This window comes from Pleurodeles waltl, chromosome 7, assembly GCF_031143425.1.
Source record: "Pleurodeles waltl isolate 20211129_DDA chromosome 7, aPleWal1.hap1.20221129, whole genome shotgun sequence".
Lineage (NCBI taxonomy): Eukaryota > Metazoa > Chordata > Amphibia > Caudata > Salamandridae > Pleurodeles > Pleurodeles waltl.
The window spans coordinates 870437212-870581390 of NC_090446.1; positions in this window are offsets into that span (position 1 = coordinate 870437212).

The window sequence follows — 144179 nt, forward strand, 5'->3', positions numbered from 1 at the left end:
TTAGGTGCCTTTTGAGTTCTGGATCACCATGCCAAGCTCCCTGTTCTTGGGTTTGGAGAAGGTTTTACCTGTTGTCTAAAATGCCATCTGTGTAACCAAGGGATGACTGCCATTCCTGGCTTCACCGCCTAGTGTAATTATGCGAACCTTCGCAGACCGCTAATTTTTCAGTGCCTACCTTCCTCTATTTGCCTAAATTAGGAACGGTTGAAGGGCAGGTTTAAGGACTGCACAAAAAGCTATACATCTCCCTTGAGTACATTCTTTGGGGGGAACCTAGCATTTCTAACAGAAATATGGTTCAATAGCTAGTAAAGGTGCTTCATGAGAACACTGCACTTGGGTGGGTTCACTGTCCTGACTTTTCATGACGCTATGTAGAATGTGGTGCCTTAGGTATCAAGACACACTCAACAGGTGCCACCATTCAGAATATCACTCAAGGCGTTTCAGCTTTAAGCTTTAAGCATGCTGTGTGTATTGTCCAAAGCGCTTGTTGTGTCTTCACTCTCTAGTGACACCCCTACTCCATGGGGAGAGCAATCTGCATTCCATCCGTAAAAGCTCTTACTCTGAAGTCAGTCGAAAGCAGACCAAACACCAGGCTCCCTCCAAGACACAGCCTGCTATTTGACCTAATCTTTCAATGTAAAGAAAATGTTACGAGATAAGAACAAGATTTACTGGCCTGTTTACAAATAGGGTACTCTTGCAAGAATACACGTAAATAAGGTTTTGGCTATGAGGAATGAAAGCCTGGAGAGCCCTAGCCAGCAAATTAAAAGCAAACGTGAGTTAAACCCCACAAAGCCAATGGCAAGCGCAGGCAGAATACATTCCCAGGTCAACTTTTGAAACTCCCCAAGATGTCTTTCACAAACCAGATAGCTGTGCTGTCTAGTAGACTGCAACCTTAAAAAGCACCTGCATTATATTGTAGGTGCACCCATGTACAAAATGACCATGTTGGAAATTCAACTGTGTGACATTGGTCTGACACTTTTTTATGTCTGGAAATCTAACAGAAGCATGTTTGCTAGGTGCACTACACTGAGGCACATCAAAGCCTCCTTCAAGTATCCTAGCCTCGTCCTTCAGTGGCATAAGCCAAAACAAGCACTTAGGAGATCATTACGGTGGGGCCTACACTGCACCCATAGCTTTGGCTGCCATATAATGGTGACAGAGGTTTTTTGTTGTTTTTTTCAGAAACAAACCCTCAATTCGTGTTTTTTCTCCTGGAAAACAAAATATAAATGTTCCTGACATACTGAGAGCTGTCTCCCAGCTCGTGGAGGACACGTTGTGAGGATGGGGGTAAATAGATCCTAATATTGAGGTGACAGGTGTTTACAGTGGAGAGAGATATCGAAGAGATGGAAAACTGAGCATAGCAAAGAGGTTCAGGAGGCCACCATTTATGCATCTTTCCTCAGACTTTCAGAAGTTTCAATGGAAATTCTGAAAAATGTAAAAATCATTTGAGTAGTAAATTTCTACAGCTAAAAATGATGGGCCACAATTTGACTGCCGCTTATTAGAATATGGATACAAATCTTCAGCCTACGCTGCGGCATTACAAAGGTCAAGCAGATCACCTGCTCGGTGTATTCCACACCTTCACCTCACTAGAAATAGGCTTTGCAGTCTCTGAGCTTCAAGTAGCCACCTTTGTAGTCCTCTGGCTCCCTCTAATCTCCTGGATTATTACAATATTAGCCATTCAGGTTTCTCAGCACTTGAGATCCATTCATCAGGTAAGCAGGGCACAAAAAGCAGGAGGAGTGTCCAACTAGGCTTGGGGGAAATTATGAAACTCTTCCAATACTATGGTAGGCTTGGTCAGTCCAGGGAGGAAACAGGTGCAAGTGAGATCAGATCTTTTGCTTGCTTCCTAGGGAAACCGATATCCTTTTACAAATGTGCTGCAATGTTTTTTGGCACATTATGGATTTTTTTTAAAGAACACCTCTTAGTCTGTTAATGCAAATTGCAAGTCCTTAGGATACCAGACCTATCTTTTCTATTGTGTCATTCCCAAAACTCTTCCGAAATTTGGTTTGTGGCAGCTACAAATACATACCACACACTTCCAGGATATTTAAAATGGTTCAATGTATTGCATTATGTGAGGACCGCAGGCATCCTACTTTGCTAGATGAAAAGCAGAGTTTTCAGTCATAACAAGGAGGATATAGTTGTGAGCACATCTAGCCTTATTCAGTCTTTTATAATTGATTGATAAGGGGATGCGTTAGAGGTTAGATGGACCTTTTGACTAGGCTTAGAATGATCAGCAATACAACAACATAAGCAATAAAACCCCAGGAGTCAGTCATCTTTACACACCATGACCCATTTGGCCATGAATAACCACACCCTTTTGTAAAGTTAAAATATTTATTTCCCTAGATTAACAATGCTAATATCACGTGGATTAGTCTAAAAACAAAATGATAAACGTATGCAAACAACACAGGCTGACCAAATCGTCTAAAGAGTCTCCGTTTAGCTAAAGCATTGATAATTAGACACTCCAGGGGTACAGTACAAACCAACAACAGTAATAACTGGGAAACAGATATATTATACATCTAAACTCAATAGGTGAACAGAATCAATTCTTTGTTAATGACGATCATCGACTCATTTAGATGTATTAACTATCCCTCAAATTCGAATAGCATGTTTGGAATTAATGCAAAATAATTTTAATCACAGTTAATTTGGAAAACATCTAACTAAGGATCTATAAAAAATAGAGGTTGGTACCTAAAAGAAAGCACAGAAATAGCACAGAATGAATAGCATTTTGTTATACCTCCCCTCAATGAGTTATCAAGAGGTGTTTTTTTCATCATGTGGACATCCGTCTGGTCAGCGTCAGCAAAGGGCCAGTGAAAGGGATTGGTTAAGCCATGGTTGGGCTCTAAGATAACTGAACCAACTTAGAAGGCATTCAAGCTAAGGAATCAGCATTAACACAATTTAACAGACACATGGAACTGCAGTACTCCACAAAAAGGACTGCTAAGGGAAAGAGTAAGATCGAACGACCTCAAAAAGTGGACTGGAATTTCTAAGTGCAGTCGATTTAGTTAAACTTCATCGAGTATCTTCTCACGCCGTCATTGGTCAGAAAAGCATACGTTTACAGTAGGACCAATAGTCACTAAACTATAATTCTAAAATATAACTAAACAGTCTTTCACATGTCAATAATTGGCTCCTCTCCACCCGTTCCCATCGTCAGGTTCATCAGGTAACTTTTTAGTTGCAATCCTACCTGTAGTCATTGCGCCCATTGTTCAATCCTGGGAACAGTTTCTTCTCACGCATCAAACCTACAATGTATCTGTTTCTAGTGCAAGACTTTGTAACAGGCAGTTCTCATGATTCTCATGATTAAGACATTTATAAATCCCTTTGTCAGCGCCATGTGAACAATGTACAATATTAATTCTCGGCTTTCACAAAACATTTATAAACATTTATTCATGCCATGTAACTTAACATGAGGCTCTGTCGACTAGGCCCAACCTCGTAATTGATCAATGCCTAATGTTATTTAAGCAAATACATAGTACGAAAAGGTTGATGCGATCCACTAATACATTTTATTCTACATGTGCACATCATTTAGACTATAAATGTGAATGCATTATTAATTGTCGTACCTCTCATGGTGGCCACATCATTTCTCCAAGACACATGATTTTCTCTGTTATCCTAATTCAGGTAAATTCTTAACAGTTAATCAATACAAATTTAATAGTAATTAATTCAGCTTTCATACAATCAACCATTGTCTAGTCCGTTGGTGGTTTGCTTGAGAACAATGACTACTGCCATTTCAGGTACCTCAGCAGGCATTCATGGATTTTACCTAGATCCTAGTGCCAACTGGGCGCAAGTAAAATATACATGGGCCTTTCAAGCAACTGTCCGACTCAAAGGTGTGTATATTTATTAATGCCTGTGCTAAAGTAACAATTTTAACCTCTTTTTAAAGTACACAGTACAATATCTCAAATGCATAATTTCGGATTAGGGAGTTTTATATGAAAGATTATATATACCTTCCAAAATTGTGTAGAACTAAGTTGCCACCAATTTAAAAAATACAATTAATTCATTTCTAGACCGTGACTCTCACAACAGCCTGAAGGATCATTGTGCACCATTTGCTGACAAAAACAATGTGCTGACCTAATTTAAAAGTTGCATGGTACCTGAACTGTCTATCTTTAAGTTCTCAATTCGGCTATTTTTCTCTAAGTCTCCCCTTTGCTTTCTTGCTGCATTGACTTTTCCTGTGGCGCCTTATTTTAATGTGTCTGCTGAATGCCCTCTCTCACTCTTCTACTTGAAAAGGATAGGTGCCAGGAAAGGCCCTTTATGATTGCGTGTCTTAAGCCCAGTGCCTGCTAGAGCACAAAGGCAATGATTTAAAAAAAACATTCCCTCTCTTTTCTTCTCTGTCCCCTATTTCCTTGACCCGAGCTAGGTCTGGGTCCGCCTCATGTCTTGGGGGCACCACCCATTACTTGCCTCCCTTGCCCCTCCCTTGAACATTTTGCTTCCCATATCCCACAAATAGGCCTCTCCCATCTAGTCCAGTTTTTCAGGGTTCACCCCTTCAGTGGCTAGGCCTCACTCTAGCCTCCTTCCAGAGACATCCAAGAAGCCCAATACCCTTGAAATACAGGATGAAGGTGAGAGGGAGGCTTCGACACTCAGATACCCCACAGCCAGGAGCAGTGATGCAGCTGCACATTGGAAGGCAGGGGTGTTGGGCCCGTTCTCTAAGAAGTAAGTGACCACTAATTGGTGTACTTTGCCAACATTATCTATAATACCTATATAGGCAATGCCATCTACACTGACCTCTGCCTACCAATGACTGCTTTGCACCACTACCAACTGGCACTTCAAGTGTATTTGATTGCACCTGCACCCACTGATCAACAACTCTAAGTTTGCACTTGAACTACACCGGCACCCACTTGTACCTATCCACACTAGCATCTGCACCAACATCCTGGTGTGCATTTGCACTAGCTTCACAGCAGCACCCCCTAGTGCCCGCATTGTGCCTGCATACAGACATTAGAAATCCGCTGTTGTCAGTGTTTCAATCTAGAAATAGAACCCCTCCCCCCAAGGATAAATGATACAACAAAATCACATTGATATAAGGGCATTGGGAAACAAAGGGGAGCTGCATGCACTGGAAGAAACAGAGAGACATGAACACATGGAGACACTGGGATAAAAAGCACACTGGGCAACACGTGATAAAGGAAGGCAGAGAGACACAGATGTGGAGAATATGGAAAGTCATGTGTATATATGGTAATGGAGAGACACAGGCAAACACCAGGCAAACACAGGCAAGAGGGTACACCTGAGGAGAAACAGACTCAGAGATCCTGGCGAGACCCTCAGTAGACACAGGCATGGTGAGATATGGAGAATGTGGAGGGATATATAGCAACACAAACAAGAAATCCTCTTGTGGTGAAAGCGGGATATATTGTGAACCACAGCCGCCACAGGCCCTAGGAACCATTAACACTGCATCTCATCAAACAAATTTTGTCTGCAGGGCACTGCACACCGAAGCTGAACACGCCGTCTAAAAAGCCCACAGTAATTTAGGGCGATAACGAGTAGGAATGTGCTCTACTGGGGGGATTTCAATAGCACAGCCTTAATATGAGGGGCAGCTATGAGGGAACAATATGTTATTATGGAATAAGAATGAGTAGATGTGCAATGTAGCCACAAGAGTACTAATGACAGAGCTATAGTTATGAGTTCTTGTTCTGGGATGAAAGCTCTTTTCCTGCTTAGAATCTGCAATTCTTAATAATTGTGTTAACTTAAGTTTGGAGGTACAGTTGCTTAGTGAGGAGGAACGTATGGATTTACTGCATTCTACTGTATCAGGTTTGTAATAAAAATAGTAAGAGCCTGTTCAAGCCTGTACAGGGAGGTTAACAGAGGAGAGGTATAAACAAGGACTTATTGGCCATCTAGACAATGGCCCCCAGATCAGATAGTCGTCCATGGTCTTTGCCTTTGCCCTCCCTCTGAAGAATCGACAGACAAAATTAGAGAGCCTCATCTGAGATGGGGATCTCTGTGCCTACAGGGCATCCACTTGCGTAGCACACCTGAATGTAGCATTTTCTGCGCCTTCTCGGCATTCTTTTTTGTTTTTCTCAAGCTTCCAAAGTAAGCTTTGCTCTAAAAAACTCTCAGCACATCATGTGCATCGCTTGCTTTTCTGTCCTCTCTACTCCATGCCTCACATGGCAAGACTGGGAAAAGAAAATCAGTAGTTGTAGGCCATCTTAATTAGAGTGGATGACCATCACTTTGACATAGTGGTCCTGTGGAATATTAACCACGGTTTCCATGAGCATTGCCAGATGAGCATCCACCACCATAAACCAAGTGGTCCAACAACCTCTAAGAGTGGTGGGGGAACCTAAGGGTGGATGGGGAGAAAGCGTCACAAAAGTGGTACTCATCCCCCTCACCCTTCCAAACTCGAAATCATCCCTTTAGTTTTCCAATGGTTGAATTTTAGAAGACAATAAGACCTACACATCAGGGCCTGATTTTTTTCCTAAGGTCAGAGACTGATGTGTGATTTCAGCATATGAGGTAACTTTCATGTGCAATTAGATATCACCGCTCTAATGATGATGACATAAAACAGTACCTCATGGTGTGTCTTAAAGAGACCCCAATATTCATTGAAAAGTTCAGTGTAAAAAAAAAAAAAGACTTTGGGAAGTCACTGACTGTGTGTGACTGGACCAGAAAATACATTCTTCTGCTCTTCTCTGTCTCTCATCAATGCTTACACCTGATGTGTCTGTTTGTGTGAGACACCAGAAGGGATAAAATAAAAAGACACCAGATAGGGGCACAAAAGGAAGGCGACTGAAAAACATTTCACCTCTGCTGCCTTATGCAATATATGCCCTCTACTTCGTATCCTCAATGGATCGATCCCTTTCTCGTTTATTAATTGGTGCCTCCTCTGATTATTTTGTTTAGTTTGTCTCCACTTTAGTTCCCTCTATACTGTGACCACCTTCTCTTCCACTTGAAGTGAATTCATCCACCTTGCATTTTTTTCCTAATGAGTCACCCATTTTCTGACTTAAGGCTGAGTTCCACCCCATTTATCCATTTTTAATGCGTTTACTTCTTCAGATTCCTAGGATACTGTGGCATGGATTATCAAATTTTGCTGCACAAATATGCAATTTTTGAGGCACAAATATGCATATTTTGGGGCATATTAGCTATTTTTATAACAATAAATATCCCTAGGCCCGCTGCGTGCCCCTTGTGCAGCAGGCCCTAACCATTAAAGAAATGTGTGCCCCCTGGGCCGACGGCAGGACCTAATCATTAAAAAGAAATAATAATGCCCAGAGGGCTCTCCGCATGCCCGGTGGGCTTTAATCATTTTTTAAAAATGTATGTCTCCTGGGCCTGCCGCATGACCCGTGGGCCTTAGCCATTTAAAAAAAGTTAAATACTGAATGCCTTCTGTGCCCTGCCCCCACGTACCCTGTGGGCAGTGCGCCCAAAACTTGACAAAAACGAATGCCCCATAGGTGGCGGGCTCAAAGGGTGTTCATTTTTATCACATTTTGGGCCTGCCGCCCACAGGGCATACGGCGGGCCAGGGGCATTTTTATTTTAAATGGTTAGGGTCTGCAGTGTGGCCCGTGGGCAGCAGGCCCAAAAAAAATGGAACCCTGGGCATAGAGGATTTAAGGCATTGGAAAAGTGGGCTCTGGCCCCAGGCCCCGAATTTTCAAGGGGGGCCCGGATAGATCCAGCTCTGTTCTGCAGAGAGTCTTTCCCTGATGATCTCGAATAATTATTAAACAAATTGTTTTAAATATCAATTTCCTTTCTTTTTTTTTTTTTTTGCGGGTGATGTGTGAGAGTCTATTACAGACATTTTGCAGAGAAATGTTGTGTTTGTGTTTCATACAACATCCATAAAAAAAGTTCCTTTTAGATCAAAGCAGGACCTCACATATGAGAAACGGATGCGTAACACAGAGATTTTGTGTTGTAATATTACTGAGCTGCTGTTATATTAGATGTAAACACAATTTGGACCAGTGTGCTGTGGACTGTCAGTGATGTGGCCGATGGGGGCATGAAAAAACTGAAATTTGTTCATAACTTCAAGAATGGGCCACCAAAATACGTTTGGCCCAGGGCCCCCAAAATCATTAAGATGTCCCTTACCCTGGGCCTGCCAAACATGGGGCATGCGGTGGGCCCAAAACATAAAAAAATATGAATGCCACCCTGGGTGGTGGGCCTAAAACATATAAACAAGACTAGCTAATGCCACCCTAGGACTGCTGCGTGCCTTGTGTGTGGCGGGCCAAAAATAAACAGCCACAAAAAAAATAAGAGCTACCCTGGGCACAAACACACGGGGCATACAGCTGGCCCAAAACATTAACACAAAAATGAATACCACCCTGGGCCCGCTGCGTGCCCTTTGTGCGGTGGGTCCAAATCATAAGAAATGGAATGCTAGCCACTGCAGTTGGGGCGCAGGGCGGGACTAACACATGAAAAAAGTTCATGCCACCCTGGGCCGGTCGCGCACCCTGTGTGTGCTGGGCCCAGAACACAAACAAAAAATTAAACGTTACCCTGGGTCTGCACACAGTGGGCCCAAAACATTTTCAAAAATGAATGACACTCTGGATCTCCCACATGCCCTGTGTGAAGCGGGCCCAAACCGTTAAAAAAATAAATGCTCCCGGGTCCCCTAGTCTCCCACACCACTCTCGACCCGGTCTCCAAGGTGAGGTGGTGAGGTGCAGCACGCACTTCTTGTGCCCAATGGACAGTCAGGGACAAAGAAATTAGCAGTAGGCAGGGCAGGTGAGGTGTAAAGAAACAAATACCACTTTGCTTGCCTACTTTAAGACCCTCCTTCTATTGGCAAAGTGGTGATCCACTGAGACAATAAAAGAGAGGGACCCCATTCCTTCAGATTTCACAGCCATTTTTGTAAAAAGCACTGGCCTTTCACAGAAGTGCTGATTTTGTGATTTTATTGAAAATCGTGAAATCCTGGCGGGACTGCTTCTTCACAGTCCATGCAGCTTCACGTTCAGTAGTTCCTGAAGCATTTTCAAAGTGGGGGTGTTGTCTATTGACATTCGGTTACTAAAGTAATAAAAGCTGTAAAAAAGAGTCAAGCACATTTATCAGGAGGACGAAGGAGAGGACTGGGGGTTAATTTGTTCATGTTGGAGATCATTTTACACATATATTGCTAAAGTCTGGTAAGCTATTGCATTTACAGCTAGCACATTTTTCACCAAACTTGCCTCATTATGTAACTAAATCACTGCAAATTCAGTTATGATTGAAATTCTTTTCACAACTTACAATAATTTTAGTAAAGGTTTTCAAGATACTATGAGCTTTCCACCACCATTTAAACAGATTATTTGTCAACTCTGCCAGTGACTTAACTGCCTTTATAGGTCTCACCTGAGAAATCTCATGTGCTTTCCCTTGCAAGAAATTTTGTGAACTTAAAAAAATGAAAAAAAGACTTAGAGCCCATCCGTCACTTACCATGGGTTTGCCTCATCACCACCCGTTTCCTTGCCTCTCACTGGTCCGCCCATGCCGGTTTCACTTCTCTTCATGTCGTTGCCTCTTCCATGGAGCATGGACCAAGTCAGCTTCCGGTCCATGGCCAGTGCCCTTCCAGTGGTCACCCTTTTATTGAGGTAATTTTTGTATTTTAGTTGTAAAAAAGTGCATGTGTTTGCAGACCATCTCCCCTCCTCCCTCTACCCTGCTCCCATGTCATCGCTTGCACATGACCCCTGTCCACTCCTGCACCGTTGTTTGAACCAGGCCCCTTACCCCATTCTGCATTAGTGCTTGCACCAGCCAGCCCCCTGCAGCACTGCACCTGCTTACATCCACCCAGCATCATTGCTGCTTACCCCTGCCCCTCCTCCTGCATTGTTGCTTCTTAAAAATCGATCTAAAAAATTGAACTCTCTAGCATCGTTGTTGCTTTAAGCTGCTCTCCCTCCCCTCGTTATTGTTTGCAGTCACCCCGCCCCACACCCAGTTGTTGATTGTATCCCCGTTGTTGCTTGCACCTGTCATTGCATGCACGCGCCCCCCTGTTGTTGCTGGCTGCACCCATCCCCGTCATTGCTTCTCTTGTACTTCTCCCCATTGTTGCTTGCCCTGTAGCTGCACCCACTTCCCTGTTGTTGCTTGCCCTTTCCCCCATTCCATTCCCTTCCACCAGACAAAAACACTTTGATGAAGCCAGCACTGATCACATAATTTTTCCCCTAAGCTTTGAAAGAGCGAATTTGTTTCCCCTATGCGAGATCTATTCGCTTCGTCAATGTTTTCTTTTGCCACGCTATACAGCAGTGAATGAAGTCCAAATGCACTAACAAACTAGAAGCAAACAAATGAGAGCAACAATGAAGCCAAGCAATGGTAAGAAATGGGAGGGTTCTAGATCACTGTAAAGTAACAAAATGTATCACAACCAAGATGTGATAACACACAGAAGCCGTTTATTCCTTCTTTAAACACTTAGCAGAAGCTGCTACAAAAACAAAGTAAGGGCCTTTTTATTGGCTTTTCTTCATCTTCTGCAAGCATATCTGGAGGTGCTTCCGTTCGAAGGCCATTTTTCAAGGTTTTTTTCTGTCTCTGTGTTATGTTGTCCTTCTGCTGTCTCGTTTCACGCCCTTCCTCCAGTGCCTCTCTATAGCTCGCCTGTAGCTTGTTGTTGCTCTTTCATGTTTCTGCCATCTATGCAGAGAGCTTTTTAGCGTGTCTCCTCTCGGATATTTCTTGTTGTCCTTAATGGTCTTCCTTCTGTTGTCTCGTGTCTCGGTTTTGTGTGTCAGATTCTAGTATTGTCCTCCATCCCTTCCCCCAGCCATTTCCGTCTTTCTCTCTGTCCCCCACACACTGTCTCTGTCTCTCTCTCTCCCACACCCTGTCTCTCTTCCTTTCTCTCTCCCCCTCCCTCTTATCCCTCCCTATCTGTTCTATTCAAATGGTACACTGTATTTATTTAAAAGAGACACCGTGCGTTCTCCAAGTCTGAAAACCATGCAACAAAGGGAAGTGAGGTTCCAGAAAGGAGGCAAAATAAGCCTGACATGTATTCTCAGCCGATCTAGGGAAACAAACTTGATTTGTGGCTAGTGTGCAAAGAGATACAACGGAATCATCTGAAACTTGTGTATAAATAGCTGTATCTGGTTTCAGTTATAGGCCTGACTCATGCGGTGCCAGCGTGTATCAGATGATGTCCTTCAGCACAGATAGCTGGATACAGGATGTCGTGGCTCCTGCACGAGTCTTTTACGGGAACAGAACGATCCTGTATGAGATGCTGTCTCTTCCCTGAGCGGGGGGCGGGCACATTGTGGCCTCAGTCATAAAGCATCGGGCCTGCAGCGATGCTATCGAAACAAAAGAGTCACTTCTAAGGCCAGAAAATACAAGTGCAGTGTTCAAGAACTAGAGAGTCCCATAGGTTATGTATACGGACTTGGCTGTTTCATCGCCTGAGATGAGGGCCTCTTTATTTAGACTAATTCATAAAGTATTCTGGGCACCGAAGATGAACTCTGGCGTGTATAATAGAAACTTTACGAATGCAAGATTCCAATCCTTGTTCCCCTGTCTTCCCTTGTCTGGACTGAAGATGATCTGTGCAAGAGCGGATCGTGTCCTGCCCCAGCACAAATATTCCCAAATGGCGTCATCATCTGTTGACTACAGCTCGCTATCTCAGTACAGGCCACAATAAACTTGTACCATTCACACCTCCAACGGAAACTCACACTTCACTAGCTGGGTGGCATACGCAGAGATTTATTTACTGTAGCTCATCTGCTCAGGACACAGCAGAGAATAATCCGTTCCAGCTATATGGACTGCCACAAATATCTGAAACTGGTTGCATCTCCCAGACTCGGGATGAAGGCGCCACTGAAGAAAATTAGACTTCTCAGTAAATCTTCCTCTTACTGACTAGTTCTGGGACACATTGCCATGCTTCAGGATACCCAGGTAATCTCTACCTCTTGGTAAAAACCCACAAACAAGCTTTGAATGTGGAGGGCCTGCCTACCCAATCGCCCACTTGGGCTGGTTGTCCTATCAATGGTGACTCACAGTATATTGTGCAGTTACTGCCTACAAAAATCATCAGGCCAAGATCCCACGGTCTCCTCCCTGTCTCCTGCATTTTGTGCCTCTTAAAGGTAGACTGGTCCTATTTATTTTCAGACTACTCTGCACCTCAGGTGCCTTTTGATTTGTTTCACAATCCAATATGAGGTGAATCCAGAAACATGGCGCTCCTAAACGGAAATGTTCTTCCACCCAAAACCAACGCTGAGTCAGGAAGCCAAGGCCTCAGGGTGGTGCTAAACAAGCAGCTCAGCTTGTTCCTTCTGTAGTGTAGACTGTTCTGATCTGATTCTAGTGTCTCCCAGAACATTCCTATATACGTCATAGACCCAGTCCCCTATAGGAGTACACTCAATCTGCACCCTGCAAATACAATCACTCTAGGCTCAGCCTAGGCATTCCTAGTAACCTCATCCTTCACTCCACATATAATAAACAAAAGTGCCCTATACATAGGGGTGGCAGTCCTGACATCCGTGTAGCAGGTCGAACCAAGCCCACCCCTATCATCACTGGTCAGAAGTCTTGGATCCCCTCAATACACCACTCGCATGGTTGAAAACGCACGGATACCTTTTGACTCTGAACTCTCACTCATCCCCCAGGTCAATGCTATAGACAAAGATATCAAACTTCAGCTCTCCATACTCAGTAAAATCCTTCCACTTGTTCAAACTAATAAACAGGTGGAGCTGGCGAGATCCCTCTTCGTGGCCCCTGGACTATAACCTAAATTAAAAGTGCCTCTTGAAGAAATTCATCACGTCTACCAGGTAGCATGATTTTGCCTAAATCTCTGCATTTGCAGCCATGCAAGCCTGCCCTGAGACCTCTCCACTGATAAATGTAGAAGCCAGGTTAATATCATGGTTTTCTGCACCATTCACAATGCTTACTGGAGCAAAGGTCCAAAATATCTGCAGAAATTGGGTGCATTCTACACCCTAGGCAGACACCTCTAACCAATGTGGAAATACTACTACTAGGGGTTAGTCCACGTTTCCATTTGCAAGACTAAGGTTAGATGCAGGTCTGTAGATACTGCAGGCGTGGCCAGCCTGCAAAAGTAGGTGAACACCCGAACAAAAAATGTTGGTATTCCCTTATCTCTTGCCATTGGATATCTATGCCTGATTAACACGAAAAGTTACTGCTGTTAAAGGCAGCGGTAAGTGCATTTACGAGATGGAAACCCACATACTTAAAGGGAATGTTAGTGAAGGGGATTGACCAGCTATTCATAGAGATAAAAAAAAGTTTACGTGCCAATACACTTGCATCACAGTTACATGTGCACACTTTTCAACATGACGAACACAATTAACACATTTCAGACTTTTCAACAGTGAAGTTTGAGAATTGGGCCATACGTATCATTTTGAGGTGGAGCAAAGGAGTGAATCACCTTGTGCAAGCCGCTACTTCGCATGAATGAATGCATGAATAAACGAGTGAGTGGACGTGATAGGATCCTTAGACTGTGAACTCTTTTTGAGCTGCAGAAGGCTCATAAGTTAAGGAACAGATTTTGAGTGGTAGGGGATAGTCAGAGGGGACATTTAATTTTGTTTCTAAGTTATGTTCTTACCTTTCGTGTTTACTTATTATTGTATTAAGTGTAGAAAAGGTGACAGATGCACCACTTTACCAGAACTAGGATAAGGCACATGAAAAGGGGTTCATCTCCTTTATGTTTGATATTTGGGGAAGAGAAGGGAGATTTCCTTCATACGCAGGCGGAACAGTAGCCACAGAATTGCACCAAGTGAATGGCGGTCTAAACCACGCAAGTACAGGAATGTCCCCAAAAGCACAATAACACATTGAGAGCACAGAAGCTTACGAAGACATTGAGAGCATAAGTGCCACGCCGGGGCATCCTTACTTAGGCATTGCATTATTGATCTCTAGGCCAGTCATGATCTGCCTTCGGATTTACACTACGTATTGGAAGTGACATGAGTTGGCTGTTTGCTGTGTTTTTCACAAAATGCCAATACAATGTTTTTCTTTAAAAAATGGCAGTTTAGTTGTGGTGGCCGTATTAGCCGTGTATCTAGTGCGGGAGCTTTTATCTGATTGGATTTAAGGACTGTTTTTGAGACGGTTGACCATCGTAAATTTCTGAAAAGATTCTAAGAACTTGGGACATGCCAAAGTCACGTTAACTTGGATATTGGCTTTTCTGTCAAAAATCAGTCTCTCACCCAATCGTCCGATTCAAAAGCTGTGTTGTGCTCTGTCGCGTCATGTTATTGTTTAGGACATTGATAGAGTACATTACTTGACAAAATGCCTCTTGGCGCTGCAAGACATCAGACATCAGACACAGCTTTCTGGTTGCAGCATGTTACAACGTGACTGTGAATGCATGTTACTGGTCTTGACAGCTACCTACTTTGTGCATTTTTAATTTCAATAAGTACTGCTGACACCTTGCAAATACCATGCGTCACCCCTTTCATTTTTTTCACAGTACTGTTTATTTTGTGGTCCTAGGAATACAGAGTATCAGCATTAACTACACACACGTTGTAAGCTCACTCAGTAGGGCAATGGCATACAAGCGGAGGTGGACATAAAGGCTGGCACTGCTTGTTGTGCCACTCCCTCCTCGGCAGGACAGGTTTAGGCCACAGCCCGATACATAATCTGCTCAGCATTTTAGCAACAGAGGCAGTTTTTCAATCCAGCCTACCACCATGCTGTTATTGCCTCCATTTAAGGAAATAAAGTATTAAAAAACACCCAACTCTGAAGCTGGCAGGAGAGAGCAGGAAATACAAGTGTGCATGGCTGTGTAGAAACTGAGGTAAATGGACAGCAGATCTGGCAGACTTCGCATGTGCAGGTCTTGCAACCAGATTAATCATGTTGAGACTGGATGCGCAGCTGATGGAGTTATACCAGTTTCATGTAATTTTTACGTTACCGTAGTGAAAGTAAGGTAATTCAATGCTCAAGGAAATCACTTGTGTTGAAGCAGAAGCATTACTGACAAATATAATAACCATGTGTTATGCAAAAATATGCATTCCTGACAGGCCTGAACTACATTTTGGAGGCAAAAAACACATATTTATATTATTCTCACCAGGATCAGGCTGCCAGAATCAAGCTCATAACAGTCAACACAGGCTTAGTAAAACGCAGTAGAGGCTGGTGACCTTTAAAAGTGGTGGGGCATAAACCTTGGCTCGAATTCCAAAGAGCTTTTTCTTGAATGGTTCTCTCACATTTTCTTGCACTAAGTTTACTGTCTCACTCTGACTCACTTGGTCTTACTAATTCACACAGAGTCACTCATTCTACTCTACCCACTGTGTCTCACTCAGTCCCACTCATCTTGAATTACTGTGAGTCAGTCTCACACACAGTAACACTCAATTACACTCAATATCGTTCTCCCTCACTCATTCATTGTCTTGCATACTCGTCCTTACTGCCACTCATTCTCACTCACTCCATCACTGACTCTCTCTCACTTTAACTCACACACATAGTCACACAGACTTGTTCACAGTGCTAAAATGCAGCAGGTACCTTAATGCATCTGTGTCAGCAATCAGACAATGGCCCTCATTACAAGTTTGATGGTCTTTTGACAAGACCGCCTCAGTGGTGGCCTCTAAAAGGCCACCATGTTGGCGGTAATCCGACTGGCGTATTAAGAGTCACACAGCGAAGTCTGCCAAAATCCAGCCACATTTTTTAAACCGCTAGGACACTGGAGGTTGGGAAAGAAGCGGTCCCACCACCAGCACCGCCAGCCTGCCAAAAAAGTTCAGATAATATTACGATCCACAAATCACAATAGCAGTTCTTCCATGGCGGAAAACCAATGGTGGTGCGAACCGTGGAGGTCACCAGTCACATCAGTAATACACCACAACACATTGGATAGTTTAAAAAACCCACACCTGATACACATCCCCACACACCCGACACACCTACACACTGCACTATAAAACACACCCCTTCAGACCCCACAATCCTTTGCAGCAAAAACACCAAACAAATCCAGATAGAAGCCACCTAAAATAAAAAAGTATTACAAAGCATACAATATGCACCGCTATACGTTTCACATAGCACTTATCCCACACCTGCACAACACAAACAACAAACAAATTAGTACCCCACACAATAGGCACCAACCGTCACCCACTCACATCAAAGTACCCGCACCTCATCACCAATTTATTTTCTTTCCCATTTCTACTACTCGTCCACCACTACCATGTCCCCACAAAAACATTCACGTTTCACTGGTGATGAGTTGAGTGTCATGGACGAAACCATCAGAGTAGAACCACACTTATTTGGGGCAAAAGTCTAGCGAACATCAATCACCAGGAAAATGGAGTTGTGGCAAAGGATAGTCAGCAGGGTGAATTCTGTAGGAAGCCATCCACGCACAAGGGAGGACATCAGGAAGAGGTGGAACAACCTCAGGGGGAAGGTCCATTCCATGACCTCCAGGCACTAGCTGGTGGTATTCAAGACTGGGGTGGGCTTCCACCTCCTTCCCCAACTTTCACATCATGGGAGGAGCCGGTCTTGGACATCCTGCATCCTGAGGGCCTGACAGAAATACCAGGAGGAGTGGAGTCTGGTAAGTCACTACACCATTAGTGTCACCAAAATGTTTTGTCTTGCATTCTCACTGATCAACTTTGGCCACCCCAGCAACCAACCCACCCACCACCCCGTGTCCAAATGTCTAAATACCACTCTCTGGCATACCGCATGCCAACTACATTCACCTGGGGGCACACTGTCTGTGGATGGCATGGATAGTACAGGAAATGACAGAACTACAACTCCCAGCGCGCACTCTTCCACCTTTAAGAAAACCAGAACAGTTAAAAAAGCTTTGCATGTGAAACTAACGATTGATTTAACACACCGGAATGCTCCACTGTTGTACTTTCTATGGCAATGACATCAATGTTATACTACCTGTACTATTAGGAGCAACACACAGATACAGGTGTGTTCCCCACTAAACTGGCCCTTAAAATTACCATCCAAACAATATCATGTACTCACCTAGTGGGGAAAACTATATAGGAAGCTGGATATTCTTGCAGTACACCCACACAGAGACCCAAGTTAAAAGGTAACTCCCATACTGTGGACCAGCTCTGTTACCATAGTATATTGTGCAGTTGTTAGTTGACTCAATTATGCTATATACCTTGTTAGGAGATAACTTTACATTGTCATGTCTTTACTCAGACAATATGTGTCAATGAATAGTCATCTAACCACCAAGATACTCCAAGATCTTGGAGTATGGTGTATACAATTGGAAATCTGTGCATCCCACGTAGCTCTAACCCAGATATGGAAGCAGGTGTCATTGTTATATCAGGGGATCACATAAAGGCTTTGTGTGCTTCTCACATAGCATGTCTAGCGGTCAAACTATGATATCACTTGTTGTGTTACTTTCAACAACTGTGTGTTCCACTTCTCCTACAGGTAACCTTACCATTGTCACCATGGAGAGGACACCAGGCAGTGACACTACCCCACTTGATGAAGGATCCAGTGAAGAAAACACCCCTGGATGTGTGGACATTAAGGACGAAGCTGGCCCATCTGGGACAACTGGTCAGTCAACAACTGTGAGCCACACCCTGCCCACATCTACTCCTCCCAGCCCTGTTGCATCACCATCACAGGCAACCATTCGCCCTCAAATCTGTGTCACAAGGGCAGTGTCTTCCATGTTGTGTCCCCCAGTAGAGGGACCCGAGTCTCCTGTTGTGAACCCAGACAATGATGGACCTGCAACCAGTGAGAGTGGGCAAACTGTGCCAGGGGCACATGCACATGGGGGTGGGGTGCGTGGGAGGGATGGTGTGGGCCAGAGGATGGAGGATCCTAGGGACACAACTGGCCAGGGCACCATCTCCCAAGTCTTCAGAGCTTACCAACAATCCCAAGGAGTGACGGGCCAGGTACTTATCATGATGGAGGGAGATAAGACAGCTGCAGAGGGACAACCACCAGGAAGTCATGCAGAAGTGGCAGGCCCAAAATACCAATTTTGCTTCCATTGCATGGGTGTTGAGAGACATGAATACCACCCTCAGTAGGTAGTGTACCCAACATCTGGTCTCCTCCACTAGCAATGAAACATCAGACCCTTCTACATCTATGCCAGCTAGTGAAATGGAGGCACTGCCAGGGAAAGGGTATGCCTTAGACACCCCAGCCTCTGTAGCTGGGGTGTACACAAAAGTGGACGTCCCCCAAACATCCAGGAGGAGCAGATGCCAAGACCAAAACAACTGCCCTGAAGTGAACCTCTACTGATTAGTTCCCCTTGTGTGGCACATATACACCCTGTTGATTGTTCTGAGACATATCTCCATTTTCCTATGGGACAAGGACACTGGGCTTGTGTTTCTAAATGTTGTAGCAGCTACCCTGATAATTTCATCCACCGTGGCTGAACCCTGTTATGTTTTGTTTCAATTTACTAATTTTGCTGTGCACTCCCCAACAAATACCACTTAACCACAGATCATGTGCTAGAGTCATTTATCAACCATATACAACTGTCATGTATAACACCTCTTGTACAAAAACGTTTCTCTCAAATGTAAAACCTTTGTTACATTTCACAGACGTACTGTATAACCAGGGAAGATTTGGTATTGCCTAATAATGATAGACATAACTCAAAAAACTTGTAATTCGCTTTCCCACATACAGGTTGGGAGAATGCCAAGGATCACACAGTGAAGTACTGCTGCTAACTTCAGCGTTTCAGCGTAGGTGTCATACACTACCATCCCACAGACTTCTGAAGTTAGGGGCATGTCATTCTCACACTATCGCAGGAGGAAAGCATATTGGTTTAATGTATCATCAGCTAAAGCCTTATCACATACCCATAGCATAGTTCCAAATGTCCATACCCCCAAAAAACAGGTAGAGGGCAGTATAAATGTCCTCAGTCATTGAACCTTCCACGTACCATGGTCAGGTATCTGTAGGCTTGCCACTCACCTAGGTCAGTCTTTAGATACATGCACATTGGTCTGCAATGAGGAAGCACACTGACAGCTGCATACAAGTTTGTTTCTACCAACACAAACCATTAAGATCTTAGAGGGTATGGATGGCACATGATGACATGTTTCAGAAATAAATGAACACACACACAGCAACATTGGCCCCACATCCAATGGCAAACAAGTCTTTAGTGTGGTATAGGACACTACCATTCCACTGCCCTGACAGTCTGGGCATAGAACTCACACACACCAAATCTCAAGCTTGACAGTACCTGGTTTAATCAATGACCATTTCAATTGTCAGTCTGCAAATTCCATCTGCCTGTGACACTGTCTGATATTGCCAAATGAGGATGAGCCTATTAATTCATCTGCAATTTGTAAATGACAAACGTAAAGTATAGGCCCCATTGATACATTAACATTACACAGCCAATTCATACATACAAATGTGACTCTGGTTGTGCATTGTGAAAACCTTAGACCATGTTGATCAAATGGCTGGACACTATACCATGTAACAATCTGCTGTAATATCTGAGTCATGGGCTTTGGAGCTACTTATGACCACTATGTTGGTCGTACTAAGATCCTTATCAAGCATTCCAGCCTTACCAATTCCTTCCCCACTTAATAACTTTAATTACATCACATCACATACCTAAAGTCAGGTGAAGCACTGACTGATTAGATCAGCCCTAATGTCTCCAGCTTCATCCTCATCATACGCATTCTCACTTGGCAAATCTGCATTCTCACTCACTGGAACTGCTGGCTCCCTCTCATCTGGTATAAATAGGATTTGATGTGTCAGGGTGAGGTTGTGGTCATGCAGCAGGCAACAACAATTTGACATTCTTTGGTGGGTGATAGAGGGGGACTCCTCCAGACTTATTGATGCAACGGAATCTTGCAGCCAGGAGCCCAAAAGTCAGCTCCACAACATACCTTGTCCTTCCGTGGGCTTCATTGAAGCGGACTTCCCCTGGCATGGTTGGGTACTTCACTGGTGTCAACAACAAAGAATGATTTGGGTAGCCAGAGTCCTCTGTAAGAAATAGTTACAACAAGGCAAACATAAATCTTGAACATTCACATATCTGGTATCAGATATACGCTACAGACACACATGACATATGTGATTTACCAACCAGCCATGCCCTCTCTGTGTATTTTGGTGTCATCAGCAGTGGGATATTGCTGTTCCGCATGATGAAAGAATCATGGACTGACCCGGGTACCTTGCACAAACTTGTGAAATGTAGAGGTCAGCCAAACAGATGACTTGGACATTAATGGAGTGGAAGTTTTTCCTGTTCCTATACACCTGTTCATTGGCATTTGGGGGTACCAAGACTACATGGGTGCCATCTATGGCTCTAACCACATGTGGAATGTGTCCCAAAGCATAAAAAGCAGCCTTTACATGGGCCAAATCATCACGTTTTGGAAACTGGATATAGCTGTCCAGGTGTTTCAACAATGCAGACAATACAGCCTTCAAGACCAGACTGAACATAGGCTGAGACATCCCTGCAGTTAGGGCCATGGTATTTTCAAAGGAGCCTGTGGCCAGGAAGTGCAGCACTGACATTACTTTTACAATGAGAGGTTTGCTATAAGGATTATGAATGGCAGGCATCAGATCTGGCTCCAACTGATGACAGAGAGCCATGCTTGTATGCCTATCCAGGCAGTATATCTGAATCACATGTCACTTATCCACGGTCTGCAGGTCTGCCAGTGGACTGTACTAGAGGTTGTCTCCCTCTTCTCATGCCAGGGTAAATATGTGGGAGAAAACTAGTATGTATGTGTATCACTCAATCTGTACAGCATAAGTACGATCACACCCACATCACATATGATGATAAATATTGAAACATGACACTGTGCATATGCTGTACACAGCACATACCTAGGCAAATAATGGCTTATAACTGCATTCACATCCCCTAACCTCTATCATGGTTTTGAAATGGAGAAACATGTCACTGACAGCATATGTGACATTAACTTTCTCAACGTGTTGAACAATTTTGGTACACCTATACTGTTTTCTGATTGTCATTACTCTGCTAACAATACTAGTACATGTACATAACTCAGGATACATCAATTTTACATCCTGCACATAACACATGCACATTTCTACATGTTTGCCTAAAGCCAGTGGTGAACACAATGTTGTAGATATGTTTTACAGCTTGTGACACTACCTTTAAAACGTTTTCGGTTATATATGAGCCTTAAAATGGCAGCTGCCTGACCTACTGTACTGGACATTAGGAAGTGACCTAACTCCGCCAGCGGATGTCGTCATTGTGGTAGGCAGATACAACTGCGGTGGACATTGCCATTGGAACACATTGCTGCTTTGGCAGTCTTGGGCCAATGGCAATGTCCACCGGTGGTGATGGTCTTGTACATGGCGGGCATGACTGCCACCTCATACTTCATCTCTCACTTGACTCTTGACACTGCTGCAAGCAAGACCTCTACGACATGAGCTGCTGTGTGCTGCATCTGGGAGCAATCATGCCACATCCTGCAGGTGATAGGGCCCCTGCCTTTTTGCCGGAAGAGCTGGACAATCTTGTGGAGTACGTCCTACCCCTGTATGAACAGCTCTATGATTCACCAGAGGAGCCTGTAAGTGCAAAGCAATACCAATGTTTGAATTGTTGAGTATGATGATGTTCAGGAAATGTGGTTGAGTGAAGGAATGAGTTAATATGTGTGGGTAGATGGACATGTGCACATGTGCATAGCAGTTTCTTCATTAGGGTGGCAGGGCTCCGCCCCAGCTTCAATTTCTGCATCATTCATAACAGTGTGACCCTCGCCCTGTGCGAGGGTCAGGCAAAACTACAGGCACTTTTGTAAGACATATGTGCTGCAGCCCATGTGCTGGCTGTCGCAGGATTTATAGGGCTTACCTGATCTCAGCCCTGGCCTCAACACTGTAAGGTACTGCCTCTTATGACGCACTGAAGCCTCGGTCAAAGAAAACAGGCTGGGCGCTTTAGCATAAGCCCTGGGTTTCCAAAGCTGGCTGTTAATCAGCAAGGCTGTGTAGCACTGCAGCCCTTCGTCACAGGGTGGGTGGGAACAAGCCTCCATGGCCCCACCTCATTCTGGGAGTATCTGGGAAAGGATTGCAGTGTACACGAGGCTGGCTGACCACGACGTGATCTGCAAGCAGTGGCCACAGGAAAAGTGTAACTGGTTCAGGTGCATTAAGCCAAGACTACAGCTCCCAGACTGCACCTGTTTAAAGCTCAAAAGCCTAGAAACAGAAACCAGCCTCATGGACATGGAGCCCTCGGGTAGGTAGACATAGCTGGAGTTTACTACACCTTAAAGCCATTCCCCTCAAGGTCCGGACTAAATGTAGAAGACATTCTCACTGCATGTTAAGTGATGAGGGTGCCCATGTGTCCCAGGCTCCGCGTCTCCACAGCGCCGCTCCCAGCGCTGCGGTTGTAAGCTGCAAACAAATGTGTTCTGGGGCTTGTATTTTTGGTGCACAATTAAAGCGCCTTCGACTACAGCTTCCAGAAGCCTGTGGCGCGCGGAGGGCAGGCCCAAGGTTACTTGGGATGGGAGGCATGGAGGGGCTGTTCTGGTGGTCCCTAAACAGAGGTAACTCCGGCTCGCCGTGAAAGTAGTGAGAAGACCAGGTGCTCTTCAGTAAGCCTTGTTGGATGCTGCGCTTTGAGGTGCTTTAAATAGTATTAAATGACGCTCTGATGGCACAATACGTCATTGCTGTCTGTGGAATCTGATCAGGCCTAGGTAGGATAATTAATTTCAGTGAAATAAGTGTGAGGGGTAAAGTAGTGTGTTCACCTGAAATATATGGGTATTTTTCCAATGTCAGAGAAAGGATGCATGCAACATATGTCCCGTTCTTCCTTCATGGTTGGGGGCTCCCCTCTCGGTGATGAGCGCTTTGATGGGGGCTCCCACCGTGATGAGCGCTTTGGTGGGGGGATCCAACCTCGGTGGTGAGCGCTTTGGTGGGGGCACCCATCTCGGTGATGAGCGCTTTGGTGTTGATAGCTGCTAATACGCCCCATATCCTGAAAATGGCCCTGGCTTTTTAGCCCCCTGCGCCCTCGGACTTGTAGTTTTACTTTTAAAATGATAAAGCTATAGGACCCAGGCTGCAGAGTGCTTTTAGGACAACAACCGTGACGGGCTCCGCGGGTCACGCATGTCTTGAGGTCATCAGGCAGATATATGTCTCAGGCGTGGCTGGTGCCATGAGAAGGCAAGGCAAACGCGAGGCAGCCGTCGTGTGTTTTTTCCTTGTAACACAGGACTGAGACTGGTGGACGCACACAGGAGCGTTCACTTGATTTGCTGAAATTTGTGACCTGACATGAAAAGCTGCATATCGGGGCGCTTAAAGACACGAGGTCACTTTAGACGAGCGAATGCATCATGAGGCAAGTGGTGGATGGAGGAAGGTTACTGTTGCTTACTCGTTGCATATTTATTTGACTTGGATGGTGCTGCTGATGATACCTTCCTGCTCACGGTGCAATTAGCTTTGAACAGGGTCAATAAATTGAGGCCTCTGTTTTGTTAGCATGTCTCCTCTCTGTTTTACCAAAAATGTGCATCTGACGGCTTCAATGTTATTTACTGTTTCTAAACACATCTGTTGCACCTCTCTCTCTCTCTCTGTACAATAGTCAAAGACATTCCAAGACAGTTCTGTGGAAGTCAATGGAATCGCAATTAAGGCAGGGTGTTTTTTTTGTTGTTCCCTAAAAAATGGATTATTTCCTTTTTATGTACTGTAACCAAATCTATTTATTGTGTCCATGTTCTTGCTTTATTGAAAAATTACCATTTTCAGAATTTGTGCAGTGCTGCGGGATAGCTTGATTGATGGTAATTTGCCGTAATCTGACTGTAGGAAGACTTTTGCTCTGTGCATGGTGCGCCATGCTCCTCTCTGTTGGTATGGGTTATTTATCACAGATGCATTAATGCCTAGGCGCAGTTCTTAGCAAGGAAACGTTTAATTGTGATTGCCTGCTGCTTTCTCAAATTTCCTCTAATATCCACCATTTGCTACCCCTTTTTCGAAAATTTTCTTCGAGGAGAAGCCTCTTAAACCCCTTTTTATCCATCAGGCTCACTCGCTTTTCTCGCCCGCGATAAAACTCCCATCCACAACTTTGATGCCCCATCAATTTCTCATGGCACCAGCTGCGCCTGGTGCATAGATAGATTTTTAGTCCTGAGAAATAGTAGAGTGTTTGATGTATGTACCCTGACCCACCTACATACTGTATTACATGATAATTGAAGGTGGTATGAAAAATATTTGGTAAGAAATACAATTTTTGGAGATATCCTTGTGGTCTAGTCATATGTTTCAAGTTGACACTGGAGCTGGATATGCATGTTGTATGCCTGTCTCAATGTCACACATGGACTGACTGCCGATGGTCATTCCTCATTGTAGGGGATGTTGTAAGCAGTCTGTGTATGGCTACTTGTACTAACTTGTATTTTCACTCTGCTTGTTTTGGTATAGTGCATGTGGACTTGACATTCTCTTCTTGTCTGAGTCATCCACGAAGGTCAACGCCCATCAGAAAAAGGGGATTTGGCGTGCCATCGCCAAGAAAGTGCAGACCCTGGGAGTCCACAGCCAGCGGAATAACCACTGTAGGAAGCAATTGGAGGATTTAAGACGCTGGGCCCGGAAGACCACGGAGGCCCAGCTGAGGATGTCCTCCCAAGGAGGACGGGGTGCCTGTCGGACCTTGACCCCCCTATTGAACCGCATATTGGTGATGGCCTACCCAGAGTTGGATGGGCATTTGAGGGCAGCACAGCAGCCACAAGGGGGTAAGTGTTAGTGTATGATGTGTACTATTCTAAGCTCTGACAATGTGTTAAGTGCAAAGGGTCAAAGATCTCCAAGAAACACATAGATGTGCAGACACCAACATGGGTACACATGTGTGCACATTCTATTGTGTAAAGGGATGTTACTCACCTATGTTGTCCCCCCGTACTGAAGCATATGATGAAGCATATGATGAAGCACATGTGACTGTGTCATATGTGTACCCCTATACAGCTTTTCTTGCCCTGCTGGTTGTTCCTTTCCACCTACAGTTCAATACTCCCAATATCATGATGGTAAGTTGTCCAGGTCTTTTCCCTCTGTCCATTCCAATGTCCCTTGATCCATGTCTATGTGCAGCATTGAGTATGACAAGTTAAAGTCATTCCTACTTTTCATAAGGTTTCTGATGAGTGACAGCATCATGTGAGGCTGTGATGTCCATCTGACATTTCACGTGCTATAATTGCAAAACATTTTCAGACCTGTTACAGGGTGTATCCCCTTGGTAAGTGAGGGATGCACATAGGCCTCTGTAATGTGTCATCTGAGTGGACATCCTATATGTAGGTAACCATGGAGGTATTGATAGACTCCTATTGGATCAAATACATTGATGTCAGAGCTATGAATGTTAGTACCATGTTCATGTTCTGTAGGTGGGAAATGGCCACACAACTATTAATTAGCCATTGTGTTGTAGGCATCATAAATAGGCCAAGACATCTTATACACAGTTACAATCCTAACTGTTTTTTGCCAACATCATGTGTACATTATAAGGTTCTGTCATTAATCCACATTGTAATGAGTTTAAGACATACTTTCTGTTGCTATTTTGGATATGATTTGAGTCTTTGTTTTATGGAAACCTATTGTTTACACTGACTACATAGCAGGGCAGGTGTGGTAGTTCACATACACATGAGTGGAATGGTATGTGTAGTCAGGCATTTGGCTTGCATTAAGGTGTATGTCCCTGTCATGGAAGCCTCAGATGTGGTTTGTGTCTCTCAGAATTTTTCCCAAACAGATGTGAGGCCAGTCATGTCTGATGTGTGGATAGTGATGTTGGACTCTTGGTGGAATAATAGCATGATACATTGAACTATGACACCTTCATGCACATAACAGGTGTTCATTGTATTGAAAGAGTAGTTATACTACCTGTGGTTGTGTGTAGGTAAATGCACTGAGATAATTAGGCCTTTACATCTGTTCTATACTTTGTTTTCAGGAGGACAATGGCTTAGATGACTTGGTCCACAAAGTATGTAACATCCTTTCCTACATCACTATTGGTACATGTGTAGGTGACATGTGTTGTGACTCTATCATAATCCATATTTTTATATACCAATTCGATAGATGCATGTTTTCAAATTTCCATTGTGGAGTTTGTGAACTCAGTAACATGAAGTGTGTATTGCTTGTATGCAACATGCTGTATTGTGTTCACTATACTATAAGGTCCCTTGCCGAGTACATGACATCAGGTCAAAATGTTAGTATGTATTGAGTTTGTGTATGTGATATTTGGAAATCTATGTTACCTATATTTCCCATAGCTTGGTTGTTGGTTGATTATGTTGCTATGTAAAGGGACCCAGTATCATGTGGCCAAGTCACCTTGTCATGGACTGGTTGGTGTGATAGCTCTACTGATATCATTGCATTGTAGGTGTGATATAGGTAGCTTAGCCGGTGTGTGACAAGGTTTTTATTGAGGATTGTACATTGTATCGTGTTGGACATGATGTTGGCACTAAACTGCTACTACCTAGGAGTGTTGTTCAACTAGATGTGCTGTTGCTGAGGTGTACAGTGTGATATAAGTGGTATGTAAAGAATGTGATGACCCTACCTTACTTTCTGTTTTCCAGCATTAGCATTGACAGGTGAAGGAGACGGGGCACAGCCGAGTGGGGAAGCTGCTGGCCACGGGACTCCAGTCATGAGAACACCAACACCGAGTGACCCAGTGGCATGGAGGGCGAGGGGAGTGCCACAGGGGAGTCTGGATCCAGTTCATCATCTTCAGAATCCTCCTCCTGTGGACATCCCCTGGTGGACCAATTTGGGACCACCCCAGCACCATCTCTGTCCGCCACCCCCTTTCTATCACCGCAGACAAACCAAAGCACCACAAGACACACCACCAGCATACACACAAGCAACATATACATGCACACACAGCAACAGTCACAACCTGCCCTGACATCCCCAGCATCACCGACACCACACCTGAAACACCTGCAGACACCACACCAACACTCCCAGATACAGCCACCACACCTATACTGCCTGCAGAAAGCACCCCAGTAGCCCCTCAGACATACACCCCAGTGACCACACCTGCAGACACTACAACCACTGACACACCTTCAAGCAGCACATCCACCATACCTGCAGTCACCACCCCAACAGACAGCGACCCACCCACGACGGCATCCCCCAGCACCTTCACCCCCCCTCATCCCAAGACAAATAAACACCCTCACTCACCCACTCAACAGCCACCCACAAGCATACCTCCCACAAACACGCACCCAAGACTTCAACACCAACACCTCATACAAGCACACCCTCTCCCTCCACACCCAAACACTTTTGTTATGACTGTCTCTATGTGTGCAAAAAATCTTTCCTCTCGGAGTTTGACCTTTTCCCTACTTCCCCTCTGTGACATCCCTAAACGTTTAGGGGCATATTTATACTCTGTTTGCGCCGGAATTGCGTAGTTTTTTTGACGCAATTCCGACGCAAAACTAACTCCATATTTATACTTTGGCGTTAGACGCGTCTAGCGCCAAAGTCCATGGAGTTTGCGTCATTTTTTTGCGTGGACACCTACTTTGTGTTAATGAGATGCAAGGTAGGCGTTCCCGTCTAAAAAATTGACTCCGAGGCATGTGCGCCGTATTTACACTCCCGGGTAAAATTCACGCCCGGGAGTGGGCGGGTCAAAAAAAATGACATACGGCCGCTTTTGCGCCGTTTTTTAGCGCCTGGACAAGGCAGGCGTTAAGGGACCTGTGGGCTCGGAAGGAGCCCAGAGGTGCCCTCCCATGCCCCCAGGGACACCCCCTGTCACCCTTGCCCACCCCAGGAGGACACCCAAGGCTGGAGGGACCCATCCCAGGGACATTAAGCTAAGTTCAGGTAAGTATTTTTTTTTATTTTTTTGGGTGGCATAGAGGGGCCTGATTTGTGCCCCCCTACATGCCACTATGCCCAATGACCATGCCCAGGGGACAGAAGTCCCCTGGGCATGGCCATTGGGCAAGGGGGCATGACTCCTGTCTTTGCTAAGACAGGAGTCATTTCTATGGGGGTTGGGAGTCGAAAAAAATGGCGCAAATCGGGTTGAGGCGAAAAATTTGCCTCAGCCTGACTTGCCCCATTTTTTGACGCCCAAGCTCCATATCCCCCTACGCCGGCGCTGCCTGGTGTACGTCGTTTTTTTCCACGCACACCAGGCAGCGCCGGCGGCTAACGCCGGCTAACATCATTGATTAAATACGGCGCCCGCATGGTGCTTCAGAATGGCGTTAGCCGGCGCTAATTTTTTTGACGCAAAACTGCGTTAGCGCAGTTTTGCGTCAAAAAGTATAAATATGGCCCTTAGTTTCCCTCCCCAAGACCATCCCTTCCACCTCCAAGGCCTCCCCTACCCCCCCTTCCAGTAGACGTGTCACTCCCCCACCAAGAAGTTGGCCCCTCCCAAGAAGAGCCAACCCTCTCCCAAGCCTAAACCAAACTCCCCCAGCCAAAGGCCAGCCCCCACCATCACCCTCCAGATCTTCCCTGAGGTGCCTTCCTGCCCCTTTGATGCCCCTACCTGTGAAGGTTACATGGTAGTCAGGAGTTAAGTTGGGGCACCATTATGTGCCTTTGGTGCACAATCTGTGAACTATGGGCTGGCCTTTGGCCTTTAACTTTAATCTTATTTATTTACTAAATATATTCAGACCACCCAGTTGTTGGTTTTCTGGTTACAACTTTGTCCCGCCTTTCCTTTCCTAGACTTGAGTTGTTCCTGGCTGACATTGGCTGAGTGCGGGTATTTGTGTATGTGTGTTGCTTGTGCTTCCTGTATTGTGTGGACAGTATGCGAGGGTGTGTGCAGTGCTTCTGTCCCCCAAGGATAGGGTGTGTGTTGTGTGATTGGCATGTGTATGTAGCAGATATGTAGTTGTGATGGTATTGTGTGGTGTTTGTGTTGACATGTGTTTTTTTAATGTGGTGTGTGGCTTTGTGTGCTTTGACTGTGTGAGTGTGTGTGTATTGTGCATGGTTTGATAGGTACGATGTGCTGTGTGTTTGTGATGTATGTATTGATTGGTAAGTTGTATGAATGTGTAATTGTGTGTGTTCATTCCCTTTTGGTTGTACATTGTGTCGTATGTGTGTTGTGTCCCTGGGTAGTGTTGGTTGTGAGTGCTTGCCAATGTGTTTATGATGGTGCTATTGTGGTGTTGTTGTGACATGTTGTTATGTTGTATGGTATAGTGTGAGACTGGACGTGTGCTATGTCGCCATGCGTAAGCGTGTGTTCTTGACGTGTAGTGTGTGTGTGTGTGGTGACTGCAGTGTGTGTGCTGTGTATGTGTGGGTGCCTTTGTAGTTGTATGTGAGTGTGCATGTCAGTGTACTGTTACGTGTGAGAGTTGCCTTCATATCCCCTTCCCTATGGCATATTATGTAACTGTACAAACTTTACCAATATACAACAGTAACAGGTGAGTGTGTGTACGGTTGTTGTTGTCATCGTCAGAGAAGATTCTGCTGTTTTTCAGGGAGCTGGAGCAACAGGATGACGTCTAGTTCTGGTTCCATGGTGGCTCTGGATGAGTGTGGCTTCCTGAAGGTGAGTGTCTGCTTTTATACAGTTCATTTCCACCTGGGTTTCCATGGTTGTCGGACTGCGGCGCAAATCTTGGCGGTGTGCAACCTCGTAATAGGTCCAACAGAAACACGGTCTCCACTGGCCTGCTGGTGGCTCCAATCGTCTGTGGCAGTCTGACCTCACTGGCGGTGCTGGTGGTGCTTTAGCTGCATTCCGTTGGGATTACCGCCAAAGTCATAAATTGGCGGCCTTCTCCGCCAGCCTGTTGGTGGTCTGACCACCAGCGCCAACATGGCGGTCACGAGATCGCCAAACTCGTAATCTGGCCCAGTGTCTCTAGCTGCCTTAGTTTCTTGCTGGCCCCAAAGTGGGTCTGCATTTTTTTTTTATATCAAGAGTAAATAATTAATCAATCTTGATACAATAAAAATAGATCACAAAACAAGGAGGGTGTAGTGTAGGTGTAGAGTCCATAAAGGAGAGCTGCCACTGGTCCAGGGGCACTTATCCATCAAACTAATCCATCCATCAGTTTTCCAACCTTTCACTTATCCATCCTCCTTTCATCCATTCATTCATCCATCCATCCTTTCAATCATCCATCTATCATTTTATTCATCCATCCAACCTTTTGCTCCATCTATCCATCCCTCCACTCCACCTCTCCGTCATCCTCCCTTTGGTTCATCCATCTAGCCACCCTTTCACTCAGCCATCCATTCTCACACCAATCCATCCACCCTTCGTCCCATCCATCCATTCATACATCCCTCTATTTACCCTTTTACTCAGCCATCCATCCTTTCACTCATCCATCTATCCATCCATCCATCAATTCACCCCTTCACTCATCCATCCATACATCCTTTCATCCAGACATCATTGTACACTGCGTTTCAATCATCAATCCATTGTTTTACTTATTTATCTTTACATACATAATTTCACTCATCCATCCTTTCACTCATCCATCCATACTTTCACTCCATCCATCCATTCATCAACTCATCCATTCGTTTATCCCCCACTCATCCACCCAGTAATCTTTTCCCTCATTTCACCATCCACCTTTCGCGCATCCATCCATAATTTAATTCTATCCATCAATTCATCTACACATCCGTTCATTTATCCTTCCACTCATCCACCCAGCAATCATTTCCCTCATTCTACCATCCACCCATCCTTTCTAGCATCATCCATCAAGCCATCCTTTCTCTGCATCCATCCATCCATTCACCCTCCCTTTCACTCATACGCCCTCTCTCCCTTTCACTCTTCCATACTTACGTCCATTCTTTTACTCATTCGTCTACCCACCATTTCATCCATCCAACCATTCATCCACCCACCCACCCTTCGTTTCACTCACTCACGCACCCAAGTTAATCATGAGCCTTTGCCTGCCGAGCTGCAGACAGAAGAGTCCCATCAAGAACCCCAGCCTGCTGTAGCTGCTATAGCAGGGGAGAAATTAAAGATGCCCCTTAAGTAGGAGCTTAACTGCACACTTACTTCTTAGTCCAATAGTACTACTGTTGTCCACAGCTGGTTCCTTCCCTCTCTTTGGCATTCCCCACCCCTATCCATTGAAGTGAATGGAGTTTTGTAACTCCTCCCTGGGCCACTGTGTAGGAGGTTGGCTCTATATGCAGTGTACAAACATGATGTTCAGTATGTTGAGAGTTCAAGCAACCCCACCTTGGTTTACAGAGGTAAAAACTAGACTACCTAATGCTCTAATTTTTATGGTAGCTTGGTCGAGCAGTTAGGCCAATCTTGGAGATTTGCTAAGCATTTGTTGTACTCACATTATCAATAAAACAAGACACACACTCAAAAGAATAACTCAAGACCTATTTACAAAAATACTTCAGATACAAGTTTAATGCATTAGAAAGTTACTTCACTCGTAAAAAATTGACTCTTCCTCTCTGGAATTATGGGTTTTCTTTTGAAGCATGATGTTTCAATTTAACATTAACAACCTCGAAATCTGATGCTTAAAGACCATTCCGCTTTAAAAGGCCGGCTTGCTCTGCTGAGAGCCTGAGTTACTCTCTTGCAGATGTGCCCTTTCCCTAACCCTTTAGCAGCAAGGAGGCGTGCGACAAGTCATGAACTCAGTGACGTCAGTGCAGCTCAGATGATGCCTGATGTCACCTTTGTCACCGCTGGTATTGTGGTGCATGAATGCTTCCACTTCCACACACCCACATGTTTTGCCTTGGGTTACACATCCTTAGGTAAAATTACAATTTTGATTAAGCATTGATTAAGGGCTTTGACTTCTTATTTTGTTTTCTAAATTTTTTATATGATAACCCTCCCTACAAGAGAAACATTGTATTAAGTAATGCATAAGTCCAAAATGGTTAACCTTTAACTCTTTAAACTCTGCCCTGCTGAACCCTCCATCCCCAAGGATTCTGAAACCATGTGCGACACAGCTTAATGTAACATTCTCATCCGCAAGGAATGTCTATAGGCAAATGCGCATAAAGAAGTGACATTTTAAGACGTGGGAACCAACACTGAAGAATCCCCCCAGGCTCAAATTCAGCACTGCAAACGAGTTGTGAATTTGTAGGTCAAACCTCTATTGTTATTCGGCTATATCAAAACCAAGTTCTCAGTAGTGGTTAGCAAGTTACAGCATTCTGATAGCCCCGTTGTCTCATGCCACAGCATTTATTCAGTTCCTTGTTCAGCTTTTTCATATCTGTCGTCGAAAATATTCTTGTTTTCTCTCTTTGTTCAGAGAACAGCTTTTGGGCGGTTATTTCAATTAAAAATGTGTCCAAGTTAATCATTTTTGTGGCTTCATGCTAGGTTTCGTATCTCATGCTGGAGCCCGTGTCCTCCAAAATGGCAGCTTTGTGTCACCTCTACACTCTCACTTGTGCTGTCCACGCACCTATCGGCCTCCAGCCAACAGTCCCATCTGAAGACTGAGCTTCCCTTCACTTTCCCCTTACAGATACTCACCTCGAAGACACTCACCTCAGGACTGCCTGCACCCAACTGCAACCATGTCCCAGGACACCGGTGAGCGATGAGCACCTACAAAATAAGCACAGCGTGGCACACCCAACCTGAGTCAGAAGGTAGTGGGAATGGAAGGGAACATTCTGTCCAGGACTCAGTACTGAAATTGGACACAATTTACTCTGGGAACTCATAAATTGGGGGTCAAGGTGTGGCAGAGGAAAGGGGGTGTTCACAAGGGACGGAGTTTGAAAAACAGAGTCTGACAGAAATTGCCAACAAAATGTGACAGCAAATCTGTTCTAGCTTTCTTAATTGGTTACAAAGAGATAGAACTTTAAAATAGCTTACAGGATTAAAACGGCTTCTGCGGTGATCTCTGTGTGCCCAGCAACTTTGAGGGGATTATAATAATGGTAAGATAACTCTGGCGGCTAATGCAGTTCCGGGAGAGTTCTGTGTTTTGTCAAATCACAGTTTTAACTCAAAGTAGCATAGAGGGTTAATGTGCCTGATGCAAAGCACATTGTGTATAATGTATGTCACAGATGTGTATTTTATGTAGATAGATAAATGAGCTACTGTTCTGGACGCCGAGATCAGTTTGTTACTTCTGTTTAATAAGTTGCAATCCTTCTAATATAACACAGTGGTCTATTGACCAGCATCAAGGAGCTCTATGCAAACTGTAAGTCCTGGGTTTAGATGCTTATTGTGTTTTTCTCAATCTATTGTTATTCTAAGATGTCAAAGCAGGGCTACTCTGGGAATAAATAAAGTCTTGTTAGTACTAACAAACCCCAACACTGTCTTACATTTTATATCCTGACTTCGTGTTTCTCACGACTATTCACTCTTCACATATAATATCTACAAGTAAGGACAATATGTGATTCCCACACCTTATAACCCCCACTTGTCTTAGTAACATTTCCTGTACATTAATTTACACACTTGTATGATTTGTCTCTTTGCCTGTGTTATAAAGTATTCTGACACCTTACACTGGAAAGAGTAGCGCTACAAAATTATTAAATACAAAACATTAGTAGGTGCCATTTAAATAATTATTATTGTAATTAATCATACACACAGAAAAATCTTGCTCTCTTACAGTGAATGCACATCTCTTACATAGTGAGGTTGAACAATGTTGAAAAACAGCCTCCAAGTCATAGTTTCTCTAAAAAACTTGTTAAGTGATAAGCTGTGTGCTTTGTTTCCATCCATTGCACTGGCATCTACGTTTTAGGCTCCAGATGGCTCCCAGCCCTGTTATGCTCAAACAAAAGAAAGGCTGATGGTCATATAATTCAGGCCTTTGCTTTGTGCATATTTCCCTGCATCGGCCGGATCTGGCCCAGAAATAGCTGTTGGAAAAGGGATCTGGTGCAATCCCTCCTGTTCCAGCACTGCCAGGAAGTGAGTGCAGCGGCGGTACCGCGGCACCTCCTGAAGGCCTTGAAGTAGTTCACATGGAGAACTGACAGTAAGCACGTGTGTTAAGTGTTGTGTTTTCATTTGCTGTCTGTTTAAAAAAAACGGGCTGGTAAATGTCGGGCAACTTCAGACAGATTGTTGCTACATCATTCATCATTAAAAATGAATTGAAATCTCCTTCCTCCAACTATAAAGTCAGTCCAGTGTATAAAGAGAAGGCCCTCACTAGAGCAAAGATTTTGTAAGACAAATGTAGAAAAAAATATCTTGTTAGCCGTCACACTAGAAACTACAATTTTTTAAATATCAGTAGCAAAACAAAATGCTATTGAACCACATTTTCTCTTTGTTCAATGGGGCGATAAGTTTAAAATATTTTCAAAATGCTTGGCTAAACGGGATTGACTTATTCAGTACACTCTGCTGGCCAGCAAACCAATTCTGAGAATTGCTGCAGCACCACTGAGTGAGTATGGATCATGGTCTGCAGACTGTGAGTCTAATAATGCAAGTACTTGCAATGTGACGTGGGTAGCCTGGCTCTGAGACTGCAGGCTGCACGTTCACCTTGGCACTGCGAGGGCTGGTGAGTGAAAGTGAGCATCAATTTCCAGGAAGTATGAGGGACAAAGCACACCTTTGCGTTGTAGGTTCTTGTCTAAGTGTGGCACTGTCGCTCCTGCCCAGGAGCGCATATATAGGCACTGGTACTCACCTCATGGCATTAGCCCTCCAGGATGCCAGTGAGTGTATTTACATGAATACTAGCTGGGCTTTATAGAGATGGTGGTACAGGCACTGCAAGTTATGAGTGTGGATTGCCAGGTCACTCACGGTGTGCATGTGTGATAGAGACACAGGGAGTGTGAGATGGGCACTGCAGGTTATGAAAGTCCACCCAGCCACTGGCCTGAAACATCTAGGTAACTGGACAGCCAGGCATTGTAGCATGCGGCTGATTGTGGATAGCCAGGCACTGCAGTTTAAACCAGCTATAACTCTTGTATCACATGGCTGACTGAGTGGACAAATAGGCATCGTGGCTAGCCAGCCATGCATGATGATTGTGAGTGAGTGTGGGACGGGTGTTGAAGGCAAAGTGTGTATAAATCCAGGCACTTACACTGCACATCGTTTATAATTGTGATTAGCCAGGCACTGCAGACAACAGTGTATATCCAGACACTGGCCCAAAACCATAAGGGCGATGATGGATAGTTCTATTGCCACAGGCTGCGAGTGTTCATATATAAACATTACAGTATGTGTACAGTTTCCTTTAACTGCAGTTAGGAGTTGTGGGCTACAGATGTGCTTACCCAAGCACTGGCCCTGCAGCATATGGGTGACTCTGGCTAGACAGACAGGTGTTGTGATTTGTGTATGTATGCACGCCTTGACCCTGCAGCCTATGGAAGACCGAATGTGCACAGCCAGGCAGTGCTTGTTTCCCATCGGTTTGCATCACTCTGCCCTGTGTCTGCCTATAAGTCAGTGCACTGGCCACAAAGCATATGAGTCGCTAAGAGTGGCCAACCATACAAGGCATGTTGCGTGCGTAAATAGACAGAACTCAGGTGCGGAGTGAGAGCATTTCCTAGTTTTATCCCATTTGTATTTGCTTTTCTCTAAAGAATTCTTAAGCTTCGAGTACAGTAGATGAGTCACAGTACTTAACAAGCTTAATTTTAAGGAATACAACACAGTTACCAGTTTGAGTTTCCACAGCTGTAAACCATCATTCTGAAGCGAAGAGGGGTTTCCTTATGTAATTGTTCATTATGGTTCATGTTTTCTATGGTTACCGTTAGACCTATGACACATTTCTTTAAGTAGAGCACATCAAAACAGGGAATTCTCTGGCTATGGACCACCCAAAACAGAGACACAAAGAGGTGTGTGGTTTCTGCTCTTTACAGTTATCAATCCAACTGAACGTAAGATCAAAGAAGACAAATGTGCCTCACCTAACGAGTTCCCTTCACTGTGCACAACAGAATCTGTAGTATAAACCCTCACCCCTGTAATCTTCCAAAGGGCAGAGTTTCAAGCAGTCTAAGCACCAACTCCTCGCTAAGAAAGTCAATTAATTTCCTAAGCAAAGCCCTGTCTCCACCCTTCTCACCTCAGTGCCTGGATCTCCACCCTCCAGCCACAGGAATGAAGGCAATACACTTCCATTGTCTGGGGAAGGTGTCCTCATGCACCATCCTGTGAAGTGTCAAACTAGAGCCATTCAAAATGAAATGGTTGACCTTGATGTTACTGCTCCCTTTGTGCACAGCCTAATGGTCTCAATATTTCCCTACATATACGTCTAGTCATTACTTTATGCTTTCAACCCCTGCAGCTGTATTTCCTAAAGCGATGGTCTAGTGATAACCTAGCAGTGAACACGGTCTGTCTGATTCCAGTGTCTATTAAAAGTACCTGGCATAGCCCTACTTCACATACAAGTAATGCTTCTTTACAGAGGCTTGCGTCCTCACATTACATAGTATTTTAAAGCCCTGTATATTTCTAAAACCCAGCATCAAATCGGACAGGTACTTAAAATGTATTGTTGTTTCTCCTTTTTTGTTCTCAAATGATCCTTGCCTTCCATCTTTTAAATGCATCCTCTCTTTGACCACAATATTCTCTAAGTCACATTCATGTTTGCTTTAATTGCTTCACTATCTATTTCTCCAAATTGTCTGCAACACTTCAAATATTACAACTTCTCCTTCTTTGAAAGCCTTCTGTAGGCTCTCCAGGCAAAATGTTTTGAAGTCCCAGGTTTTAGGGTTAGATGTGAGGAGTACACTTGGTACATCAGGGACACCACTTAAAGGTCAGGACTCAGTCCTGTAGAAACGACTAGCAGGCCGGGTCCAGTTGTAACCGGTCAGCTGGGCTTCTCAATAATTTAGGCTTCTTGTAGCTTTTGTGTCCTTGTAGCTTAACAGGAAGTCAACCAACTAACCATTGGAGTCCACTTCTCACTTCTGGGGAAAATAGGGTCAGGCCCAGCCATTAAGCTTCTCTTCAGAGATCACAAAGAAGGTGTAGACCTTCTTCTATCTTCAATAAGTCCAGAGGTATTCTGAGGAAGGTGCTCAGAGGTGGCACTTTTATTGTCAGGCACTAACCTGTGGGTGGGGGTGACCTCTGGCCACTCCGTGACCAATGGGGAAAAAGTTCCCAGGTGTAACCCTACACACTTTTGCAGCAGGTACTTTGTGCCCTGCTGCAAACAATCCCACAGTGCTTCTCTCTACCTATGACCAAGCTGGCAGAACCTTTCCTTCCTTCTGCAGCCCTACTCTACCCACTGTAGTGGTGTGGCCAGTGAAATGGGCAAACTCTCCCCTGTCGTCACTTAAGGCAGGCTCTGGGAGCAGCTCATCTAGCCCTGGGACTGGTGACTGGCTGGCTAGCAAGACAATCAAGGGAGCAGGCCCAGTTGTGAGATACACCTGCATGTAGTGGGTCAGGCCCATTTGAAAATAATTACATTCTTGGGCAGTGCCAGATGCTCATCCTCTCAGAGGAACAGGGCATCTATCCAAACCCAAGCATTTTGTCTCAGATCTGGGAGCCACTTCACACCTAATCGAGGAGCCGTTCATCTACTGGATGACAGTGGGAACTCATGCAAAGGGGCTTCTAGAGGCTTCGGGCATGCTAAAAATAACATTTTAAAAAGTACCCTTTGTGACATATTTGTTACAAATCTGATTTTACCAATGAATTAGATTTTTGAAAAATATTTTACAAAGTCAAAGGAGTAACGTTTTATCTTGTTCCTAGTTGAAGATAACGTCTTTTAATTTTAAGATTAACCCCCAATGCTTTCCTATAGAACACCCAACCTTCCTACTGTAATGATATGTTAAACTTTCAACTTTGACATGTCCTAAACAGAAATGCTTTGCACATGCTATATGGGCTCTTAAGACTAACGTAGGGATGACATTAATATTTAAAAGGAGAGTTTAGGTCTTTCAAAAGGGCCTATTTTGACAAGTCAAATTTACAGTTTAAACACTTGCAACCAGTTTTCTGATTGCTGGCCTGCAGTCATGTTTTGCATTGCAATGATTGCTTCAGTCCACTAGGGTCATTTAACTTACCGACATTGGGTACAGTTTATACCGTATACTAGAGATTTATAAGTAACTTGAATATGCCAATAAGGTGTATACCAGTTCAACATGTGTTTAGTTATCAGAGCACGTACAAGGCTGCAGAGTCCATAAACCAGCAGAAAACTCTAGCAAAATATAAAGATGGCCACTCAAAAAGGCACATTTTATAACGAAGACCGTAAACCAATTTAGGCAGCATTGAGATGAAAACCACCCACAGAACCTTTATACAAGGAATTGAATTAAGTTAGAGAGAACTACATCCATTTTGCACTATGCTACTATTGGAGATAGGTTTGAATCAAACGGTGAATTGATCCATTGAATTTTCCCATTTACAGCAGTTAGAAACATAATTATGTTATATAGCTGCTCATAGCATGCATGTGTTTTATAAGTTGGATGAGCACAAACCACAGTCACACTACGGCCAAAATATATACAGGAAATATTAACCACACCCGCACTACTTATGATTGTACTCAAATAGAAAAAAACATATTCAATCTGTAACAGAATCCTTGAGATGAGATCTGGTTGCAAAGGTACCAGAAGCCAACACTGCTATGTGGCTTTACAAATGGTGTTATACAAATCTCTGGAAACATACCTTTCCAGTGCAACTTATCTTCCATTGAGAACTACTCACAGTTTATCTCTCGGGAATCATGCAATAAAAGCTGTGGCTGTAAGATGGATGAAGTTAGTCAGAAATTGTTAAAATACATGCTTTACATTTATAGGGAACCAGGCATCTGACTTACAGAAGTGACAAATATTTATGAGGCCTAATAACTAAAAAAAAAAACTAAAATCACTCTGTCCAATCACAACTTGGTGATCCTCAAAGGGTTGATGTCGACCTCTGCCATAGAAAAGACACTTCCTGGAACAGAGAAGCCAAGATGGGGAACAGTGATGGAAGCTGGAGAGGAATTTTAGAGAAGGTCATTCAAAGCAGACAAATGGTGTTGACTATACACCGTCTAGTGTTCTATAAGGGGAACATGCACCTTCTCTATTTCAATTAGCACAATAGGCTATGCAACAAAATACACATATCCCTAAAGTGATAATGTGACTTCAGTAAACACAATTACCTACACAGTTGTGGCCCACAAAGCACAAATATCACATATGCACAAATATAGTCAACTGCAATCACCCCAAAGAGCACAACACTGTAAAGAGGGTGGTAAGAAGGTCAGGGTCTTATAGTAACACCAGCCTTCAGCATTGCAAGGTTTAATCTTTACACTAATGGGTTCTCTTTGGATTGGGATGCTGTACATTTGTGCACAGTGATGCCTTTCAACGACAAAAAAGGGACCTGGTATGTGAAATACGTGCATTTTCAAGAGTGCCAACTGGAGTAATAATCCTAAATTGACACCACTTACATTCACAAATACTGTGATTCAGATCATGCTTCTGCTCTCATACCGTGAAGGAGGCAGTATACAGTCTAACACGCCCACTTTTTCCGTTTACTCTTCACGTTATTAATTAATCTGACTAGTTTTGTCACGAGTCCACGCTTTGTGTCACAATGCCGATTGGTGCGAGCCTCTTTGTTCATTAGGTCGAGTATGCAAGCGCTCTGATGTGTAATAATCTACCTGTGGGCTTTTAACCTTGCTCACCGCACGCCCATCACTATCGCTCATTCACGGGCTTCACTTTCAAAAATCCTTTACGTCTGTCCCTCCTTGGGGCAGTTTTGTTGCTGCCTTGGCCAATGACCCTGTTACATGGATAATTGTATGTTTGCTGATAGGTTTGACTGCAAGAAAACTCATTTTTCCTTTTGTTTCTCTCCTTCGCGCTCACGGCGGTAGTGGCGCTTTGAATCAGCTCGCTTATGTCAAGTGTTTTACTCCTCATTTTCAATTTATGTGGCAAGAAAAGTCCAGTTAAGAATTTACAACGCCAATAGCTCTAACTCGAGCAAACTCGAAACTCATTGCATGGCAAATGCTTGTTTTCTCAGCAAATACACAAAATGCCAGTGGGTTCTTGAAAATGACAGAAGTGGTTTGCTAACAAATTAAAACAGATCATGTAAAACTAGGCGTTTGACGCTGTACAAAAAGTATTGTCAATATTTCATTTCAAAATCGTCCCCTTATTTCATTTCGGGCCCCCACAGCTCAGCGCATTTCAGTCTGACGGCGTGAAAGATATTACTCTGGAGCCAGGAGACATGTGGATTGAATTAGGAGCCACTGCTGAATAGTTAAGCTGAAGACTGAGATCCAGGCCTTGGAGGGAGAGCAATTACGTTGTTCTATTTAGGGGATACAGGCGGAATCTAAGGTTTAGTGATCTAATGATTTAAACGCTGCATGGGGCAGGAAACGTGCTCACTTTCCTTTAACCTCTTGCCCTCCCACCCCTTCCGGGAGACTACGGCCCGCGGGAGACAGGCGAGCCGGGGTCTGACCAAAGCAGCACCAGCCAAAGGCCATGCAGAGACTGGCATCTACTGTTCTCGCCTGTGTATGAGCACAGCAGAGGAATCGGGCTGGACAGAGAGCCCTCCCCCAGCCCCACGGTGAGACTGCAGCCGAGAGAGCTGTGAGTCAGCACCAGGGCTTTCAAAAACACTGCTGGGCTCGATTGATATTCAAGGCACAGGCCCCGCTCCCCTCATCGTTATTGTGGATGAGAGGTGGCTGTTCAGAAAAGCAAACAAGGAATTCGAGGGAAAGGGACTTCTTTTACCAGATTCTGAAAGGGGTAGGAACTATTCTTCACTGAACTGTAACAACCTCCTCCTGCCAAACTGGCTGCTTTAGACTTTGAAAGAGGATATTACATACAGTATTATTACTGTGTCACTTCCCAGGGAACAGAACATTCCAAACACTGAGAAACCCAATTATCCCACTCAGCGGTTTCATAGAAACGTATTGAAAAAACCGTGAATATAGCAGAGTTTTTGTTATCTTAGCCAGCAGGCAAGGACTGGGGCACCCCTCCCATTCGTTGCTTCTCCCACTGTGCTTCATAAGAGGCGAGGAGAGAAAGAATGAGGCATGCATGGGAACTCTTCACAATGAAGCGTCCTCGTTCTAATGAATTCTTATAGGTTTTCTTATGAAAGTTTTCAAGGGGCATCTGACTGTTCTTGTCTTTCTAGTTTTCGGGAGGGGTGGGGTAGCTATAATTAGAGATGCAGGTGCAGTGGCACCAGGGCCCATGGTCTGGGATGCCTATCACAGGCCATTGATTGGCAAGGGGCCGATTTTCCCCTTTTCCTTTAGTGCCCAGGGAACCTTTATTCTACCACTATGGATCTTTCAACGTAGATTATCGTGAACAAATGTCCTCAAGGGGAGCCGGGGCAGTGTTCTTTCACGATTGCTGTTATGGTGCTTCTTTGGTCATCATGGCGGACACCACCATGGTGCCACACGTTGTAGCTCACAAGTCCTAATCATCAAACTCATGTTTAGCATTAATGCCTGTTGATGCCTATGAATAAGGTGTTTCCAGGGGTCCTGACTTCTAACACTTGTTTTCCACTTGGCACCTTTGAGTGCTTTTTGCTCCTACTAGTTCAGGGAAGGGGCATTAACACAAAGTAAGAAATACCCAGGCCTTCATGTGTACTTCTGTACTTTGACCCATTTGCCGCGGCTCGCCAAAAGCAAATACAAGACTGTTGAAGTGCTAAGAGTAAGAACAATAGGGGTAATGCCCTCCATTGCCTCTTCATCTTTCTTCCCTCTGAAAAGACAGATGCAGGAAAATAAATACAACTCCAGTGTGTGGGTAAAGGGCCCAGTAGGGTGCTGTGTCAACAGTATTTGCTTCTGACGTGACAAAGCCATATGAGCAGCGTGTGCTGGGAGAGGAGGAGAGGTCATAATGCTTAAGTGAAGGTGGCAGATCCATGTGGCAGTCCTGCTTTGTTGCCTAGCCATTGTCATCAGCCCTATTGCTCCCAAATGCCTATCCACACCTTAACCCCCTTCTGCCGGTCTGAGTGGGAACGCAAACGTAGGAGAGAGCTAGTATAGAAGAGTGACCAAAGTGGTGGAAGCATTATGAGTTTCTTTGATTGAGGCTATATCTGTGCACTGCAAAGGTGTACTGGTCATTTGAGTCAATTAAACGTGTTGCATTGTGCAGCTGAGGCTCCGGCTCATGGACGTTTGAGGTTTCTGCACTCTGGGAAACTGGGGGTGATGTGCTTGGAATTTGCAGCTATGTTTGCACCTGGCTGATCGAGCTGAGAATTTGAGGCCAAACCTGTTCAATGGCAGGTTACATTGGACATTTGAGGCTCTCCCTGGTGTGTTAGGACACTGTGCTGGTCATTGTAGTATATATCTACAAGAGAGTAGTGAGCCTTTAAGGCCATATGTGAGCACTGGGAGATTACAGTGTGCATGTTAGGCAAAAATAAGTACACATAGAGATACCCTGGTGTGTTTTAGGCCATATGTCCAAATTTGGAGGCGGCAAAAAAACTACAAAGTGATATCCATGGAAAAGGGAGGCCACACTCGGTATTTGATGCTAAACCTGTTAAAAGGGGGCATCATTAGACATGGTGCATCACTCAGGAAGGCCACAACATCATCATGCCCCAGGCATTGTGCAGACTGTTGCAGCTATGGCTGCTGCCTCCCCCGCTCCCGCACCATGATAGAATTTGGATATAATACCCCCAGTCAAGAAAGCGTTGAGGAGTCTGTTCCCTGGAAAAGGATCAATGTTTGGCTGCTTGCTATAATTTGGACTCTGGAGTGGGGTGGGCTAGTGGCCTTAATTCATTCTTCCAAAACAGAGGGGGCTCACCCGACCCTGGGCCTCGCTCTAATGTTGTAGAAAGTAGGAGGGAGCTTAGGTGTGGTATTCACACTACGCTTTGATTGTAAATCTTGCTGTGACTGACAGCTCTGCAGACTGCATACTTGGTGAGAGGAAGTTGTAGGAAAACCCAACCGCCCAGGACTTTCTCTCCACTCCTGCTGGTGCACCTGAACTGAAGGCCTGATGAGAGCTGCTACTCAGGTGTCAGCAAGAACCATTACTCACTCCTTCACTGAGGCGTTCTTGCCCTGCCATCTGCAGCACTACTCCACTCTCCCTTCCTGGCTCTCCATGGTTGTCTCTTCTTTTTTAGGCTGGGGACCAGGTTATTCTTATCCCCACTCACACTTTTATATGGACACTGGCACTGCAGGTAAAGTGAAACTGTACAGCATGTCTTGGATCCAAAATATATCTTGCGGGTACCATACTTTTCTATGTGTGACACAACTGTGATAGCCAACACATCCCAACTCTGGGAACAAGAAGGTACTCCAGGGGAAGAAACAGGTTACTTGAGGGTCCCAGATTTGTGTTGTGTATATTGTGTTGCACTGCCGTATTCCTACACTTAGGTTTAGTAAATACATGGAATTTATTTCTTCCATACATGCATTCTTCATTTGAAATGTTCTAGATGCCTTGCTCTGATGGGTTGTTCCACTTGTGTGCACCATGCCGGCCATGACTTTCCTTTTAAAGTGGCCAGCACTCATCCGGCCCAAGGAGTCATTCTCTATGTAGCAACATTGTCTTTAGAAGTGATGTACACAAACCTCACCTATTCTTTCCAGGCCTTTCTCATTGACTACAAATTCCCGTCCACCGATGAGCCTTAGCCATGCTGTAGAGAACGTCATTGTGGTTTTTTTTGTCTGCACCAGAGTGCCCACAGATCTGTAACTCCACACTGGATTTAACTGATGAGGATGCACTCGTCATTTTACAGTGTAGCAAAACATGCCATGTGACATTGTGCATGGGCATACAATGGCTGTGTTTGCGAAAATGGAGCTGTATCTTGCCAATCAGAGTTGTGCACCAGCATTTAATAATAATTCTCATTTAACTAATAATATTGACAACATTTTTGGGAACCATCTCATACCACAGTTTTTGTCATCGCTAAGCACCACAAATAAAGGGTGTTATTACACAAATACATTTGTAAACAACTTATCATACTATGAAGGCTGGAAGTCTGAGTGGGCCTTACAAACCTGTGGCTCATTATCAGCAAAAGCTCAACTCTCTGAATCACCTTGCCAGGGTTGTGCCTGCTCCTTTGGGCATCTGAGACTGTGTCTGCGAATTTGGGACTATGCCCGAACAATTGAAGATGTACATACACAAACATTTAACGTGCCTGTCTTACAGTCATTGTCCCTGGCTGAGTGATCATGGACTCGGGTGATCATGGCTGCAACTTTGGCATACCAGAGCAGCACCGTAATATATGTTATATATATATATATATTCTTACATCCCACAGAACAAAACGCTCACTCAGAGGGAAGGGAAAAACGGTATTTACTCCATACACAGCGCGTTTCGGCCGACTCCACGGCCTTGATCACATGAATAGTTCACCATCTGCCCCGTGTCAAATAATAACTGTGAACATAAATGACAGACACATTCCCAACAGGCTGCATGTTGCCATCTTGGAGTGTAACACTATTCAAACGCCGTAGTGACTAATAAATATCAGCGCTGGGTATTTTGAAATCTCACAGTCTTATAATAACACATATTCCCTGAATTATACAGGATACTTATGTAAACATAATTTAGTTTTAACATAACAAATATCAGTCGCAACATTTCTTATCTATAAGGTAGAGCAAATACTTATATCGATATCTTATCTCACTGCTTTTCTTGTCATATACAATTCATTATGTTATTGCATGGAACAGATCTATGTAGGGCAAAGTATATCAATACATCGTTTATACCACAATGGACTAATTACTTCCCCGCATCCTGTAGTGTTGTAATTGTAATTAATTATACCCCTGCATAATTACATTTATATCACAATCCCACAATCGGACATGTATTAGCAACGTGCTTGTAATATGAAATTATATTACTTTCAAAAGCCAGCTCATCATTCTTGTTACATATAACAAAGTCATCAAATCCATGTGTCATTCCAGGCTTATTTATGCATAGTGCAATATTCATCAATCATGCCCAAGTGGGCGTAAACCAGACCAACCAACGCATCCGGACTCAAAATGCAAAATCAAAAGAAAAAGGAAAAAACCTTCTCAGTGAAATATGTTACTAATCCTAAACCTATAAAGACAAGGAGGAGAAAGAGGGGAAGGGGAAAAGAGCGGAGATATTCAATTTATCTACATTCCCGACAAAAAACAGAGTTATTTATGATGCCTCTTTTTATAAATATTCTCTTGCACAAATAGGTTCTGATGTCTTTTCATGTGTTGTCCATAGGACAAGATCTCTTCCAATACAAGTCACTCTGGAATACAAAGACTCTTCATATTCGAAATAACACAGTCTCTAACAGTGACCTTAATCTTTTCTAATGGGTTTGTAGGTGAATGCTAAGTTTCTCATCCAGTTTTAATCCCCCAGGCCTCGAGGTTTCACATTTAATGCGATATCACTGTGGGGTAAATGTTATGTAAAGTCACTTCTACTACTCCTGGCAATTTGGTGAATAATTGTTCATGATTTTAGGCTGTAATGCACATTCACTCTAAAATATTGATTAGCACTATATCATCAAGCTAGGTATATGCAGCAGCATATAGCTTTTCTATTACAAATCCACACATACTTAGTCAAAATAGTGCAAGTCTATATTTGAAGTTAATGTAAGTGCAGATAGATATTTTAAACTCAATATTTTAGTGCCACAACTGATCTTGTTGCCTCAATAAATGTGGGAGTTTGTTAGTTTCAGTTCCATGGCTACATTCATAATTAATATGTGGCGATACCCACTGAGGTTAGAAAAATCTGGGTACCTTCTCCCAATGCTTGATGCAGGCTTGTTTGGATTTACATAGCTTTTGCTATCAAAGTCTTGCACGCTTCAGCAGTTGTAAACACCCAGAGTCACTTGTAACGGTCAATGCAGGTTGTCCTGTAGGGATGAGTACTTGCCAGTCAAGGATGCAGCATTGGACAAAAATGCAGCACTGGAACAACAATTTGGATCAAAGTAATGTTATAAATGGGAGTCTCTGGTTGGCAGTGGCTTGTACCCTGTCTCAGTGGAAACTGTAGGAAAGTACCCTCTTTTTGGCATGGTTACCCCCACTTTTTGCCTGCTATCAGTATTCTTGGACTGTTCTCGCTGAGATGCTGCTAACCAGGATCCCAGTGATTGTGCTCTCTCCCTCTAAATTTGGTTGCTTAGGACTTTGCTCACCTCACAGTTGGTATACTGGTGCCCCCATATAAGTCCCTAGTATATGGTACTTAGGTATCCATGGCATTGGGGCACCAGGGGTTCCCCATGGGCTGCAGCATGTATTGTGCCACCCATGGGAGCCCATGCAATATGTGTCTGCAGGCCTACCATTGCAGCCTGCGTGAAAAGGTGCATGCACCATTTCACCACAGGTCACTCCACCAGGTCACTGTAAGTCACCCCTATGGTAGGTCCTTCTGGCCTGGAGGGCAGGGTGCAGGTACCTGTGTGTGAGGGCACCCATGCATAAGCAGAGGTGCCCCTACAAAATCCAGTTCCATTGCACTGGACTTTGTGAGTGTGGGAAAGCCGTTTGACCCATGTATTGGACTGTGTACTGTGTCCAGCTACATAATGGTAACTCCGAACCTGGGCATGTTTGGTATCAAACATGTCAGAATCATACCCCAATACTGTTGCCAGTATTGGTTGTATAATTTCATGCACTTTGGGGGCTCCTTAGAAGACCCCTAGTATTGCTCCTACTAGTCTTTGGGGTTTTCTGGGTTGCTTGCGCTGGTGCCACCCCAAAGACATATTTCTGCCCTCCTGTGGCTTCACAAGCTCAGGCAGGGGAAGGTAGAAAAAAGGATTTCCTGTGGGAGAGGAAGGCAACGCCCTCTCTCCTTGAAAATAGATGTTACATGGCTTGGGAGGAGTAGCCTCACCAAGCCACAAATATGCTTTGAAGGGCACATTTGGTGCCCTCCTTGCATAAACAGGTTTCCACCAGTCCAGGGACCTGCGATCCCTGCTCTGGCATGAAACTGTACAAAGGAAAGGGGGAAGTGATGACTCACCTGTCGATCACCACCCCAGGGGTGGTGCCCAGAGCTCCTTTAGGTGGCAACTTGGTTATGCCATCTTGAATCCAAGATGCGCAGAAGCCCCTGGGAGCATCTGGGTACCCAGGTCATGCAGGTGACATCACAGCCCCCTCTTGATAGGTGGTCACCTTGCTAGGTGACCATTCTACTCCCTGGGCTATTTAGGGTCTCCCTCTTGGGATTACACGTGCAAGATTCCATCAGGACTCCTCTGCATCGGTTATTTCATCTTCTGGCCACTGAACCCGCAACTGGAGACTTCAGGAACCAACAATATGCAACTCCGGCGACTACATACCCAGCTGTGCATCCTCTGAGGTCAACGAGACGCCAGCCTACACCAAGAAGTAAGACGGAATCTCCCTTGGAGTGAAGGAGTCACCCCCCTACAACTGCAGGCACCAACTTCAATGACGACCGGCTGCGTGGATCTGCTCTCCTCCAGAACTGCGTGGATCCTGCATGACAGGTGGTGGTCTGGAGTGGTCCTCTTGGTCCTCTCTGCCAGCTGTCCAACTTGGGAGACGGTAAGCCCTTGATTCTCCTTGCAGGACAGTACCCCACTGCACTGCAACTCTTGCAGCTACCAAGGCTTGTTTGCTCCTGCTCCAAGGGATCTTCAGGCTCCTTGTAGCTTCAGCCCCCAGCCCTTCTTCCTGCCAACCACACTCTCCTCTCTGCTCTAGCGACGTGGGTCTCCTCTGCAGGCATTCTGACCGGGCTTCACTTCAACTTGCTGTGCCTGCCACCAGTGGGTTGCCTGTGGGGGCGCAGTGACTGCTTCTGGTGACTCTTCCAACTGTTTGGGGACACCCCAGACCCCCTCCTTGGGTCGAGTCCCCTGGACCTTGCTGGTCCTCTTTAGCCTTGCAACTCTTTTGTTTCTTCTTTTGCATTTGCCAAGGCTTGTTGCTGATTCTTTGGCATCACTGACCCACTGCAACCCATCAGCCAATGTAGGACACCATCTGAATTGCTTCAGGGACTCCTCATCATCTCCTGCACTGCACAGCTGGTCTTCTTCTCCCCTCATCGACCTGGTCCTGCTTCCACAAAAGGGTGGGTAGTGGCTCCTGACACGAGTGGCCACTCCATCATGAACTGGACTTAGTCCCCTTACTTTGCAGGTCCCCTTCTGCCAGAATCCACTCTTGGGTTCTTCTAGTCTGGTCTGGGTCTTACACAATCCTTTTCCTAAGTCCTCCTATTAGTTTTGGGGAAAACCAGGTACTTACCTCGGCTCTCCTGGTCACTGGGGGTCACTCTAATACTTAACTCTTGGGGTTCCTAGTTTCTCCAGCTCCCCTCTAACTATTCCACATCCTTGGGTGGGGGAGTGTATCTCGCATTCCACTTTCTTAGTATATGGTTTGGCCTCCCCTAGGGCCCTCACTACTTTTGCAATGCTTGTTGTTTTTATGCTCCTTACTGATTGCTATTGTGTATATAATTAGTGTGGGTACTTACCTCCAGTAGGTGTACTGCCTATTAGTATTGTAGTATTTGTGTTACCATAATAAAGTACCTTTATTTTTGTAAAAATGTGTGGTTCTTTCATGTGTGATAGTACTGGGTGACTGTAGTGGTATTGCAGAAGCTTTGCATGTCTCCTAGATAGGTCTTGGTTGCTCATCCACAGCTACCTCTAGAGAGCCCTGGCTTCCCAGACACTGCCTACACTTCACTAATAGGGGATACCCGGACCTTGTATAAGGTGATAACACCATAGGTGCTCACCACACACCAGGCAAGCTTCCGACAGGAACTCTTCTTCCTAGTCAGGATAAGGGAGTCACACACCTAAGATAATCCCTACTCACCCCCCTGGTAGCTTCGCACAAGCAGTCAGGCTTATCTCAGAGGCAATGTGTAAAGCATTTGCACATAATACACAGTAATACAGTGAAAACACTACAAAAGGACATCACACCAGTTTTAGACAAATAGCCAATATTTATTTGTGTAAAACAAGACCAAAACGAGAAAAATTCAACATACAGTAATAAAGATATGAAGTAGCAATAATGAACTTAAAAATACAGCTCCTTAAAACTGATAGCTCCATCTGGGGCTATCACGGTGTTGTGAACAAGAAATCCAACAATTCAGGCCGACCTCAAGGTCGCGGGCCAGCTACAGTGTTGGGGAGACATGCAAACAGTATCTTAGAAATGTAGGGTGCTGCGATCCTTGTGATGAGATCCGAAGTGTGGCGTCGCCGATGTCGGCAGGCGTTGCCGGGCATTGGTTTCAGAAGTCGGTGCAGGGGTCGTTGGGCCCTTGAAGTCACACAAGTTGCAGATCAAGCTCCATGCTGACGACAAAGTTAGGTGCTCTGGAATTGATGGGGTTTGGGCTGAGGGATGAAGCGGGAGGATGCGACGTGCGATGCCCACAGCTCGGTGCTGGTATCCTGCAGCATTGGTGAGACCAGGGCTGTGGTGTAAAATGGGGTGGTGCAACGTGTGGTGTCATCAGGTCGCCGTACAGGCAGCACCGTCCTTGCTGAAGCGATGTCGTCGGTAGGCCCAAGTCTGCAGAATGAAGTGCGGCAGGCTCCGTTCGGCACCCACGGGTCACGGCACAGGCAGGGGCATCTCTTGATGATGCCGGAGTCGATGGTACTCGGGTCGGTGAACCGGGGCTGCTGTGCGGTATGGGACAGTGCTTCGTGTACCTCACAAGCGGTGTCCTCAGTCAAGCGGTGTCCTCAGGCCACTGTGCAGGCAGGGGGTTGAGCTCAACATAGAGCATTGATGTCGGGGATACCATGGCTACAGTGCGAGGCAATAGCTAGCTGATGGCGTCAGGCGGAGTCTGTGAGACCAGGGTTGTGGTGCGAAGCAGGGCAAAGCTATGTGCAAAGCCGCCAGGTCATGGTGCAGGCAGCAGCGTCGTTGGCGGCATTGTGGTGTTTTTTCTTCTGTTGCAGCACAAAACACACACTTCCAAGTGCTGTAGGGAAATAAACTTGAAGTCTTTGGTGTCCCTGAGACTTTCAACAGCAGGCAAGCCCGACTTCAAGCCCTTAGAGAAACTTCACAAGCAGGAGACACAGCAAAGTCCTGTTTTAGTCCTCTCCACAGCATAAGCAGCAACTGCAGGCCAATGCAGCAAAGCACACACAGTGAAGGGGCAGTACACCTCCACACAGTACTTCAGCTCTTCTGATTGGCAAGGCTTTCTCTTGATCCAGAAGTGTTCTAAAGGTCTTGGGTTTGGGGTATTTTGAAGTAGGCAAACTTTAAAGGAAAGTTTCTCTTATTCACAAGATCCTGCCTTGCCCAGGGCTGGCTCCAGACGCACTCCAGGTGGTCGGGAACTGCATTGTGTGAGGACAGGCACAGCCCTTTCAGGTGCAAGTGTCAGCTCCTCCTTCCCTCTCTAGCCTGGGAAGACCCATTAGGATATGCAGCACACACCTCAGCTCCCTTTGTGTCACTGTCTAGAGTGAATTCACAACCAGCCTAACTGTCAGTCTGAGCCAGACGTGGATTCAGAAGCCAAGCAGAGACACAGAATGGTTTTTGAAAGTGGCATTTTCAAACTGACAATCTAAATACCAACTTCTTTAAACGATGTATTTTTTAATTGTGAGTTCAGAGATTCCAAACTCCATATCTCTATCTTCTCCCAATGGGAAATTACACTTAGGAGGAATTTAAGATGCAATCCACATGTTAGCCTATGGGCGAGGTAGGCCTTGTAATACTAAAAACTAATTTGTCAGTATTTCACTATCAGGACATGTAAAACAAACTAGTACATGTCCTACCTTTTAAATGCACTGCATCCTCCCCATGGAGCTGCCTTGGGGCTACTCATGTGGGTGGCACAATGAGTGCTGCAGGCCCACTAGTAGCATTTGATTTACAGGCCCTCGGCACACATAGTGCACTTTAGTGGGGACTTACTAGTAAATCAAATATGCCAATCATGGAAAACCAATCAGAATCACAATTTACATAGAGAGCATGTGCACTTTAGCACTGGTTGACAGTGGTAAAGTGCCCAGAGTCATAAAGCCAACAGAAACAAGTCAGCAAAAATAGGAGGAAAGAGGCAACATGTTTGGGGATGGCCCTGCAAAAAGGGCCATGTCCAAAAGTAAAGAACTAAAACAAATCATCTGATTTTGATTTCAGGTTAATGTAAAATCCATCATTTTCTGGAGGAAATATTTCATTACCATTGGACTCCAAATTGGGCCATAGTTATCAATACAGAAAAATTACTATAAATAACAGCAAGGGTTAGGCTGAACAAGACCATACCTACAACATAGGGATGTACGTAGGAGATGCACCAGTGTTTACTTCCTCAGTGTGACTAACAGGAGTAAAAAGGAGCCTGGAAGACATTTGTTGAGATGCAGGTATTTTTCATTCTATGAAATTGGTTGTGTCTACTTGCAACACCTGTAAAAAAACAAACGGAATGATCTTTAGGCTATGAATACGCTGGATGTTAGTGAAGTATCTCATACTTTCCAATCTTTTTGATACTTCACTTTCTCATTAAGTCAATTTATTTTCTCAGGAGCACTTGCCTAAACGTCCCATTAAGTTCTTGTGTTGAGTGTTAATACAGAAACCTAAGCTATCTGCCACCCGTGGGTGTGGAACAACAATTCTCCTGTGGGAACTACAATCCTCAATTAGCTTTAGGAGGTACACCACTTCAGTTCAACAGCTCTGGTTTGCTTATGTGGCACAGTGGCTTAGGCTCATTGTCAGGGAAAGATCCTCTTCCTCATCCCACTGGCAATCCCTTTTGTACTCACAATCAATCTGCTCAGTAATAACTTAATTCGCAGGGCATGTACCTAGTGCTAGTTCAGCAATCAAACATCATTTCAGGTGATCTTTGTAAGCCTTAAGGCACATTCCACAAGAAAGACTGCTCTCTTCTGTGAAATCGTAGGACAGTGTCTCCCTGGTGATTTCTTCTGGCCAGCCCAAGGCTAGTGTGGCAGCTATCTAACAGAAAGTGGGTATTTACAGCACACTCCCAGTAAATTGAAGGTTTCTCTAATTTAACACTCTGGGCTAGCCTAGTAGAGCAAGAGAAAGGAAACTTTTTCATATCCCACATTCATAGATGTCACTGACTCTCTGGGACAAAAGTTCTGCGGAAAAAGAAAAGGCACAGCCACAGAATGGGATATCCACTGTAATTCAGCCCATTTTTTCCTGCCTAAATTGAGGAGTTTCCACTTTAAGGTTACAGGGAATCCAGTCATATCTCCAATTCCCAATTCCTAGTTGAAGGCCCAAGAACACCATGTGGCATGGAAAGAAAAATGACTAAGGCTGGTTTGTCCAGGTGCCTTTTGATTCGGCTCTCCCATTTATCAGAAGAAAGACTCACCTCTGATCCCAGGATAGAATTGTCAGGTTGCAATAATCGTGTTCGCAGTAACGAATGGCAGCAAAGTTGTTTTCCGTCTCTCAGTGCCCTCACTAAAGACCACATATGTTAAAATATGAGGGCCAGTGGTATAAGCAGGGACGGGTGATGGGATAAAATAGAAAACTGAAGCACAGGCCTCATCAATCTACCTCGTCACGTCTGGTATCAAGGAAGTCTGCAAACTGCATTGGATCTTTAAGATTTAAGAAATATATCCTTAGTAACTTGCTGTTGTAATACTAACCATAAGAGTACTTGTCAGTCGAAATACTGTAACAATGCGTTTGTATAAGCAACTCTCTATGCTTTGATAGGTAACTGGGATTGCCTGAAAGCTAAACACAAGAAAACATAAATTTCACCCGATGAACTCCAGCATGGTTATATTGGGGGTGCTGCAGTGCCCATCGGAACCCTACTTCCAGCGCCTACGACCTTAGGTGAACTCAAGACTACACAGCTGTGGTCGGTGTTCCAGAATTGCACAAGGCAGCCACGGACTTGTGAGCGAGTGTGGGCACCGGCACTGCTTATTTTACAAATTAAGCACTGTGAGCCCTAAGCAACGGTAGTGCTTTGAGATCGCAACGGCAGATTAATACTGCATGTCGAACCTTCCTAAAGTCAGTGATACATTGATAAAAAATAATTAGGACTAGGTAATCAAATGGACTGCAGATCTGCACAGAAGCCTTCAAGCCAAAAATCGTGCACTTAAATTCGGTTTCCAACCCCTCTCAAAAAGCTATTTCGGCATGGCTGCCTAACAGGTAATCTTTGCAATCCCGCGAGGCCCACCCCCTCCATTACTAGCGTTTCTATGCCTCATTGGTAACATAATGTCTTTGTGGGCATTAAGGCATTCTCTTTGGCATCCTCTACAATGCTGATTTGCAGTTTAATGGACGGCACCCTGGAGTTGGCTGAAGGATAACCCATATTTGAAAACACTGGATTGAACAAGCCAGTTCTTCTAATTTAAATCTGAGCGCGTGAGATGCCATGAGCACCGGCTGCACACACTGCGCAATGAGATTCGTGCTGAAATCTTGTTATCACCGCACTTAACCCCGTCACGCTCTGGATGCTGGCAGGCAGCTGTGTGCGTCAGATCGAGCGCAGGCGTCGGCGTTCTGTGTGTGTGCATCGGGTCTGGCGCTCCCGGAATGTGCAGAGGACCCAGCCACGAGCGAAGTCTACATGGTTGGAGTCACCGCAACAAATGGCGGCCGGGAAACTAAGAAAGCCAACATGTTAACATAGGCATAACTCCTGTGACACGGCGTGGGGCTGGGGGATATTTCCGTTGGGTCTATACTAGTTGCCACAGCCATGGACAGGTTGTGTTCTGAATAGTGAGTGCAACAGAAAACCTAAAAGAGCCCTGCCATTCTGAAGACATGGGAGTAGCCTTAACTCATACCCACAACCTCCATCATCCATCCTTAACTCCCACCCTTACCATAGGTTGTTTCTTATACCACAAATATCTCCACACATACAATAACCAAAGTAAATAACGTAAAATATCACAAATATACGCATTCACTCTCACGCTGACATCTTAGTTCTACCTTTCATTAGTGATGGTTGGGTGGGAGTTATGGTAACATCTTAATCTGAACATTCACTCCTTGATCCATGATATTGAACATTAAGTAATGTGATATTCTAGGTGTGAAAACATGTTTGGTGTTGGAATAGAGGGTGCTAGTCCTGGAACGTTGGCAATGCTCAGAATAGATCATTTTCAATACCCCTGCTGCCAAGTGCAGTAGTGGGTAGACCGTGTCCTTGGTACCCTGTTGAGAACAGGGTACTGGGGAAGGTTGGAGCTCCCCTGTCCTCTATGGTCAGCTACAAGCTGTGGCCACAGAGGAGCCATGTTGGTCTTGTGCCCTCATCAATCATGGCAAAGTAGCCCCTGTTAGCTGACCCGTGATGTATTTTTAAATAGCATTTTATTTATTTTCTTTTTATTTTCCTTACTTTTCTTTGTAAATAGCCATTCGCCTTTGAGCAAGTTAAGGGCTGATGGGACAAATATTCACACTGCCCTTCGGTAAGGTGGAAAGGTATTACCAAATCCACAGTGCTCTTGGGCACTTTGTTGGGGCAGTATAAGGGGTTTATAATACCTCCCAATTTTAGGTGAGAAGGTGAGCAAGCCAATACCCTCACTCATGGTCAATGAAGGGGAGAAAGGGAGATTTAACCAACCCTTCCCTGGTTAAGTTGGGGACGGGGCAATCAATGATGACATGATATTGTGTCAGACATTAGCTGCCTCTATACAAATGTTAATCACCCGTCCTGAACCTGACTTAGGCAATACAGGGGACTTTGTTTTTAAAATCTTTATATCCATGCATGGCAAAGCCAGGGTGTATTTCTTACCCTTATGTTCCTGGCCAAGAGAGGATGTTGTGGGGTTGAAGGGATGGGGTATTAAGCTGATCACGTCACATGCATAGCAACAATAAAAGCAACGACATATTAGCGTTGCTCCCCATCCAAGATACAGTCACTTCTGTTCACTACTTGCCTTAGAATGGTATGGGGCCCGAGCAGACTGGGCAAGGGTCAGTCCACTGCTGCTGACATGTTCCTTGACCAGGTAAGACCAGAATAAGAGCACCAGAAGACTACCCTACCCGATGCTTTTATTTACTCTGGCTGGGAGTTATTATAGCTTAATACAGATCGCTGCCCGCAGATCGCCTGTTATTTCACGGAAACTTGTGTCTAATGAACTCTCGACAAATATTTATCTTCCTAAACAAAGAGCGTGTGCTTTCAATTATTTGTAGCAGAATGCTGTTACACAACTAGCATCCCATGCCATAACTAGCTCAGGGTTAAATGTTATGGGAGCACTGGCTGCAGAAGTGACTGCTTTATAGGTGAACAACCTTGGTAAGTAATGCTTTGTGAAGGCGAAAGAGGAGCCGAGTGACCCTTGCACTGGTTACTTATTTGCAGAACTTGGCACTGGGTTAAAGTTTTTAAATATTTGTATTTGCAGCTTTTACAGCACAATCCAGATCGTGTAACAGATCACGTTACATAGACTAGGTGCACACGGTACTGCCATAGACATGTGAAGCAATACATAGTAACAGAGGACCAGTGGTTTGGAGAATGGAAGCACATGTTAGTACAGGTCATGTCAACGTGTATATTTACAAAGTCTCTGCATGGCTCCACCAGTATTACAACAGATATTGAATTGCATGATACTCATGTTAGGAAGTGCAGTTGAAAAAAGAGGGTATTCAAGTCAGTTTTGAAGGCCGGGAACCCCGGGGTGTTTTCATTAGCTGGAGGAATGGAGTTCCAGATTTTGGAAGTGCTTCCAGAGAAGGACCGTTTATGTGTTCTTGCTTTCTTGAAGCAAGGAGATTCAAGAGGAAGATTTCTGGAGCTGTGTAGGGAGAAGGATCTTCCTGAGATGTTAAGCTGAGTAGAGAAGGGTGTTGGAGTGGAGAGCTTTGTGTATATCATACAGGTAGGTTTACAATGGCTGCAGCTTCTATTGGTATCCAGATGAGGAAAGTTAAAACTGGTGTGATGTGATCAGACCTTCTGGTTCAGGTCAGTAGCCTTGCAGTCATTTATAATGTGCTGACCTCTTAGTGACCTTTGGTGATGCAGCCAGAAGTGAATTTCCCTGGCCCATCAGTTGATCACCAAGGTGTGAGGCACAGTTTGAGGAAATCCTCAGGGATAAAAGGTTTGATTATATTTTGGAGTCAAATTTTGTGTTGGGTGATGTTTCGAATGTTAATGGGAATCAATAAAATGTTGGCTAATTTACTGAATTAAAGGACATGGAGTTCATTTTGTCCATGTTCTGTTTTTAAAGATATAAAGTGGTTGCTTGCAATTTCAAAGTAAATTATTTATTGCTTTGAAAAAATAAGTATAAATCAGTTATACCAATTAAACTATTGTTATTTTGTAAAACAACAGTTTCCCAAGTTTTTTTATTGGTTTACAGAGCAGCCCTGTTTTTTCTAAGCAGACACAGTATAGCTGTCAAACGCCACTCCTCCAAACTTGCAGCCCTCAATAGACACCAATGTCCCACTCATCACCCACCCAACCGCCCTGTGCCCTTTCGCCCAAGGCCAGGAGAGGTAACCCTCAGGAAAGCAAACCTGTCATGAAGAGCAAGTTCAGGCTTCTAAGTAGTTAGTAGTATGAGATGGCAAACTGAGGTATTAAAGCCCCATTGTGGCTAAGAGGGAGTTGGAAAATGCAGAGCTTTAGTAGCTAATGGGGAGGGAGTGCTAGTGCTTCTGAACAAGGTGCCATCACACCTCACCTTAGGATGAATGAGCAGGACTGAAAGGGAGGCCAGGAGGAAAGTGAAAGACTTCGGGGTTCTGGTTCCCATTTGTGCATGAGTGGAGTTTATTTTAGATACAGCACCTAGGGCTCATTGGGTAGAGGAGTGCGTTTCAGGACACAGTTGCACCATCATGAGACAGCAACCCTCATTTATACCTTATGGGTTGTAGTGTGCATGAATTCATGCCTGAGACTATGGTATCCACTAGAGACTGCTAAGTTAATTGGGTCAATGATCATCTGAGTGATAGGGCTTGGCTGATAAAGATGCACACAAGGTTATGCCAGGTCACCTGTTTCCTCTAAATCCTTTCTCAGCTGTGAACCTGTTTTGTGTCCTCGACCACATCATCCAATACACAAGTTTGAAATTGTTGTTTGGCCTGCATGTTTCTGCCTTGTAGCGAATTCAGATCCCTGGGGCAAGTAGGAAACACAGTCCATGTTTCGTTTTGCAAGAAATAAAAAAATATATAATGGCATGTCAGAGATATAGCCCTGGGGTGATTCAGAAAAGAGGGGAAGGGAAGGGTACCAATGACCTCCCTTGAAATGTCCCCAATGAGACGAGCTTTGCTTAAGCATGATGGCGCATTCAGCAAAAGCGCCATAATGCTTCCACTAAGACCCGATTCCTGTACTGCCTCCATTGAATGCAATATGGCTACCGTGGGCAGAAGTATAGTATAGTATAACGTCCCAGGATGTGAAGGAGTGGAAGGACAATGTCCATGACCCTCCAATGCAAGGAGAAAGTGATGGAAATAAGAAGGCCACAGCTGAAGAGCAGTCTGTGTTTCACTACTTATCAGCCCCCATATGAGAAAAGGGTCAAAGGGGAGCAGAATACACATCTAGGATACAGCAACACAGCACCCATGACCTGCAAATAATTATGATGGCCACTGGAGAGCAGCAGTGAAGATCACTCCACTGAAGTAGACAATAACACAAGAAAATGCAGTGGTGACACTATATTAAATATGTGGGTGATTCAAATTGGGGATGAATGCAAATGAATCAGATACTTGGAAACGAGTAAGAAACACAAATGAAATAGAGCAGCCATCTTGGATTAGGTGACTGCCAGCTTCCATCTCTCCTTGCAATATAGAAGGCTGCTTCACACACATGGAGAATTTACAACACTTGTGGCACTACCATAATTTGATTTTACCAAACACCAAGTACTCACTGCCTGTGGGCCATGAAGATTTAGGACATGCTGTGCGAAACAAACACCACTGTGTGTCCCCCAAGAAGACTCTTACAAACAGATACTGTACTGAGCTTATGTGGTTTACACAACTAAAATGTCCATTTCTTGAATTGAAACCTAACTGCTGAAACAGATTCTCCCAGGTATTAGTGAACACATATTGATCATTTACTAAGCTGTGAAGAACATCTTCTTGATAAACCATGTGCCCACATCCTATCTTCAAGCCAAGAATGGCCAATGCACTTGTGTATTTCCCTAATCCACAAAGGAATTGAGAGATAATTTTCTAGATTTCAAAAAAAGAAATTCTGAAGGCAACATTTGTTTACAGAGGCGGATATGAATAAAGGCAGGCAGGAATCAATAACCCTCCGCCCCTCACCAAACACCAAAGGACTGATTTAGACCTTGGGGGATGGGCTACTCCGTCACAACGGTGAGAGATATCCTGTCTGCTGAAATCTGAATCCCATTATGTCCAATTGGATTTAGATTTTGGCGGATGGGACTTCTCTCACCGTTGTGACAGAGTATCCTGTCTGCCAGGTTCTAAATCAGACCCTACGTCTAAAATAGCATTGCCTTTGCTTATGGTGGAACTTACATCAATCAGGTCTACTCTAGTTTCTGTGGAAATTACCAGGTCGACCATTGCTATGAAAATCAGATCAATTTTATGTGACATTGCAAATTTCAAGATACTCATAGACTTTGTGGAAAGGAGATTAACAGATGTCAAAGATCAGCAGCAGCATGCCTCAGAGTGGGGTGAAGCACTACAGAATCTCTTCAAAAATAGATTGATATTGAAAATCGGAACAGGAGAGACAATATTACATTTTTAGGAATACCAGAGAAACAGAGAAGGATCTTATGTAGCAATTGTTTGCTAAAGTTATACTAGAGTATATCAAAACATTAGTAGGCTCTGGCTCGATCAGAAACACATTTTGTGTACCAAAAACCATATTGTGCATCTGATACAATATTTTATATTGGTAGAGATATTTTTAGATTATTTTTTTAACTAGATTATTTAAAAAAGGATGAGACCCCCTCACCCACTGTAAGTGGCATGCTTCATAATTGGGGCCAATCTTTCGCCAGCACAATCTTGGTGCACGTCAGGATCAACCAGAGCTCCTTGAGTCTTTTATGTGCGCGAAATGGAAGCAACCAAGGGACTCTGTGTAAACAGTGAAAATTGTATTAAGACAAGGGAAGTGAAAATCCTTTATTATATTAACTCTGGAAGGCTATCCTATACATGGTTAAAAACAACAGACGTGGAGGAGCTAGCTAGTTATTATGACATCTTCCTTCCCATTCTATCCAGATCCAGGTCCACATGATGATAAATACATCCACAGCTTCCTTCAGGACCATGAGACCTTGTCTATCCCTAACACTATCCATAATAACCTGATTCCAGTGACAGTAAATTAAAATCCCACATTAATTGTGGTTGTGAGGAATCTCTAATACCCTATGAAAAAATTACATAAGCACTATTGATTTATAAAAAGGACAACAAAAATCACATATTAATGCATTACTTACATCAATAAATATCACACCACTTGTGTGACACAGCAAACAAAACATCACAAGCAGTGAGAATACTAATGATCATCTAATTCCACATTCCCTTGCTCTCCTTTAGAATGATGGATAGAACTCCTTCATATACTGTGTCCATGATGCTAACTCGGGAATCATGTTTTTCCTGGCCTCTTTATTTGCAGCTTCCAACATTGGGGACTGTGATATCTTAAAGTGAGGAATTACAGATTGCATATTCTCTTGAACATGAAAATGATCACACACCCTTCAAAACAATGGAGGGTGAATATATCTCTTTCCAGGACATAGACTGAACAGCTTGAAAGACCATTTGCACATATATGTGGAGATCAACAAAGGTTCTGTATCCTCAAAGTCTGTCGGTGGCGAAACATCAGCCCTCATCCTCCTGGACCTTTCTGCCGCCTTCGACACAGTCTGCCACCGCACCCTGAAATCACGCCTCCACGAAACCGGAATTCAAGGAAAAGCCCTTGACTGGATCGTCTTATTCCTCTCCGGCAGAACCCAGAGAGTCCGCCTCCCCCCCTTCTGCTCTGAAGCCACCGACATCATCTACGGCGTCCCCCAAGGCTCATCCCTCGGCCCGACGCTGTTCAACATCTACATGGCCCCCCTCGCTCAAGTGGCCCGACAACACAACCTCAACATTCTCACATACGCCGACGACACCCACCTCATCCTCTCACTCACCAAAGACCCCCACACCACCAAAACCAAACCTCCATGAGGGAATTAAATTCATCGCCGAATGGTTGAGAAACAGCCGTCTGAAACTGAACTCGAACAAGACGGAGGTCCTCATCCTCGGACCCACCCTCTCCGCCTGGGATGACTCCTGGTAGCCCAACGCACTAGGAACCCCGCCGAAACCGTCCGACCACGCTCGCAACCTGGGCTTCATCCTCGACTCCTCCCTCACCTTGTCTAAACAGGTCAACGCAGTTTCCTCCTCCTGCTACAACACACTCCGCATGCTCTGCAGAATCTACAAGTGGATCCCGACAGAAACAAGAAGAACAGTGACACATGCCCTCGTCAGCAGCAGGCTGGACTACGGCAACGCACTCTATACAGGCATTCCAGCAAAAGACCTACTACACCTCCACCGTATCCAAAACACCTATTCCCGGCTGATCCTCAACGTACCCCGCCACAGCAACATCTCCCACCACCTGAGAAACCTTCACTGGCTCCACGTGGACAAAAGGATCACTTTCAAGCTTCTTACCCACGCTCACAAAGCGCTCCATGACACCGGACCAGCATACCTAAACAACAGACTCAGCTTCTACACCCCCACCCGTCAGCTCCGCTCCACTAACCTCGCCCTCGTCCCACGCATCCGAAGAAAGACCTCCGGCAGCAGATCCTTCTCATACCTCGCTGCCAAAACCTGGAACACCCTCCCCACCAACCTGCGACAGACTCAAGACCTACTCACCTTCAGAAGACTCCTCAAGACCTAGCTCTTCGACCAGTAACTCCAGCTCTCCCCCCCCAGCGCCTTGAAACCCTCACGGGTGCGTAGCGCGCTTTATAAATTCAATGATTGCTCGATTGATTGATATGACAAGAAAGTACTACATTGGGGGGGCAAAATATGAAAAGTTTTGAAAAAGCAATGAAAAAGCAGAGGGTACTTGAACTGAAGCTGAAGGACCTCACAAGCCCATACAATTCCACACCACCTAATCTTATTTGTTATGTCCCGAGCCGAATAAGCCCTCTTGTGGCGTAGATGCTGACTTTATGAATGTAGGAAAAAGGATGGGATGGTGCTAGTCATCCAACTCAAGAAAAATGAATCCTCCTCAGTGATTTCTATGATCAGATTTCCACCTGGACAAATACTGACACAACCCTTAGACAGCTTGTCTGCGTCTAAAAGCATCTTTGAGACTGTACAATTCAGGGCAAGTGAATGCTACTGGGGCAAAATAATTCTTCTAGATTCTCTTACTCTTCCAATTCTCTCGGAACTGACAGGATAGGCACACTGGAAAAAAGCATTACAGAGGAAATATTAAATTCTAGAAGAAACATCCACAGGAAAAGTGTGAAGATGGTCTCCCCGGGAAGCAGCCTAAACCATGACGGTGGAACAACAAGGGTCGTTGTCCACGAAAGAGGAACAACGCTTTCTTGAACAACAACCCTGTTTTCCTCTGCCTTAACCACGCATGTCCGGAACAATGAACGTGCGTGGTTAAGGCAGAGGAAAACAGCCCCTGCATCGGAGAGGACGTGGTCAGGTAAGTGGGGCTGGGGTAAGGTTGTGGGGTAGTTTTAGGGGTGGGGGTGGGGGTAATTTTAGTTTTTAGTGTCAGGGGTGGGGGGGTGTGTGTGTAATTTTAGGTTTGGGGTGGGAGTGGGGGCCTTGGGGTGGTTTTAGGTTTTGGGGCGTGGTGGGGGGGGGTCGCAGTATTTTTAGGGGTGGGGTGGGGGGTTGTGGTGGTTTTAGGGGCGGGGTGGTGGGTCACTGTAATTTTAGGGGTGGGGGGTTGGGGTGGTTTTAGGTTATAGGGGCGAGGTGGGGGTCGCAGTAATTTTAGGGGCGAGGTTGGGGTGGTTTTAGGTTTTAGGGGTCGGGTGGGGGGTCACGGTAATTTTAGGGGCAGGGTGGGGTGATTTTAGGGGCAGGGGTGGGGGTCGCAGTAATTTTAGGGGCAGGGGTGGGAGGTTGGGGTAGTTTTAGGGGCGAGGGTGGGGGGTTGGGGTAGTTTTCAGTTTTAGGGGTGGGGTGGGAGGTCACTGTAATTTTAGGTGCGTGGGTGGAGGGTCGGGTGGTTTTAGGTTATAGGGGCGGGGGTGAGGGGTCACAGTAATTTTAGGGGCGGGGTTGGGGTGGTTTTAGGGGCAGGTGGGGGGTTGCGGTAATTTTAGGGGCAGGGTGGGGGTTGGGGTGGTTTTAGGGGCAGGGTGGGGGATCGTGGTAGTTTAAGGGGCGGGGTGGGGGGTCTGGGTAGTTAAAGGGGTGGGGTGGGGGGTCGCAGTAGTTTTAGGGGAAGGGGTGGGGTAGTTTAGTTTTTAGGGGTGGGGGTTGAGGTAGTTTAGGAGCGGGGTCGCTGTAGTTTTAGGGGTAGGGGGTCGGGGTAGTTTAAGGTTTTAGGGTCAGAGGGTCGCTGTAATTTTAGGGGTGGGGTGAAGGTTCAGTGGGATCGCATGCTGGAACCATGCATGCCATTCCATGCATGCCTTTACAAGGAATGCCTTTACAATGAAAAATCGTGGTAAAGGCATTAGTGGTAACAATGCGGTCGTTGTTCTGACCGCGTTGTTCAGGCATGCATGGTTCCAGCATGGGTTGTTCCGACATGTATTCCAAATTAATAGATGTATGCGAACCCTTGCTGTCCTCAGTGAAAGTCTCTCTTTCATAAATGGCCTTTATATTGGAGCCAGTGCCTTTATTAATGGGACCGGAAGGAAACCGAGGCCATTTAGACATTAAGGGTCAGATGTAGCAAAGGTTTAGCGACTCGCAAACGGCGAAAAACGCAGTTTGCGAGTCGCTAAAGCCACTTTGCTATGTTGAAATGCATTTTGCGAGTCGGAACCGACTCGCAAAATGCATTTCCGAGTCACAAATAGGAAGGGGTGTTCCCTTCCTATTTGCGAGTCGCAATGCGATGTAATTCCATTTGCGACTTGAAGTGGATGGTAACCCAGTCGCAAACGGGAAGGGGTCCCCATGGGACCCCTTCCCCTTTGTGTCTGGCATTAAATATCATTTTTCAGAGCAGGCAGTGGTCCAATGGACCACTACCTGCCCTGAAAAATACCGAAACTAAAGATTTCGGTTTATTTTTCAAAGTGCAGCTCGTTTTCCTTTAAGGAAAACGGGTTGCACTTTGAAAAAAAAAACTGCTTTATTTAAAAGCAGTCACGGACATGGAGGTCTGCTGACTACAGCAGGCCTCCATCCCCCTGAGTGCCCTGAATCGCTATGGGGTCGCAAATTGCGACCCACCTCATTAATATTAATGAGGTGGGTCTTTGCGACCCCACAGCGACTCGCAGACGGTGTCTGAGACACCGTTCTGCATAGCAAATTGCGAGTTGCAATTTGCGAGTCGGAAGGACTCGCAAATTGCAACTCGCAATTTGCCTTCTTGCTACATCTGGCCCTAAGGCCCAAATTTATACTTTTTTAGCGCCGCATTTGCGCCACTTTTTGATGGAAAAACGGCGCAAACCTGCAAAATATAATTGTGTTTCGTAAGTTTGCACCGTTTTTTGCGTCAAAAAGTGGCGCAAATGCGGCACTAAAAAAGTATAAATATGGGCCTAAGAGTCAGTTGCAATGAAAGGAAACCGGCAAAAGAGGGAAGAATAATTATTGTCACCAAGGACAGAACATACAAGCTAAATAATGCCTAGGTTTCACATATAGGTCCAGTTTTTATACACTTAGCACCTGAATCTGAGTTACATACTACAGTGGACATGAGATTGTAGGACTGAAATTGCAGTTTCCGGATGGTATTGTCATCCTAGTACTGTGCAATTCCAACTTTGGCTGAAATGCAGAATAACTTGTGGGACCCAGAATTACTGGCCTCTTTCCTGCATGTTAATTTGCAGTTTCAGCTGTTTTTCATTGCACATATTTTTCCTACGTTCAGGACAAAAATATATATTTTTACGGGAAACAGGGGAGGGACATCGGGTATGAACTCCGAATCGGTCTTGCTTATCGCACCTGGAGATATGCTCTGACCACCTCATCCTACACTTAAAATTGTGAGCTATGGGCCAGATGTATTGACCTATTTTGTTGTCACATACACACAGATTCTCAAAAGCTAAGGCCCTGATTCACAAACTAAATCTCCCCTGTTTAGAGCAGCTGCGCCTCTCCAATAAATTCCATGCATCCCTGCATGCAGCCTTCATTTTCCAAAAAAATGTGGCTGGAGAAATTCCTTTCCATACAAGGAAAGGGGTTTTGGAATCGGATGAGCAGTGCTTAGGCAGGAAGCGTATGTGGGCCTTCATTGCAAAGTTTGTATAGTACCTCGGCGGGACACTAAATAATTATTTGTACAAATAAAGCCGGTTGCCTCAAACGACTTTCGGATTGCAAAGACTCTCCTACTACTATATAATAATATTAATATAGGGACCTCTCCATAATGGTGATGTGTAGTGACTAGTAACTGGAAGGGGTATTGTTAGAAAGGTGAGTGACTTCTGCGACTGAACTGAGTCAGCCATACTAGACACAATCAGGAGAGGGAAGAAGGTGATGGAGTGGCACCCGTAGGTGTTCCTTAGCAACAGGAGGATGGCTTCATGGGTGGGCTGACTATTGATCAGAGCAGGCTAATTCTGGTTGGCCCTTCCCCTGCTGATTTAAGGCAGCTATGCACCAGCTGTCCACATTCTGACTTTTCATCATCTTAAAAGGTAGCAAGCAATCACAAAGGCAGCAGCTGTGAGTTTAATGTGCTAAACTATGGAAAGACAGGGTCAGCGCATTAAATCCAGACAAATGAAAGGCACGAAAACTGGACTATTTTGAAAGCTCACTCGCCCTCATTACAGTACTATTTTTGTTTTTATGAGAAATGCTGATCAGGTGACAAGAAAGAGGTTCTGCCTTATGCAGATCAGTACTGACCCTGCTCCTCATGGGAATAGTCCATCCTAAACGGCAAGAGGAGGCCCCATCCATGCTTTGACTATTTTTAAGCATGCCACAAATTGAGTTATCAGAGAGTCAAAGAGGCCTTTGGACCCGGGAGGACCAAAGATTATAAAGTTGCCTTGTGACCTTTCCGCCTTAACTGACAGTCTTGTGCACCAGCCCTCACTTTTGCCAAACCCCACTACGGCCTAACTGCTAAATGGATATGTCTATTTGAAGGTTTAGGTATTGCCCTATACAACGAGGAGGGAAATGTCAGTCACAGCTTGTCATGATCAGTAATTAACTAGATGTTCCAGAAACTTTAGGTCCTTGTTTTGAAGTAGACTGTGATCAAGAAACGTCATGACTACATCAATAGGCCTAGTTCCTTATGGAAGTTGACATTTCCCTGATATTCCCTGATATTTTTTAAGTCCACCATCAAGTTGGACAGCGTGAGGCACCAATGGAACACCACCCTCTCTGCATATGATGTGCAGCTTCACCTGTGAACAGTACACATAGCTCGTCCATGCAACAGCTAATGCCTCTCCAGTGACTTACAACAACCTAGCCATCTTCAGTGTGATATACTCACCAAATCTCTGATGTGAACGATTTAGTGCTTCTTACCTGAGGAATCCCAGCATCTCAGTCATGCCAATGCCACATATCAGCCACATGCATCTAGTGACCAGCATTATCCTTCGAGCCTGAATTCATCTTATCGTTGAGGCTAAAATACTATACATGGAGAGCCAGAACCCTGCCGTTCATGCTACCCAGCAGTGAGACCTGAAAAGGAATTCAGGGAGATCACGCTGAATAATTTGCACAATGATGTACATGTTTCTACACCTGAATTGTCTTCTGCTTGTGGGATAGCTCTGTGAGTTTGCCAGTGTTGAATTTTAGAAACTGGTACACCTGGTAGAAGAGGAAGTAAAGATCAGTGCTTAATTTGAGCTGGTGGTTGCAGGTGTAACCCATTAACACTCATTTTGGGGTCCTAGTACAAAAGAGAGACAAAAACAAAAGGGAAAAAACTTGACAAAGAGAGAAAGCAGGAGCCTGCAAGAGTGACATAAAGGGACAGGGAGTGTTAGCTGCATGCTGCTGAGCAAATCTTTGAGTCGACACTTATTAATTTACAAATGAAGCACTGCTAAAGATATTAAGGAAGAAGCCTTTGTGGATCAACTAAGGAGTATTTCCACAATCACAAACGTGAATATCAAATCTGAGCAAGGTGATATTGTAAGGATACACCAGTAACAGCTGGAGCGGAGCTACACTATGACATTGAATGAAGTGTTGCTGCCTCAGAAGCAGACAGCCTGAGATGGCTGACCCTGTGCCGCTTGCCCTCCTAGGAAACATTGCTGCCCTAAACTGGTCTAGACCAGGCATCCTGAAAGCAGAACATGTGCCTGTGAGATGGTCAGGAAACCAGTTCAAAGCTAGCATGATCTAGACATATGATGCACCTGGTGCATTTAGGGATGATCGACAGAAGTCTGGAACACAAGAAAGTCACTGCACCTGGTGTGGGGGAAGTCAGTGTTTCTCTGGTGACACTGAGTGGAAAAGACTAGCACTGGTATTCACGATGTACTTCATGACGAACTTGAATCCTAGAAGGACTACATTGGGTGAAGAATCTGCAGAATTATGTATCCATCAGAAACCCGGCAAGGGTACGTTTTGGTGGTGCCTATAAAACCCTGATAGAAAGTTGTTTGATCTGGGGATGTGCAGGTACTCTCCATCAAAAGTATTGCAAGCACCCCTGGTCAGAAGAGCTTGTACTCTCCGTTTCAAATTTAAGAAGTGCAGACACGTTTTTAGTTTGGGTAAAGCTCACTTTATATGTATATACAACTTGCAGAGTCTGGCTATTCATGAAACTATCTAAAGGGCTAAAGCTATCTTCCAAGATCGAACAATGTAAGGCATACCATGTGCTGGTATGGATAAGTCTGTATGGAAAGGCATGACTGAAATAACCCAAAATAGTCCTCATGTCCAACTTTTGACAAGCAGACGGGAACACTGGATCTTTAAGTTTCACACACTGGGCAGAGATGTGAGGAGTGTAGGGTTCGGTCCATGGTGCTGAGAGTATGTGATGAAATCCAGTGCTATTTGAGATCATAGCCATGGCCCTAATCTACCTTTTCCTTGCAGGGGCAGATTATAGGACTGCTGGAGACCCTTATTTAATGGAGGCCACATGGGCAGCAAAGTTTCAGGCAGAAACTGAACATGGGCATGGAAACGAGAACTGGCTGCCTTTCTCATGTTGGTCACTGGGGTCGGAAGATCCGGCGACCACAAAGAAGAAGATTCAGGAAAGGAAAAGTTTCCACATTATGTAGATGGAACCCATGTGTACCGATCAGACCAAATGAGATGAGAAATTCATGTAACCCTGTGAAAGCTGAATTAATTACTAATAAATATGCATTGATTAATGGCTAAGAATTTACATGAATTATGCTAACCCCATAAAAGTTGAGTGTCTTGGAATGTGTGCCCACTGAAGTAGCCACCACAACATGTACAACTTTAAAAAAAAAAAGCATTAATAGTTTAAATAATGTGCACATGTAGAAAAAAAATTATTAGTGGGTCATATTAACGTTTTTATAAAATGTAAGTGGTTAACTTTATGTGGCATGGAGTAATTGTGAAATATTGGGCCTTGTCGACAGAGCCTCATGTTAAGCTTCATGGCAGGAATACATGTAAAATTTATTTGTAAGGGCAGAGAATTTGTTTATTCATTGTTCACACAGTGCTGACCAAAGGATTTGTAATTGTCTTAAACTTTCTTGTGAGAAATGTCTGCTGCAATGCAAGGTCCTATCCAAGGATACATTTGTATCCTTGCTGCGTGAGAAACTGATGTTCCCAGGATTCAACAACGGCCCTGACTGCAGCTAGGATTGCAACTAAAAAGTTACCTGACGAAGTTGATGATGGGAACAGGAGAAGAGGAGTCAATCATCGACGTGTGAAAGACTGTCTAACTATATCATAGATTTGAAAATTAAAGTATATTGGTTCTACTATGAACACCCTATTTTCTGACCAATTATGGCGTGAGAAGATACCTTATGGAGTTTTAGCTTAGCCTGACTGCACTTAGGTGAGTTAGTCCATTCCCTGTCCTTTTACCGGTCCCGTTCGAGGAGCAACGCAGTCACAGATGTCTTTTCTTTGTTTTTCAGTGGACTCATCACTTAGTTATTGTTATTGATTGCAAATGCTGTTAATGCTGTTTTCCATAGTTTAATGTCCTTTCTATGTTGGTTCAGTTGACTGAAAGCCCCACTGTGGCTGAACCGATCCCCTTCACTGTCCCATTGCTGGCGCTGACCAGGCGGATGAGCAGCTGAGAAAGAAGTCTATGCTTGCTGATCCATACAGGAGAGGCATAACAACTGCAAATGTCTTTGTTGTAGGTTTTGTCTTTCTTTGAATACCAACCCTATTTTTGTAGAGCCATAGTCAGATGTTTTTCAAATGAGCTTTTGTCTAAAGTGCTTTTTCATTAATCTCAAACATGTCATTCGAATTAGAGGGTTAGCTAGACTGTCACAGTCACAAAAATCATTATTAACAGAGGATTGCCTTTGTACGTCTGTTGACAAATGTATGCCATCTCTCTTATTCAGTTATTGCTATTATTGATATGTACTGTAACCCTTGAATGTTTAATGATAAATGCTTTGGTTAGATTGAGATTTTTCCACCGCTTTGGTCAGCCTGTATTGTTTGTAAATGCTTATTACTTGGTATTGAGATTGATTTACGTGATATTAGCATTGTTAATCTAGGGGAATAAACTTTCTAATTTGACTAAAAGGTGTGGTTATTCATGGCAACATGGGTCATGGTTTTTAGCAAATTACTGGCTCATAAATGTTGAAGCTGACTTACTGAACTTGTGGTTCTATTGTTAGTTAGGGTTATCAGAAATGTTTGTACCCATGGTGGAATCATTTAAGCGTAGTCCAAAGGTCAATCGAACCTCTAACGCGTCCCCTCATCGAATAATATAGAAAACCAAATAAGGCCAGACGCGCTCAGCACCCCGTGGATTGGTTGGAGTGCTACCAGTCAAACCTGGAGAACAAGAAGTACATAAGTGCTACAATAGCATGGTTCTGGTTCTCTCTCTTTGTTGTTCTGCACTATCGAAAGGCATTTAAGCTGCTGCTGCAGAGGAAGAAATTGTACCACAATATTATGTCGGAATATTGCCCTGCAGACATATCATAAAAATAATATTGAATCCTAGAGTACTGTCAAGGCAGAAAATAACAGTAAATCTACTCTTACCTAGACAATATTTTGGTTGTTGATATTATGATCACAAATATCTGTAGGTCGCTATTTCGACCACTATATTGTGATGTATAACCCAGGGGTTGCAAGGCTCAGAGATACCTTCTGCAAGCAACAACGTTATTGACCTTCCTGCACAGAATGTCGCTCAAATAAGGAGATGACTCTTGGGGCGGTGTACTTTAATGTGGTCCTCCCTAAGCCCCTCTTTGTCACTGGAACCCAGAGATCTTGGGATTCACCAGTTGCTAGGGCACCTCTGCACTCCATTTCCCTATGAACCTGATTGTTGATCTGCCACCCGCACCACAGAAACACCTAAAAGTGTTTCTTTCACCAGCAGTTGACAGGAAGAACTCAGAAGAGCTAGTTGTTCAGAGACCCTGTTTAGTCTGGAATTCACCTGCGACCTGGTGTTGATTACCGTTGCTCATCAGACTAACAGCATTCCTTTGTTTTGCTTTATGTTGCACTGTTTGCTTATGGCACATGTATAATTATCCATCTTCCCGATTCTAGGGGTAACAAGCAATTTTGGTTTGTTTATGCAATGAGGTTTTCTGTCTTTGGCATGTGTCTCTGGAACTAGGGGTCACCATTAGCTCATATCGATCTACATGTCTCTCTTTCTTTGTGTTTTTTTTTTTTTTATAGTGGGGGGCATTCACCTCTTGCATCCATCTCAGTGTATGGAAACCATGAAAAAATCTCCTAACGCCAAGGATCCTATTTCAAACACCATCAAGGCACTGCTAACATTTTGGGTCTGACTTGTTAACTAGGAAAAAGACTGCCTGGAGGCTAATTATTAAAAAACACCTACATACCAGCAATTCACCTGTACTCGCAAAGAGCCCATTAGCAACTGAAAACACTTCATGCTCCGAAGGGATCCCGTATGTCTACTGTGATCATAGTGTGCCCTAAATTTCCCTAAGCACCTTCACTGTCCACTTCATCAAGTACTACTCCAGTTAAACTGAAAGGCAAAGGCTCTGAAATGAAAGGTACTTGATAATCACAATATTAAATACAATAATGGATACATACATATATTTAAGCAGTTTTGTGTGATACGCTTACAAAATACCCGAGAAGACACCCATATAAGATCTTTTTTGAGCATCCCAGTCTAGATATATTGGTTCAAGTATAGGGTGAGTGAGAGATAGACTCTCACCATACACAGCTCAGTAGGCATTGAAAGTCATATATTCTACCCCTTGACGTTCTTTGCTTGGTGAATGGAGACACGTATGACGAGAAGCCTAGGACACTGTATGTTTGGCATCTGCAGCCCTATCATGCTGTTCCTGTGAGTTGTTTCCTATATATTTTTATTTGTTATTGGTGTTTTTTCACACTTTGCCCTGCTAAATACCTCCTTCACTAGTGATAGCTAGTGGGTTGACTGCTTGTAGCTGCACTTATCTGAGTACCTCCACCAAACTGAGTAGTCCCCTACCGTGTTAGTCAGTCTTGGTTTTTACACGTATTGATACATGACATTCTAATTTCTGTATGTGCTGTGCAGTGAACCGTTTTGTTTGTGTTGCTGATGCATTATATTGGGTTCAGAATAAATTCGGACTGGTTTATTTGATAAGCAAGAATCTTTGTGTATATTTTAGTAACAACATTTCATTTTGAAATGGGATAATACAAGCCACAGTCCTTAGGATATTTTCCTGGCTTAAAAATTAGTTAAATCCTGGCCTCTGCCATAGATCGAGCAACTCAACATTTGTTTGCAATCATGTCATTGAAGACTGTGGCAGAATAGAAGTCAGGGCAGGCCAGGTTAAAGAATAAATGTCCCAGAGAGGAACCCATAGGAGCCTTTAGGATTTAAGGATTTCATAGTCTTAATAACTTCATCAGGAGTTATTTATTGCTTTAACCTTTCTTTCTGAGAGGGCGAAATCTGCAAAAGCCTTATCTAGGTCATAGGGTGGCTAATATTCGAAAGTCTTGCCATCTCTTGATGTAAAGGTTATTATAAAAGTCTTGAAAGATGTCAAGTTTCTGTTCTTCTAAAGATTCTGCAACCTTCAAAATGTGTATTTGCGGCTTTGCCCGTTTCTGCTTCAGTTCACTGTGCGCATTCTCCCTGCCTTGTTGCCCCCTACATAATAGTGATGCTGAACTCTTGCCAATCCGTAATCAGTTCGAATATGTGCAGCTGGCACTTTGTCCCAGATTTTCTGTGAGAGTGAATTGCTGTGTTAATGCTCCAACTTTTTAAGCTGGTGCTTCGGGGAGTGTCTTCAGGCCTCCCTAAGCTTTGATGATCTTGATGATTCCGCAATGCATATCCCAGTCATGCCCGCTTTTAACATGCCCATACCATTACGGTGGAGCAGTCCCCAGTCTCATTAAGTTGTGTGTTTTCCTTGATTTGGTCAAGGATGTGCTGTCTTGATACTGGGTCGATTAGTATGTACTGAGTTAGCTTCCAAAGCGCATTCCTCTAAGGGCCCACCTTCGCCATCCCATTGCACAAGCGACCTGGCCATGATCAAATAGGAAGATGACTTCTTGTTCCACCTTCTGGACATCGGCTCTCAGAGACTGATTCAATAGGATCACATCAGCACTGCCACATGATTTATGAGTGGCTGAGTCAGAGGTCTCCAAACTTTTTAATGCGCGCCCCCCCAGTTGAAAAACAAAAATCATTGGGCCCCCCCTCAGAATTTTTCACAATTATTTTATAAACAAGGCAATGTTTAAATATGTCTAAACCTATTTAAACATTGCAGTTTAGTACTGTTACCTTTTTAAAACTGCAATAATATGCTGTGCTTAAAACAAAGGCCTGTTATCTGTATAATATTTATTTTGGCCAGAGTCTGGGGCCCCCCTGGGATCACATCAGGCCCCCCTAGGGGGGCCCACCCCCCAGTTTGAAGACCTCTGGGCTGAGTAATGCAAATACTCTTTAACTTTAGGTTTAGTGTCTCTACTGATGTATTTTAACCCAATACCATTAAGCCTGTCCTGACCCTCTTGTTATAGGGTAGCAGTACCCGTGCTGCAGCAGCTCGGTTAATGCTGGCTAGGGTCTAGCATCAAAGTCGAGTCTCCTCCCAGTGCTGAGGGGTGCCATGGTAGGGATAACAGTTATGGGATGCACCTTCTAGCTACCTCTCCTGAGCCTGATTAGAGGCAGGGACTGTTTCAAGGGAAACTAGATAATTATTTAAGAAGAAATGTATTGGCAGCAATTGTCCCCTCTCTCTGAAGAAGCTGATTCAAGTATAAAGTGTGCTGTCTTGCTAAAGAGAAAGGCCACCACCTTTTTTTTCTGGGATTTATTTGGTTGCAAGTCTGCCCCTATCTTTTGACAAGAGGTGGAGCTTCTGGATAGACGTAACTTTTCAGTGTACTGAGGATGTCAATTTTTTTGTTAGGGATTTTAAGTCCTGCACGTTGAAAGTGCAAAAAGTTAATGTTTCACCCACAAAGGAAACACGTGAGGGAGAAAGGAATTCCCCCCTATGTTACCAGGCTTGATAAAACCTCGCCGAAGGCATTGACTAGTAGGTCGTAAATGCGTGTAGAGATCCTGTTGTCTATGACTGATGTATAACCCCAGGAACAAATAATTGAACTCATCTTTCTTCAAATTATGGGAGGGACCTGGTTCCTAAGAAAACTACCACCTGTGTATAGGGTAAGGGAAGAAATCAACCCATCGCTCCTTAAAGATGGGAAATCTGTATGTAACTAAATCTTGCTGCAACTCTCATCATTTTGTACCCAAGCCCTATTTGCTGGGTGTGCCTGTAAGTGGTGCGCAAACTGAACCCTCCCACCCTGTCCATCAGAGCCGGATCTATTGCGGTGCGACCGATGCCACTGCACTGGTGCTGACTGTGGGAGGGCACGTTGTGTTTGCAGGTACATTATATTTTTAGAAGCCCCTGCTGCAGCGTTGTTTGTCTCCAGCAATTTTCGGACAATCATAAAAATGTCAAGATAATTCTGGTGATTAATGTTCTGCCTGGAGAGAGTTTGGAGTTTTCTCCAGTAGAAGCTTTAAGGTAGGGGGTTAATATGCATCCTGCAAAGAACATGTACCATGCAGACCACAAAGTGCATATAAAGTTAATAGGTCAGTGGGTTACTGGTTTTGTTACTTACAGTTTATAAGTTAAAATCCTAATATAGATCTGTAAGCTATTAATAGTCATCAAAGAACTGCATGCATTCTTCAAGGTATAGATTAGAGGTTATTATTTTTCTCCACTCTTTCATTCTCTTAATGTTGCAAAAAGGGTTCATTTGGATATAAATCAATTCTAAAGAGAACCCCCCAGCCGTGGTGTTACGTTTTAAATTCTGAGTTTGTTCTTCTCCAGACAAAGCACTCTTAAACTCTACAGCTTACCAGTATGGATGACATGTGACTCCTACACCTTGTAGTCCTCTGTAACATTTCCTATACACTGATTTACACACTTATGATTGACTGTCTCTGTGCAAAGTGTGTGCGATGTAAAGTGCTCTGACACCTTACACTGGAAAGAGTGGTGCTACAAAACTAGTTAAATGCATCTGAGAGACAATGGTTATGGAGACTTGAGGGGCACTGTTAAAGGGTGGTAGTGAGGGAATCTGTGATGGTGGTGGTCATTCAGAGCGCACCAACAATCAGTGTCGCACAGGGCGCCGCCAGAGCTAAGGCCGGCCATGCTGTCCATAACTTACCTACACCCCCCCCCCAGATGCCTCCTAGCCCCATCGTGCATATCTGGGAACCCACTACTGTGCATTAAGAGTCTCAATGTACCTCATCAGTGACACACTGGGACTTGCGCAAAACTGGTGCCTCAGGATATATACTTCTGAGCTGTTCCAGTATTCCCTTTCATTCCCTCTCGATCATGTTTGTGCTAGGCTTGCGACCAGCTTGCAACTCTCTTGATGATTGCATTTGGGTTGCGACCATTCCTCGAATGCTTTCTAGAAGTTCTCTTCCAAGCCCCTCCTGAGAGGGCACAAGTGGGTGAATGAGGTCTGTCCTTTTGATCACCTGTCTCAGCAGGACAGTCTGTGATGTGGTCTGTGAAACGAAGGAGGGATTTAGACCTTTTCCAAGGAAGATGTCTGAATTATCCACCCTTGCCAGATAAAACTGAGTCTGAATACAGGCTGCATGCTCCTGTCATAGGAAGTCAAGTATTGGATGAAAGTCACATTGTTTTTTGTAGGGTTATTGTCTTCAAATTTAAATGATGCCCTTCATCCTTCTGATGGAAAAAACGGGCTCCAGCTAAAATGTCAGGAAGACGTTGATTTGATGAAGGGAATCTGGGGTACGGTGTGCTCTGCCCAAGAAGATATTTTTGGAGTCTGGTTTATCCAGAAGAGCTTTAACTTTAAAAAAAAGCTTTTTGACATAGGCATGAAGTTCCCCACCTTCTGCACCATTTAACACTACCCAGTCTCTGACACTGATCCGTCAGGACCTATTTCTAACTCCTTTCATCTGTGTTTGCAGCAAGACATTTTGGTCCCGTAGGTCTAAGATTTCTTGATGCAGGAATTTCTGTTCCTCCTTTCTGTTGTCACTTATAGTGTTGCAACTCTCTACCAAGTCACTTGGGTCTTGCTTGATATCTTTAAGGTCACGTCATTCTTTAGCGTCAGGATGTCTTTTCTGGTCTCTAGAGAAATCCACTAGACATTCTTTAGTTATGGGGTCCCTGCTACTGGATCAATCAGTGCTTTCATTTATTATTGTTTAAACATTAGGGACAATCAATACCTTCTGGTTGGTTTGTTCAACTGTAGTAGACCTCTGTAGTACGTCTTTTACAGTGTTGTCTTTTTTGTTCTTGTCATAGCCTTGATTATGAAACACAGTGTGTCTCTGAGTGTAGGGATCTGTGTTCCAATGAAAGGGGATAAATATTTGCAAACCCTGTACCTTTCAAACAGTGTGCTTGGAAGCAGGCAATAAGACCCACCAATGTCTACCACCAAAGACAGGGTGCCATTCAGCCCGAGGAGTTTTTGAGATCAGCCTTGATCCCATATCAATGAATCCTCGGTGCCAGGGCCACCAAATCGCATCTTCTGCCCAGTCACATAAGGATCAAAGTGGAGGCTAATAATTAAGAATCAATCCAGCCATGGCATTTTTACAGCACACTCTATGTTGGCCCCTGCCTATGCAACTGAGACCCACCAGTGGCCATCCCGGCTGAGGGAGGGGTGTGTTTCGAAGCATTACAACCACTGGAGTGATGCAGAGGAACTCAGTTGCCCCCACCCTGGCCCCCAGCCTAATAGCACCACCCACTCGGTGTCCCGACCACTAGGTAGATCTGCTGCTTAAAAGCACAGCATCAGCTAGGGTGGAAAACATGCCTTGTCTGCTGCAATGAGTGCTGCAATCTAGGATCTGCTGGGTGATTCTGGCTAATTCAGGGATACGGGTGGCAGCTTCAGGAATTAGGCCCTCACGTGGTCCCGCTTGAATAAGTGTCTCCAGGCACTGCTCCAGCACATGACATGAGCCACATCTAACAAAGAGGGACCACAGGCCACTTCTGCATGACATGAATCCCATGTCTCTCGCTCACCATGATGGTCCACAGGAGTTATTGGGGCTCACAGCCAAGTATGTCCTCCAGGGCCCCAAGACAGAGGGTCGCTTCTCCAAGCAGTGTGGGAGAGCTACTGGTGGTGTCTTCACTGTTATGCCACAACACTGACTCTGCCTGGGGGAACCATCTTGCTTACCGAAGCCTGCTCCACCAGGCCAAGGTGCAACACCATCTGGATCTCTCCTGGTCTCTCTGTCCGCTGCTCCTGAGAGTAGTCATCACCAGACTTGAACACGAAAGTGTAAGTGGCATCTCAGCACAGTATAGGGCTGACGGACAAAACGATTTCTCATTTTTTCTGCCGTCTTGGTTCCACCCCCCTAGTGTGTGCTGTTTAGGTTTGACATTCAGGAGTAGCATAAGGAGTCTTTGAGTGCACAGAAGTAGCCACAGAGTTTTTGTTAAAGTGGCCCACTTTGGAGTCTTACATGAGAGTGCTACTTTCACCTAGTTGTATATTTCCCCCACAACAAACAGTTTAGCACACATTACCTGTGCGTAGGCCCATTGTGAGGGTGAGATGGAGCTGGAGTACCTGGACTGCAAAAGTCAAGAAGGCAAATGTTTGTATCTAGACAGCACACCACTGCTGACATCCATACTCAGGCAAGGGAAGACCATTCCTGTTGCTCAGTACAGGCAGATCACCTTTTCTTCCCACCTATCAGTTCCTGGGCATGTGCCTGTCCCACTGGCCTCATTCCACAAAGTAGACGTGTATAACATTAAGGACTACAATAATGAGAATAAGAATGCGCGGGGAATAGAAGAAGAAAGAAGTGCCAGCATAGATAATATGGAAGAAGAAGGTAAGTGAGAAAAAGCACATAAAATGCAAAAGGGGAAAGGTATTATGCAAAGCGACTCAGCAGTTAAAAATACATTTTTTGAGCTTCTTGAAGAACGTTAGCAAGTCTTCTTGGCATTGCATATTGGCAGGGAGAGAGTTTCAGATGATAGGCTCTGTTCCAGAAAAGCAATAATCCTTCGGTAGCTTGACTTTCAGGTCTTTAGATACCAGTCTGAGGATGCCCCTGTCTCTCAGAGGTTTGTAACCTCCCACAATTTCTTTTATAGTTGAGCATAGATATTTTAGGTGAGGCGAGTGGATGACTTAGTCAATAGTGAAGGCTTATTTGATTTTAATTCTGGCCTTAATGGGGAGTCAATGAAAGGCTCTTAGTATAGTGGTGATGTGATCAAATTTGGGGGTGCTGGATATTAACTGAGATGTTAAGTGAAGGACAGCCTAGAGAGAAGCAAGAGAGGATTTAGTGACCTCCATAAGTGTTGCGTTGCCGTAGTCAAGAAGGACAATTACCAGGGATTGGACCTATGCATAGGTCAGATGCTGGCAAGAAAGGTTTCAGTTTTTTTATTGAGAGCAGGCATAGGCCCTCATTATGAGTTTGGCGGGAAACACCGCCGACCGCCGTGCTGGCGACTGCCAAAAGACTGGCAGTGTTGGCAGAATGCATTCCGCTGTATTATAAGTACAAAAAGCCAAATGGCCACAAATTTGCCAAACTTCACACACCGCCAGGGCCAACGACGGCCAAAAGGCGGGACTCAGCAAACCGTCACCGCCACACCAACAAAAATCCGCCCACCAAATTATGATCCACAAATCAGCCCTACTGACATTTAACGGTGGTACGGACCGCCGCAGATAGTGGTGGCACCCACCAACAACAACCTCATGCATTGGGTAATTCAAAAGCCACACACCTGAGACACATATACACACACCACACACACAGCACTATAAAACACACACAAACACATCCCACAATCCTTTGCAATGCCAATTTCACCATAGCTGTTGCCACAAACACCACTCACACACTCTACAAACCTATTACACAAGTCACACACACACACACACTAGACAACACAAACTACACAACCACCACACACCCCCAACCAAAACCCACAGTTACACACACCACACCACCCCCACCAACTCACCCTCACAACACCACGCATATCACACACTATGTCATCCCCTAATCACCCCCACTTCACTCATAGGGAGCTGAGGACCATGGTGGATGAAATACTCAGGGTTGAGCAGCAGCTGTTTGGGGCACGGGTACAGCAGATGTCCACCGCCAGGAAGATGGAGCTATGACAGAGGACTGTCAACAAGGTTAACACATTGAGAAACCACCCACGTACAAGGGACAACATCAGGAAGAGGTGGAATGACCTGTGGGGGAAGGTACGTTCCCTGACATAACAACATCAAATAGCAGTACAGAAGACTGGCGGTGCACCCACCTCCCGAATGCCCCAACTGGGAGGAGAAGGTTGTGGCTATCATGTACCCCAAGGGCCTCACTGGACTCATTGGATGCCTGGACTCGGGTAAGTAAGGTAATCTACCCTACCATGTATCCCACCTGTAATGCATGTCTCACCCTACCCCTCTCACTACCACTAAACATCCTATCCCGTGCACATCCAACATCCCAAATTCAACAGTACCCAGAATCCCTGCAGGCCCACAGCACCCCATCCAACTCATGACACCTCCCTGTGAGGACAATCACCAACCCTGCATGTAATGTATGCTGCACTAGATCACCCACAATGCACCACCTATGCCATAACGAAAAATGCATCACACCTATCCCGAAGTGCCCCTGCATGCAAGTGACTGGGAATTGAAGCACAACAAACAGGTGGCCAGTGCTGCAAGGGAACGGCAATGACAGCATAGGGGGCAGAAAACAGAAGAGAAATATGACAATGGCAAAAACTACAAAAAAGAATCAAATAGAAAACAACAAAAATACTCAGGGACAGTGCTGTCAATGCCAAATCCCCTCTAGCACTGCCACTGCACCATCACCCACTAGCCACAATTCATAACACATTGCAGGAATCTAAATGTTCATTGATGTGACACACCGGTACCACAGCCCATGCCACCCGGCCTGAGATGGCAAGAAGTGCAAGTCCCCCACCAGAAGAAGAAGGCCCCAGTGAGGAGAGTGCAACTGCATGTCTGGACCAAGAGGAATTCCCTGGCCCATCCCACCGTACTGGACAGTCATCCTCCAGAAGCCCCACCCAGGGCACCACTGACACTCCCACCACTCAGCCACCACCATCACCAGTGGCCCAGCATCCCCACACCAGTTTCTCCAGGCCACAGACTGTCTGTCCACCTGTACAGGGATTGGAGTCACCACCCACCACCAGGCAGGACGAAGGTACCCCAGTGCAAGTGGGACTTGCCCACCTTTGGCGGGGACACAGGCATAGAGGGAGGGTGTCAGTGGCCCAGGGGGGTGGGCCAAGGAGGGATGCGGCTGCCCTTTAGGCCTTATCAGAGGTCCTAGGGGCATACCACCATTCCCAGGACAGGATGGGCCAGATCCTGGCCACGTTGCAGGACAACCAGAGGCTGCGTGTGTCACACCAGCAGGAGGCCAAGGAGCAATGGAAACAACCAAATGCTACCATGGCCTCCATTGCAGGGGTGCTGCAGAGGTTGCCTCACATATTGCCAGACTCCACCACCCACCAGCAGGCCCCTTCCACTACACAGGACACAGCCCAGCTATCAACATCTGCAGTAGCCAGTGGAATGATGGCCCTGCCAGAGGATACACAGGACACCTGCACCACTTCCCCTGTAGCCCAGGAAGTCCCTCGCAAACGTGGCCGGAGAGCCAGACAAACCAGTGACTCTATAGCCAAGAACAAGCTCACCGCCAAGAAGTGACTCTGCCCTGAACTGTCTCCCTTGTGTGCCACTGAGCCATCTTGTTGATCATCCATTGCCATTTGGCCATTTCACATTGGCTCCATCGATTCGGCCCCTGTGCTACCAACAGCTGTGGAAATGTTACAGAGTATTTTGTTCACCATGTTCCCAATCAATTCTATATTCCCATCTCTATTGTTATGTACAACATCAATAAACAGTACCCGATTACACCAAAATATTGTTATTATTTCATTCCAATGTTTCAGATTCAAATGTAACTGACATCATCAAACATGAATCTAAGTACAAGCATCTTGCAGGAACACATTGTACAGAGAGGTGGATGGTATGTACGTGACACAGTACACTCCATGAGTGTTAAATTCATCCCTTCAAAATTCACGATGTAGCCAAATGTCAGGGGTAGGACACCATAGCAGCATCTGTCAGCAAGAGAAATGTAACACAATTTTAACTGCACTGTACCTAAACAACTGTATCCACATTTGCTGCCAGACCCACACCCTCCCACCCTTTACAGCATAGGGAACTTGGTTAGAGGTTGCACATATAACTAATGTGGGCTATGCACTACTGAGACATGGATATGTATGTAGAATGGCAGATGAAAACAGAACAATATATCACCCACCATAGTGTCTAGGGATGTCAACCTGCCAGGACAACTGTCAGCCCTTGCACCATCACAAGTGTCACATCCATTAAAAATATCCAGATGAGCTCTAGACAACAGCCCTTTTAGAGGCATGTGGAGAAAAAGCCATCACGGTGTAATGCAGATGATGATGTGTAAATCTATTGTGACCACTCTGTTCAACACTCTGCAGATGGATAAAAGTGGATCCCTCAAACATCCACACATACACATACTCCTATCCACACAGCACTGTGGAGGTACAGTCAACATCTGCCACTGACATCCAGCCCAGTCTAGCTAGCATCACAGTGCAACATGTACCTAAGAGTCAATGGAAGTATAGCTGTATTAGCTGGGTCCTGGAGTCAACTTCACCCCCTCATCTTTTCCATCACATCATCTATCCCCTGAGATCCCACAGGTGGCAGTGCAGCATTCCTCTTCCAGTAGTGGAACATGTTTCCTCAGAGCCAAATTATGGAGCATGCAGCAGGCCACTACAACCTGACAAACCTTGTCAGGGGTATAACACAGTGATCCACCGGACATGTGCTGGCAGCGAAATCTGGCCTTCAGGAGCCCAATGGTCCACTCAATCAACCTTCTTGTGCGACCATGGGCATCATTGTACCTATTTTCTGCATCTGTCCTGGGATTTCTCACAGGTGTCAGGAGCCACTGCATGTTTGGATATCCTGAATCACCTGGGAACAGGGCTAAAAGTTACTTCAAAACACACTTTGCTGCAATGCAAACAAGCTGACAGTCATGTTGTAGGAACATGCCACTGTTGGCATGGTTATCCCTAACTTTTTGCCTTTTGTTGATGCTAGTTATGATTGAAAGTGTGCTGGGACCCTGCTAACCAGGCCCCAGCACCAGTGTTCTTTCCCTAAAACTGTACCTTTGTCTAAACAATTGGCACAGCTCTGGCACATAGATAAGTCCCTTGTAAATGGTACCCCTGCTGCCAAGGGCCCTGTGGCCAGGGAAGGTCTCCAAGGGCTGCAGCATGTATTATGCCACTCTGGAGACCCCTCACTCAGCACATGCACACTGCCTCACAGCTTGTGTGTGCTGGTGGGGAGAAAAAGACTAAGTCGACATGGCACTCCCCCCAGGGTACCATGCCCACAACCCACTGCCTGTGGCATAGGTAAGTCACCCCTCTAGCAGGCCTAAGGCAGGGTGAACTATACCACAGGCATGAGCACTATACCCCTACAGTGTCTAAGTCAATTCTTAGACATTGTAGTTGCAGGGCAGCCATGAAGATTATATGGTCTGGGAGTTTGTCAGACATGAACTCCACAGTTCCAAAATGGCTACACGGAATACTGGGAAGTTTGGTATCAAACTTCTCAGAACAATAAATCCACACTGATGCCAGTGTGAGATTTATTGAGAAATGCCCACAGAGGGCATCTTACAGATGCCCACTGTAAACCAACCCAACTACTAGTGCTAGGCTGACCAGTTTCTGCCAGCCTGCCACATCCAGATGGGTTTCTGGCCACATGGGGTGAGTGCCTTTGTGCACTCTGTGACCAGGAACAAAGCCTGTACTGGGAGGAGGTGCTTCACACTTCCCCCTTCAGGAACTGTAACGCCTGGCGGTGAGCCTCAAAGGCTCAAGCGTTGTGTTACAGCACCCCAGGGCACTCCAGCTAGTGAATATACCCGTCCCCCCAGACACAGCCCCTACTTTTGGCAGCAAGTCCGGAGGAGATAATGAGAAAAACAAGGAGGAGTCACCCTCCCGCCAGGACATCCCCTAACATGTCCTGAGGTGACCCCTGCCTTAGAAAATCCTCCATCTTGCTTTGGAGGATTTCCCCCAATAGGATTAGGGATGTGCCCCCTCCCCCCTGGGAGGAGGCGCAAGGAGGGTGTAGCCACCCTCAAGGACAGTAGCTATTGGCTACTGCCATCCAGCCCTAAACACCACCCTAAATTGAGTATTTAGGAGTGACCCTGAATCCAGGAAAACAGTTTCCTGATGACCTGAAACAAGAACAGGGACTGCTGACCTGAAAGCCCCACAGAGATGACAGAGACAACAACTGATTGGCCCTACCAGCTTGTCTCCAGACTCAAAGAACCTGCAACAGCAACGCACCCAGCGGGACCAGTGACCTCTGCTGACTCAGAGGACTGCCCTGCAACTCAACGGACCAAGAAACTCCAGTGGACAGCGGCTCTGTCTAATCTACAAAGAAGAAACCATCTTTAAAGGGACTCCAGCCTCACTCCGGAAGCGTGAGTCCCCAACACTCTGCACCCGATGCCCCCGGCCAGTGTCCAGAGAAACCAACACTGTAGCGAGGACCCCCAGGTAACTCCCACAACGTTGACACCCTAAGATGACCTCCCTGCACCCGAATGGCAACGCCTGTAGAGAGAATCCAGAGTCTCCCCCTGACCGTGACTGCCCGGTAACAAAGAACCCGATGCCTGGAAGAAGCACTGCACCCGCAGCCCCCAGGCCCAAGAGAAATCAACTACAGGTGCAGAAGCGACCAGCAGGCAGCCCTCATCTTTGCTCAGTTGGTGGCTGGCCTGAGAAGCCCCCCTTTGCCCTGCCACCATCGCCAGTGTGACCCCCGGGTCCCTTTATTGATTCCTATCCAAAACCTGACACCTACTTTGCACACTGTACCCGGCCGCCCCTGTGCCACTGAGGGTATATTTTGTGTGCCTGTTTGTGACCCTCCCAGTGCTCTACAAAACCCCCCTGGGCTGCTCCCAGAGGACGCAGGTACTTACCTGCTAGCAGACTGGAATCGGAGCACCCCTATTCTCCATAGGCACCTATGTTATTTGGTCCCTACTTTGACCTCTGCTCCTGACCGGCCCGTGTTGCTGGGTGTTTGGGGTTGACTTGAACCCCTAAAGGTGGGCTGCCTACGCCCTGGAGTCTGAACTTGTAAGTGCTTTACTTGCCTGATAAACTAACTTGTACTTACCTCCCCCAGGAACTGTTGATTTTTGCAGTGTCCCCTTTTAAAATAGCTGATTGCCATTTTTGACAAAGCTCTGTACATTACTGTTTTGATTCAAAGTTCCAAATTTACATATGCCAAGTACCTTACAATTTATGTACTTATTTGAATTCAGAATCTTGTGGTTCTAAAATAAATTAAGAAAATAATATTTTTCTATATAAAAACCTATTGGCCTGGAGTTAAGTCTTTGAGTGTGTGTTCTCATTTATTGCCTGTGTGTGTACAACAAATGCTTGACACTACCCTCTGATAAGCCTACTGCTCGACCACACTACCACAAATAGAGCATTAGTATTATCTAATTTTGCCACGATCAACCTCTAAGGGGAACCCTTGGACTCTATGCACACTATCTCTCACTTTTAGATAGTACATAGAGAGCCAACTTCCTACACATGTTGACTGCAGATCTGTGTCATACACACCCACCTATTAGCCAGGCTCTCTCCCCCTGTAGTAGTGTCATCATGTGTTGCATACTGCTGTTCCTCAGTATGTAGGCATCATGGACAGATTCAGGGAATCGTGCAGCCACCTGTGAGATATACTGATCTGCAAGACAGACCAACTGCACATTCAGTGGTAGTTTTTGCGATTCCTGTACACCTGTTTGGAGGTTCAAGGGGAATTAGGGGTATGTGGGTGCCATCTATGGCACCAATCACATGTGGTATGTTGGCAATGGCATAATAATTTGATTTGACTGTAGTGAGATCAGGGTTTTAGGGAAACTGGATGTAGCACTGCATGTGTCTTATGAAGCCACGCAGGAATTTAGTAAGGATGTTGCTGAACATTGGCTGTGACACACCGGGTGCCATGCCCACTGTCACCTGAAATGACCCAGTTGCTAAGAAATGTAGAACTGATAGTACCTGCAGTGTTGGAGGGATGGCATTTGGGTTTCGTTTTGCAGGCATGAGTCCATGCTCCAATTTGGCACACAGCTCACGGATTGTGTTGTAGTTCAGGCGATAAGTGATGATGATGTGGCGCTCCTTCATGGTAGCCAGATCAACCAAGGGTTTGTAGATAGATGGAGCCCTCCCTATCCACATCGGTCAGAAGCTAAGGGGAAAAAAAGGTAGATAGATGTTTTATAGGACTGATTACTCTCCATTCACCTCTCATATCCATTGCATGTGTATTCCACACACACTACACAGTAACTGTTCCAAAGCAGGATCTAACCCTGATTGGGCATTCAACAGGGTAGGCATACTTGCAACCATTATATGGGTATTGGTATTTGTTATGTCACATCTAGCTCCCTGATGGTAGATGAAATGTAGGCATATACACTGCCCCTGTCCTGTTCGGGAACACATTTTGATCATAAAATGGCAGCCTCCAGTCATACAGAATGTGGAGAGTAGGAAGTGACATCATACCGCTGGCGTCTGTCGTCCTGGCGGTAGGCGTGTTCACCGGCGTGCAAATGCTCATTGGTTAACATTGTTGTCTATGGAAAACAGGGGCCAATCAAGATCACCGTCGGCGGTGACGGTGTACACCGCTGCAGTCTACACCGCCATTTTGTTTTGCCAATGCCACTTGACTCCTGCACCTCAAGACAGCCACTACTCCACTGCGTGTGTTGCTGTGTCCTGACTCTGTTCCTGGCAATGGCATGGGCTACAGGGGAACGTGCCCAGGCCTTCACATCATTGGAGTTGGAGAAGCTGGTGAACGGGGTCCTACCCCTGTACGCAAAGCTGTATGGGCAACCAGAGGACCAGGTGAGTGATATTCATGTGTCCTAGGAATGTATGCCAATGCATGGGAGAATTGTGCGTGTGACTGGAGAATGTGGGCATGAATAGGTGCAGTGTGCCAGGGCGTATGTGTGCTGGCTCATGGATGACAGTAAGTATGAATGGTAAATTTGCAGATGTTGTTGTATCCCATGTGTTAATGGTGCACCTACACTCACAGCTACATTTCCATATGTGTGTTATATGCAGGTTAGCGCCCATCAAGAAGAAGGGATACTGGCGAGCCATTGCCAAAGATGTGCGGACCCTGGCGGTATACAGCCGGTGGAGTACCTACTGCAGGAATTGGTGGGAGGACCTGAGACGCTGGGCATGGAAGACCGCAGAGGCCCAGCTGGGGATGGCTTCCCAATGAGGAAGGGGTGCCCGTCGGACCATGACCCTCCCCTAACTGCCCGCATTCTGGCGGTGGCCAATCCTGAGTTGGATGGGTGCCTGAAGGCAACACAGCAGCCACAAGGGTGTGAGTACCACCACTGTTCACATTGCTTATTGTGAAGCATGGTTGGGTGCAAAAGGTTGGTTGGCAAGTAGTGGCTGGGTGGTACTCAGATGTGTCCATGCAGGCGTCCCCCTTTCCTTCAGTCGGATTGTGATTTCTGTTTAGAAGGGGTGGGCATTTTGCCATGTAACAGGTCCCATGGGTGGGCTAGTGCATCCGATGTATGTCCTCTGAGACTGTGCACATGGTAGTCGGACAGCAACCTTTTCCCTTGTTCAAACTCAAGCTATTTGGAAATGTAGGGGATGGATGATGATGTAGTTGGCCAGTGAAGTGTATGTAGGTCAGTGTATTGGGGGAGCAAGAGCACCAATCGAGGTACCTACCTTGATGTAGTAGGTAATGTTGAGGGATAGTGTCTGGGATGGGTAGGAGTGCATTTGTTCCAACATGCCATTCAATCAGGAATTGACAGCCTACATCCTTCATTTTCCAAACCCCTTTGTTTTTGTGTTCATGTGTGCATTAGCATCATCTGGCGAAGGCGTGCTATCAGGGGATGCAGCTGCATGCTCCGTCAGTCATCCAGCACGCCCACACCACATACTTCCATTCCCTCAACCTCCACTCCCAAACCTGTCTCCAAAACCCCTCCATCTGCATCTAAGAAGCTTTTCCTTTTCCGTGTCGACCTTTTCTAACCCACTGGCCCACGTTTTCTTGTCCCTAAATGCTCCTTTGGCCTCACCAAATCCACTCCTTCCTCGTCACAATCCTCCCCAGTCCTCCCTTCACAGTCCTGTGCCCCTTCCCAGGGAGGAAAATAACATGTAGGAGGCCTGATCCCACTCCCAGTACAAGCCCACTCCCACTCCTTCCCAGGGCAAGCCCAAAACCCCACCCACTCCGAAACCTAAGCCAGGGTAAACCCCCTCCCAAACCTGAGTCCCCACCCACCACCCCCTACCTCTACTCCCTGAAGTTCCTGCCAGCCCCATTGATGCCGCTTTCCTGTGGAGGCCATGGTCGTGGTAGGAGTCAAGTGGGGGCCTTGTGGGCCCAGCGGGACTATTTGAGTGGACTGGCCCATGGCCGTGCCTGTACTTATTTTTCTGCTTCCAGTATCTGGATCAATATATCTGACCAACAGACACGTTGGTGCAATGTTCTTCCGTAGTCCTGCGTTTTAATGTGGGAAGGTTGTGTACACAGGTATGTGCTCCGTATTTTCTTTCTGTGCATGTGTCAGGTAAGTATCTACCTGTACCGATTGTGTACCTAGTTCAGGGAGGTGGGTGTGTGCGTTGGGGTGTTGGTGGTGATGGTGTGTGTGTGTGTTAGGGTGTCGGTGTGCATGTGTGTGCGTGGTGGCGTGTGTGTGGGATGCATGTCGGTGTGTAATGTCCCCATCCCTCCCTTATGTACTAGGCGGCTATACTCACCGTTGTCGTCTTCGTCGGCGGTCATGGTCCTGGAGGAATATCACAAGGATCAGCACTGGGAAGAGATCCAATTCACACTCCATGTTGGCCTCGGCGTCGTTTGTGTCCTTACGGTGAGTAACCAACACCACCAAACTCATAATGACCACCAGAGTCTGTCTGAGTTGGCAATCTGGTTGACATAAGCTGCCTGTGCCTGACCCATACTTCAAGAGTCTGTGTTTGAATTGAAGATAAAATACTGCTTCCTATTTCTGTATTCAACCCAACCTCCTCCTTCTGCTAACTCCTTCCTAACCATTCCCAGATCCAAAGCCTTGTTTTCCACAAACAAGCCAGGATGTAATAAACAGTATAGCTAGGTCACCAAATTCACTCTGGAGTAGTGAAGGAAAGATTAACGCAAACCTGCTACACCACCAGAGGTGTGGACTGAAAAGAACTTTACAACTGATTGTGCATTTGACTTCGGGAATTACAGGCTGTACTTGAGCCTGATTAATGTTTTAACCTGACTACTGGGGGGAGGACCAGCCATCAAGGGGTCACTCAGGTAGATTTAGCTGAAGGGACTTGGTGGGTATAGCTCTACAAGGGCAATCTTGCCCAGGGCCACTGCCCTGTATACTAAGTTTGCTTTTGTAGTATCTACTACTGCTGTTTGATTAAAAATACTTTATTTTCTTAAATGTAAGCACTGAGCTGGGCATTGACATTATTGTGTCTGTTGGTTGATTGCTGAGTCCTGAGTAATCTACACTACCCCCTAAGAAGTCTGCGACTGCTTGGCCCACTACCCTGAGAGTTAAGAGTGGATAGGGTTTGCAGAGCCATAGTTGGATAGGATCCCAGGACATCAGTGGCAAACAACCTCAACCACCATGGCTGAGGCCCATGTCTGTTGAACACACACACAGGCTCTGTAATGATGCAACACATTTTCAATTACTTTGCAGAGCAACAGGAAGTTGGTGGTAGTCCTGCAGTTGGACATTATCTCAGATTTGTGTCAGATGTTTTCAGGTTAAGGTGATTGTCTCCCTGTTTAAACTGTCAGGGAACGTGTGTTAATTCAGGGAAGAGTTGATTAGCTGGCACCAGATCTTGACGAAGAATAGGAAGTTATTTTTAATGATTGTTTCTGGAATGATGCTGTCATGGTAATATGCTGACTTTATGCCTTTGATGATTTCAAGAATGTTTTCTTCAGATCTAGATGAAAATTCCACCCTAACCGTGGCATTTAAGGAAGGGGACATGGTTGATAGAAAGTTAGAGGAAGATTGTATGGATGTTCTTAGAGACTTGATTTTATTGAGTAAAACTTGTTAAAACTCTTCACTTTGGCCCTTAATTTGGCTTAGGTGAGATTTAGTTTGTGGTGTTATGTTTAGATTGTCACAAGGCGACTGGCCTATGGGACAATCTGGCAGTGCTTGAGAGGCTGGTCCTACAGGACAGTGTGTGGGCCAGTTGTTTGGCTGTTTGTGGGCCTGTTTTATGGTCTGGTGGGCCTTTTTTCTTTAGATTTCTCTGATATTACTAAAAACGTAGCTTGTAGCAAGCAGAAATGCATGCAGTCTCCCTTACCTTACAAAGTACCTGGGAAGAGTGCCTTTTCCACTTCAAAACTGCCCTGATTTGCAAATGTGGATATAAGGGATTCACGGATAGTCACTATCCTTGCCACCAGGGAATTACGCTGGTGGCCTTTACCTGCACACCTGCAGTTATCTTGGTGCCTTCTTTGGCATTCTGCACTCTCATCCACACTTTAAGCACTTGCACCCACGTGGCCTTCTACGCACACTTTCAGTTCATCATAATCTAGGGTATGTATGGCACAGAGCTCGACACCTTAGGTCACCATTTGGGCAGAACATTAGGGGATCTCTCTACCTACACACATGGTGGTTTATGCTTTAGTTGATCTCTGTCTCAGATTTGCCCCATGCCTTGGAAGAGGGGCCTAAATACTGATGAGTCATCTTCAGTTGGTGCGTCATTCACAACATGAAACGGGGCAGAGTACTGGTGAGTCATCCTCAGCTGAGTCATCCACAACAACAACATGAGGCAAGTCATCCACAACAACATTAAGTCATCCTCAGTAGCTGAGTCATCCTCAACAACAACTTGAGGTGGCCATCTTAAAAGCTCTGAACTATGAAAAGCCTGCCTCCTGAACATTCAATGTTTTGCATCAATGAATCCAGACTTGATACATCTCCTGCTGAGCCTCAGAATTCTAATCAAGCATCTCCATCTACTCTACGTACTCTATTTAGAGGTCTCCTGCTTTGATATTAGCCCTGCAGCCACTGCTCTCATTGGTAGGGTCTTTGTTGCCTTGCATGGGCCTCTGGTCCCAAACCTGGATAAAGGAAAGCTTGGTAACTCTCACTGCTGGTGAAAACTCTGCACGTTCAAGCTGCTAAACATTCTAAAAATATTGGTGTGCACTTTTTCAGCATACTAGTGGAGATCACACATCTACTAGGTATGAAGGTTGATGCTCTATATGAGTTATGTGTTGCGATATATAAGCTTGAGCTGTGTTTAGTAATGTATGAACTTGTGATATTCTTGTTTGTGTACATCATCGTGTGGTCATAGTGTGTTGCCCCTTCTCCAGTGTGCCTGATTAGCAGGCAAAGTATCTTGTTTCCCCCCCTTTAAGCAAACACTATGTAAACTTTTAAGGTAGCATCTGCCAGTTTCTGTTTTGAGTGATTTAACTGTCCTGCTATCTCTACTAACATTTTCCTTATGATTACTCATTCTGTAGGTCAAAGTGGGACTTCTGGAGGATAGTGGTTCTTCCCGTTTGTTATTTTGGTAAATGGTTTTAGCCTTTTATTTTAGCTTTGTTTGTTCCCACACCCCTTTTCCTTGTGTTTATCCTGACCCACTGAGTTTTTCTTCTACCAGTGGTGGTGTGGTAGATGCAGGGGAGAGATGGTGCATGCTGCTCTCACAACAGTCGGTCTTGGACTTAGTGGATGATGACCTAAAACTGCAACACGCTCTGACAGTGGGCCACTTTCTTAGCACTTGATTCTCAAATAAGGGCCACTTTTATTTTGGCGTCTAGGCCTATTAACTGTTCCAGTCCAAACCTGATTGTCACCTTACAATAGTTCTTTGGGTTTGTTTACAGAGTTGTGGATTTTGACACGAAAAAGGGCTCTTGCGGTGAGGATGTCACGTTTGTATTTTTCTGTGCTGTAATTAAAGATGCGCGGCACTGTGGAGTGTTATTCACTTTTCATTTTCTTTACAGTTTTCCGAGTTATTTTCTTTTCTAAAAGAGGTAGTTTCAGAGTGAAGAGTTTCCAGATTTGGTTGCACATTTTCTTATTTTGTGTGGTGCAGTTTTGTCTATTACTGTCAGGCTGGATTTATTGTAATGGGTGGAGAGTTGGTTAGCAGTGTTTTCAAAAGGAAGGTTTTATGTAGCATTGGCTTTTCTGTGAGCACTGTTTTCTTGTATAGTGTCTTTGAAAGAGCATTGCTGTGTTGCTTTTGTAGAGGGCAGAGGGACTTTGTGTGTTTTGGGGATGTAAATATTTAAGGTGAAAATGGATTGATCAGACCATTCGACTTCTAATAGGATAGAGTAGTTGACTAATGCATAGGATTTTTTAAATCTTCATTTGTTAATGTTAACAGATCACAGCAAATATCTGTGAAATCAGACATTCACTGATCAGAGAACATCTCTTCTCCTCAGGCTTGTTTTAGCTGGTAACTACTGACCTGAGTCACTTGTACCTGATTCACAATGACACATGATCAAATATTTCTTTCAGATTAAATAATCCTTATTAAAGGCTTAGGGCCTGATTTAGATTTTGGCGGAAGGGTTACTCTGTCACAACAGTGACTAATTTCCCGTCTGCCGAAATATAAATCCCATTATTTCATACGGGATTTACATTTCAGCAGATGGGATATCCGTCACCGTTGACACAGAGTTACCCATCTGCCGAAATCTAAATCAGGCCCTTAGTCATGAAACTGTTCTTGCTGAAACTTCATGTGCCTGTTTGCTGGGCTTTAGTACATTACTGTACTAAAATCTTACCTGAATACATGCCTTAGCTCCGTACTGTTATGAGAATTATGCCTTAATGCACCTGTTCCACCTTCAAGCCCAGGCACTAGGCCTTCCCTGAAATTCCTTAGAGTTATGTGCTGAGTGCAAACAGAGCCTAATCAATGTACAGTGATGACTGAGGTGAACAGTTGTGCATTGTTCCAAGTATGTGAACAAATCACATATTACAACAACATTCTAGCTATGTGATGTAAAGCTTTCTCTTCCATATGAACTACTACTATCATTCTGATCCTATAGCATGTCTTCCATTACCAATCTGAACTGCCTAACACCCACCCATCCCATTCACCCTATTTAACCCAAATACCACTGTGGATTTATTTCCCAAACACTATTTTGCCAAACACTATTGGTGTTCATGGTTTCCCCCTTCCAAGCAGTGCCTCTCTCTTCCATCCCTCTTCATATGGTGTTACTCTGTCTTGGATCCTCCTCTCAGGGTTCTAGTATTGCCTCCCTCTTTCATCCTTTTCCTATGGTGCTCGCCTGCCATGGATCCTCCCTGTAGGGTACAGGTATTGCCTTTCTCTTCCATCCCTCTTCCTATGGGGCTCCTCCACCTTGGATCTCCCACCAGGATCCAAGTATTGCCTCTCTCTTCCATCCCTCTTCTTATGTTCCTCCTCCACCCTGGATCCTCCATCCGGAATCCAAGTATTGCCTTTCGATTCCATCCCTCTTCCAATGGTGGTCCTCTTCTGCCCTGAATCCCCTCTCCAGGGTCGTACTCTATAGTTGTTTGCTACTGATGTGGAACCTTCGTCTTCTTTCTCCCCTTGGACTTTTCTTCACTTTGGCTCTATCTTGGTCTTTTCATCTGTTTTCCGCCCCTTTATGTCCCCTCTCCCTGGCCCATTAGCACCCATCCTGCTCTAGTACTGCTAACCCCTGGATTCTTTCCTCATTAAAAAGAGAGACTCTTTGTCCCAGAATGTTTCTGCATGGATACTAACACCCCGGGCATCTCACCAAAAGTTCCCTTCCCAGTGGCCGTTGCTTTCTGGTATTCTCTTTTCTGTGTGCTCTGGCTTGTTGAGGCCTCTCCCGTCAGACTCTGCCTCCTTTCTCATCCCACGACAACCGCAGCACATGCTGGAAGCTATTTTTGTAGGTTTGTGTCATTTCTTTAAACCTGTTATGATTCTCCTGCTACTTCTTGCATCCTGTCCGCGTGAATCACGCCTATTGTCACAGCTTCCTGGTGTTTTCCCCCTGAAGATGAGAAATCCTAACCATTTTAGGATAATATATTCGTAATGACATTCCTTATGAAAACACTTAAATAAACGTTGAAGTTGCGAACTAAATTGGCAGAATGCACAGATAGGATGCTGGTGACACGACAGCATTAGAGGGTAAAAGTCCATCTTGCGTCTAGGTGAGACACTTGGTTGAGATGTTGCCAAATAATGAGCGTACAAAGCACCTTTATTTTCCATTCGAGTTTCGGCTATGAATGATCAAATGCAGGATGCATAAAAGACATGTATTTTCCTCTGACGTATATGTAACATGTCACTAACAATAGCCCCGATCACCGTCTCCCAAATGTAAAGGCATTCTTACTTTACTGAAAACAAGTGATGACGTATGTGAAAACTATCACCTGCGTGCTACATTCTTCCATACATTCATTAAACTGAGGGCATATTCACAAAGAAATAAGTACATCTGCACCCGAATGTTTACAACTTCGGATGGGTGTAGATTTACTCCTTTCGGAATAACACTTTTCAAAGTTACATAGCAGCTTGTGCTCGCTAATTGTGCTCTTGCTGTCTGCGGTCGCCCCCTCCCCCCCTCGAAATTACTCTTAATTAAGCGAGTGGGCATAATTGTGTTATTATCGGTAATTCAGGTGTCAAAGAGCAATGTGAATTACAGAAGTTACTCTGTTTACTCCTGCATAATTGAAATTTCGTCCAGGCCTGGTTTTCTTCGTGAGCATCAGGACTCTGTAAGACTGACTGCTCAACTCCTTTCCACACCTGATCATTAATTGAATCTCGAGCAATCGTCTTCTGACTAAATCCTTGTACAAATGCAAAAGTTGCGATTTTTAAAACATGTGTGTTGCACTTAAGTAATGCTACTTCTATGTGTAATACTGGCTTATATTGAGAATCCGCTCTTGAGTGTTGTTAACCACAATGAACTGCCTAGAGGAACATCTGGAGATTTCCCTACACACTGGTGCCTCTGAAACGGTTGCTGTGACAAATAGCAAAATATGTTCCTATTGCAGCAAGACCAAGGCTGATTTGCATGGGACTAGACTCTGTTTAGAGTGGCACTGAACGTCAATATCAATTAACTGGAGTGAAGCCTAGGGTGACTGCAGTGGCTGAGATTGATTCAAGCAGTCCTTTCCTCATTTTAACATTTGTTGTGTCTGAAAAGCTGCTGGGAATTCTTGGGGACAGACTACCTAACCTTGACACAATGGCCATCACTGACATGTATCTGGGGATTCTTAACAATATGTGGACTGTCCCTGGCATCTCACTGGCCTGTCCTTGCAATACTGTGGAGATTCCTGGACACTTTGTGGCTAAACCATGGCCTAGTAGTGCCCCATACTTGCCATATGTGGCAGTCCTTGTCCAACTTCTGGCTCTCCCTGGCATAACAGACTACAGCAAACCCACCTTCAGACAAGGGTTCCAAATATAACAGAATCCCAAACAGTAAACAAATAATATCAACAAGCCAATAGTGTAAGAAACAGAATCAAATCTGTAAAATACAAAAACTATATAACCAGGATATCTTATTTTATAAAACGCCTAGGCTCATATTTATACATTTTTAGCGCTGCTTTTGACTCAAAAACAGCGCAAACTTACAAAATACAATTGTATTTCGCAAGTGTGTGCCCTTTTTGCGTAAAAAAATGACACAAATTTGGCGCTAAAAAAGTATAAATATGGGCCCTAATATATTCATTGAAATGATTATTAAAAAGGAATGTATGGTACAAAAAAATCCTATATCCCCTGGGACAGAAAATATAAATAAAATAGCTCCCATTTACACAGTCTCAATCATACCGAATAAAATACAACCTGGACGGAACAATAATAATCATAACATGTACAAAAATGAGCATGTGATGTTCTCCCATTGGGACCATCTGGTCCCCTTAAGTCAACCCAACAGAATCCCAATTCTTCAATGATCACAGTTTGAATTTCCAAATAATTTTTTTTAGCCTTGTTGTTAAAATAGTCTTCTATTTTTAATTGCTATTTTTATTTGAAAAAATAACTTTTCTTATTAGTTGATGGAAATTATTCTTGATTGGCCATGATTTTCAAAGCAGAAGAGAAAGAGGATAAAAAGTCCAAAGGAACCCTGGTCCGAAGTCTGCTATATTTTTTCCTGTCCCACTGACTGTAAGGTATTCAATGTGGGTTATCTCTCGATCCGACTGCTAGAGCGCTAGCCAAATTCATCACTCAGAGTAGCAAAGAATTTCATCCCATCGTCACCTACGAGATAGTGTATAACGTTAATGCCTCTTTCAGACCACCCTTTCCAGTTTATCATTTTGTCACTGATTCAGAATTTGTCATTTTGCCATAGTGGAATGTAATCATGCACCCTGCCAAGACATTCGTGTAATAGGTTCCAAGGATGGGCCCCCTAAAGTATAATTGGATTCACTTCCTCTGAGGTTTTCTGAAGCACATGATAGAGTGTTGAGATGCCTACAGCAGAAACCAATACTTATCCCTCTGTCTTGGTCAGTCAAGTTGTGAAGCAAATGAACCACAGAAGACAATGATGCATTAGTAAGTATGAGGTAATGTGTTAAAGACGTACACCTGCCTGCCATTGGTGGCTGTCATTAATCTTGGTTTTGCCCCCCTCCCCAAATCAAATGTTCTGAGTATTCTTTACATTTTATCATGAGAGTAGGGACCTTTAGAAAAAGCTTGGCAAATGGGGTACCTTAGTTATCTTTACTGCATATGTCATGCTCAGAGTGCGAATTGGAGATTGAACTATTTCAGAAATTGTGGTGGTAGTTTTCATCAGTGACAGCAAGTTGCTCCCACCATATGCCTGAGACCGTGACAGACTAGTATCTCTTGGAAGTTTAAATTCTTTGGAATCCATAATAACGGGTGATCACCTAAGGATGTCTTGGCAGTGTCTCACTCTTTTTCCAATGAGTTCTGCAACCAAACAAAAATAAAAAGTCCTTTATGAAAGGCTTTAGCTTTGCTAATGATGCATTAAACTGAGATAAATTAAACAGGATGTCATCTGTGCTTAATATGATCTCATGATAGAGACTTCTAGCTGCAAATTCCTCACCTTTTGAATATTCCCCATGTGTGAGACTGGAACATGAAACTTTTCGGAAGTACCTCTGAGTGCTGGAAGGTGGTGCTGTGCAGCTCCCCAGTGATGATGTTCCACCCCAGAATTGACATGTGGGGTCTATATAGGCACCTTGGGAACATTAAAAAAGCGAGAAATCTGGGGCTAGATAGAGTCTCTACCTGAAAGAGAGTTACCAAAGGTAAGTAACGTATTCTTTAGAGACACGCTGTGTTTCAGTACCCTTTACTTTACTTAATTATCTAATGACTGCAGCCAAGTATTTCCACAGCATTGAGCAACAGCAGGGAGATTGTATGCAGCCCTGCTGTTTTTTTTTTCTATACCATGAAATGCTCCAAGAGAAAGTGCACTGTTTTGATATGGGTCACGGAGCGTTCATAGAGATATCTTATGTTTTTTTTCTTCATTAAGCAGGTTCAATTGCCTTCATTAAATACAGTTAAATGCTGGGTCAAGCATGATTACTAATTTTTAATGCTTCTCACTGCACATTGTGTGAGTAGATGTGCCAGTGTTCCTGTGTACTGGAAGAGTGACCAGGTACAAACACAACTTGAGCTGGGTGTATTAATGCTGGTAATAGTTCTTAATCTGTCTGTCAGAGCCTTAGACAAGATTTTCTTGTCTACATTTGGTGGTGATATTGGTCTGAAAGTGCCACAGTTTACTAGATATTTTCTGGGTTGCAGGATTAAAATGATTGTTGCTGTGTTTAAATCCAGGATTGAATGTGCCACATTGGTTTCTCCATTTTTGAAGGCTTTGGAAAGTATATTTAACATTCATCCTTTGTTGATTTTATCACATTTGATGGGGAGACCGAACACATGTCAGAACACCGCATGCTGGAACTACGCATGCCTGAACAACTCGGTCGGAACAACGACCACGTTGTTACCACTAATGCCTTTACCACAATTTTTAATTGCAAAGGCATTCCTGGTAAAAGCATGCGTGGAAATACATGCATGCTTCCAGCATATCACCCCCTGACCACCCCACCCCTGCCCCTAAAACTACCCCATTCCCCACCCCTAAAACCTAAACTACCCCAACTCCCCACCCCGCCCCTAAAACTACCATGACCCCCACCCCTTAAACTACCCGCACCCACCCCTGCCCCTAAAAACTACATGACCCCCACCCCTAAAACTACTGCAAACCCCACCCCGCCCCTAAAACCTAAAATCACCCTAACCCCCAACCTGCCCCTAAAATTACCGCGATCCCCCACCCCTGCTCCTAAAACCACCCGAACACCACCCTAAAATAACTGCAACCCCCACCCCACCCCTATAACTTAAAACCACCCCAACCCCACCCCTAAAATTACCGTGACCCTCCACACCACCTCTAAAACCTAAAACCACCCCAACCCCCACCCTGCCCCATAAACCTAAAACTACCCCAACCTCCCACCACGTTCTTAAAACTACTGTGACCCCCCACCCTGCCCCTAAAACCTAAAACCACCCTAACCACCATCCAGCCCCTAAAATTACTGCGACCACCTACCTCTGCCCCTATAATCTAAAACCACCCCAACCCCCACCCCACCCCTAAAATTACTGTGACCCCCACCACACCCCTAAAACCACCCCAACCCCCACCTGACCCTAAAATCACCACGACACCCCCCACCCCATCCCAAAACCTAAAACCACCCCAACCCTCCCACCCCCACCCCTGAAATCACCATGACCCCCACCCCACCCCAAAACCTAAAACCACTCCAACTCCTCCCCTAAAACTACTGCGACCCCCTACCCCCGCCCCTAAAACCTAAAACCACCCCAACCCGCCCCTAAAATTACCGTGACCACCTACCTCTGCCCCTATAATCTAAAACCACCCCAACCCCCACCCCACCCCTAAAATTACTGTGACAACCACCACACCCCTAAAACCACCCCAACCCCCACCTGACCCTAAAATCACCACGACAACCCCCACCCCATCCCAAAACCTAAAACCACCCCAACCCTCCCACCCCCACCCCTAAAATCACCATGACCCCCCACCCCACCCCAAAACCTAAAACCACCCCAACCCCCCACCCCCTCCCCTAAAACTACAGCGACCCCCTACCCCCACCCCTAAAACCTAAAACTACCCGACCCCCCACCTCCTCCCCTGCCCCTAAAAACTGAAATTACCCTCAGTCCTACCCCAGCCCCACTTACCTAGCTGCTCCGGAGTATGTTTTCCTCTGCCTTCGTTATTCCGGACATGTGTGGTTAAGGCAGAGGAAAACAGGGTTGTTGTTCAGGAAAGCGTTGTTCTGCTTTTGTGGACAATGACCCTCGTTGTTCTGCTGTTGTGGTTTAGGCTGCTTCCCATTAATTTGATCAGTTCCTCATTTGAAGCAGCTTTATTTTCCTTTCAAACAGTTCTGTATATTTGTGGACTCTGGTATTTTTGGCCGAGGAGGATAGGATGCAGCACTTCTCACCAGGGTGATTGCATTACTTTTCATTGGGAGTATCTTCACTTCTCATGAGCAAACGATTTTCTATCATGGTACCACATGGACCATCAAAATGCACCCCTGTCACGTTTCTGGTGGATAAATCTTTCTGTAGATTCCTCACCCCATGTACTCCTTCTAGGACTCAGACTGGTCCAGAAAACTTTTTTCGCAGTAATGATTCCCCAGCACCTCAAAGTAGCACCACGTAGGTCCAGCCATGATTCCACCATTGGATATGACATCACCAGGCTATATCAGACACTAACCAGCATGCTGGTGTCAATTATCATTACTCCATGCGTCATCAATGTTGTCCAGAGCTCTCTCTCAGTTCTCACTGGCAAGGTCCTCAGCTTTCAACAGCAATGAGGTTAAATGTCTTCTCAAAGAGCCTCAGACTTTAAGCCTTGCAGATGGTGCATAAGCAGATATTCCTTTTGGAATAGCACAACAACTGTATGTGGTGTTTAGTTTAGGGACAAAATGTCCAGGAACTGTGACACTTGAACTCCCATGCATCTGAAGGCCATCAGGCAGGAGGAGGCCAGGTTGTTTTTGACTGAGGCCTCCAATAAGTCTCCCAAATGGTCTCCATCTCCCAAAGGTACAACCAAATAAAAAGTGCCTAAGGAGGTCGAAGTCTTAATCTTTAAGCAAGCGGTCCCATTCATGAGATCATTCAGGGTCCAGGAGCCATTGCCCAGGGCCTGACTCTTCTGGTAATCAACCTGTGCCTAAAATAATGAGCCCATTGTTTCTTGGTCCTTTGCTCAACTCCATGGAAGTCGAGGCCTTCCAACTAGTGATGTTAGCTCTTTTCAGGATGGCTCTACAGTATTCTGGTCTGCTCCCCAACGAGGAGAGGATTTGTTCTTGCGGTCTTGGTGACTCCATTGGCTTTGGCTCTTCCACCCCCGATGCTGTGACTGCAGCTTCAGGAACGGTGTTCATGGCAAAGCCAAAAATGGATATTGCACCATAGGCCCTCTTTCTGTGCTAATTCTGAAGCCAATGATGACTACCCTCAGGGAGCCATCTCTGGCACTGGCCAAGGAATTGATAAAGGAGAGTATCATCTGTGTGACAATGGAGAAGGTCACAGCTAGTTTTAATGATAAATCTTATGTGAGCACCTCCCCAAGGCCCAAAGGTTCAGATTCATTTGCTTTAGCTATTGAAGATAAGGAGTATGGTAATGGTCGCACAGAGGATGATGACTCAGAGGCTAATCAGTTCTTGTCCTTTTGCAATACCAATTCGGGCATCTACTTTGTTAACAAAAAAACAGTGGCCAGACACTTCACCATAAGGGGATATCACTTACAACTCTGACCCTGTTTCAGAGGAAATTTCCTCTTTTACAACAGTTGTTCTGAAGGTGGTTGAGTCCTTCAAATTGACTGTGACTGTTGTGAAAGTGAAGTCTAACATTCTGACTGAATTACTGCAGAGCTCTCCTAGGCCCTGTAACAGCTGTGTAGGAGAAAGCCATTTCGGCCCTGGAGGCCATAGACAGAAGGTGGTGAAACCTGCGTTTTTGTCTTCCCACCCATCAATTGAGACCTTGATCATTCAAATACTGTCTTCAAAGCAGAACCCCAGTACCTTCTCTATGGCTTCTCTGACAGGGAATCCAAGAAGCTCAGAGCCCTGTCTTTTGCCTCCAGTATCTTGGGTCTCTACATGGCTAATGTCTCCTGCTTCTTAGGCTGACATGGTCATGCCTTATAGGAACTGGAAAAAACATGAGCTTGTCAGCCTTCCAGACCTTATGAAGAAGCCATTCTCTGATCTGGCAAGAGATGACCTAGTTGCATCAAAATAGATGTTCTTGCTTTGACTCTGTAGACAGCAAGGCTCATCTGTAGGTAGGGGTGCCGCTCTGCATCAATATGTTTAGATATACAGGCTTCACGCATGACAATGCCCTTTCATGGAGAGCAGCTATTCTGAAAGAAGCCCATAACATCCTTGGGATGTTTCAAGAACATCAGGGCCATGCCTTGTATTATTGGCCTGGCTTTCCTGCCTGATAATATTACCAAAACTATTTGAAATATAAGTGGGTATTCTAGGGCTGCACAGTCCTGATAAGGGCAGCTATCTCAGCCTGTCCAAATGCTGTAACAACTGTATCACCACTTCTAAGGCAAGGGTCGATCCAGAAGACATCACCTGCAGCAACATCAGCATATCCAGTTCCCATTATCATGTGGGAGCTATGCCATGTTCAAACACCTCTAACTCTTCCTCTTCACAGGCATAAGTCCAAGCCTTGCTTTACAAAGGCCCCATCAAACTGTTGTATACTCAGAGAAGTACATAGGACTTTACTAGTTTTACCACTTGATCCCCAAGAAGGACAGAGGCCTGAGGACAAGCCTGAACCTCAGCCATCTTAACCTATTCATCAGGTAGGAATAGTTCAAAATGCTGTATGAAGGTCTTTCATGGCCTTTCAGTGGTTGAAAAAATGTGTATGTGAATAACAATATGTCAATAATGTATTTATGTGTATGACCGAGAACAGTACATCAGTGACAGAAATTGGATTCTTATTTGGGAATGACTACCCACCTCAAGGAACAATCACGGCCTTTGTCAGCGTGAACCCTAAACGTCACTAAATAACCTGAACTCAGTCCCCTGGTCCCTATAGCACAGAGCAGAAAGGCTTAACTTAAGGCAATGTGTAAAGTATTTATGCAATACCGAAACAGTAATAAAGTTGAAACACAAAATAATAAAAATCCCAAACCGAATTACAAAAAACTAGAGTTAACTTAACAGAAATATGACAAAATAGCAACCATTCAAAAAAAGGGAAAGTGAGATATGATTTTTTAAAGTTTTATATAGGAATAGCACCAGGAAGCATAGAGTACCAATGATAGTAAATGGTCATAGCAGGCCAGGAAAGGAGAAAGAGAGAGAGAGAGAAAGATATATATATATATATATATATATATATATATATATATATATATATATATATAACCTCATTGGATGACCCTTGTTTAGTTCAACATGAGATGGAGAACGAGGACTGTGTCCCCACACAATGAAAGTGTATTGCCTACATTTCTCTGGCTACAGGATGGGGATCCAGAACCTGAGGTAACAAGGATGGAGACAGGCCTACGTTTAGAAATTCAACAAAAATGTTGCTTGCAAGCAGCTGCTGATTATTCCTTCCTAAGCACTGTCATTTGGTGGATGGTGGAACTGAAGGGTGGGACTGCAGTTTTTATTGTTCAAAACAAGGACGTTTTTATCCAAGGCCTGGACTTTTGTCTGTTCCTGATGACTGCTTTAGGAAGGGTAAAGACAGCCAGGTGCTGACATCTTACACTTCATTGTGCTCATGTTTTTTGGTACTCTTGCTTGAAGCCAGGCCCAGCGCTGTCTTCTGTGAGAAGCATCACTTTACACAAAGGCTGTGTCTGCAAAGCAACCTAAGAAGGACAACTGAAACTTCCAAACTGGTTCTGAAGTTTGAGACTGTAGATCCACATCAACTGTTTGGTAAATGATTATAAACGTGGGATTCAAACAACTCCAATATGCTCCTGTCCCAAGTTCTTTTTGACCAAAGAAAAGAGTATTCTTCAGAGTACTCAAAGAGCTGCTGTATGGCCAGGCATGATGTCTGCCTAACAGACAGTCTCCCAGTGGTGATGGTACATCACTTGAGAACTGCACTTTCTGCTGGAGGTGCTGAGGTTCTGCCTGAGTGGCTAGAAGCCTGCCTTCTGAAAGAGGGAAATACTGTGGGTGGATCTGCAGGATTAGAGCCTGTCCAGAAGGAGCAGCCTAGCCTGGTCCTGGCATGAAGAACACTCAATGAAAACTGACTGCATTGGAGGGCAAAAAGCCTACCCGTGCTACACTGAGAATCAAATGCATGAAGGGCTGTACTAGGCCCAGTTTGCTTATCTGTAGTAGGAAGGACGGCAAAAACAGCTGCAAACAACTGCAATCACCAAGGTTGGGACACTGGGGCCTTTGTCGGCCATGTGGCTCTTACAACAGGTTCTGATACTTGCTGGTTGTAATCTACTATCAATTTCCCTCAGGAAGGCATACTTCTTTCAGGCCTATCCTTGGCTTGGAGCTAGGTTGAGTAGTTATACTTATAAAGATGTTAGCGCTAAGCTAAAATCTGATTCCCTGGGCAAGGTCCAGCAATTTTAAGCACTGCCTCATATTTTTATATTATTGGGGCACTTAGAACAAGTGTTCATTCAAAAAAAGAGGTTCTTTTATTATTGTCTGTTTGTTTGCAATCAGCATACCCAAATGTTAATAACTTGTGTATATATATATATATATATACATATATATATATATATTCACTGAAAAAACAAAGGTTACAGGGACGTTATAGTTAGGTTCAGAATTTACTTGTACAAAACCATAGAAATTCAGCAGTTAGAGTTATTTCAAGTAACTATAACTTGTGCACTAAGGTAACTATAACTTGTGTCTTCACCATGCACAGTTTTCTCATCAATAATTTTATTGCAAATGTTGCAGTTATTGTATCTAAGATGCCACAGAAGTTGTCATCAGTGATATAATACGTGGAGTAATTAGCTGTGCATGCGAAGTTGCAAGTTATAGTTACCTTAGGGCACGAGTTATAGTTACTTGAGATAACTCTAACTATAACTGCTGAATTTCTATGGTTTTGTACATCCCTATGTCTAATATAAAAAAGTGACATTTCTTGATGTAATCCCCTCTTAAAGTACACTTTCTTGTCAATCGACTTTTGGCATCGCCCCCTGCCCACTTCACACATCTAACACACAGCTGTCCTTTGCTTCCTAGCTAAGTTTGCGCCATCCTGCCATCATATAGTGAAAGGTTTTTTTGTCATGCTCTAGCCACGTTTCTTTTCTAAATCACCATTGGTACCTCTTGCTGTCCAACCTCAACTAAATAAGGAAATCAGAGAAAACCTTGAGGAGGTTTTTTTTGTTGTGCCCAAAAGCAATAGTCTTCCTTTGCAAACTGCTCTTTTCATCCAAAAGCAAGAACAACCAATGAATGGCAAATTCGTAACTTCGCCTTTGGTAATGCAGACAATCAATGTCCATTTACCTTCCTGACAGTCTTGCTGCACGTGGAACACTGGAAATAAGATCCTGATACTCACAGAGCTCTTGTTCTTGTTTATCACTAGGGCATACCTACCCAGTGCAGCTATAGATCACATAACCAATCTGATCCGCCTTTTCTCTGTCGTAGGTGACAAGACCTCTCTTACAGTTAACATGACTTACCTAGCTTGTCTGCTCAGACTCTTCTTGAAGCTACAGTATCAGCCCTTTGTGCCACCTAAATGTTCCCGTGTCTTGGTTGGGCTAAGAAGTATTCTCACAACACAAAGGCATTGACATGTGTTATTAGGTTTTACTGTACAATAAGTGGACTTGTTGAGAGTTGCATATAGTTTCACATGTCTGCTTCAATCCCCTCCCGTCCCTCAGGTGGTACTCAGGTCACCGAAAAGCAACAGCAACATCACACCAATAGACATCTGGCTTCATAGACTGAACACTACAGATTTGTGCACAAAAATAAGTTGGAACACATTTCTTTTAATATTTTCAGTACTTTTTCTGATAGTCTTTTCGCCCTCTGTCTTGGTAAAGGGGCCCCTATGACTGGAGGAGAGTAGCACACTAGGGAAGATTGGGTAAGCATCCTCTGCAGACAATGGTGAAAGAGACCCCAAGAGTGAGGTGGGGTAAATATGGTACAAAACACCCCAGGTAACCTTGGGTGGCTACAGAAAGAGCATGGGGTGTATAAGAGCCAACCTATAGGAATCACAGGAATAATTAATTCGATAGAGCTCTTCCTTCTCTCCCACCAAAGAGTGACAAGTGATGCAGGTCACCAGGCACCCAGGATACTGGAAACTATCTATTACTCACTTGAGTTTCATTGCCCAATAAGAGATGGCCTGGGTACAAGTGTGAGCACTAAGCAGGTGTCCTTGGTCACAGATGTATTTCTCACATCGTCACCATGTTGTCACATAGCAAAGCACGGTATTTTATTTTACACCCACCAATGGAGGTAACTTCAGCTGTCTCCAATTGTTAGGGAGGGACAGTCAAAGCCAACATTTTCCCTTTGGCTTCTAGCAACTGGACCTAAAATAAATCAACAAAGACGAACTCTGTGTGCTAGCATCTCACTAACAAGCCAATGTTGGATGCAGCACCACAAACCTGTGATACACAAACCTTTAATGCACAAACCTTCTCTATCCCAACAATGTTGAAAACGTGCTTGAGGCTCTGTTTGGGGTATACATTATGTTCAACCCTTCCAGGCTTCACCAGCGGCAGCCAAAGGAATCTAGGAAATAAGGAGGTGGTGCCCATGACGAGGCCCAACACTGATTAAACTCAGAGGAAGCCCTGCGAGTGGCCCCAGCTACTCAGAACAAGAAAGCAAGCATCATACTTTGTGCAACACGTTCAAGGAATTCTCTGCCTCTAAAAACCTTTATCTTTAAAATTAAATTGATGCAGCGCTGACTTCTGACGTCTAACAGCCACCAACAGCTCATCAGACAAATAGGAAACTGGCTTCTTCTCCACAACCAGGCCTAAAGACATACTAAACACAGTCACTAGCATTGAATATTCTGGCTTATCACTGGCATTTAGTCAAGGCACAATTTGCAACTGAATCCCTTAGATATTTAGCCCTGATCTGGCATTGATTACCTATGAAGGATTCCAGGAAGGTCTGCTGTCCATATGCCTAAAGCGTGCAATAGTTAGACCTTTGCTGAAACAAAATCATAGGTTTCTGAACCCTTTCCAATTTCAGACCTAATTCTAACCTCTAATCATGGATAGATTGTCTGGAGACAGTTGCAGACAGCGTTAGAACAAAATGTTCTTTGACAACCATCAAACATGGGTTTGGATATCCTGCAGCAAGAACTCAGCACTTCCTGATGCCAGGAATGACCTCCTGGTAGATTTGGGCAGGGATGAAGGGTTAATCCTCAATATTATATATCATCTAAACGCTTGACAAAACCTCCAGCCACCCTCAAACCTCATTGGCTTAACTATTATTAAAACATGCCCATTGTAAACAACAGACCCATTAATAAATAACAAATGTTACAGCTTAAAACCCAAGCCAGGCTCTTGTCTGTGAAGGACTCCTCAGATCAGGGTGAAAGGGTACAGGGCTTCATTAGCACTGGCAGGCCTGCTAACGGAGGAACGAGTGCCATTTAATACTCACAACTTAACATAACAACTATTAGCAGCTTTTGAAATGTTTGTCTGCGACCTGCCACTGACCATCTTGTTGGAATGATGTGATGTAACTGAGTCCACTCTCTAGTGTGAAGGCATTCCTCATTAACTGCACTCAATAAGTGAAATATGTGCCCTTCCAGTCACCCATCTCTATTCTGAACTATGGTGATCACTGTAGTCCGTCATTGTTCGTCCGTCTTCTCATTTCCTCCAAGCACCAGCTGTTGTCTGAGGTCAACAAACGCTTATCTTAAACATTCATATGTCTGCTGATGACATGCAACTGACACCCTCTGGTAGTATCTGTTCAATAATTGACTCTAAACGGAAATCTTAATGCTCAGCGTCCCTCAAGCCAGCACATTTTCATTTCAAATCTTGGCATACTACACCAGCCTCCAATACTAATTGACATAGCAACTTGATGTCAAATTGGCACTGAGGTTGCAAGTGAACATCATTACAAACTTCCGATGCGTCGTACTTAATCCAGCTAAAAACACTCCTTTTTCTCCTTTCAGATGGTTGCAAATATCATTGGGGTCATCACCTTCTCGAGACTGCACAACACATTGTTACCTTTATTGACCTCCCCACCTTACTTCCACATGCACCATCTCCCTCCAAAATAGGGCCCAATAGGCTATTTGGCTAATTTTGAATGTAAAGATTTTTAGACAAATTAAGTCAACCATTATATCTTTTCATTGGACAGCCATTAAATTGAGCTTCAAAATGTAAGCACTGTTGCATGTTTTTTGAGCCCTTAACAATAAGCAATCGTCCTAAACACTACAGATTCAAAAAATATTTTCGCAGCAGACAAACTGAGTTCTCCTGATTGTTCCGAAATACATAAAGCAAAACCAATTTGGGCAAAATGTTCATTTCATTTTCTAGATTTCTCCCTCTTAGAGATCACGGAACCACATGACCACTATTCTGTGTGTTTCTCCACGCCTTTTGAACTTTATGCTTCAAGTTAGCTCTGATCTGAACTTTTAGTACTAATGTTTAGTTCTTCACCGTTCCCTAGCTGCCTACATTTCTACTCTTACTCCAGTCAACCCTTTTAGCTTCTTCTTCCGCCATTCCACCCTCTTTTCCTTCACAATCTGGGGCCTCGCCAGTGGTGCATGCAGGTGTTAAATGAAGACATACAACAGGATCCCAGCGAAGGCTGCACAGGTCCGTGACTTCTGGAGCAGTGTCCTAGAAAGGAGAACCACACAGCCACAGTTCAGGAAGTTGAGGTTTTTGGAGTCATGCACCTTCAGGAGGGGAAATGGGTCAGAGAATCTTGGAACCATGGGTTACAGAGAGCCACGGGACAGGAATGGAACCAGCTAGTAACAGCGGAGATAAAGAAAGTGGAAGTAGGTGCATTTGTGGAAAATATTACACAGTAGTGCCTAAAGTCATGTTAAGTCTGTGTATATGTGTTTTTCTTTATTGGGGCTTTTAGGGCCTCGGATTAGTTATGGAAAGGTAGGCTACCATGCTAACGAAGTCTGGAGATAAAGCTATTTTACCAGAAGGGCATTCTAATGAATGAGGGACTTACCGAGGTGACTTTCATACATGGCAGTGGAAGTAGCCTACTCCGTTTATTTCATGTACTGAGGGTACTCGGGAGAGTTCTGGGAAGTTGGACATTCTGAGTCGAAATATGGTACTTAGTCATTCAGAAGTGGACCGCAATGGACGCAGATGGCGTGTGGGTGGACGGGGTTCAGTGGGGTGGGATGGAATGGGGGAGGGGTTTCAGCGACAGAAAAAAAAGGATTATGGATGACAGCGATCTGAATGCTGTGTGTTTTGCCTTGAGTTAGAATCAGTGTTGCATTTGGACTGCCAATGCCAATATTAGATTTTTTGTATTTACTGTCATTTCCTGTGTCCGCCCTCTCACCATCTTTGGTTTCTCTTTTTCTTTATTTTTATGATTAATGCAAGTCGTGCCTGGGGGCTCAAGGAAGGACTCGTGTGGATTATTGTACTCTCCTGTATGAAGTGGGCAGCCAAGCAGGATGAGCAGAACCCTTTCGAAAGACAGCTTGGGGCTTCAATGAATATTGCCAGGCAGTGGTGGTGGACTAGTGGAATGACATTATCACCGTTATTTGGGTCATTGGCTAAATGATGGAGATTGTAGGGACACCCAAACATGCTGGTTATTCACCTTGCCAAAAACGATTTAGCGCAACTGATGAGAAGATTGTTTACAAAAAGAAATGAAGAAGGACTAGTAGACATTAAAAACCTTTGGTGGGGACATGTATCATATTGACTGAGCTGGATCCACAAAGGACTTGGAGGGAGTAGTAAAGTAGGGAACTATACTTCAAAAGGGAAATGCTACAATGTTGTGCAGCCGAGGACCTTCAGAAATTAGAACACATGGTTATTATATATGAAGCCTTTGCGTGAATATGATCTGATTAGTCTGATTATGGGAGTATGATATGCACATAGGATGCTTGATTTGTTCAGACTGGATGGGGAAAACTTTCTTTTCTAGATAATGAGTACTGTCTTTGGAAATTGGGGAGGCAGTAGCCAGTTTGCTTAGTGGTATTTTGTGGGACAGGTAACAGTTTTGTCATTACTGAGGGATAGAGGAGTGACCCAGTTTACAGTGGGGCAGCAAGATACAGAGATGGAGATTGTGATTTTCCTGGGTGGCAGGCTGGTCACAGCTTAGAGGGTCTCAGGAGGGTTGGCTTTGCCACTGATCGGATGACACAGTTTGGGTTGAGGTGGGTTAGTATTGTTGAGTTGTGAGGCTTCAAGAAAGATGGGTGGAATGCAGAGCAGCAAGGGGGCAACAATTTGTGGAGCAATGAAAGGTTAAGTGAAAGTGACATTAGGGGATAATTAGGAGGAGAAGGGTGGAGAGAGTTTTAAGAATACCTGGGGATCTGATTAGGATTGTGAGGTTTAAGGGTTGGTGGTTATAAGTATATTTAATGTATTAGCGACGTGGCCACTATTGATTGTTTCTGCCAGTGCAGCCCTCTATATATAAAAGCGACCATTTGCACATATACAGGAGACTTTCATGTTTGGCATTGTCTCACCTGAGGAGTGTTGAGGGTGCAAACGGGTAAGGAGGCCACCAATATCTTTACCATGGACGTTTCAGTGACAAGTCCTGCCTGACGCACGATCAGATTGAGGGGTGGTCAGATCAGGGCAAGGATGAGGTTAGCAGGTATTAATGGAAGAGAGCAATGGAGTACAAGCTTCTTTCCATTCTCATTGAGCACCTAGGTTGCCATGCTAGCAGTTCACCCGGCCTCCCTCTCTCCCTCTCCTAGGATTTCTTTGACTTTTTTGTGGAGGGGGAGATCTGATAGTCCATTCTGGTATCAGGGGCTAGAGATTAGGATAGGAGAAGGGGAGAGAATTGTACAGGTTAAAGCAAATGTGCTTTGGTAACCCAGGGCTGGACAAAGGGGAATTTTTAATTTGCTGCTGCTGGGGCATGTCAGCAATTGAATAGTTACACAGTAGGAGCTCAGCTTAGAGGGGTCTCAGGAGGATTTGCTTCATCGCTGATGTGATCAACTTGCTCAGAAGGGTATGATTTGAGGTGTAGTTGAATTGTGAGGCTCTGAGAAAGTGGCGCAAGTGCAGAGGTGTAAAGAAGCTGGAATATGGGAGGGAGTAATCAAATGTGACATTAGGACTGTTTGGAGAGACCTGGGGTGAAAAAGAATGAGAAGAGACTTTAGAATACTTCGAAATGTGGTTATGTGTGGGAGGTCTAAGGTTAGTTGTTACTAGGTATGTTTAACATATTAGCAAGGAGCATTTAGGCTGTAAGTCATTGCCAGGAGTGCTTCCTTTTGCTAGCACAGACCTGTTTTATTAAGTGATCTTTTGTGAATAAACAGGAGCATGTCATGTTTGATTCCGCCCATCCAAGTGTATATTCATTTGCACGCGTCTTAATTAGCTCAAAATACATTTTATTAAAAAATATATTTAAGAGATACTGGAAAAATATTAACAATATTAACAAGAACCAGTTTGATTGAACTACAAGTAGTCCTGGCTAAGGTTCAGAAATATTAAAAATAAGTTCTTAGAAGTTTTGTGGGACAATGGTCGTGAATTTGCAAATGCACCAACTATATTGAAAAAGAACAGTCCAACGGGTTTGAAAGAACAATGTTTTAATCTTCGTTAAAAAACGAATCAACGCAATGAGTTTATAACTTTATGATAAATTATAATATTTTAATGTATAGTTTGTGATTACATTTTCCATTCGTTTTCAAATCCAGTAAAGGCAGTCTATCCTGAGATTTGTGGTCATTTTATGTTCTTTTCTTCCTACTTTCTGCTTTACGGCTCTAAATTAAAGAGCTGCTCTAAATGGCAAAGGTTGCACTCTCAAGCCTCCCAGAACACTTCAAAGCTGGGAATACCAATTATGACTCTCTGCTCCCCCACAATACACTCATCATCTGAATACTGATAACGGCAAGCAATGTGGCTTTGAAAACACATTTTGACAGTTTGAATTGGTATACGTCCTTCCTTAATGGGCACTGCTTGCGAAAGGTGTCTGCTTTGTAAAACAAAAGATGGAAGAACCCCCCCCCCCCCTACATCTTTTGTTTAAGTAAAATGGGGTCAGTGGCAAACTCTTCTTTCTAAACCCTCACAAGGTACTTTTAAGTATTTACTCCGTGACCCATCGGGCAGTGTAATCATAAAGATTGTTTGGAGTCCTAAGCAAGGCATATTTTGGGGTTCCCTGTTTCGAGTAATTTTGCATTGCATTACCAATTTTCTGTTTCAAGACTGCTGAATGCCAAACAACACTGAATTATACTTACATGTTAAACTTTCAAAAATTCCCACTGTAATATGTCTTGCCAAGATCCCAAAATCTTTAAGATAACAAACACTCAGTAAGAGAGTCAGCGGTAAAGGTAGGCAGAGAGCGGCTGAAGTGGAGTATTAGGAGGTGAGATAGAGAGAAAACTCGATTTCCACGGGGGCCCCTTGTAAAGTGGGGATCCTGGGGAATGGCTCATGCCTTAAAACTTCTCTGTCCTTGGACAGACGTGCCAGAGTGCATCAGTAAGGGCCAGTGGACGGCATGTGTTAAAGGGATATGAACGGCTGTAAACAAAATATCCACTCGTGGTGACTTTAAATAGAATCTTTACCCCCGGGATCAGATTACAAAAACTACCTCGGTGATAATTTGCAGTACAGGTGGTATTTAGCCCCATATTACTTCACCCTGGCCTTAACAATCCTCACAATTTATCTTCTGAACTTGTGGCCCAACCATTATGGTTCGGTGTATTCCAAAGTGGCCTGAAGAAGCAATGATGTGTATGCTGTGACTGTATAAATAACATAATAGGTAACTAAATACATTTTATAAGGGTGCGCACTTATGTTTCCTTTGCCTTTGTGCTGGTGAGTTCAGTTTTGTGACATTAAAATGGCGTTCTTGAGTTTATTCTACATAGACAAAATACATATTTAAATTGAATTTGCTGCCACTCAAAATCGACCGCCTGAAAAAGGAATGGAACAAAAAAACAGCTCGAGCCTACAGTATGTACTGTGGTTTTAAATAGCAGTTGGTTGCAATTTAGCACTACGGGGCTGTTTATCCAAGCTGGCGCCAGAACGGTGGTGGAGCCCTGCCATGATGATTTTCTCTTCACTCTATATGCTCATTCCATGGACGTCATTTCTATAGCGCAAATGTTAAGAAGTCGATTGGTACTCTGAGTGAGCTACAGGGCGGGACTGGCCATAGCGGGCATCGGGCATTTTCCTGGTGGGCTGGAAAGCAGGACCGGAGACACGGGGGGATCGATGAGGGCGAGGCCTCTCTTTATACCAGTGTGCCCCCCTAAAAATGACAGGCTTCCTGATATTTATCAACAGAACTGGGGTGCCGCTTAGAAATCTAATAAATCCTTGGCCTAACAGGCAGGCCGGTTCCAGCCCTTCTCGCCCACAAGGTATTTTATACAAGCAATTAAAATTTTGCAGCAGCATACTATTTTCACCAATAGCAGGTTGCTGCAACATTTTAAATGCATGTTAGTTTCTCATTTCCCCAAGACTTTATCTGCGCATGTCTAGCATGCGTACTGTAAGAAAGTCATCTAAACAGTTCCTGCCCTATGAAAGTGCTATGAAAGTACACCAGGCGGGGCAGGGCCTCCCTGAACTGAAGAGGAGAGCTGAGGAGCTGCTTACCAGAAGACGGAGATGATTTGTAGGGGGTCACTGCCCCTGCCTTGTGCTTAAACTACAAGTCCTGGTGCAGTGCTTAATTTGTAAATAAAAAGGTGCCGGTGCCAAAAGGCCTCCTCTTAAACATGCCGCTGCTGCAATTAAATGTGTTAACACGGAATACTGAGACAGCGTAATCCTGAAATCATCTCTGGCCTCTTCAACCCATTTAAAGCCACTCCTTGCCCCTTCAGCTCACATCCACAGCTTCCTGCTTTCCCTCATTGTGACGCTTTTTCGATTTTCTCTTCCTCCGTCTTTCCCAAACTTGTATTTTGCTCGCAACACATGCTTGAGGCAGAAGACTAAGCGCCGGCCCTCAAAAATAAGTGCCGGGCTCAGCACCGGAATTAACAAACACAAAATTAAGCACTGTCCTGGTGGCCCAGACAGAGATATTCTCAAACTGCAGCAACAAGTAAGGTAATGAGTTAGTGTACTTGTTGTGCTAAAGGTAGAGCGCCTTGCAGAGAGTAGAGGTGAATGGTCCCCAAACACAGACACATTTCTATATTCAAACAACCCAGAAATCAATTTTCGATAAATGATTTACGTAATGCTGGTTAATGGATTTAAATACTGTTGCAAAAACACAAAATTGAATGTATTCTTTTTCGGGGAGATGAATAAGAATTTTTTGTCAGCTGTGCATGGGATCATGCTGAGTAAAGAACGCAGGCCCTCATTATGACTTTGGCGGGTGGCGGAGGCTGCCTGCCAAAGTCCTGCGTCGCGATGACCGCATATGCGGCGGTACCTATTACGAGTTTCCTGCTGGGCCGGCGGGCGGAAACAACATTTCCGCCCACCGGGCCAGCAAAAAAACACACTACAACATTGACAACAGCTCGTAATAGAGCCGGCAGTAATGTTGCGGTGCGTCGGGTGCGACAGCACCCGTTGCACTTTTCACTGCCCATAATTCAAGCAGTGAAAAGCGCAAAAGGTCTGTCTAATGGTGCCCCTGCACTTCCCATGCCAAGTGCATGGTCAGTGCATAGGCCCCCTTAGGGCCCCATGACAACCCTTTTTCACCAGCCTTTGCATGGCGGTGGGACCGCCATGAAAAGGCTGGCAGAAACATGGGCACTACTCAGGCAGATTGAGACCGCCGGCTCCTCCAGGCCAGACTGTGGCAGCTCCACCATGGTCATAATATGGCAGTCGGACTGCCCCTGTGGGCAGCGGTCCGAGCGCCACCGTGAGTCTGGAGGTCCATGGACCACCAAACTCGCAATGAGGCCCTCGGTGCTGTTTAGCAGAATTCTGCTTTGCCAGCATTTCCACATTTAATGAAACTTTGTTCTTTGTGTATCTCAGCACTGGACATTTTCAAAACCTTTCCATTATTTAGTTTAATGACAGAAGTAGTGTATGCCTGAAGTTTGTTTAAAAGAAGCGTCATTTGTTTTTCCCCATCATGATTCTTGTAAATTAATTTCACTTACACAATTTCTGACATGAAACTAGAGAATGGAAAAGTTCTGAAAAATTCCACAATCACAGCAAACTGTACAATAGTGGTGACATGCATCAGACATGCAGATTAATTACAAGTGGAAATGCTGGACTTATACACTAGCCCTAACATATTTGTGAGCCCTCCAAGTCATAAACTGCAATCTCGGTATACCACCTCAGCCTCCCATCCTCCTGAGATTGATAAATGCAGTCCCATATATTTGGTAACCACATCATCTGATTTGTATAGAGTTAGAGATGGCAACATTTCAGTACTCAGCTTTGTACAAAAAAAGCTTTTTTATTGACAGAAGAAATTACCCTCAGTAAAATTTGGAAACATGTCAGAGGGTTATAGGCTCAGTGACACTGTCCACCACTTGTAAATCATTGGCCGCAATGGCGATACATGGCCATGCAAGGTAGAAGAATCTTTCCATGCATGGCAGTAGTGAATGCTGATAAAATTTAATAAAAATAAAGAGCATGTGCTTCAGAACACATTTGTATTTTGTTTTATGAAAGCAATCACCTTTTGATTTTCAGAATTGAATTTATTATTCGAAGTTTAATTATAAGAATTGTATTAAGTAGCTTTATTAATGTATTTCCATAAACTGAAAAACGTATATCTGGGGAAAAAATGAACAGTTACATCAATATATATATCAAAACAGTATTTGTTTGATGATCACTATTGCTGTCTCCAGCTCTAGTCTTTGTGGGCCGAGAAATGTGATTTTTTTATTTTTCTACCTAACACCCTCAAAGAATATTTTGAGTCATACAGTGTGACTAGGAGAAGTCAGGAAGTAAAAATGCATTAGTAAAGAAAGTTGCTAAGACATGGCTAACCATGTGAAAGTCAGTTTCTTAAACTGGATGTATTATATATGGCATTGTACCTCAGAGAATTAGTGCTTAAACTTGTATCACTTTGCCCCATGTTTTTGGGGCAAGTAAACCCCGAACACAACCATGGTAGGTCAATCACACCAATTGCTTGACACCCTGAAATTGCTGGACTATTTGGGAGTCTAGCTTTGTTGCACATATATGTAAGTACCGTGGTGTAAAAAAACTCCATTTGGTTTATGTTTTGTGAAAACGTAAGAGGAAATATCACCATAAACCCTACAGGATGTCAGGCATGTTCTCTATGTTCACTCCATCAAATTCAACGTCAATATTTATCTCCCATCACTAGCCACCATTACTGGGAGGTGGCCTTCCTGCTACACTGGAAACTATATTGTTCGCGTGCAGAGCTCACCTATATCTGCATTATAGGAACTGTTTAAGAATATTTACCAGTGCTGCCTTTAGTGTCCAGCATTTGCTAGAGGCTGCATTGTGATCTGGTCAAGGCATGATGTTATGTGTATCGTGTAAGTCAGTGGCCCACCTGCAGAGCTGGTAACTTTTAGTTTGAAGAAGTCTAACAAAGGACAGGCTGAGCCTGAGTGCCAAGGCAAGGTTGTGTGCGAACATGCTCCTGCTTGACTCTGCCTATGCAGACTGTTATCATCAAACACTACTAAAGAGGCCAACACCACAAGTGTGACCAGTGTCACTTGGACCTGTTGCCGACAGCCACCATCATCCCTGAGCAGAGTATGTGTGCTCTGTTGCATTTCTGCAGCATGTCAAATCCACCAGTGACAACAAAAAACCTTCCTACTTTGCCTGTGAGCTGTCAATGCCACCAGCAGAACATGAGGTACACATAGGTATGCAGTCAGGCAACTCACATATCTTGACTATGACCTCACCTGGTAAGGGGGTGTCCACTCACAATACTTGACAACTGTGCTTGCCGCTGAGTCAATACATCTGATACTGGAGCTTGGAGGACACCACTCACCAAAATGTCTGGACCAGATTGAGGACCACCTTATTATGAGTGAAATTATGCAAGAAGTAATGCCTGACGGGTTTCCTACTCCTACTCCTGCTCTGGGTCTGTTTGTGTTCAGTTATGATCAGTGTTATCCTCCACGCAATGCCTCTATTGAATCTTCTTTTGATTGAACTTGCTAATAAGCATTGCAAGTTAGCCATGATTGCATTGTTTGAACGTGTCACACAGGACTGACACTTTACACTGGCAGCACTAAAATTAATTTTTGGGGGTGGTGCACAATAATCATCAACAGAACTTAACCCAGATCAAGAAAGAGGAAGGCAGAAGTGGAAGAATGAAGCAGGAAGACAAATATAGGTTGACAAGACATAAAAAGAAGGCAGTAATGTCAAGGAACCTGCAGCACTGAGATAGAGAGCCATGAAGTGTACGATTGTATTGTATTGTAATAGTATTTATATACGATGGTGGAGGAAGAATCATAAGGTTGAAAAATGACTAGGCAACCTTGGCATTCAGCAGACTCAGCTTTCAGCAGTCTCAGCTTTCTCAGCACAGATGGTTAGATTCTAAGAAAAACTTTGGCCCCTGCACTTACATTGTTAACAAATTGAACACAGTTGATAAGGAATACTAATTGAAACGCTCTCACAAACTATGTTCAGTGTCATACATGGAGACCTCACTCCTAAATAACCCATTCTGAGCTTTAGTGCTGTTCTTTGTTATCATTGGAGGGGGGTCTTAGTGCATGGCCTTGTAGCACTGTCATTTGCTCAGCATGCCTTACACACCATGTTGCTGTGGAGCACTAACAACAGTATATTGAAAGGAAAATGCTATAAAATGTATCATTTAGCTCCGTTTATGAACCCTTTTTTAATTAACTGTTTTCCATGGTGGGATTCAATAACCGACAGTCATCTCCTGTGGGTCTGAGCTCACTTTCTATAGTCACCAAAATCAAGAAAATCTGATAAAGCTTCTAAATGTGTGTTCCATTTAATGTCACCTGACAGAAGGGTTTCCTCTGTGTTTTTCTCTGTTTTAGCCTTCCTGCCTTAGAAGGACATTACTGCTTTTGGTACCTATAAGGGTCTCTGTTTTTTTTTAACCTGTAAATCAAGGCAGGTCCTATCAACTAAATTGGTGAGAAGTACAGTAAAACAAGGATAAGTCAAATAAGAGAGACAACAGGTGACATTGAACTTGAAAAGTGCTTGAGAGCTGCTGAACATAAGGGAAGGAAGGCTATGCGTTAAAAAAAAGACAAAAATAGAGAGAAACAAGTGAAGGGAAGATAGATTCAAAGAAGCAGGTAGAGAATAACATTAGTTCACTGGTCAATAGGGACAGTGCTCGTGTCATGTTGTAGTTAATCATATTGTATTGAAGAAGGCAATCTTCTGACTTTATCACGTTTCGTGTAAAGAGGTATTTCTAGAGGCAATGAGGGTCTGCTAACATCTATCATGAGTTTGAATCCCTGGCAGGGCTAACTCAGCCTTTTATTCCTTCTCAGCACTCCGTCCATGATCTTTTTGTGTTGCTAAAGTTGCCTTAAGTGGCCAGGGTATGCCCAGACATGGGCCTTCTGCTCACTGTGCCACTGGATTCAAGCTCACCTGGTTGTTGAGGCGTGATACCTCGAAACTGGTCCCAGGATGTTGTTTCGGTCCAGGGAGGACCTGGCAGTTCGGGCTGGACTGGTATGCCCAGACGTGGGTCCCGTGCTCACTGTGCCACTGGATTCAAGCTAGCCTGGCTGATAAAGGATGATACCCTGATCAGGTCCCAGGATGCTTGTTTCAGGTCCTGGCCTGGCAGTTTGGGCTGGACTTTTCCCATGGGAACAGGATCAAGACTGATTTGGATACAGCTGGGTCCAAACTGGGGTGGCATGGTGACAAAAGAACAATGGATTAAAGCCAGATCTTTGACTGGGGGTGAGTGTTTGAAATGTTTCAGCACAACTGGGGGTGAGTGTTTGAAATGTTTCAGCACTACATCCATCATCATTTTCCATTGCTAAAGTTACCCTAAGTGGCCAGGGTATGCCTAGACGTGGGTCCTGTGCTCACTGTACCACTGGATTCAAGCGAGCCTGGCTGATCAGGGGTGATACCCCTAATCCAGTCCCAGAAAGCTTGTTTCCGGACCAGGGAGGACCTGGCCTGGCAGTTCACTCTCCACTGTTCCCATGGGGAACAGGGTCAAGACTCATTTGCAAATGCCTGGGTCCAAACGGGGAAGCATGGTGAGCAAAAGAATGATGGAATAAACCCAGATCTGAGTCAGCACGACTGGGGGTGAGTATTTGAAAGGTTTCAGCACTACGTTCATCATCTTTTTGTGTTGCTAAAGTCACCCTAAGTGGCCAGGTTATGCTAGGAAGTGGGTCCCTTGCTCACTGTGCTACTTTAATTCAAGCTAGCCTGGCTGATGAGGTGTTATACCCCGAAACTGGTCCCAGGATTTTTGTGTCTGGTCCAGGGAGGACTTGGGCTGGCAGTTCAGGCTGGACTGCTCCCATGGGGAACACGGTCAAGACTGATTTGCAGATCTGTAACTTGGGGTGAGTGTCTGAAAAGTTTCAGCACTCCAACCATCATCCTTTGGTGTTACTTTTGGGACTACTGCACTGTTTGTGTCACCCACTCAAGGAGCGCATAAACATGTCTCATACCTGCCACTGCAGAGTCTGTGTGTGCAGTTTACTCTGCCAGGTCGACCTGACATTTAAACCCTCTTGCCAAGCCTTTAACTCCCCTTTTATTACATATAAGTCACCACTAAGGTAGGACATAGGTAGCCCATAGGGTACAGTGCTTTGTGATTCAAAGGCAGGTCATATATTTTTAGGGTGTACATGTCTTGGTGGAGAAAAAATCCCAAATTCATTTTTCTGTACTGTGAGGCCTACTCCTGTCATAGGTTACCATTGGGGATTCCTTATTACATGTAATAAGCTGTAATTCTTAATTGAGAAAGAATAGTTATGTCATGTTTAGTACCAATGGAAGTGTAATAATAAATCCTTTTTAATGGTAAAGTCGGATGTATTGCTACAATTTAAAAAATGCCACTTCTAGAAAGTTGGCATTTTTCTGCTCATAGTCCTGTGTGCCGACTGCCTGTCTCCAATACATGTCTGGGCTGGGGTGACAGCTGGAATTGTGTATTCCCTCTAGACAGCCACACACAAAAGACTCCTTGGTGTGACTGATGGACCATCAACATCCTGGTGGGCCATCCTGGGCATGATGGGAGGGAGGATCTGGCAAACTCGAATAGGCAGTGTCCTGCTTCAACACAAAGGGCTGCATACTCCCCTGTTCTGAGTCTCGAGCCAGAGCTGGTAGAAAGGACCTATGTGTACTTCAAAGACCCTTCTTTGAAGCCCCCCCCTACTTCAAAGGCACAACTGGGTATAAGTACTAGACCTCTGGCCCTACCAGCTCAGAACTTCTGGACCTTAACCCCATTTGTCAAGAAGAACTGCTGTGCTAAGGCCTGCTACGCTGCTGGACTGCTGCTCTGGAAGGCTGCTGCCTTGCTGTGCTCTCTGCTGCCTACTTCTATCCCTGACTGGGCCATCATCACTGGATCCAGAGTGACTTCAAGGGTTAGCTGACTAGCCTCCTGTTCTTTCAAAACTCAGTGCCACCAAAGTCTTTTACCCTGCTCTTGTGCCTGGTTCATTAGAAGGGAACGCAGGTGCTTTCTCCGGTGGAGCCAACACATCCTCTGCTGCGAGTACAGAATCGATACATCGCCACTGGTGCAGGACCAGAACCAGTGTATCGCATTTGGAACCGGGTCATCGCCATTGGAACCGCTGCATCGGAACCACCGCATCAGCATCACTGCTGAAGGACGATCAACGCATCCCTTTGTTTGCGTGGAGAAATCTGGCGCATTGACTTCAGAACCAGCACAACTCAGAACTGGTGCTTCACCTTCAGAATCAACGCAACCCCCATTGTTGCTTGAGGGAAATCAATGAATGTCCTGTTGCGACAGGAATCAAGGTACTTTTGCTCAGTGGGCCCCTGGCTTTGTCCCATTCCAGTGCGACCAGATATCCCAATAGGCTCTTATTGCTTCTAAGAAATATTGTTGCATTTAATGGATAAAAATTCATATCTCAACTTCTTCTCATTTAATTTTTGTTGTTATGGTCATATTCTATTTTTGAAATCATAATCTATTTTTCAAAACTGGTGTGGAACCTTAACATGCTGTTTTCACCGAGTTACTGTTTGAAGTGTTGCACAAATACTTTACACATTGCTTCTTGAGTCAGCCTGACTGCTTTGTGCCAAGCTACCAGAGAGTAAACACAGGTTAATGTATGGTGTGTTTCTGACTTGCCCTGACTAAGGTTGTGGTTCCTGCTTGGGCAGGGTGTATACCTCTGCCAACCAAAAACCCATTTTCTAACACTATCCATTTAATGTATCAGTACTTAAAAAAAGTGTTTTAACAATTATTTTTATTGTTTTACAAACCATAACCAGGATTCACATTGTTACATCAAGCAATGCATAGAGGGCACATACATAGGTTGCTTAGATCATCCCTCATTATTAAAGAACATATCATCCAGTCTTTCGTGGCCCTTCACCAGACCTCTCGCTATCTAGACAGAGGAATGATTCCCTGCCTCATTGTCCACCCTTCCTACCCTCCCACATGCCACGGTCTCTGCCTGAGCCCCGAACAGTTGCCCATACACCCCATACTTTTTCCCATTTCTTGGGGCAGTCTCTATCCTCATATATGACCTTCTCAATCCGCTGGCACCAGTCCAGATCACGTTGCCAATCTGATACTTGTGGGGCAACCGTGCTCCCCCAGGCCCTTACAATGTTAGGTTTTGCCATTCTGGCTACCAGTCTCAGGCATATTTCTGTATATCTGGGCTAGGTGTATTCCCCTGATATTCCTAGGATTAGCCATTTAGGATCTAATGGAATTTCGAGTGCAGTGATGCGTGACATCTCTTCGATCACTCCTGCCCAATATTCCTTTATGTGAGGACATACCCATAATATATGCACAAATGTGCCATCTTCTCCACAGTGCCTCAGACAGCATGGATTCTCCGCCCTGCCAATCTTAAATAGCAGAGTACGTGTTAGTATACTCTGTGGAGGATTTTTAATTGTACCAGTCTGAATCTAGCCCTGATGGCTATGTCCTTGGGGCTGCCAATGGCCTCCCCCCACTCCTCTTCCTCTAATGGTCCCAAGTCAGTATCCCATTTCTCTTTCAAGTTGCGCATCGGATCAGGGGAGTTGTTCATTCATTTTTTTATATATTACAGAAGTACCCCGTCAATCATCTCTCATCTCCGGAATCCCGATAAACCTCGTACCTTTGATAACTCGTCACCGTGCCACAGCAGGGTAAGGTCAGTGAGCTTCCCTAACCACCCCAGGTGTTTAGCTGCCTCTTTCCAGGCCTGGGGGGTCACTGCCCTCGTGTGAAGCAGCAGAGCTCACTCCCGTCGAGTGTCATGTAGCAGGGCCTTAGGACCCACCCACCCCATCAGATGCCTTTCTAACCTGTATGCCGGGCCCTGTTGGTATTTCTGAATATCTGGTATTGCCAATCCTCCCTCGTATGGTCCCCTCTGTAGCTTGGTTAGGGCAATCCTTGGTGTCTTCTACGCCCACAGCAATCTCTGCATTTCTGAGGCGATTGTGCCAAATACCTCACGCGGAATGCTATATGGGTGTTTTGCAGAACATAGAGGAGGCGCGGCAGGCTCATCGTCTTATAAAGAGCAGCTTTTCCCATCAAGGTCAGAGGGAGGTCATGCCAGTGTGTCACATCCCCCTTAAGTCTCTCCAGTTGGACAGTCAGGTTTTTCCTCAGGAAGTCTCCACGGTCCCTGGTTACATATATTCCTAAGTAGCAAAAGCCCTCCGTCACCACCGGGGCCCCACAGTCTCCCAGGAGGCTGGGTTCCCCTCCCACCAGGGGATACAGCACTGACTTGGACCAATTTATCGTATATCCAGAATGGTCGTCAAGAATCCTAAATATTTGCATGATCCTGCCTATCGTCAGTGAGGGCCGTGAGACATAAAGCAGGATATCTTCCGCATATAAGGAAATACGTTTCTCCCAGCCTCCTGAAGTTTGGAATCCCTTCACCAAAGGATCCTGATGGATCCATGCTGCCAGTGGCTCAAATGCTAGAGCAATGAGCGGGGGGACAGTGGACAACCCTGCCTGGTGCCCCTTCCCAACTCGAATTGTCGTGACAGTAATCCATTGGCCCTCACTCACGCCACAGGGGTGGCATCCAGCAGCCTGGTCCACGTACAGAACTGTAGCCTGAACTACAGTCTCTCCAGGACCGCAAACATATAGTTCCACTCCAGGGAGTCAAACGCCATTTTGGCATCCAGTGCCATTAGGGCTGCATGGTCTGCCTCTGGTTCTGCAGTCAGATGCAGCACACCAAACAAGCGCCGAAGATTGAGTCTCGTACTTCTGTCCGGCATAAAGCCTGATTGATCTGGATACACTAGGGACCCTAGTACTCCCCGCAACCTATTGGCTAACACTTTGGCTAGTACCTTGGCTTCCATATTAAGAAGGGCTTTCAGTCTATATGAGCTACACACCTCCGGAGGCCTCCCTTCCTTATGGATCACCATAACTGTTGCTGCCCTTTGGTCTGTTGGTAGGCAGCCCTTGTCCCTGGATTCCTTAAACATTTCCAGTAATGGACTGACAATTACAATGGCCATTCCCTTGTACAGTTCGACTGGGATCCCATTAGGGCCCGCAGCCTTCCCCGTCAGCAAATCTTGCAATGCCCTGGTCACTGCTTCCTCCGTCATCACGGCTTCTAGTGTGTCTCTGTCATCTTTCTTCAGTTCCGGTAGTTGGATATCCCTGAGGAAATCCTTACAATCATCAGCGGACATTTTTGTCCTGGAGGCATACAAGTTTTCATAGTAGTCTGTGAAGGTCTCTGCTATGGCTACCCCAGTCGTTTGTGTGACCCGCTCTGAATTCTCCACCCTCAGTACCCATGTACACTCTCTGTCCCTCCGCTCGAGCCATGCTAACAACTTGCCCGCATTGCCGCCCACATTTTACAGCCTGCGTTGGACCTTTATGGCATATTGCCTGGCTTGGTTCTCTGCCAAAGCTCTCAGCTCTGATTGTCCCAGCCGCAATTGCTCCCAATCTTCTGGATCGCTTGAAGCCAGGGCTGTCGCTTCCAGGCTGACTATGTCTTCCTTTATGGTAGCGCATGCTAATTGCGTCTCCTTCTTTGCCATCCCAGGACCACCTGCGCTTGTCCCCTCAGAACTGTCTTGAAGGCTTTCCATAATGTCCCCGCTGATTAAACTGAACCCCAATTTTCGGAAAAGTATAAAGGTTGTTCCCTCCCGCAGGTTCCTCCGACCTCCGGGACCCTCAGTCCCCAGACCTCCAGTCTGCCCGGTCACGTGTAGTCCCGTGGGGCCCCAGCAGTTTAACCCCAACCAGGGAGTGATCAGAGACACCCCTCACATGGATATTCAAATTGCAGAACTGGTGCATGTGTGCGCACAAAGTGAAAATGTAGTCCAATCTGGAGAAACTCCTGTGGGCCGCTGAAAAGTATGTGTATTTTCTTGTGTGCGTGTTGCCTTTCCTCCAGAGGTCAATCAGACCCAGTGCCCTGGCAAACCGGAAAGGTGTCCCTGAGCTTCCCCCCCTCCTGAAGTCCCGGATCTGTCTAACTCCAAGTTCATGGTCTGATTCAGGTCACCACCCAAAATAAGGATCTCTGAGAGTAGATGTAGCAGCAGATCCCCCACCTCTGCAAGGGACGCTGCCTGTAATCGAGGGGAGAGGTATATGGAGCACAGATTGAGAGTAATGGGCTCCCAGATACCCGAGAGAGCCACATAGCAGCCCATATGGTCATGCCACAACTGGTGGATGATAAGGGGTATCGTTTTTTTCACCAGGATGCCCACTCCCCTAGCATCAGTAGTGTACCCTGCATGTGCTTTGAGGATGTAGCCAAACTTGTCCAGTGCCTTATAGTGGTTGCCTCTTAGGTGTGTTTCCTGAAGTAGGACCAGGAGTGGTGATTTATGTGCTGTAAGATTAAAGAGCGCTATATCCTGCTCCCCAGCCCATTTATGTTCCAGGACCATATGGTCAAGTTTGTACCGGACCGCCCATCTCACATCATTGATTCTGTAGAGTCTGACACTCCCGCCTCTTGATGTATCCTCTCATTCCCTGCCAGGAAGATCCCTCCCTTTGAACCGTGTTGTGTGAACCCTAGATGCCCCCAACGTGTGGCTTTAAGAACATAACTATACCTAAATCCTTACTTGAAACCGCTTACATCCCCAAACCCCTCTCCCTGCTACTCTGCTCTGTGAGCTCTGAACTGCCCACCCCCCAACTTACACAGTGCCTGTCGCCCTAAACAAACTATACTTCGCCTGGGGTGTGTTGCCGCCTATGAGGTGTCGCTCAACAGATCTTGTGTGGGCACATGCCCAATGTCTCCCCCTTTACGCTGGCTGTTATATATCGAGACAAACTCCAACGTTCCTTATCAAATCCTTCTGCACAAAGGGATTTAGTCACTTCAGTGCCCACATGATCTGATTGTTCTTAGTCCCCTTCTTGTGTTGGGCGCTTTCCATTCTTCCCCCCTGGTCCAGGTTTCCCTGTTCCTGCTGCGCCTTCAGAGTGAGCTCTCCTTCCACCCCCTGCTTGTTTCCTGGCCTCCAGCTAATCCCATGCCTCTTCAGGGGGGCCAAAGTACCAAGGCCCTCATTACAACCCTGGCAGTTGGTGTTAAAGTGGCGGTAACTACAGCCAAATTATGACCGTGGTGGAAAGATCTCCGATAGACAGCCAATGTACCATACGGACCGTTGGGGCGGAAACAACCGCCACCACAGCGGTAGCCACCTACAGCCAGGTGGAAGTCAATGTTCCGCCCATAATATTAAGACACTGCAATCAATCCACCATCTTTTCTGGGGCAGTACCAACAACATCAAAAGCCTGGCGGAAACACTGCAGAGAAGTGTAAGGACTCCCTATTGGAGACACAGGGAACAACCATGCCGCCATGGAGCCTGAACTGTATGTCTTCCCCATGATCTTCTACGTGCTGCTCCACCACAAGCACAAACGCTGGCGAAGACGACGACGGTGAGTACAGCCGCCTAGCACACAAGGGGGGGGAAATGACAGTGACACACACACGCACAACACACCCCTCCAACACCATACGCACAAGCAGCTGCATTACTAAAACATTTTTACCCCGTAACTCGGATGAATAATGCAAGGACCAAACGATTGCGAAAAAGTGAATGTAACATATCAAGAAAAATAAGTTAGGCAAGATAATAGATATATACATCTGTACAGAAAAAGGGACACAGCCCAGTCCACAATGTTCGTAGGCCACATGGCCACACATGTCACCTGCATCAACAAGGAGAGGACACTGCAGGGGCATCAGTTGGTAAATAGGCAGGCACCTCAGGGGGATAGAGGATGGGGGGCACCTCAGCCGGACGATGGTACAAGACCACTGGTTCTGGTGGGGGCCTCATGTCCTGTGCTCTTGATCCTGTTGAGTCTTGGGTATGTGGGTGTCTTACCCACTGGTTCTGGAGAGGGGCCTTGTGCCCTGTGCTCTTGATCCTGGGGAGTACCATACCCACTGGATTTGCAGGGGGCAGGCTGCACCGCAGCCCATGGAGGCAGGATTACATACCGTCCACCGGAGTTGACAGCTGCTCAGTGGAGGTGGTGGTGTTGCTGGTGGGGGAGGCTCCTGCCCATCCCCTGCAAACTCGGATGGCTGCTCACTGGAGGTGGTGCTGCTGGGGGGGGGAGGCTCCTGCCCATCCTCTGCAACCTCGGACGGCTGCTCACTGAAGGTGGTGGTGCTGCTGGGGTGGGGGAGGCTCCTGCCCATCCCCTGCAACCTCGGACAGCTGCTCTTTGGAGGTGGTGGTGCTGCTGGGGGGAGGCTCCTGCCCATCCCCTGCAACCTCGGATGGCTGCACAACCATGGTTGGGGGTGGGGGCTCCGTCACAGTTCCTGCTCCAGGCCCCTTGCTCTTCCTGCCTACTGGTGCAGGCTCCTTTCTCTCCCTGGCAGCTGGGGCAGACTCCTTTCCCTTCTTAGCAGCTGCTTCAGGCTCCTTTGTCTTCCTGGCAACTGGGGTAAGCTCTTTTCCCTTCTTAGCAGCTGATGCAGGCTCCTTCTTCTTCCTGGCAGCTGGGGCAGGCTCCTTTCCCTTCTTGCCTGCTAGTGCAGGCTCCTTGCTCTTCCTGGCAGCTGGGGCAGGCTCCTTTCCCTTCTTGCCTGCTGGTGCAGACTCCTTGCTCTTCCTGGCAGCTGGGGCTCCTTCCCCTTGAGGCTGCTTGATGCAGGCTCCTTCACCTTCAGGACATGTGACCTGGATCCTTTTCCACCACGAGTGAGTGTGGTGATGAATGGGCCCGTGGACTGGGTGGCTGAGGTGCTTGGCTGGGTTCTTCCTACCCTGCCCATATGTGCAGGAAGGGGTGGGAGGGGTAGGGAAGAGGTCAACGGTGGATAGGAAAAGGTTTTTAGGGACATTGGGGTGGGAAAAGGGAGAAAGAATGGGAGTGAAGGAAGAGGGAGTGGTTGTTGGAGGGGTCTGTCTGCTGACTGTGGGTACAGGTGCATGGTCTGGATGCTGTTCTGAGGTGGTTGGCTGTTGGGTGTCTGAGTACTTGCGTTTGTATACCTTGGGGGGGCAGACTCAGTGGGAGAGGGCACAGGGGACGTGTGCATGACTGTTGTGGAGGAGTCTGCCAGTGAGGTGTGTGTTCTGCTTGGTGTGGTGATGATGCCGGTAGTGGATGATGATGTAGTGCATGCAGGTGTGAGTGTAGATGGAACTGGGAGGGAGGAGGAGGAGGGGGAGACAGTGGAATGTTGGTGTGTCTGCATCTGGATGGTGTTTGTGTGAGTGCCTGTGGGGTGAAGTGTGGTGCTTGTGTTTGCCTGTACCACTCTTGTGTGTTGTCTTGTGTGCATGCTCGTCTGCCTGTGTGCTTGGTATGGGTTGGGGTTGAGGAGAATGGGACTGGGAAGAGGAAGTTGGAGGGAGGAGGGTGGAAACAGGGACAATGGCTGCCATCAGAAAGGAGGCCAGAGCCTGGATCGATCTCTGTTGGGCCGCCAAGCCAGTGTGAATGCCCTCCAGGAATACATTAGTCTGTTGCATCTGGGCTGCCAGCCCCTGGATGGCATTCACAATGGTTGAGTGCCCTACAAAGATGGATCTCAGGAGGTCAATAGCCTTCTCACTCAGGGCAGCCGGGCTCACTGGGGCCGGGCCTGAGGTGCCTGGGGCAAAGGAGATGCCCATCCTCCTGGGTGAGCGGGCACGGGCAACTCGATGAGGAGCTGCTGGGAGGATGGTGCTGGTACGAGGGGTTGCAGGTGTACCTGTATCTGGAGTGGTCACAGAGGTGTTCGCCATCACCAGAGAGCTTCCATCGGAGAAGATATTGGTATCAGAACTGTCCCCTCCAGTCTCTGCTGTGGTGCTCCCCTTGCCCAACCTCCCACTGGTGCCCTCACCATCAGTGGACTCTGCCTCCTGGGTCCTGTGGGATGCAGCTCCCTCCGTCGCCGGTGCCTCTGCTCCTCCGCCAGATGATGCTAATGCACATAAGGACAGGGTGAGAAAACAAAAAGGGGGGAAGAGACAAAGGATACACTTGGTCAATGGCTGCACCAAAACCACTGTACAGGGTACAGCCCTATACAATATGCCATAGCACTACCAGAGAAATAGTTAGCAGCCAAGGCATGGGGGGGGTCACACACCACCAAATGCAGTACACCTCGAACCCACGCAGCCCTGACCAGTAGTGGATGCCTAGAGCTAGGTTGCAAGATTTTCCCTTCTGAACCCTAGCCACCAGACAACCTATGCTGCATTGTCAGGCCTGGCCCAGGGGCACCCACTGACACTCATCCCCCACCTGGATACCACCCTACCATGCGTAAGTTGCAATGATGGACACTGTACTCACCCCCCTGTGGCTGCTGTGATGTCCTCAAGCACCCATCCAGCTCAGCATAGGCCACCGCCAGTATGCAGGCCATCAGGGGGTCAGGGTTCGACGGGCGCCCCTTCCTCGTTGGGAGGCCATCCCCAGCTGGGTCTCCGCCATCTTCCGTGCCAGTCGTCTCAGGTCCTCCCACCGTTTCCGACAGTGGGTGCTCCGCCTGCCATAGACCCCCAGGGTCCGCACGTCCTTGGCAATGGCACGCCATATACCCTTCTTTTGATGGGCACTGACCTGCAAAGGCAATTCACACAGGAACATTTTATTAATCAAACAGTCCTGCATGTTACACTTGTGGCCCACCATAACCCTTCACATCACGATTTACAGACACATGCACCCACACACAACCTATACGCCACCCAGAGGACATCCACCCACCCCCTTACACGAGGCCTTCACACACACCACTCCATGCATTCATGCCACATGCATCGTGCCCACAGTGTATTCACCTGTTGGTCTGGAGGCCTATACAGTAGTCTGTACTTGGGTAGGACCCCATCCACCAGTCACTCCAGCTCCTCTGCAGTGAAGGCTGGGGCCCTTTCCCAAGTCACACGGGCCATGGTAGGTTCCAGACACAGGTCACAGCAGCACATGCAGTGTATGTCCTCTCGTGTTGAAGATCAGGTAGCAAGTGAGGGATGAGATAGAAAATGGCGGTCACATCCACAGCAGTGCATACCATCACCACCGGCATAGATCACCATTGGCCACTGTAACCCATAGGACCCAATGTTAACCAATGAGGAGTTGCACAGCGGGTCCCAACCGCCTCCCACATTGGCGCACAACGTCAGCGGAATTACCTCACTTCCACCTGTCCCTCCACACAGGACAGGCAGATGCTTGCTGTGTCACTAGTGAAGTTAGGACATACTGGACAAATCACACTTACCCATTACAAATTATCAGCATGCAAAGTTCTGTTGTATCTCCATTGTTCAGTTTGGGACTGACTCCTCATTCTTTTGTCCCGTAGATTACTACCGCTGCGGATGAATAGGAGATGGAGACATACCCCCGTGTACAGACCCCTGGTGGACTTGGCAACAATGGAGGACAGCCACATTATCCTCACCTATAGACTTGACAGGGCCACAATCACAGAGCTGTGTGCCCAATTGGGGCCTGACCTGATATGTGCTTTCCGTCACCTCACTGGGATACCCCCTCTTGTGCAAGTTCTATCAGTGCTGCATTTCCTGGCAACTGGTCCTTTCCAAGTGACAGTGGGCTTATCAGAAGGAATGTCACAGCCAATGTTCTCAATAGTGCTAACAAGAGTGTTGTCTACCCTGATTAAACACATGTGCAGCTACATCGTATTTCCCCAGGTTGAAGATTTGGCCACAGTGAAGGCTGAGTTCTATGCAATGGGACATATCCCCAACATAATTGATGGCACTCATATTGCATTTGTCCCCACCATCAGAAAGAACAGGTGTTCAGAAATCGTAAGAGCTTCCACTCTATGAATATACAGATGGTGTGCTTGGCAGACCAGAACATTTCCCACGTCAATGCTAAGTATCCTGGGTTGGTGCATGATGCCTATGTCCTGAGGAATAGCAGCATCCCAGATGTGATGGCCCAAATACAGAGGCACAGGGTGTGGCTAATAGGTGAGCCCTGGTCCCCACCAAGTATATGTTGGTGTATGAGTATGGTATGGGCCATATGGGATAATGTGTGGCTAAATGTTGTCCCTAGAAATTTGCAGGTGACTCTGGTTACTCTAACCTATCATGGCTGCTGACCCCTGAGAGGAATGCCAGGACAAGGGCAGAAGAACGTTATAATGATGCCCATGGGCGAACCAGAAGGATAATAGAAAGGACCTTTGGCCTCCTGAAGGCCAGGTTTCGGTGCCTCCATCTAACAGGTGGATCCCTGTGCTACTCACCCAAGAAGGTCTGCCAGATAGTAGTGGTATGCTGCATGTTGCACAACCTTGCCCTGAGACGCCATGTGCCTTTTCTGCAGGAGGAGGAGGCTGGAGATGCCTGTGTGCCAGCAGTGGACCCCTTGGACAGTGAAGATGAGGAGGCAGAGGATGAGGATGAGGACAACAGAACATCGGTGATCAGACAATACTTCCAATGACACACAGGTACGGCAGTGTTACTTCACATTTCATTTACATTTGTTTCAATTTCTGTGGCACTAGCATGCTGTTATTTCCCACTTCTATGCCCACTTATTGGACCCTCTGACAAATCATTTTGCAGATGTTGATGACCTGACATACACTCTTGGTGTGATCACTGCAGCCAGCTACAGGTCATTAATCTATGCTCATTTTCTGTACAGTTGAAGTGCAATGTTTGTGCCTGTTTCCATGAATACATAATTGAAAATATGACATACTCCAGACTTCTTTTTTCCAAGGGTGTTTATTGAAGTGCTAAAATATAGAGGGGCAAGTGCAATGGGATGGGGTGATGATGTAGGAAAGTCTAGGGTATTGTTCCAGTCTATTTGTAGCACAGGTGCATTGTCCAAGGGGTCATAGGAAGGGGAGCAATGACAGTTCAAGGTGGACAGGGTGACTGAGTGGGACACAAGGGTGACAATCAGGAGAGTCTCATTTCCTGGTGGGGTCTTGGCAAGTGTCTCTGGCTTCTGTCTGGATCACAGGGAATGTTTGCGCGGTGGTTCTCCTTCTGCAGGGGGAGCGGTGCTGGTGGCCTGTGAGTCCTGTGGTGGGGCCTCCTGGCCACTAGTGGCAGCAGATGTGGAAGGCTGTTCAGATATCTGGCTAGTGGCAGGGGCCCGCTGTTGTGTGACTGCCTCCCTCATTATATTGACCATGTCTGCCAGCACCCCAGCTATGGAGATCAGGGTGTTGTTGATGGCCTGCAAGTCCTCCCTGATCCCCTGGTACTGTTCCTCCTGCAGCCGCCTGTTCTCCTGCACGTTGTCCAGGATCTGGCCCATCGTGTCCTGGGAATGTTGATATGCTCCCAGGATCTCTGCAAGTGCCTCCTGGAGAGTCGGTTCCCTGGGCCTGTTCTCCCCTTGGCGCACAGCAGTCCTCCCAGTGTCACTGGTGGCCTGTGCCTCTGTCCCCTGAACTGTGTGCACACTGCCACTGACCCCAGGTCCCTGATTGTCTTTTGTAAGAGGTATGCCCTGGGGACCCTGTAGAGGTGGGGACACTACTGAATGACGTGTCCTGGGGACAGAGGTAGGGGTACACTGTGTGGGTGCTTTGGTGGTGTTTCCTGATGGGGGAGGCTCTGTGGTGGTATGTGACTGTGCTGGGGTAACCAGCTGTCCAGAGGTCCCTGATGGGCCAGGTTGGTCATCCAGATCCTGAAGACCAGAGTTGCTGTCATCACTGTGGGCCTCTTCAGTTGGGGGACTGGATATTGCTGGCACCTCCTCTCCGGTGACATTTGACTGGGATACCTGTGGGGATGTAAATGACATGTTATGTTTTCTGTGTCTGACATATTGTGCATCCGTGGCTTGTCCTCTTTAGTTGGATTTGCCCTGGCAGCTTTCACGTGTGTTTGTTGGTGTATGGTGGGATTGTTAGTTCTCTATGGTGTGCATGCTTTAGTGATAAGTGTCCATGCAGGGCTGTGAGTAGTGTCCATGCATTGGTAGAGCATGCAGGGCTTGGCATTGCGATGGGTGAGATGTGATGGTGGGTTGTGTGAGAAGTGGTGGAGTGATGGGGTGATGGGAGTGAAGGTGAGGGTGGGTGTATGTGTTGGCATGCAGGTAGGGGGGTAGTAGTAGTAGAGAGTTGACTTACCAGAGTCCAGTCCTCCTCCTACTCCGGCCAGGCCCTCAGGATGCAGGATTGCCAAGACTTGCTCCTCCCATGCTATTAGTTGTGGGGAAGGAGGTGGGAGTCCACCCCAGTCCTCTGTACAGCGACTTGGTGTCTTGTTGCAATGGAACATACCTTCCCCTGCAGGTCGTTCCACCTCTTTCTGATGTCATCCCTAGTTCTTGGGTGCAGTCCCACGGCGTTGACCCTGTCCATGATTCTCCGCCATAGCTCCATCTTCCTAGCTATCGATATCTGCTGCACCTGGGCTCCAAATAGCTGTGGCTCTACCCTGATGATTTCCTCCATCATGACCCTCAGCTCCTCCTCCGTGAAGCCGGGGTGTCTTTGTGGTGCCATGGGTGTTGTGTGAGGTGTGTAGGTGAGGGTGTGTTGGGTAAAGTGTTGGGGTGTGTGAGTGGTGTATAGGTGTGATTAGTGTGTGGCTCTGGTTGTGCCTGTGGTCTTGATGTCTCTCTGGTGGCAATGGTTTGTATTCTTAAAGGGTTCTGGGTAATGTGGGTGTGTGTTTTATATTGGTGTGGGTGTGTGGGTGTGGTGTGTGTATGGGTGTCAGGTGTGTGTTGTTTGAATTGTCCAATGTGGTGTTGTTTTGTTTGTGTGTGTCCATTTTGAGCGCAGCGGTATGTATCGCCAATGGTTTACTACCGTTGAATGTCTGCCATGATGATTGGTGGGTCATAATGTGATGGGCGTAGTTCTGTTGGCATAACGGTGTGGGTTTTGATACTGCCAGTTTATCACTGACCTTTGGTGTGGTGGATTTGTGTATGTGGCTGAATACTGATGGATTGGTGTATGTGTGTCATAATATGGTGAACTGATATCCGCCGCAGCAGCGGTAAGTTGGCGGCAGTTAGTGTGCCAGTAAGTGGGATTTACTGCCAATGTCATAATGAGGGCCCAAGTCTTTCCCTCAGCTTCCACTCTCAGTTTAGCTGGGAATAGCATCATATATCTCAGTTCCTTGGCCCTCTGCACTCTTTTAACATCTTCAAAGATTTTCTGTTGGCACTGTACCTAGAGGGTAAAATACAGAAAAAAGCGGATGACAGCATTGTCTTGCCGCAGGTCACCGAAGGTTCTAGCCACCTTAATATGGCATCTCTGTCTCTATAGTTAAGGATCCTGGTGACTATTGTCCGTGGCGGGCTTCTGGTTTTGGTGGGGGACCAGGTACCCTGTGTGCCCTTTCCACCGAAAAGAAGTTAGACAGGCGTTTCGGTTTAAGCTTGTTTAAGACTAAGTCCTCCATGAATAGGTCTATTCTCGGGCCTTCCATGGCCTCCGGAACTCCCACTACCCTCACATTGTTCCTTCGGGATCGTCCCTCCTGATTTTCCAGCCTGGCTTCCATTATTTTGCCCTTTTTGATGAGTGACCGGACCTACTCCTCTAGTCGTTTTGTTGTAGCCTGTAGGCCGTCTGTGGGTTTCTGCAGCTGCTACTTTCACGGAGATCTTGCCCATATCCACCGTGAAGATGTTAACATCAGTCTGGACTGTGTCTAGCTTCAGTAGCAGGGGGTCAATGGAGCCCCAGAGGTCCTGTATGCCTACCATGACTGTTCTCAGTGAGGGCTCTGTCCCCAAACTCAGGTCTTCTCTGGGGGTTCCGCCATATCCCCCTTGGGAGGACTCCCCGCCGCCTCCATTTGCACTGCATACCAATCCAGGCTGTTTGTTTGTAGCTGCTTGAGGGTGCGGCCTTTGACCATGATCGCCGTCTTCTTTTGTGGGCACAGGCCAAGTCTGTGTGCCTCCCTGCTGTCCCCTTTGAAATGCCCTTTGAAATGCCTAGCTGATCAGGTTCTCACTGTGCCGCTTCCACCAGCTAACGCTTTCCACTCAGTGGTCCCCCACTTTCAGCTATGTATTCTTATTCTCTGGGGGTATGCACAGAATTCAGGCCATGAAAAGCGTCTCTCACCACACCGCCGTCTGGCCTACACCAGCTCTCACTTCCACTGTTTGATTCCCCTCTATCATCTGTGTTGACATCATCATTTGTGTCCCCGGGGCATTACTGTGCAACTGCCTTTGTCCGGTGGCTCCCAGTATCTTGCCCCGCCCCACTCTGGATGTTCTGGTGGTAATCCAATCAAAGCCCCCTCCTCTCGCTCTTGGGGGCATCCACAGTATTCAGGCCGCAAGGGGGTGTCACTCCCCACACCACAGCCCGGCCTGCGCTAGCTCGAGCTCTCCTTTATTTGTGCCCTTCTCTCTGCTGCCTGGGCTTCTTCATGTGGGTCCCTGGGGCCTTCTCTGTGGCACCTCTGTTGTCTGGGGGGCTTCCGGTACCCCACCGCTCCATTCTGCTGGTCCCGGCTGCCTTCCGGTGGGTCTCCCCTCACTTTCTGTGGGGGGGGCCACAGGATTCAGATCGCGGGGGTGTCACTCCCGCACCTCCACCCAGCCTGCACCAGCTTGCACTCTCCTTTATTTATGTCCTTCTCTCTGCTGCCTGGGCACCTGGATCCCCCGCCGATTTGCCACCTGCGCTTCATCAGGTGGGCCCCTGTGGCCCCCCGTGTCGCTTCTGTTGTCTGGGGGGCTCTCGGTGGCCCACCTCTCCATTCTGCTGGTCTCGGTGTCTTCTGGTTGGTCCCCCCTCACTCTCTGGGGGGCCACAGGGTTCAGGTCATGGGGGTGGCACGCACAGTGTCACTGCGTGGCCCACGCCATCTTCTGCTGGGTATCCAGGCCTCTGCCCCAGGCTGTCTTTTCAATGCCAGCAAGCCCAGGGACAGTCCTACCGACCGCAAGGGTAGATGGTGAAGCAGGCGACAGCAGCGTGGGTGCTCTCGCTTTGGGCGCCTCACTGTAGTCAGGGCTGGTGTCCCTCTTTTGCAACATTTCAGGGCCGCTTCACTCATCTGCCATTTTATATGAAGGCAGTTGGAGCTGCTTCACCGCCTGCAGCCCTCACCCAGCCTCATCAATGGCTGGGCTGATGCTTCCAGGGTTGTGGGGCTCCAGGCTTTCCCTGGGCCCGGCCTTTAGCAGGATGATGTCATATTTTGGGGGTTATATACCCCGGCAGCGCTGGAGCTCGTTCAGAGCGTGGCCATTTTCGTTGGCGGCAAGCTCGGCCCCCGCATTGTATTAGTACTTGAACATGCTTGATGAAAGTCACACCAAACACACATTTGTGAAAATGAACAATGTGGTATTTAAGGGTTAAAATTATGTTTTTTAATGAGCTGATAATTTTTTGTATTGGGGAACCAAGTTTATTTTTCTAAAATGAAAAGCTTGCATCTGATAGTAAAATAGGTGTATTTTCATTAATTGAAAAATCTGATCCCATTATTGCATATCCAAATGTATATTTCAAGTATTATTTTATTAATTCTTTATTGGTGTCACTTTTCTTCAGAATAATTACAGGAGTTGCAAAATAGTACTGGTATAGAATTATAAAGCTGTTTGAGGACTTGGAATATTTGGACAGCTTGTGATCTTTACAGACCTATTTATTGCTGCTCACTGATCATTTCTCTCACATATATTGGAACCCACAGTTAGGAGCTATCAGAATGTGTATCAAATCCAAACATTTGTGTCTATCATGGTTAGGTCCTCTATAGAATTGATATTGAACCATACTGAATGTACACTGATGCTTTTGGCTAAAACTGTTTTAAAATATACATTTTACTCCTGGATTCTTTAAAGTATTACTCCTGGCCTATACACTTGTCTTATAATTCTTTCTAGTGTTCATCAATGTTACTGGCTGATGTGTCACTGCGCGCAATTTTGTCAAACAATCATTAGGTTAGAGGGGTTATTGCCAAATCACCTGTAAAATTGTATTTCAGGTGTATGCCACTTTAACTAAGGTGACTAAATCCTATGTGCTTTGTGATTTTCCAAATGCTACAACGTATTACAAAAGTCCATTGAAGAGAACTTCCAAACCTCGTTTAAAGTTGTCTGTAAATCTAATCATATTTTGTCTAATTTTACTGGTAAAATGTGGAATGTGTACATCCTGGGGCCTTGACTAACATGCTTTAAAACAAACCATTTGCCACCCACCATCCTCTCAAAAACCAATGCATGCTTCAAAATATCACTGTTAGTACAGCATTTTTAGGCCAAGTGTAGCAGTGCACAAGAGCTGGTTTTCAACCTGTTGTAATCTATCTGTTGGCTTTAAACACAACCACCTCTCGCCCATCACTTTCATTAATTGGTGAGCTTGCCTTTCAGAAATCCCTTGATGTTGTTGTTAAATGCCTTACGTTTGTCCCGCCTTCTGTCTGGTTTGCTACTGCCTTAGAGATTGACCCTGCTACATGGCTTATTGCACGATCACCCACAGACTTTAGGGTAGGCAAACAACTTTTCTCTTTTGTCTCTCCCCTTCGCATCGCGTGGCCATGGCAGTTTCAAGCGCAAACTCCAACAGAGGTATTACAGAGCTTTCCATGATCACCAGTTACATCACGAAGCTCTTAAAATGTAATCAATTTGGTGTCAGCGCCGGCAGCCAGTCGATCACTCCCTCGCTCTCACTACAGTTATGCTTCTCTTTTAAGCATGTTTTATTGAAAATAGTTTTCATGTTTTGAGGTAAAACGTTTGTCGGGACATACATACGTGACACTCTTTTTGGTGTAAAAGGTCATTTATTTTAGAACAGGGTTTAAAACACAAACATTACTTAAACTTTTAACTGTATATCTTGTTTAAAAAGCAGAATTTAACTTTTACAATTCCTTTGCCTTCATTCCTTCCTCAAATCTCTCCCTTCAATTCTCCTACCGTATATGCTCCCCTATTCCTCCCATCCCTTCCCTGCTTGTAGCCTACCCCTCCCCGCTCTGATCCTTCACCTCCTTGTTTTTCCCCCTGGAAGGGTGGACAAGCCCGCATCTGGCTCTCCACCCTCCCCCATCTCCTGCTACCTCTCTCAAATCACCTGTCCTAAATGACTGTTACCCGCCCCTACTTGCCTACCTTCCTGCCTAAATATCCTCTCCTCCCCCCTACCTTCCTATGCTGGGTGGGAGGGTGGTCACTGAAAAAACCCTCCCTCTCTAACTGTCGGCGCGGAGAAAGACGCCGACCTCACCCTCCACCCCCCTTGTAAACCCTTAACCCAAACCCCACCCCTACTTACCTTAAACCAATGAGGCGCCTTCCGCGCCACTTCCCCCGTCCCGAATACACCCGCGGAGAGACTAGACTGCGTCTCTCTCTCCGCGGGCCCCTTCATCGGGACATACATACGTGACACTCTTTTTGGTGTAAAAGGTCATTTATTTTAGAACAGGGTTTAAAACACAAACATTACTTAAACTTTTAACTGTATATCTTCTTTAAAAAGCAGAATTTAACTTTTACAATTCCTTTGCCTTCATTCCTTCCTCAAATATCTCCCTTCAATTCTCCTACCGTATATGCTCCCCTATTCCTCCCATCCCTTCCCTGCTTGTAGCCTACCCCTCCCCACTCTGATCCTTCACCTCCTTGTTTTTCCCCCTGGAAGGGTGGACAAGCCCGCATCGGGCTCTCCACCCTCCCCCATCTCCTGCCATCCAGCAAAACCCACAAGGCGTTTTGCTGCCCCACCCTCTTTTTATTTTTGGATACACAAATTTGTCCCCCATGCACTTTCTAGCATTAACCTCAGTTCTGTTACATAATACGCGTTACCAATCTGTGATAAATGAACCCCGTCATCACGAAACAAGATTTTTTCCTGTTCTTTTATGTCCCTGTGTCTTAAAATCTTGATCCCTTGAGCCCAACAAAAAACTCTCATGGCTCTGTTCAACTTTTTCCGAGCCCGCTCAATGGCTCCATGATTGATAGCCCCTCTCCATGCCCTTCTTGGCACAAATTCAGTCCATATCAGGCATGTCCCGCATAGTTTTTGTTTCAAAAGTTCCAAATCCCTCTGCATCAGTTGTATCAAAGTGAGCCCCGATAGCTTCACTAAATCGTTTTCCCCAAGATGGATCAATAACAGATCTGGGCATCCCCACTGAGGCAAGTTACCCGTGATAAATGGGAGCAGGCTACCCCACCTCATACCACTCTTGCCCCACCAATGCACTTCATGGTGTCTGCTGGGCAGTCCCAATGATCTGCCGTAAATTTGCTGCTCTGCAAATTTCGCCGCCCAATGAACGAACGAATGGCCGACCAACCACGTCGTCATCTTTCCCTTCTCCGGCCCAGCCACACAGCCTGTAAAGAAAAAACGTTGTAAAAAACTGTATTGATGAGCTAACAAACCCCCCCCGCTCCCCTTTTGTTTTGTTCTCTTCAAGGTCTAACATACCGCTCGCAGCACCTAGACTTCCATCTCCCTATGGACTTGATCTTGGCCCAATCCCAACCTAAATGCGCTGCCTCCGTCGCCGCACCAATTCTAAATGAGTGCGTTCCATAGTCGCACGCGCGCCGTCCTATCCTTCCGAGGGCCATTCTCATAACTTGCAACAGTTGATAACTAGTTAGCTTCTTCCCCGATGCATGCATAAAAACCCCTGACTCACCTGCCCCTGTCCACCTAGCTTTGAAAGTGGCCCATTCCGCTACCGGGCAGGCTACTGCTACGCCCCCTTTATCCAACCATATCCACTTGCCCTTTCCCAGCTGGTCAGTTTTTGACCGTCTCAGCCATATCCCTAACCTGTCCCTATGTATGCATACCTCTTTTCTCCTTACCCCGGTTTCTTTTCCCACCCCCAACAACTCGGATACTCTAAATGCGCCAAAAAACATCCACAACATACATAAACGAAATAAACCCACCTCGTATTCATCCCTACAACAAACTGGTAGCACCTGTACCATCTCTACCAACATTTCAAACGTGATGGGTTCTCTTGCTGGCTTGTCTACGCTTGCTCTAACCCTACTCCATCCTTTCAGCATTTTGCCCAATAAATCATTGTGCGCTGGGTCATAACCAAAGAACAGTTTCCCATAAAAGGAAACACCAGCCAGTTTCCCCCCAATTGTAGCTGGGGATAAACCTTCCCTGATCAGAAAAAGCACGAAGCGTCTGGTCCGTGCCTCAAGCGTTCGCAGGCTTTGTGCCCAAAAATTGCCCCCAAACTGGTCAAAAGATTGAAACTCCAACCATGCCAGTCTGTAATTACGCCGTGTGGATACTGCTAATGACATCTCCACCAGCCCCGTGATCGTCATGCCCCCCATTCCCAGATGTCTGCCGGGACCACAGTCTTGTTCTGCTCCGCTCCAGGTGCCAATTCGCGAAAACGCCGCCACTGTGAACGAGATAGGGAGTCTGCAATCTCGTTGTGAACCCCCGGTACATGTGCAGCTTTAAATATAACATTCAAAGATAAACATAAAAGCATGAACTGCCGCAACAAGCGCAAAACTCTGAGGTCCCTTGCTCTCTGTCTGTTTACCAGTTCTACCACCGCCATGTTGTCTATTTGAAAAATCACTGTCCTGCTGGCTAACTCCTGTCCCCACACTGCCAGTGCCACTAAGAGGGGGAAAAACTCCAGAAACGCAATGCTTCTACCTTGCTGCAACCAGGATGCAGGCCACGTCTCCGCACACCACCTCCCATCCCAATATAGGCCAAAACCCGATGCTCCTGCCGCGTCCGAGAAAATTTGGACCTGCCATACCGTGTCTGACTCACCAAAAGACATCGGTACTCCATTGAAGTTCCTTAAAAAAATCTCCCATATTCTAATATCTTCTCGTAATGTCAAGGACACTCTTATCCTATGGTGCGGAAGCACGGCACCTGACATGGAAAGTCCCAAGCGCCAACAAAAGGTCCGATCCCCCCTTACTACCCTGCAAGCAAAGTTAAGGTAACCTAAGAGCTTCTGAGCCGTCCGCAGATCCATCTTACGCAAGGTGCGCACCACCGCTAAGAATTCTAGTATCTCCCCCACTTTTGCCGCTGGCAATCTAGCAACCAACTCTTTCGCATCTAATTCAATGCCCAAAAAGGTTAATATTGGCATGGGGCCTTCTGTTTTCTCCGGGGCCAAAGGCACCCCCGCTTGTTGCGCCAGCTTCTGAAATGTGTCCAGAGCCCTCCCACACGCCCCAGATGCCGCTGTTCCTACGAATAGGAAATCGTCCAAGTAATGCGTCACCCACTTATGCCCGCTTGTTTTCACAAAAACCCACTGCAAAAAGGTGCTGAACGTTTCAAAAAGCGCACATGATATCGAGCAACCCATGGGCAGCACCCTGTCCACATAAATGTTACCGTCCAGCTGCATGCCCAAGAGGTCAAAATCCGCTGGGTGAGTGGGGAGCAGTCTAAAAGCTGATTGAACATTGCATTTTGCCATTTCCGCCATCCTACCGCACCATAGGACTAACTTGATTGCATCATCGACTGACGCGTAAATTACTTTGGAGTCCTCTTGGGCAATAAAATCATTGACTGACGTACCCTCAGGCCATGACAAATGGTGAATCAACCGAAATTCTCCTTGCACATTTTTGGGTACCACTCCCAAAGGGGATATCATCAAAGCATCGCTTGGCCACCTGGTATATGGGCCTGCTATTCTGCCTAGGCCTACCTCCTTTGCTAGTTTGTCACGCACTATCTGTGGATGCTCTTTGGCTGACCGCAAATTGTCAGCCCATCTCCTTTGCCGAGGGCCTTGATAACCTATTCTAAAACCTTCTCTAAAACCCCATTCCAATAGACGCGCTTTATCCGTATCTGGGTATATGTGCAACCATGGCAGCAGAAATTCCAGCCTAACTGGTGTAGGACCCTTTTGGCGCAGGAGCGCCATGTGCCCCTCTCCCTCTAGCAGCCCTCCACTGTTCAGCTGGGCTGGACAGGGAGAAACATTGGGTGACTGGATGACGGCCCCCGCACTTCATGTTTGAACTTGCATTGTGCTCTGGAACAAAAACCCTTGTTAAAGTTCCAACAGGCCCCCGAAGTTGCCCCCGTCGTTTTTGTGATGATGCCCACCCCTCCATGGGTGGGGCGAGCCTGAAAGGGCTTATAAGTCACTGGCAGGCCACTCGCTGTGTGAGTGGACGCCGCTGTCTGTGCCGATGCCATTCATTGCATCCATAATTCAGGATCCACGTCACCCCACGGTTTCTCCGGATTAACACTCACCGAGCCCTAAATTCCTCGTCATAGCTGAGCCATGCAAAACCCCCAAAATGCATTTGTGCCTTCCTAATTATGTCCATGTACTTAAACAGTGCAATGGCCCTGTCCGGGTATTTCTCGCAGTATATACTGGCGAATATCAAAAAGGCCGATGTCGAGTTGTCCATTGTGATAGGTACCCGGGGCCTGCGCGCTAGTTCCCATTCCTCCTCCTTGGAACCTTCCTTCGCCTGTATGTCCCTATGTAATAGTTTAAAAACATCTACATATTCGTGTTTCCATATTCTGGCTTTTGTCTTTTCCGCTACGTCTGAACCTAGTGGCATAGCTAAACCCATGTATGGCAGCCTCTTCTTGTGGCCTCCCCCTTCCTTGTCCTCTACTGTCTTTTCACCCGTATCCGCCTTCCCCGCTGCGGCTGTGTCTAGCGTGGCGGTGCCTCCTTGTTCTCTGCCATCTTTTGCATGGCGCTATTGCCTGTTACATCTAAAACTGACCCATCTCCTACCCCAATGGACCTACTTGTAGTAGCCTCCCTTATTGTCTCTCCCCCTTCGCCCCACACTGACCACCATTTCTTACCTCCGACGCTGTCTCCCAAGCTCCTTGACACTCTCCTCAGGCTTCTGCCGCGTGGCATGACTTGCCGACCACCTATAGGCCCTTCCATTGAAGCTGGAACCTGCAATACAGAGCACGAAGAAGAGGTTGCGCCGCTCTTGTGCCCTCGCCCGCCACCTTTTTTCACAGCGCTCACCTCCCAATCTCGTATTTCACCATCTTCCCATTCCTCCCCTTCTTCCTCGCAGTCCAGTTCCAACTCATCCCCGCCTTCCCACTGGCCCTTGTGTTGGCCCAAATCTCTTACATTGGTTGATATACTCTCGCTCGCTCCCGTGCCCGCATGACGCGTGTCATCAGGACGGTATCCGTGGTCCGCCGGTGTGGAGAAGGCCGCCGCAGACCCCTCCAGTGCTTCGTACCAACGCGTTTGAGCCGTGTTGCACCCAGTCGGCGTAGTCCGTCTCTTGCCAACCTCTGCCGTTGGCATTGCTGCCTTTTTTCCCGCGTGACCGTCTGCGTCACCGGGCTTCCCCGCGCCTACTGACCCTTCGGCCGCACGAGCCTCTTGTCTCTGCTCTCCCCTTGCCTGTGGGACACATACCCAGGTTCCGCTTCCTGGCCCTGGCTGTTGCGTTCCTAATTGCCCTCTGGCCTCTCTGGTTCTTGTGGATGTTGCGCTGCGAGCGTGCGCCTCTTCCTTGTCTTTACACAGCTGTGCCCACCTGGCCTCTGTCTCTAGGACGACCCTACGCTGTTCCCGGATCCTGGCCTCCAAGTCCCAGGTTTCTGCCTGGTCCCAGCCCCCCTGTGTGTGTGGGGTCTGGTCCCTAGCAGGCCCGGGTTCCTGTGCAGACCTGACTTCCCCCCCCGACCTGACGGGGCGTTGTCTTGGCCCTCCCCGCCCCCCCCCCCCTGTGTTTTCCCGCGAACTTGCCTCTTTTCTTTGCCGGCGCCCGAAAAACCCTGGGCTGTGGCCCTCTCCTCTATGGTATGACAAATCTAGTGGGGCAAAATCCCCACTAGTCCCCGGTAGGGGCTGGTCTGCCTCTCTGCCTTGCCCTGCGGGCACCCCGTCAGCTGCCCCAACGTGCCTGCGGGGTCTGCCCCTGTCTCGGCGCTGTCTGTTCCCGCATCCTGAGTGGCTTGTGTCTCCCCTCCAAACATCAGCGGGCTCTGCGCCCCGGAAAAGACCTGTTGCGCAGTTGCGCCCTGCCCAGGGGCCACAGGCCCCTCATCCTTATCCCCGTCTGAGTCCTGGGACTCGCACGCCGCTATTGCCGCCGCGACCCGCCCCGATGCCGCCCTCGTAGGGCGTGACATCCCCACCCAGGCCTGATCTAGGACCCCTGGTCTCAGTAAGTCCGCCCTGCCTGCTTCACCTAGCACGCGGAGCGCGGCCCTCACTGCGTCCGCATCGTGGCTTATCGCCATGTTACCGAAAACTGTGAGCTGTCTGCTGCTATTTTTGTTATAGTATTATTTATTTTATTACATTTATTATACATATATAATTTTTTTTTTATATACTCCTGTGGGCCTGTCCTGTCTGCTGAGTACTGCTGTGTTCCCTTAGTGTGGAGGCGGCCTACTGCCTGTCCTCAATGCTGCACCAATTTCCCCCTTTTTTTTTTTTTAATTTCATTTAGATGTTTTTTTATTTTTTTTAAATATAGCCTTTTATCTCTGTCCGGGGGGCCCTCCCGCCTCCTTTGCGTTCCGCGCTATATGGGTGCCCCCGCTGGGGTGTGGCGCCTCCCTGGGCTGCTGTTAGGCCTGTGTGCGCTGCCTTATCTGCACCGCGAGGGCTCCGCTTCCAGAAATGCCCGAGTGGCTAATTATTTAACAAGCGCGGTCTCCGCGCGCCGAGGGATGCCGAATATTGAAAATAATTCAAACGTGCGGTTTCCGCGCACCGGGAAATGCCCAAGGGGCCGTCCTCCCCTTCGGCCGGTGCCTTTATAAACCCCAGCTGCCTCCGGGACCGGGATGCTCCGTGAATCTCCTCCCCCACTCTAACCTGGCCTACCCTGTAAGCAAAAAAAACAAAAACCCTTGACTCCTTACCTAACAGGGAAAACCCTTGCTCCTCACTGAAAAAACCCTCCCTCTCTAACTGTCGGTGCGGAGAAAGAGGCCGACCCCACCCTCCACCCCCCTTATAAACCCTTAACCCAAATCCCACCCCTACTCACCTTAAACCAATGAGGCGCCTTCCGCGCCACTTCCCCCGTCCCGAATACACCCGCGGAGAGACTAGACTGCGTCTCTCTCTCCGCGGGCCCCTTCATTGTGCAACAGTTTGCACGTGGGGGATTTGTGGTGTGCACAAACACAAGCCATGACCTACTTCCAATAATCCTGGATGCATGTTTTCGAGTTGCATTGTGCTGGTAATCGCAGTGCTGCGCCAGAGACTGTTCCTTCTGGGACACAGAATGCTCCAGACGAAGCCTGAGTGTGGCTGCAGACCCAGGATGCCTCCAGGATTTGTGAACAGCCACATTCCATCCAGGCTGTAATCATGCTGTGATTTGCCCAGAATCACTTGATGCTGAGCCGATGTCAAGACTCAACGTGGTTCCTTGGTCAGCAGCTGTGACCATAACGCCACATCCTCATCCGGTTCAGGTTCGGAAAGGGGGGAGGGATAATGCACCTGCTACTCGGCACTACCAAGCACGCCCTTTTCTTGTAGTGACAATAACATAGATGTTTTTTATAATCACATTTGAGATTGATATACTTCTAGAACCCCAGATGTACATTGAGTGTACCCCGACTCTTGTCACCTCTCCATGGACCCCCAGAGAAGGAAATACTTTATAAAAACAACGAG